At 40.1% G+C, this 144,179-nt stretch overlaps 2 protein-coding genes and 1 long non-coding RNA gene across 8 annotated transcripts in view; 2 read left to right on the top strand and 1 right to left on the bottom strand.

Moving 5' to 3' along the window:
• Nucleotides 1–23,104: 23,104 nt before the first annotated feature.
• On the top strand, nt 23,105–85,533 carry C7 (complement C7). Of its 2 annotated transcripts, XM_058718415.1 has the most exons (18): nt 23,105–23,326; nt 26,952–27,007; nt 34,959–35,034; nt 40,060–40,201; nt 42,403–42,550; nt 43,602–43,740; nt 51,982–52,152; nt 54,694–54,937; nt 57,312–57,422; nt 61,031–61,197; nt 63,428–63,656; nt 65,548–65,719; nt 67,447–67,534; nt 69,965–70,097; nt 73,322–73,513; nt 78,404–78,494; nt 81,709–81,893; nt 84,337–85,533. In XM_058718415.1, exons 1-18 carry the CDS (start codon nt 23,321–23,323, stop codon nt 84,516–84,518), a joined length of 2,532 nt encoding a protein of 843 aa, XP_058574398.1. In that variant the 5' UTR covers nt 23,105–23,320; the 3' UTR covers nt 84,519–85,533. The 2 variants fall into 2 exon arrangements, with proteins under 2 accessions (XP_058574398.1, XP_058574407.1); XM_058718424.1 differs by lacking the exons at nt 26,952–27,007; nt 34,959–35,034 and having other exon boundaries at nt 23,106–23,326.
• An 8,022-nt stretch (nt 85,534–93,555) lies between these two features.
• LOC131505190 (uncharacterized) lies at nt 93,556–107,691 on the top strand. Of its 2 annotated transcripts, XR_009258305.1 has the most exons (8): nt 93,556–94,720; nt 94,824–94,925; nt 99,001–99,064; nt 100,858–100,936; nt 103,170–103,279; nt 103,386–103,461; nt 104,637–104,884; nt 105,916–107,691. It is a non-coding gene; the product is annotated as an uncharacterized LOC131505190 (long non-coding RNA). The 2 variants fall into 2 exon arrangements; XR_009258300.1 differs by having other exon boundaries at nt 93,557–94,720; nt 103,386–104,884.
• MROH2B (maestro heat like repeat family member 2B) overlaps nt 97,455–144,179 on the bottom strand; it is a 73,361-nt gene continuing 26,636 nt past the window's right edge. For 3 of the 4 annotated variants that reach the window (XM_058718456.1, XM_058718446.1, XM_058718436.1), the window contains 24 exons: nt 141,881–141,997; nt 129,237–129,344; nt 128,552–128,704; nt 125,777–125,803; nt 124,892–125,011; nt 124,597–124,676; nt 118,189–118,324; nt 117,999–118,094; nt 117,412–117,501; nt 116,923–117,043; nt 114,458–114,555; nt 111,702–111,854; nt 109,374–109,531; nt 108,737–108,863; nt 107,954–108,141; nt 106,502–106,642; nt 106,078–106,192; nt 105,298–105,444; nt 104,872–105,054; nt 100,756–100,911; nt 100,278–100,412; nt 99,514–99,616; nt 98,443–98,508; nt 97,455–97,989 (listed from right to left, as the gene is read on the bottom strand). In XM_058718456.1, coding sequence (XP_058574439.1) covers nt 97,883–97,989; nt 98,443–98,508; nt 99,514–99,616; nt 100,278–100,412; nt 100,756–100,911; nt 104,872–105,054; nt 105,298–105,444; nt 106,078–106,192; nt 106,502–106,642; nt 107,954–108,141; nt 108,737–108,863; nt 109,374–109,531; nt 111,702–111,854; nt 114,458–114,555; nt 116,923–117,043; nt 117,412–117,501; nt 117,999–118,094; nt 118,189–118,324; nt 124,597–124,676; nt 124,892–125,011; nt 125,777–125,803; nt 128,552–128,704; nt 129,237–129,344; nt 141,881–141,997 — 2,925 coding nt within the window. In that variant the 3' untranslated portion in view covers nt 97,455–97,882. The remainder of the gene's footprint in view (nt 97,990–98,442; nt 98,509–99,513; nt 99,617–100,277; nt 100,413–100,755; nt 100,912–104,871; nt 105,055–105,297; nt 105,445–106,077; nt 106,193–106,501; nt 106,643–107,953; nt 108,142–108,736; nt 108,864–109,373; nt 109,532–111,701; nt 111,855–114,457; nt 114,556–116,922; nt 117,044–117,411; nt 117,502–117,998; nt 118,095–118,188; nt 118,325–124,596; nt 124,677–124,891; nt 125,012–125,776; nt 125,804–128,551; nt 128,705–129,236; nt 129,345–141,880; nt 141,998–144,179) is intronic. The other variant, XM_058718463.1, reaches the window with a different exon arrangement.

A 144,179-nucleotide genomic window follows, 5' to 3' on the forward strand; every position in this document is an offset into this window, starting at 1 on the left:
ACCTGGGTGGCTCAGTCAGTTAAGCATCCGACTTTGGCTTAGGTCATGATCTCACAGTCTGTGGGTTCTAGCCCTGCATCAGGCTCTTTGCTGACAGCTCAGATCCTGGTGCCTGCTTTGGATTCTTTGTCCCTCTTTCTCTCTGCTCCTTCCTCACTCACGCTCTGTCTCTCTCTCAAAAATAAACATTAAACATTTTTTAATAAAAATAAATACGTAAAATCATACCCACAAACAGGGTAGTATAACCACCCCATCACAACTGCTTCAAAAGTGGTCAATAATTTGTGAATCTTGTTTTATCTATGCTCACACCGTCACATTAAAAAAAAAAAAAGTATTTAAAAGCAAACCCAAGATAGCCATATCATTTCAACCGTAAATATTTCAGCAGGTATCTCTAATGGAGAAGGATTTTTAAAAGTACTGTAGCCAGAGGCTCAGTAGTTGAGCTGGGTGACTCAGTCAGTTAAGCGTCTGACTTCAGCTCAGGTCATGATCTTGAGGTCTGTGAGCTGTGCTGACAGTTCAGAGCCTGGAGCCTGCTTCTGATTCTGTGTCTCCCTCTCTCTCTGCCCTTCCCCCACTCATGCTCTGTCTCTCTCTCTCTCTTTCAAAAATAAATAAATATAAAAAAAATTATAAAGTACTGTAACCAGAATGCTCACTCATTTGTAGTGCTCCAGGGTGCTGCACACATTTATATATTGCAGCTAATCCTTCACAATTGTTTTGTGAGGTGGGCATTGCTAGATGACTTTACCTACAAGAAATTTTTTTTTTTTTTTAATTTTAGAGAGACACAGAGAGAGCATGAGCAAGGGAGAGGGGCAGAGGGAGAGAGAGAGAGAGAGAGAGAATAAGAATCTTAAGCAGGCTCTGTACTCAGTGTGGAGCCTGACACAAGGCTCGATCCCATGACTCTGGGATCATGACCTGAGCCGAAATCAATAGTCAGATGTTCAACCAACTGAGCCACCCAGATGCCTGAAAAATGTAGAGAGTAAGGCACTTGCCCAAAGGGCCGAAATTTAAAGCAGGAGTCCTCAAATTCCCTGTTGGGTACCCTTCCCACCTGGTCACTCTTCCTCTTTCCTATGTGTGAAGGCGCCTGTGCTCATTTCTTAGTGGCTTGAAACTCGTGATCTTGCATCATTTTAAGAAAAGAGAATATAAAAATGGGAACAATCTATATATTTTCAGATTTTCCTACTAAATTTTTTCTTTAAAATTTAGGAAAAACATCATTATACTGCCATCTTCTGGACCTTTTGAAAGCTAACACATCAACAACAATACAGAGAATTTAAAACCAGGTCTGTCCGGCTCTTTCCAATCTAGGGCTGACATATTAAACTTTGTATAATTAAAATTATTTCTTTAGTTAATTGAAAAAAATTCTTTAACAGTTTAATACATATCAAATGTGGAGGCTAAAGTTACATATATTCAGAGATCAGTTATTTATTTTTTATAGAGGGGATGGAAACAACGATACATACTTAAAATTTACAAGTAATTCAGCAGCCACCTTTTGGCCATTAACTTCACCCTCTTCCAATGATAGTTTTTAAGATTATGTTAATAGAGGTGGTAGGTAAAAAGGCTTTTCCACTGTTGGTGGGAGTATAAATTATTGCAGACCTCTGGCAAAGCCATTTGACTACATATATTAGAAATAAAATTAAACACGTGTAACTTTTGGCCCAGTAAATTTACTTTATGAAATCGTCCTACATATATTCTTGTTGATGTGTGCAAAGATATATATGTAAAGAATGTACAATCTCACATTGTCTATAAAGGACTAGAAAAACCTAGAATACTTAAGGAAATATGATATTATACCTATGCAATGTGATTTTAAGAAGTTGGTTGACAATAATGTTGCAGTTATGCTGGTAATAATAACTGATATTAAAAGAGGTTTTATTTATTTATTTTTTAAAGTTTATTGATTTATTTTGAGAGTTAGGGGGAGGGGGAGAATTCCAAGCAAGCTCTGCCCTGTCAGTGCAGAGCCTGATGTAGGGCTTGAACTCACAAACTGTGAGATCATGATCTGAGCTGACATATTAAACTTTGTATAATTAAAATTATTTCTTGGGGCGCCTGGGTGGCTCAGTCGGTTAAGCGTCCGACTTCTGTTCAGGTCACGGTCTCGCGGTCCGTGGGTTCGAGCCCCGCGTCTGGCTCTGGGCTGATGGCTCAGAGCCTGGAGCCTGCTTCCGATTCTGTGTCTCCCTCTGTCTCTGCCCCTCCCCCGTTCATGCTCTGTCTCTCTCTGTCTCAAAAATAAATAAAAAACGTTAAAAAAAATTAAAAAAAATTATTTCTTTAGTTAATTGAAAAAATTCAATTAATCTAATAATTGAATACATAATCTAATACAGATGCTTAACTGTCTGAGCCCCAGGTGCCCCAAAAGAAGTTTTTAAAAAATATCTTGGCCCAGAGCTGGAAGACACTACATAAAATAAGTACTCTTTTACAATTTTCTTTTGAGGGAGGGAGAGAGAGAGAGAGAGAGAGAGAGAGAGAGAGAGGCACGGAGAGAGGGAGACACAGAATCTCAAGCAGGCTTCAGGCTCTGAGCTGTCAGCACAGAGCCTGACACAGAGTTCAAACTCACAAACCATGAGACCATGACCTGAGCTGAAGTTAGAGGCTTAACCGACTGAGCCAGCCAGGCATCCCTCTTTTCCAATTTTCTACTAGCAGATATTTATGTAGCAAAATCTACATTTGGATTTCTGCTGCTAGAAGAATGATACACTCAGAGTTTTAAGAATGGAACATGAGGCAATAAAGTATAATCTTAGCTTCATAATCTAATACAATAAATAAGATAAAAATAATTTGAGTGTAAGTTATATTGTGTGGTTTCTATTGAGGAAAAATTTATTTATTTATTTTTTTAATTTTTTTTTCAACGTTTTTAATTTATTTTTGGACAGAGAGAGACAGAGCATGAACGGGGGAGGGGCAGAGAGAGAGGGAGACACAGAATCGGAAACAGGCTCCAGGCTCCGAGCCATAAGCCCAGAGCCTGACGCGGGGCTCGAACTCACGGACCACAAGATCGTGACCTGGCTGAAGTCGGACGCTTAACCGACTGCGCCACCCAGGCGCCCCTGAGGAAAAATTTAAACTAACATGAAGAAAACCGTGGTGCCCTGTGAAATCCATACCATGAGGCTAACTTTATAGTGCAATGTCTTTTTGCTTACTCTCTATTTAATAATAAAATATTAAGTAGTTTAGTAATAATGACTGATATTTATCAAGTCTTTTCTATGTGCTGAGTGCTGCCTAAGTGGTTAGCATGGGAGATGTCAGTTGGTCCTCTCCATGACTCTAGAAAGACAGCGTAAAGGCAATATTCCTTCCTATTTAATAAAATAGAGAGTAAGGACAGCTGAGTGACTTCCAAAGATCACACAGCTGGCAAATGGTTAAATCAGGAATTGAGTGTAAGTAATTCTGAATTCATATACAGTGCTCTTTGTATTATGCCCAAATGGGTCAAATGGGGAACAAATCGGTGCCAATGCCTGCACTGAAATTCCTGGTGACATGTATGAAGTGCTAAGCACACTGCCTGGCACAGAATAATTACTCACAAAATATTGATGATAATTCTTGTCGTCATTATTATTTGAGAGGAAATAAGGGTAGGTGTTTCCCCGAATGACGCTGACAAGCATCCTTCCCCCACAACCCTTCCACTGAAAACTCTCAATTGTATTGTAATGTTCTCACCCTAATATGCAGCATAAGACCCATGAAGACAGGAGTTTTGTCTGTTCTGTTTACTGCTACACCCCGAGACATAGGTCACAGCTCAGACTAAATGCTCAGCAAACATTTAGTAACTAGATTGAGAAACCAGAAGCTTTTCTTGTTCTTTTCTTCTTTTGACTGTGACATCATTGGCCTACCACTGGTCTGCCATTCTGTATAATTTATATGCTTTAGAAAAATGTTTCTCAAATCTTGGTGGTTATGAAAACTTCTTGCTAAACATTTAGATACCAGAAAAAAGTAGATCCCCAGAAAGCTTCATTATATATTTTTATATCTTAATGAATGCACCCCCAAAATTTGGTACACATATGCCATGTATGTATCAAAAGGATATAAAAAATACATACTGAAGTTTTGGGGGTTAGAAAGCCTCCTGGGCAGCCTTCCCAGGTGGCCCAAGAATGGCATGAGAACAGAGAGAGAGGCCAGCTTGGGGTTTTATTGTGATTTGGGGGTGGGACTGAGGTAAGGTCTCTTCCAGGAAGCTGCACACACTGCTGTTGCTGGAATCTCCTTGGCCAGAGGTTAGCATCATGTCCTTGCTTAACTGCAAGGGAGATTATAAAATGTAGTTTTTATGCCACATCATCAGGTGCCCAGTTGCCACATTAAACTTCCATTACTACATAAAAAGGGGAGAATGAACATAAGGGGACCAAAAACAGTCTCAAATCCAGTTATTCAATGACATTAGTTGGAATAACATTAATTGTTTCAAGTCTTCTGTGTATAGTTTACCTCTTATAATTTCTAGTTAGTGTTCCAAAGGTTGCTATTTTTGTAGCTTACTTATGGGTTTTAATATATTCCAAAGCATACCAGGTAGGCTGGGGAGGTGAAGCTTAATGGAAAAGAAAAGGAAACTAATGTTTATTTCTGGCAACATGCCAGGCACCTGATTACAGACTTTCATATATTTTTTTCTCATTTGGAAGGGGCAAGAGAGATAAGAAGAAAGAGTTCTTTCATCCATGGCCAATCATTGGCAAAATGGTAAGGAAGCCAGTTTCTCTTTCAAAACTCATGCTTTCCCTTTCCATAGGTCTTTTCTAAAATGTGTTCTCTCTGTTTATTATTTTACAACACAATATCCAGCATAGAACATAACTGAAAATATTCTGTTGTGCAACATGGTATGTAGGATATAAGTACAAATGGAACCATAATTTGTCCAAATAAATACTTAGACATAATTTGGGGTCTTACAAAATAGTACTTTGATTAGATGGTTTCTAAATCTGATTGGTCTGGATCCCAAATAACAGTCATTCTTTCCCTGGCCAAACTCAAATAACCAGTATGTGGGAGCATCAGGGCCAATGGTTGGGTGTGATCACATTTGGTTCCTTTTCCTAAAGCTTTCCATGCCATCATCATACAAATATGAGCTGCCTTGGGTAAAAGACACCAGAATTTTCTCAAAGGAGAGTGGTTCATGTGGTAAGTGTGGTGAGTATTCTACATGAATCCCTTGTCTGCTATTTCTAGTTAGACTGCAGCTAGATGACTTTCTTCAGTTTATTATACAGGACAAGCACAAGGGCTCAGTGATATTGTGATTTATAATACGAAATATGTATTTAGTCTTCTTCCCTTTTCTGGCACAGAGGTCCTTAAACTTTTGGAATTTCCTGCAATGAAAGCCTTATAGGTATGTCTTGTTATGTTAATGCGGTGATTTTCCGACCCCACCTAAGGGTGGGGGCTGGTTGCTAGGGGAACCAACCCTGTGATTTGGAACTTTCAGTCCCACCCTTTGACCTCTAGGGAGGAGAGAGGGACTGGAGGTTGAATCAATGGCCAATAATTTAATCAATCATGATTATGTAATGAAGCCTTCATAAAAACCTGGAAGGACTGAGTTTGGAGACTTCCCGGGTTGGTGAACTGGTGGAGGTGCTGGGGGAGTGGTGCATCTGGAGACGTCTTTTCCTCATGCCCTGTCCTATGTATCTCTTCCATCTGGATATTCCTGAGTCATATATGCTTTTATGATGAATTGGTGATCTGGTAAGATGTTTCTCTGACTTCTGTGAGCCTCTCTCACAAATTAACTGAACCTGAGTAAGGGGTGATAGGAACCTTTAATTTATAACCAGTCAGTCATAAGTATAGGAAACAACCTGGGCTTGAGGTTGGTATCCCAAGTCAGAGGGGGTCATTGGAACCTCCATTTTATAGTGAGTTTGTTGGAACATAAGTAACAGCCGGGACTTACAACTGGAGGCTGAAGTGGGGTGGGTGTGGGGGCAGTCTTATGGGACCAAGACCTCAACCTGTGGAATCTGGTGCTATCTCCTAGTGGATAATGTCAGAATTGAGTTGAATTCTCAGACACCCTACTTGTGTCCTAGAATTGCTTGGTGTTGTATGGGAAGATTTTCCCAGACCCATTTTCTTTCTCTCTCTCTTTCTTTCTTTCTTTCTTTCTTTCTTTCTTTCTTTCTTTCTTTCTTTCTTTCTTTCTTTCTTTCTTTCTTTCTTTCATATGAAAATTTTTCATATGAAATTTATTGTTAAGTTGGTTTCCATACAACACCCAGTGCTCATCCCAACAGGTGCCTTCCTCAATGCCCATCACCTACTTTCCCCTCTCTTCCACCCCCCCCCATCAATCCTCAGTTTATTCTCAGTTTTTAAGAGTCTCTTATTATTTGCCTCCTTCCCTCTCTGTAACTTTTTTTTCCCCCTTCCCCTCCCCCATGGTCTTCTGTTAAGTTTCTCAGGACCCACATAAGAATGAAAACATATGGTATCTATATTTCTCTGTATGACTTATTTCACTTAACATAACACTTTCCAGTTCCATCCATGTTGCTACAAAAGGCCATATTTCATTCTTTCTCATTGCCAAGTAGTATTCCATTGTATATATATAAACCATAACTTCTTTATCCATTCATCGGTTGATGGACATTTAGGCTCTTTACATATTTTGGCTATTGTTGAAAGTGCTGCTATAAACATTGGGGTACAAGTGCCCCTGTGCATCAGCATTCCTGTATCCCTTGGGTAAATTCCTAGCAGTGCTATTGCTGGGTCATAGGGTAGATCTATTTTTAATTTTTTGAGGAACCTCCACACTGGTTTCCAGAGTGGCTGCATCAGTTTGTATTCCCTCCAACAGTGCAAGAGGGTTTCTCCACATCCATTTCTCTACATCCTTTCCAGCATCTGTAGTCTTCTGATTTGTTCGTTGTAGCCACTCTGACTGGCGTGAGGTGATATCTCCGTGTGGTTTTGATTTGTATTTCCCTGATGAGAAGTGACGTTGAGTATCTTTTCATGTTGAGCATCTTTTCATGTGCCTGTTGGACATCTGGATGTCTTCTTTGGAAAAGTGTCTATTCATGTCTTCTGCCCATTTCTTCACTGGATTCTTTGTTTTTCGGGTGTGGAGTTTGGTGAGTTCTTTATAGATTTTGGATACTAGCCCTTTGTCCGATATGTCGTTTGCAAATATCTTTTCCCATTCTGTTGGTTGCCTTTTAGTTTTATTGATTGTTTCCTTTGTAGTGCAGAAGGTTTTTATCTTCATGAGGTCCCAATAGTTCATTTTTGTTTTTAATTCCCTTGCCTTTGGAGATGTGTCAAGTCAGAAATTGCTGCAGCGGAGGTCAGAAAGGTTTTTTTTTTTCCCGCTTTCTCCTCTAGGATTTTGATGGTTTCCTGTCTCATATTCAGGTCCTTCATCTATTTTGATTTTATTTTTGTGTATGGTGTAAGAAAGTGGTCTAGTTTCATTCTTCTGCATGTTGCTGTCCAGTTCTCCCAGCACCATTTGTTAAAGAGACTGTCTTTTTTTCATTGGATATTCTTTTCTGCTTTGTCAAAGATTAGTTGGCCATACTTTTGTGGGCCCAATTCTGGGTTCTCTATTCTATTCCATTGGTCTATGTGTCTGTTTTTGTGCCAATACCATGCTGTCTTGATGATTTCAGCTTTGTAGTAGAGGCTAAAGTTTTCCCAGCCCCATTTTCAAATTGAGTCTCAGAACACTAAAAGGGGCTCCATCTAGCCTTTGAGAATTTTGGATCATGTACCTGGAAAAAGGCTTTTCCACTGCATGTTTGGAAATCTTCCTCTAGTATTTGAGGGGCCCAGTATACATGATGTCAGCTCCTTTGTGCCCACATTGCAACATCAACCATTGGCTTGCAGTATTGCAGGAGTAGGAAACTGCCTTGTCTTTTCAATTGTGCTTACTTGGCAGATTCTCCAACATCAGCTGCCACATGGGTTCTGGGAAAATCTGCCGGCTAGGTGAAAAAGACTGAAGTAACTATAGCTGCTCTACCAGAGATCACCTTGCCAGGAAAACACTTCTGGTGTTGTGTGTGCTTGCCTATTCTTCCTAAGAACACCTGCTCATAGTTACCCTAGAAGGCCAAGAGAAGGGCTTGAGCAAGGAAAGATCTGTTGACACTTATCATCGTGCCCTTCCAGAAGGAGAACACCTCTTGCTCTTTGGGAAGGTGGAATATACAATCCACTCTGCCTTTGTACAAGGAGTCAGCAGCCACTTGGTGGCTCACACATTGCATCCACCACAGCAACTTCTCCTGCTTGATTGGACCCTGCAGTTGTGGAGGTGACCCTGGTGATGGTGTCATCAAGAAGTCCTTGGTGAAGTAGATGACCTGAGTAGCCATGGCAGCAGAATGGGCTGGAGGAGGAGGTGAGGACAGAGTGGGTGCTTTGAGAGCCAGGAGTGTGGGCTTTGCTGGCTCGTCCCTGCTACTGCTGGGACTGAAAGGCTAGTACATTGCTTAATTTCTTTCTTCTGTCTTTTCCTTGTCTTTCTTTTTTCTTTCCCCTTTCAAGTAGGACTTTCAAGTGGCCCACCTTGGAGAAGGATTATATTAAGCAAAGAATAAATTGGTAAACCTATAATTTCAGGTCTCATGACAGATAAATATTTGGGTAAAAGGTATCTGGAAAATGTGTCCTGAATAAGTGCGTGAAAATTGGCACAGGGGATTTTTTGTTGTTGTTGAAAGAGAAATGAAAAAAAGCAAGGGCAGAAGACAAAGGTTGGGGCATAGGAAAAGTCTTTGCACTAGTGTTGCTGCTAACTCAGGAGAAACACTGCTTTACTGTACTTGATCTATCTTAAGAGTCAGGCTCAATAGCTCCTTTCATTACCTCGGAGCATAATTCATCAGTGGCATTCTTTCCAGATATTTTTGAAGGCTGCTCTCAGATGGAATATAAAATACTTTAGAAACCAATTTTAGTTATGGGAAGCATCATATTTTTTATATTCTTGCTGAAGGGACTTGGGGTGAACAGTAGGTCAGTTTTATCTCTCGCCCCCTCTCTCTTTTTAAACCAAAAGGGCACATCACTCAGCAGAGCACTCAGTGGTTATGAGAATGAAAAATATCTCCCCCAGCATAAGGTGTGGGGAACATATTGGATTAGAAAGTATAATAAGTTTTGTTTCTTGAAATAGGCCTAATCAATATGCTTTTTGTATTCATCAATAATTGATCAAACACGAACTAGGCAAAACTTTTCCTGAGAGGGTTAGAAACTCTGGCTGGAGTTGCAGACCTGGGATCTGGGGTTGTATGTATGACTGTCACTCTGCAAAGTACTCTGAGCACCTACTATGAACCCAAATGAAGAGTGTCACTGGGTCTTGGAAATGCACTTGTTTGGGGGAAACATTACATATCTCGCCTGGAACAAGGGTCACGCAATCACTCCATCATGCAATACTTAATTGTAAAGGGAATGGGGATACAGTCTCACTGAGTGCAGGGTTATTTCCAAGCAGAGTTTTAAGAATAATGAAGGCTGGATCCTTAGATTCTTACTGCAGGTGGACAGGATGGGATCTGGTCAATAAGTGGAAGAACTGGGCTTAGTTAGGAGCACACAGAGTTCACCTGTGGTAACAAAGGGTCAGGCAGAGTATTGGGGCACAGATGCTGGTGGGCAGATGCACAATGGGAGCATATGGAAGTCCTCTTATAATGCATTCCATTTTATTATTGAAATAAATGGCATTATTGAAATAAGAAAGTGAAATATTGATGAAATTAATGAAATAAGAAAGTTGTTGGTTGAGAGGCCCCTGTGTGGCTTAGTTGGGTGTCCGACTTCAGGTTGGGGCATGATCTTATGGTTCATGGGTTTGAGCCGCACGTCAGGCTTTGTGCTGACAGCAGGGAGCCTGCTTCGGATTCTCTGTCTCCCTCTCTCTCTGCTCCTCCCCTACTTGAGCTCTCTCTCAAAAATAAATAAACATTAAAAAAAATTTTTTAAAGAAAGCCATTGGTTAAGAATGAGTGTGAGATAATAGATATTGGAGGTACGCTCTGAGGGCAAAAGTATGAACTAGCTATCCACAAGTTTTTCCATGTAAGAAGTTTTGGATTCTTTTCAGTCTAAGTTACACTCACCAACGTTCCCCTTTGCACCCACTACCTATCCCTACTATCCCAGTTATCAATATTAAATTGAAGCCAGTGAAGAAAGATTGAATGACAAACTTAACAAGATGAATGAGAGAGGAATGTCATAGGGGACTGTCATGCAAGTCAAAGAATGGTTAAGCCTGGGATCGATTCTTCCAAGCTCTTATGGGGCCGAGAAGGACCTTTGATCCTGCCACAAAATATCACCCATTTTCATGTTTACTCCAGTGTCTCAGAAGACACTAGTTTAGTTCCAGGGGTGAGAATTGGGGCAGAGGCTCCTTTCCTGGCTAGACTGCCTGACTGAGGATTGTAATTCCTGATTTTGACACTTACTACAGCTTCTTCTTCCATCCTTAACAGAACAGAACAGAACTAACAGAACAGAACAGAACCAAACCAAACAACTTACTACAAAGATACAGTACTCAAAACAGTATGGTACTGGCATAAAGATAGAAACATAGAACAATGAAATAGAACTGAGTCCAGAAATAAATTCATACATCTATAGTCAATTGATTTTATTTTTTTATTTTTAATTTTTTTTAATGTTTATTTGTTTTTGAGACAGAGAGAGAGCATGAATGGGGGAGGATCAGAGAGAGGGAGACACAGAATCCGAAACAGGCTCCAGGCTCTGAGCTGTCAGCACAGAGCCTCACGCAGGGCTCGAACTCACAGACCGCGAGATCATGACCTGAGCTGAAGTCGGCCGCTTAACCAACTGAGCCACCCAGGCGCCCCATATAGTCAATTGATTTTAAACAAAGACAGACCATTCAATGGGTAAATAAAACTTTCTCTTTCACAAATGGTACTGGGACAACTAGATATCCATGTGCAAAAGAATGAAGTTGGACCCCTACCTCACCGTATTCAAGGTTAACTCAAAGTGAATGAAGTCTTAAAAAGAGCTTTGAAACTCTTTGAAAAATGTACAGGGCTAAATCTTCATGACCTTGATTTTGACAAGGGATTCTTAGGAATGACACCAAAGCAAGGGAGACAAAGAAAAAGTTAGGTAAATTGGATTTTATCAAAATTAAAAACTTTTGTCCATGAAAGGACACTATTGAGAAAGTGAAAAGACAACCTACAGAATGGGAGAAAATAAATGTGAATTATATGACTAATAAGGCTTTAGTATCTAAGATATATGAAGAACTCTTATACCTAATAACAAAAAGATAAGAAATTCAATTAAGAAAATAGGTAAAAGACATTTCTCCAAAGAAGAAATACAAATAACCAAAGGCACATGAAAAGATGATCAACATTATTATTTATTAGATAAATGAAAATGAAAGCCACAATGAGAAGCCACTTTTAGCCCTCTCAGATAGCTATAATTAAAAGATAGACAGTAAGAAGTGCTGATGAGGATGTAGAGAAATTAGAACTCTCATACATGGTTGATGGGAATATGAATGGTGTAATTGATTTTGAAAACAGTTTGGTAGTTCATCAAAATGTTAAGCAAAGAGTTACCATATGACCCAGTAATTCTAGTCTTAGGTATAGGCATACCTTGTTTTATTGCATATCACATTATTGTGCTTCACAGATATTGTGTTTCTGTTTTTTTTTTTTTAAGTTTATTTATTTATTTTCAGAGAGTGCAAGCAGGGGAGGGGCTGAGAGAGAGGGAAACACAGAACCTGAAGCCTAATGCAGGGCTCAAACCCACAAACTGTGAGATCATGACATGAGCTGGAAGTCAGATGCTCAACCAACTGAGCCACCCAGGCACCCCAGCAATAAAAGTATTTTAAAATTAAGGTATGCATATTGTTTTTTTTTAACTTAATGCTGTTGCACACTTAAAAGACTATAGTATAGTATAAATACAACTTTTATATGCACTGGGAAACCAAAAACTTTGATTCACTTTATTGTGACATTCACTTTATTGCCATGGCCTGGAACTGAACCCACAATATTTCTGAACTACTGAACTATGCCTGTATATTTTCAAAACAGTTGAAATGGTATATGCACAGAATATTGTTGATATATACCCACAGAATATTGTTATATTCGGTATATCCATAGAATGCTATTCAGCCATACAAAGCAATGAAATACTGATATATGCTACAACATGGATGAACCTTGAAAACATTATGCTAAGTGAAGAAGTCAGACAAAAAAGGGTACATATTGTTTAATTCCATTTGTATGAAATATCCAGAAGAGGCAAATTTATAGAGCCAGAGAGTAGATTAGCGGTTGCCCGGAGCTTCTGGTTGTGGGCAATGGGGAGTGGCAGCTAATGGATACAGGATTTCTTTCGGGAATGATAAAAATATTCTGGAATTAGATAGTGGCGATGGCTTCACACACACACATGTATTTTAAACCACTAAGTATGTGCTTTAAATGGGTGAGTTTTATGGTGTGTGAATTATATCCCAATAAACAAATACACCAGAAAAGCAATAAGGGAGCAAACGATATGGAGGGCATGACTATACACTGACAGTATGAATGAATGCAGAGGGTATAAATCAGAAGAATATTCTACAGAACTTGTTGAATGATTGGGTGTGGGAGGCAGTGAGAAGGAGGAAAAATCAAGCGATTCAGAGGTGCCTTATCACCTTGTGTTTCATTGATTTATTTATGTATTTGCCCATCCCATTAGAATACATGTTCTTCAACCTACTTTGGCTAAATACATTGGGTCCACTCTATGGGGAAGGGGAAGTAAGTGGCAGTTTCAGACACACTTCAGATAAAACATCAACAAAGGTTTCCATTTTCATGGGTCTGCTTTATGCAATTCAAGAGTGTTGCTCATTTTCCCCTGTGAAGAGAGAAGTTTGTCCTGTGTTTGGACAATTTTGAGGTTTCCCCATTTTAGTCTTGATGAGAGAAGCACTAACCTCTGTTGACTCCACATTAAGTGTTGGATGTTCTGTCAAGTTCTTCCCAACTTTTCCCCAAAGAGGTGCTGTCTGCTGTCTTCTCTTCACCTTGCTTTGGGCCACATGTTTTGGAAGCCTTTTTTTTTTTTTTTTTTAAACAATAAAAGCATTTGTTAACATAACTGATTTCACTTTTTGCTCAACCAAAGTTATAATAATGCAACTGTCAACTGGACCTTCTCATTGGTATGAACTGCACTGTCACAATGCTAGCTGATATCATTTCAATCTAGAGAAAAGGATCTTGATAGTTTGATAAATCTGTACATTCTCATTTTAGTTCATGTAAATTTTGGTCAGTAAAATAGCCCTTGGTCTCCTGGTGACTACAGACCCCTAAGAATCTAATGTCACATAGTTGGTGATTTTCCTGGTAATTAATTATTAATCAGGTACCTTCTGATTAATTGCAAGTTGGTTGTTCTCAGGAAGTCACTCAAACTGTGTATCATTGGAGGAATATCTTCAGATAAACTGTTTTGCTAAAATTTGTCTTTGGCTCATATTTGTGTATTTATTTTACTTTACTTTATTTTATTTTATTTATTTTTTAATGTTTATTTTTGAGACAGAGAGAGAGCATGAGGGGGGAGGGGCAGAGAGAGAGGGGACAGAGCATCCAACTCCGGCTCTGTGCTGACAGCAGCAAGCCTGATGTGGGGCTCAGACTCACACACCACGAGGTCTTGACCTGAGCTGAAGTTGGGTAGTCAACCGACTGAGCCACCCAGGTGTCCCTGTTTATGCATATATTTTATTTATTAAAAAAATTTGTTTTAAATCTTTATTTATTTTTGAGAGAGAGAGAGACAGAGCGTGAGCAGGGGAGGAACAGAGAGAGAAGGAGGCACAGAATCTGAAGCAGGCTCCAGGCTCTGAGATGTCAGTACACGGGGCTTGAACCCACAAACTGCGAGATCATGACCTGAGCCGAAGTTGGACGCTTAACCGACTGAGCCACCCAGGCGCCCAGTGCATGTATTTTAAAACTCATTTACTGTTCATGGGTGAGGAGGGTGTGGAGATCTATATGTACTCAAGATGATTTCGTGTGCATTTTATGTATTTTGAATTTCATCAGCCCCACAAAGAAGGTCTCATTTATCCTTTTTCTTTTCTTTTTTTTTTTTTTTAAGAAAATTGAGGGTTAAGGGATGTCTCACTGGCTCAATTGGTAGAGCATTTGACTCTTGATCTAGGGGTTGTGAGTTTGAGCCCCATAATGGGTGTAGAGATTACTTAAAAATAAAATCTTAAAAAAAAAAAAAGAAAATTGAGGGTTAAGAGGATATCACTTACAGTGAGTGGTAAAGCCTAAATTTGATACAGACTTGTCTGATGTCCTTTCTGACAAGCCATGTTCTCCCAAGAAGCAGGCCCACACTAGCAGAAGCTGAAGAAGGAGCAAAGAGAGAGCGAAACTACCTTCTTTATGAGTATGGGTACCTTATTACATCTTCATGTGTATTTAAGTATACATGGTCAGTGTACTTTATTTATCTGCTCACTATGAAATGAAATAGGATACATTTTTAAACATGATCACATAGAAATTGTGGAAATATATCAACAGTGCACTGAAGTGAAGATCTATCAATCACCAGATCTCTGGCATCCAGACCATTCCTTCGGCCCTGGTATTCATGAAGCATTTCATTAAAATTCTTGTTTCTGTTATTGCAATGTACATCCTTACTATATACCCCAGCTCTTTCAGACAAATGAATAAACAAATAAGCCAGCGAAGGGCAGAGAATCTTTAGGATGCTATTCTATAGTTAGAATAATAAAATAATGGAAGCTAATGAAATACAATTAAGTAATCTACAATTTCTTTTTTGAATAGGTAATGCATTCATTAATGTCTTAAAAATATAAAGTAGTGTCAGGTAAAAGGCCTTAGTCTCATCTCTTTTTCTATCTTATTTCCATCTTTCCACCTAGTTCCCTTTTCATACATTTGCCCCGTGAGATAATTTTATTAGTTTCTTTCTTGTTCTTCCAGAGTTTCTTCATGCAAGTATAAACCAATATAAATATATATTCCTTTCAACCCCAAAGTAACTACTGCTCTGTACTTTTCTTTTTTCTGCCTAACAGTGTATTTTATATTTGCATGTCAGTGTGTAGAGAACCACTTCAGTTTTTTTATAGCTGCATAATGTTCAATGTAATGTGTACACTGTAATTTGGTTGACCAATCCACTATGAATGAGTGTTTGGGTTGTTTCTTTTCTTTTCTTTTTATTTATTTCTTTTTATTTTTTATTTTTTAATTTACATCCAAGTTAGTTAGCATATAGTGCAATAATGACTTCAGGAGTAGAATCTAGTGATTCATCCCCTATGTATAACATCCAGTGCTCATCCTAACAAGTGTCTTCCTTAATGCTCTTTACCTATTTAGCCCATCCCCCCACCCACAACCCCTCCAGCAACCCTCAGTTTGTTCTCTGTTTTTAAGAGTCTCTTAGATTTTGTCCCCCTCCCTGGTTTTATATTATTTTTGCTTCCCTTTCCCTATGTTCAACTGTTTTGTATCTTAAATTTCACATATGAGTGAAGTCATGTGACATTGGTCTTCCTCTAATTTCGCTTAGCATAATATCTTCTAGTTCCATCCACGTTGTTGTAAATGGCAAGATTTCACTCTTTTTGATTGCCGAGTAATATTTCATTGTGTTATATACCACATGTTCTTTATCCATTAATCTGTTGATGAACATTTGGGCTCTTTCCATACTTTGGCTATTGTGGATAGTGCTGTTATAAACATTGGGGTGCATGTGTCCCTTTGAAACAGCACACCTGTATCCTTTGGATAAATACCTAGTAGGGCAATTGTTGGGTCATAGGGTAGCTCTATTTTTAATCTTTTGAGGAACCTCCATACCGTTTTCCAGAGTGACTGCACCAGTTTTCATTCCCACCAGCAGTGGAAAAGAGTTCCCCTTTCTCCACATCCTTGCCAACATCTGTTGTTGACTGAGCTGTTAATTTTTGCCATTCTGACTGGTGTGAGGTAGTATCTCATTGTGGTTTTGATTTGTATTTCCCTGATGATGAGTGATGTTGAACATTTTTTCATGTGTTTGTTAGCCATCTGGATGCCTTCTTTGGAAAACTGTCTATTCATGTCTTTTGCCCATTTCTTCACTGGATTACTTGTTTTTTGTTTTTGTTTTTTTTCTTTTCTTTTTTAAAGTGCACTCTATGCCCAACATGGGGCTTGAACTCACACCCCCGAGATTAAGAGTCACATGTTCTGCTGACTGAGCCAGCCAGGCACCCCTGGGTTGTTTCTAATCTTTTGCATACTAGCTCACATTTATTGGACTAAACTTAGTACATTCCAAGCAAGTGCTAATTGCTTTACTTAGATTTATTTCATATAACAATCCTATCAGTTAGATAATATTATTTCCACTTTTTAGGTGAGGAAACAAGAGGAACAAAGAGGCTGAGTAACTTGCCCAAGATTTGAACCCAGACTCTGCCTTAGGGCAGATATTTGTACACAAATTAGTGCCTTTTTGCTTTCAGGGGAATTTCTACTTTTAAGAAGTTTCTAGTTATGTGTTTGTGACTGTGCTTTACTGTTTCCTAAAACTTTATCACAAACATTTGAAGAGTTGTATAATTCAGAATTTTATTTCTTTCGTAAAAAATTGTATTTTGAAAAAAATTTTATTTATTTTGAGAGAGAGTGTGCACTCACACGTGCATGAGTGGGGGAGGGGCAGAGAGAGAGGGAGAGAGAATCACAAGCAGACTGCTCACTGTCAGCATGGATCCCAACTTGGGGCTCTATCTCACAAACCGTGAGATCACGACCTGAACCAAAACCAAGAGTGGGATGCTTAACTGACTGAGCCACCCAGGCGCACCAGGATTTTATTTCCACACACTTATTCTTTATTTTTCCTTGGCCTTTGGAACATGCAATGATAAATCTGACATCAAAATATATCTGTGTAAAGGCAGCTTAAGGAGATAAAGCTTAAAATTATGGCATAGACTGACATTTTGGGAAAGCAATTACTTTTTATTTTATGGTTATAATATGCTGGATTCTTGATCTGGAAAAACAACAACACAACAACAAACAACTCTCTGTGTAGACACTCTGAGTTTACTGTGCAGATCAGATAAATGACCATGTCCTTTGCTAGTCACCCTTCCCCTGCGGGTCTTAATTCAGTTATGGAACCATGAGAATCTTTGCATTTTGTGTCTTCCTTCTCAGAGCTGCTTGACTTAATTCAAATTTAAACCAAATGAAATGTATCTTTGAATTGCAGGCTACTGCCACAATGTGCATTGCAGATAACTGAAAAACCCAGCTGACAGCTAGAAACCCGAACAAATCCAGGCCTTCTCCTAAATTTAGCAAGTGCCTGCCACTATTGAAAACCATAACGACAAAGTGTCTTATCGCTTCCTGATTGTACTTTGATCCTTGCTATCCTTGCCATCTGCAGTCACCAGGGCAAAGGCTTGTCCAGTGTTGTAAAGGGCAAGGACAATGGTCTAAAAGAAAGTATGATGACCTGGAAATACTTCTTAATCTATTTAAACCTTAAACATCATTCTTATGAGGGATTGGATGCCAATCTAGTGATCTCGCTTTAAATTAATGCAGGCAGACAGTCTCTCCTTTGCTGTCTTGCCACTGCTTCCTTGCAGTGTATTCAATAAACTTCTATCTCTTTTAAAAAATAAGAAAATAAATAAATTAATGCACAAGTCACAGTATTTAATGCAGTGCTATCAGTATTGATGGGCAGCATCCTATTAGGTATAATGATAAAGCATTTAACAATCATTGTTTTGCTGAAAAATTCCTTTAGATAAGGTATTGCCTAGCAGCCATTTTTCATTCTCAAACTATTCACACAGTGACACTTTAATGGAAAAAGAGATACTACCTGGAGTACTTATTAGCTTAACAAGCACTTGACTTGGAGACTAAGATTCAAGGTTTTTCACTCCTTAGTGGTTTAACTCCAGGGCCTAATGCTCTTCTCTTACTCAAGGGACTGAAGCATGCCTGCCACTAGGGGATGCTGTTGCTTTTTGTTCTAACTTCTGGCAGTTTCAATTCTGACCTTCTCAGACTCAACAGAAGAGAGAAAAGGAAGCTTCATCCTTCCTCAGCAAGTTTATTCCTCTTATGCTGCTAGAGTCAGTGGAACAATTCAGAATGAAATCGGCTTGTTAAAATGTTTTCAGATATATCCCCAAGGTGGACCATAACAGCTTCTTGGTATCATCAGTGATCTGTTTCATTAGAGTCTGGGGATGTTAAGGTTTTTGAGGTGTTACCAAGAGAAGTGAAGACTAATGGGGAATAGGGAGTGTGTCATAGCAGGAGATAGGGAGAGGCCTGAACCCCTGTGGACCCTTCCCTAGTCAGCAGAAATCTGCTTTCCTCTTCCACTGATTCAGTATTGGCTTAGACGTTTGCTGAAGTGCATCTGCTATACCAGTTTTTGAGGTTGTCAGAAATATAAGCTCTGGGGTCACATGAATTTGGAAAATTATGGTTTGAAAAAACTTTTAAGAAATTTTACTTCGTGTACAATTTATAGAACATTTAATGCATTATAATGCATTGTGGCATGTGTTTTGTGAATCTAAGGCTGAGTACTGGCTAGGAGTAGACACCATAATGGTGGTTCTCAATGGAGGAGGGATGATTCTGCTTCCAGGGGGCATTTGACAATATCGGAGACGTTTTTGACTGTCTAGGGAAGAGTGTTACTGGCATCAAGTGGGTAGATACCAAAGACGCTGCTGAATATCCTCCCGTGCACAGGACAAGCTTCGCCTACCCCCTCTACCAACAAAGAATGATCATGCTCCAAAGGTCAGTAATTCAAAGGTTAAGAAACTCTTCTCTATAATACATACAGCTTCTTACCATTAATTAAACATAAAATTAATTATTTTTTCTTGAGATATCTTGTAGCACCAGGGTGGAAAATATGTGGGGAAGCTCTGCCCTCAGTTGATCCACAATGTTTTAATTATGTTTCAGTTGCCAAGTGGTGAGGTTTTCCCTCAATACTGTTTCTCTTTGAATTCCGTATGGCACTTGTCCCTGTTGACTGACCTCTCTGTATGTTTCTCCTGAATTGGCTGGACACTGCATCGTTTTGGTTTTCCTCCCCCTTCTGTAACCTCTCTCTCTTCTTTCTGGCTCTTTCCCTTCCTTCTGCTCGCTCCCTGAGTAGTGGCATATCATATTGCTTTATATTTCATTGTGATCAGTCTCCCATGATTTCACTTATGTGTCTTCGTGCCAGTAGCTCTACCTATATCCTAGTCCCAGGTATTTCCTTTATTTCTTTCCCAAAAGATCTACATTTCTGCTTATGTGTTGGTTATTTTCTCCAAAGTAAAATGTCCCCTCTCCAAAATCACCTCTTCCTCTTCAACTTCCTATTTCTGTCCTTTATTAATTGGTTTACATTCTTCTAATTTTCTCAATCAGACATGAAATCACGTTTAATCACAGCCTTGTGGTTCTTTGTCTATCCCTTCTTAGAGGAGGCCTTGATTCACTCTTGTCTGACTACTGAAATGAATTCCAAGTTACATGTCCTTCTTCCCGTCCTTACCTATGTGGTCTGCATATTACCACTGTTTTGATCATCTGAAAACATCACTTTGATTCTTTCTTTAAAACTTCCATTGAGTGAGTTTCCATTGTCCTTTGAATAAATTACACATAACGCATGCCAGCAGTCAAATTTGCCACAGTACGGCTCCTACCTACAGTTAAAGCCTTTGTTCCAATGACTTCTCCATTGACATTCCTCCTGTTGAAGAAACATTGTTTATGTGAGAGTAAAGATGTGGTGGAGATGGGAGAGTGAAAAGCACTTGGGGAAAGGAAGTTTTTGTTAACTTTTTAAATGATCTCTGGCATACAGTCTCTGCGAGCTGGAGAATTCAATTTCTACGTTATTGTAGACACACTGTATGCGTGTGACTCATCCTCTAGACTAAGGATACTTTATAAATGGGCTCATATGATCTTTATGGCATGTAAGGAATGAAAATAATAAAGGATATTGCTCAAAGCTTCTGTCAAAATCTATAGCCTGTTATATTATGCATCCTCAGTAAATATTTGTTGAATTTAGAATAAAAAATTAATGAATACATTCATGCATGAATGACAAGCTACTGTGGCAGGTGCTGTTGGTATCCCTCTTATATCCCCTTAGCACTCATTGCTACAGGACAAAGGCAAATGTCTGCAAATACTGCTAATACCAGCAACCATCTACTTGAAGGCTTTTTCCCCCCTAGCTACAGGTGTGTGCTCAGCTACCCCCCAGAGCAAACTGAAGTGTCAGAGAGTTGATGAGTCTAGGAACTACCCTCAATCAATGATAGGATGTTGGTAGATACATTCCTTTAGTCAGAATAATTCTGAGAAGTGTTCTGCAACATCTCTCATATTTCCACATAGAGACTGAGTTCCAATTCCCACAGTGGTATCTTGCATGATAAAGTACCATTTACTGACCACCTCTCCTTCCTTGTCTCGCTTTCCCATCTCCCAGCAATGCTTTGTAGGATCACTTCTCAAAACGGAAAACAAAACAAAAACGAACAAAACCTCACAAAAAACCCAACCAAAACCCAAGCCAAAAGACCAAACCAAAGTACACACATACACACACACACACACACAGACACACACAAAACCAAAACCCTATTTTCAATTGATTTCCTCTCTCAGAATCTGCTTTCAGGAGGAACACAAACACAGACTAAGCCCCCAAATGTGGAATTGCGCATTGAGTACGTAAGAAGAGTCCATAACATCTGGAAGTCATACAATTGGAGTTGAATAAAACAAACAAACTTTCAGGAATTAGAGGTCATCTTCTCTGTGGCAAAATTTCTTCCACACAAATTACTAATGGTTTTAACAAAAGATGTGTAAACTATCTTTGGAAACCCACTGTCAATTTATGAGGGAAAGGTGAGGGTTGTTCTCTATTTTCAAGCTCTTTGGATAAAGAAAGAAATAAATCATTAAAACTGGGAAATATTCACTAATGGAATGTTTAGTTATAAAATCACTCAACTCAGAAAATCCTTTCCCACTTAACACTTATGTCTTTCCCACTCATAATACCCTAGTAGCAAGTGTCAGAATATTTGGCCAAACTGTGTGAATAAAACCTAGCTCAGCTTTAATAGTGTGAGAAATAAGCCCACTGCTCCAATCGAAGGAGGGATGTGGGGACTCGGGGCACAGTGAAGCAAAGCTTTAATCAATGTTCTTACAAGAGCGGGTGTCTGATGGACAGACACACTCGGGGCAGTTACAGCAGACAATTTATCTCCTACCATGCAGGTCCCTCCCCTGATTCCTCATTGGCTGAGTACTACAGAGGTTACAGCCTTACCCAGACAATGCCTATGCCCATGTAAGGCAAAAAGTAGTCTGGCACAAATGTACATTCCTTGAGGTGATGCAGAGACTTCAGTTCTTTGGCACATGCTCAATTGCAAAGACTGTGAAAATAACCCTGCCAAACCAAGAGGGAAAGAACCAGGAAGTGAAATGTCTAAGGATTTGGGACTCCATGGTGGTGGGGGTGGGGGGGGTGTTGTACATTTTCCAATAGGTTGTAAACCTATTGTTAATTAGACAGCACAGCTTTTTTATTTTTTTAAAAATATTTTTTAATGTTTACTTATTTTTGAGAGAGAGAGACAGAACATGATCTGGGTGGGGGCAGAGAGAGAGGGAGACACTGAATCCAAAGCAGGCTTCAGGCTCCCAGCTGTCAGCACAGAGCCTGACGAGGGGCTAGAACTCATGGACCATGAGATCATGACCTGAGCTCAAGTCAGATGCTTAACCAACTGAGCCACCCAGCTGCCCCTAGACAGCACAGCTTTTATTTGGTACTTCTAATTTTTTTTTTTAACGTTTTTATTTATTTTTGAGACAGAGAGAGACAGAGCATGAAGGGGGGAGGGGCAGAGAGAGAAGGAGACACAGAATTGGAAGCAGGCTCCAGGCTCTGAGCCATCAGCCCAGAGCCTGACGCGGGGCTCGAACTCACGGACCGCGAGATCGTGACCTGAGCTGAAGTCGGACGCTTAACCGACTGCGCCACCCAGGCGCCCCAGTACTTCTGAAAATGAATCATCTCCCTACCTTCTCACAAAAAGAAAATATGAAATCTTGCAAAAAAAATAAAATACAGCATTCATGAAACCTCTGGAAGTGATGTTGTAACTGCTAGAATAAATGCAAAGCTGTGGGGAATAAGGATCTAGCAGAGTTAGACAAGACAACAACTGAAGAAGGGAAAATGGGCAGTTAATGACCATGATAGGAACTTTCCAACGATGATCTGCAAGTCAATGGAATAAGGAAAGCACTTGGGAAAAAATTGGTGAGGCTTTTAAATATGTTTGCAAAATATGATGGTGTCTTTTAACCATCTGTGAAAGTCAAGTGTGAGTCATGGATGTGATATTGTGTTAGGATATGTATATGTGTGTGTGTGTGTGTGTTGTTGTTGTTGTTTGTTTGTTTTGTTTTCCTTTCTTTTTATTGGGGGAAGTGTGGAAATTCTACTCCAGAATGTTCCATTTACCTCCTGAGTGACAGAACTGCATTTAAATCCTTTCATCTCAAAGTTTGGTGTACAACACACTTTAAGAGAATCATGAAAACATCTATTTCATTTAGAAGATTGAAACAGGAAGGAGGCTTATCCTTTGCCTTGTACAGGGTCTCCTTTGGTTGAAAATTGTTTAAACATTGAACTGAGAACATTTGTTGCCTTTCTTGATTTACAGATGTTTTCTTAGAACTACATTGCCAAACAGTCCCAGCTGGCTATAGCTAAGGCCTGTGTAAACTGATAAGAAGCATCTGGCTTCAAGACACCAACTAAGTACAGGGGCAGGCTCTTTGTGTCCCTAGAGAATCTGGTTGGGGTAGGAACTAAGTCTCAGAACCACTTGCTGTGTTTATGAGTGAGTGCCAAGTTAATCCCCAGCAGGAAGAGACAGGGACAGAGCCCACTGCTGGGCTCTTCCCACTGTTGAAAATTCACCAGGCGCTCAGCGGAAATTTTCTTCCTTTCTTCTGACCTGAGTGTTTTCCCAAACATGAAGGTAAGATAATAATTTCATTACTTTTATAAGTGAAGCAATCTCAAAAGGGAGTGAGGCTTAACTGAAATGGCTCAGATAAGAAGACATGGGGAAATAGGAAAGAGAAAGATATGGGGATAACTTAAAAAAAATCCTTATTTAAATATATTTAACAATTCAGACAAAGTGAATTCCTTTTTCTTGTTTTGCAGTAAAATTAGTGGTTCGAAGGTATGGAAATGAGAGTGGAGACTATGTTTATGAAAGTCCTGAGAGAGCCATCAAGGAATACAATAGTGCCATTGTTATTTTTAGGGAAAAATACCCTGTCGTGTATTTTGTTTGTTTGATTTGCAGCTATGCAATGACTCCCCATGATCTGACTTATCTAAGAGCTTTATAGAAAAGTGAGTTCGGAAACTTGGAACTTTAGAATTTGGAATCCTGGACCAAAGGGTCAGGAATGTGAGAGTGGAAGACACAGAGAGAGGAATGCAATGAAAGGCTTACCAAATGTACATGTTGGCCCAGTGCAATATAGCCAAATGTTAGAAAAATTACTATCCAACTAAATATAGGACCGAAGACAGCAACTTCAACTCCAACTTATTTATTTTTTAAATGTTTTATTTATTTTTGAGAGACAGAGACAGAGAGAGAGAGAGCACACAAGCAGGGGAGGGGCAGAGAGAGACGGGGACAGAGGACCTAAACAGGCACTGCCCTGACAGCAGCGAGCCCATGTGGGGCTTGAACTCATGAACCATGAGACCATGACCCGAGCCGAAGTTGGCCACTCAACCCACTGAGTCACGCAGGGGCCCCAATTTTTGTATCATTTTTAAAAAGTTTTTAAAATGTTTATTTATTTTTGAGAAAGACAGAGCACAAACAGTGGAGGGGCAGAGAGAGAGGGAGACAGAATTTGAAGCAGCTCCAGGCTCTGAGCTGTCAGCACAGAGCCCAACACGGGGCTCGAACCCATGAACTGTGAGGTCGTGACTTGAGCCGAAGTCAGTTGCTTAACCAACTGAGTCACCCAGGTGCCCCAAGTATCATTTATTATTAATTTATGATTGTTCTATCTTGTCCGTTTGTTAAGATACTCTTTCTGAAGGTGGGAAATGGTAACTTGATGACTTGTTTTCAGGGACTTAGCTAGCAAATTCAAGAAATTCTTTTGGTTAATAGATTCAGCTTGTGTAACTCATGAACAGAACTGCCTTGTAATTAGGCAGATCTTCAGAAGTTACAATAAGGAGTATGTATATGGGGAAGGTGTTGGCAAAGGCACTGCTGAAAAAAATGTATATTCCCTAAAGCTTGATTGAAATTCTTTTAAAACACATGTAATAATAGAATGTTAAGAATGAATTTTTTCATGATGCCTACTTTGGCTGAGAGTCAAAGGCCAAGAAGAATAAGTGCTCAGCATCCCCACATTTTAAAGTGAGATACTGGACATTCAAAGCAGTTTTACAAAAGGATAGTGTCTAGTGACCTTTGGCTATCCCCATCCTCCAGAATATACAGGATTGTGCCCCTTAGAGTATAGGGGATGTAGGGAATCATACTCAAGTCATGTCTGGGAAAATCTAAAGGCACAGGCTGGTTCCCTAGCCTGCCTTTAGCAGAGTTAATCAACACAGCATTATTGGTTACATTCTGGACATCCAGAGTCTGACAGGATAAGGATGTGTGCAGGTATCGCATGGACACAATGTGGACCTTTAGAAAGGAGCCAGACTTGGGTTGTCAGGGCTTCTGCCTGAGAAACTGCCTGCAGGATGAAGCAACTCCAACAGGCAGCATCCATATGGAAAAGGAGTCCCAGGAGGCAAGCACTGGGGAGAGTCAAGTGTGATAAACAAAGAGATGAATAATTTTTGCCAAGAGCATAGTGGTTGTAGATCACCAATGGGGGCCATCCAAAGAACCACAAAAACACAGTGGGAGATAAAGACTTGGCATTCAAATATCCACCACATCCTGGGTCACCATTATGGACTCCAGCTGGATTAGTCACACAAGACCCTTTTTGGCTCTTGTCCCTCTCCTGCTGCTGTGACTTTGAAGAAGACAGAGGCAGTCTGGGGATGTGGGGAAGAAAAGCAGAACAAGGAGGAGGAATTTGGAATCAGACTCCACCCCACTCCCATTATGAGCATCCAGAACCCAGGAGTAGGAGAGACACTTAAAATTGGATATTGAATTGAGATTTGACTGTTAGAGTGTTTCAGAATCTTTGTTTTCCAAAAATGTGACTGTTAGTGCCTATGAGTGACTAATAAAGCTATGGAGATAGGCTTTCCCAGGGACGGAAAAAGAAGTTGACAGCATGGATTAAAGATATATTGTTGAAAAACAGAAAAATTAACCCAAACCCTTGTAGGTTTTTTTTTTTAATTGTTTTTAATCCTTGTAATTTTTGATTAAAAACAAAACCTGTAGAAGGTGTTGCTTTATATTATGTGCTTTACCTGCTCATTAAAAAAATCACATACGTATTCATACCTCCCCCCACTCATTTCCAGGATGCCCACAGCTGTTTGGTTATGCTAATCAGAATAATAGGCTAAAAGCTTCTGAGAACAATAAAAGACAGAAGTGGGCAACTAGGACTTTACAACTGAAAGGAAGATACCTAATAAGATGGCAGGTGATCTAGGAAGGCAGGGAGAAGGATCTGGAAAAAAATGTTGGGAGGCCACTCCACAAATACATTGAAAGAAAAGGTTTGAGGAGGTCAGGGAGAAGAGAAAGAATATTGGCCTGTTAAAATATGGAGTAAGATGGTTTTAAGGACTTTTACACTGGGTTATATATTGAATACAATTGATATCCTTGGAGAATCTCCAGGAAAGATTTGAATGATATTCCCAGACACCCTCAGTTGTCAAAGTAGGGAAATACATAAAAGTAAAAAAAAGTTAATAGAAATTACCTATAATTTCATTACCAGAAATGGACTATTATCCTTTATTATATTTCTTTCTAGATTTGTTTTTAATACATGTTTGACTTTTCATACAAAATGTAATCCCGTTTTATATACAATTTTGTGACCTTCAATATTTAGCCTGGTGCTGTCATGGATAGATGATTGCAACAGGCCTCACAGGTGTTTTAAAAACCAGAGGAGCTGCCCATAGAACTAAGGGACAGGGTGAGGATCACGGGCCCTCTGGCTGGGGATGTGCCTCAACTTTTGGTTGACCCTTCATTTATGAAACTTGCTTCCCTACTAACTTCTCACTCTTGGCTGGTCTTTCTTCCAGGCTTCATCCTCTTTGGGTGTCTTCATATGTGTTGAAGTTAGAGTGAAGGAGGGTAGAGAAAGGAATGAAAAGATGATGGGTCCTTAAAGAAATGCTCTAATGAGCTACATTTTCTATTTGCTTGGCTATGATGTTCCCCAGTCCCTAGCCTTCTTTACAGAAATGAATAGTAAGAGGTGAGCTCAACAGAATTGTATTAAACTTTTATTTAAAATGGAAACTTAAAGGACAAACAGAGTCAGGGAGCCTTCTCCATGCTTCTTTCCTTCTTTATATTCACAACTCACAAATCTTGACTTGCACAAATGTATTCACTTTCAACTCATTAAAGAAATATAAACTAAAGCAATGCTTTATTCTCCCCCCAGGCAATAAGTTTTTTCATCTTGGTGGAATTTGCAGGAGAGTTCCAAATTTTTTCAAGGTGAGAATGTTTTGGATTGTATTGGAGATCATTAAAAATTATTATTATTTTTTTTATTTTTAGGAAGTTCTTTATCATATGGCCTGATTTTTTTTTTTGTTTTGTTTTTTTTTTTGTTTTTTTTTCTTTTTTATTTATTTATTTATTTATTTTTTAATATATGAAATTTACTGTCAAATTGGTTTCCATACAACACCCAGTGCTCATCCCAAAAGGTGCCCTCCTCAATACCCATCACCCACCCTGCCCTCCCTCCCACCCCCCATCAACCCTCAGTTTGTTCTCAGTTTTTAACAGTCTCTTATGCTTTGGCTCTCTCCCACTCTAACCTCTTTTTTTTTTTTTTTTCCCTTCCCCTCCCCCATGGGTTTCTGTTATGTTTCTCAGGATCCACATAAGAGTGAAACCATATGGTATCTGTCTTTCTCTGTATGGCTTATTTCACTTAGCATCACACTCTCCAGTTCCATCCACGTTGCTACAAAAGGCCATATTTCATTTTTTCTCATTGCCATGTAGTATTCCATTGTGTATATAAACCACAATTTCTTTATCCATTCATCAGTTGATGGACATTTAGGCTCTTTCCATAATTTGGCTATTGTTGAGAGTGCTGCTATAAACATTGGGGTACAAGTGCCCCTATGCATCAGTACTCCTGTATCCCTTGGATAAATTCCTAGCAGTGCTATTGCTGGGTCATAGGGTAGGTCTATTTTTAATTTTCTGAGGAACCTCCACACTGCTTTCCAGAGCGGCTGCACCAATTTGCATTCCCACCAACAGTGCAAGAGGGTTCCCGTCTCTCCACATCCTCTCCAGCATCTATAGTCTCCTGATTTCTTCATTTTGGCCACTCTGACTGGCGTGAGGTGGTATCTGAGTGTGGTTTTGATTTGTATTTCCCTGATGAGGAGCGACGTTGAACATCTTTTCATGTGCCTGTTGGCCATCCGGATGTCTTCTTTAGAGAAGTGTCTATTCATGTTTTCTGCCCATTTCTTCACTGGGTTATTTGTTTTTCGGGGGTGGAGTTTGATGAGCTCTTTATAGATTTTGGATACTAGCCCTTTGTCCGATGTGTCATTTGCAAATATCTTTTCCCATTCCGTTGGTTGCCTTTTAGTTTTGTTGGTTGTTTCCTTTGCTGTGCAGAAGCTTTTTATCTTCATAAGGTCCCAGTAATTCACTTTTGCTTTTAATTCCCTTGCCTTTGGGGATGTGCCGAGTAAGAGATTGCTATGGCTGAGGTCAGAGAGGTCTTTTCCTGCTTTCTCCTCTAAGGTTTTGATGGTTTCCTGTCTCACATTCAGGTCCTTTATCCATTTTGAGTTTATTTTTGTGAATGGTGTGAGAAAGTGGTCTAGTTTCAACCTTCTGCATGTTGCTGTCCAGTTCTCCCAGCACCATTTGTTAAAGAGACTGTCTTTTTTCCATTGGATGTTCTTTCCTGCTTTGTCAAAAATGAGTTGGCCATACGTTTGTGGGTCTAGTTCTGGGGTTTCTATTCGATTCCATTGGTCTATGTGTCTGTTTTTATGCCAATACCATGCTGTCTTGATGATGACAGCTTTGTAGTAGAGGCTAAAGTCTGGGATTGTGATGCCTCCTGCTTTGGTCTTCTTCTTCAAAATTACTTTGGCTATTCGGGGCCTTTTGTGGTTCCATATGAATTTTAGGATTGCTTGTTCTAGTTTCGAGAAGAATGCTGGTGCAATTTTGATTGGGATTGCATTGAATGTGTAGATAGCTTTGGGTAGTATTGACATTTTGACAATATTTATTCTTCCAATCCATGAGCAGGGAATGTCTTTCCATTTCTTTATATCTTCTTCAATTACCTGCATAAGCTTTCTATAGTTTTCAGCATACAGATCTTTTACATCTTTGGTTAGATTTATTCCTAGGTATTTTATGCTTCTTGGTGCAATTGTGAATGGGATCAGTTTCTTTATTTGTCTTTCTGTTGCTTCATTGTTAGTGTATAAGAATGCAACTGATTTCTGTACATTGATTTTGTATCCTGCAACTTTGCTGAATTCATGTATCAGTTCTAGCAGACTTTTGGTGGAGTCTATCGGATTTTCCATGTATAATATCATGTCATCTGCAAAAAGCGAAAGCTTGACTTCATCCTTGCCAATTTTGATGCCTTTGATTTCCTTTTGTTGTCTGATTGCTGATGCTAGAACTTCCAGCACTATATTAAACAACAGCGGTGAGAGTGGGCATCCCTGTCGTGTTCCTGATCTCAGGGAAAAAGCTCTCAGTTTTTCCCCATTGAGGATGATGTTAGCTGTGGGCTTTTCATAAATGGCTTTTATGATCTTTAAGTATGTTCCTTCTATCCCGACTTTCTCAAGGGTTTTTATTAAGAAAGGGTGCTGGATTTTGTCAAAGGCCTTTTCTGCATCGATTGACAGGATCATATGGTTCTTCTCTTTTTTTTTGTTAATGTGATGTATCACGTTGATCGATTTGCGAATGTTGAACCAGCCCTGCATCCCAGGAATGAATCCCACTTGATCATGGTGAATAATTCTTTTTATATGCTGTTGAATTCGATTTGCTAGTATCTTATTGAGAATTTTTGCATCCATATTCATCAGGGATATTGGCCTGTAGTTCTCTTTTTTTACTGGGTCTCTGTCTGGTTTAGGAATCAAAGTAATACTGGCTTCATAGAATGAGTCTGGAAGTTTTCCTTCCCTTTCTATTTCTTGGAATAGCTTGAGAAGGATAGGTATTATCTCTGCTTTAAACGTCTGGTAGAACTCCCCTGGGAAGCCATCTGGTCCTGGACTCTTATTTGTTGGGAGATTTTTGATAACCGATTCAATTTCTTCACTGGTTATGGGTCTGTTCAAGCTTTCTATTTCCTCCTGATTGAGTTTTGGAAGAGGGTGGGTGTTTAGGAATTTGTCCATTTCTTCAAGGTTGTCCAATTTGTTGGCATATAATTTTTCATAGTATTCCCTGATAATTGTTTGTATCTCTGAGGGATTGGTTGTAATAATTCCATTTTCATTCATGATTTTATCTATTTGGGTCATCTCCCTTTTCTTTTTGAGAAGCCTGGCTAGAGGTTTGTCAATTTTGTTTATTTTTTCAAAAAACCAACTCTTGGTTTCGTTGATCTGCTCTACCGTTTTTTTAGATTCTATATTGTTTATTTCTGCTCTGATCTTTATGATTTCTCTTCTTCTGCTGGGTTTAGGCTGCCTTTGCTGTTCTGCTTCTATTTCCTTTAGGTGTGCTGTTAGATTTTGTATTTGGGATTTTTCTTGTTTCTTGAGATAGGCCTGGATTGCAATGTATTTTCCTCTCAGGACTGCCTTCGCTGCATCCCAAAGAGTTTGGATTGTTGTATTTTCATTTTCGTTTGTTTCCATATATTTTTTAATTTCTTCTCTAATTGCCTGGTTGACCCACTCATTCGTTAGTAGGGTGTTCTTTAACCTCCATGCTTTTGGAGGTTTTCCAGACTTTTTCCTGTGGTTGATTTCAAGCTTCATAGCATTGTGGTCTGAAAGTATGCATGGTATAATTTCAATTCTTGTAAACTTATGAAGGGCTGTTTTGTGACCCAGTATATGATCTATCTTGGAGAATGTTCCATGTGCACTCGAGAAGAAAGTATATTCTGTTGCTTTGGGATGCAGAGTTCTAAATATATCTGTCAAGTCCATCTGATCCAATGTATCATTCAGGGCCCTTGTTTCTTTATTGACTGTGTGTCTAGATGATCTATCCATTTCTGTAAGTGGGGTGTTAAAGTCCCCTGCAATGACCACATTCTTATCAATAAGGTTGCTTATGTTTATGAGTAACTGTTTTATATATCTGGGGGCTCCGGTATTTGGCGCATAGACATTTATAATTGTTAGCTCTTCCTGATGGATAGACCCTGTAATTATTATATAATGCCCTTCTTCATCTCTTGTTACAGCCTTTAATTTAAAGTCTAGTTTGTCTGATATAAGTATGGCTACTCCAGCTTTCTTTTGGCTTCCAGTAGCATGATAAATAGTTCTCCATCCCCTCACTCTCAATCTAAAGGTGTCCTCAGATCTCAAATGAGTCTCTTGTAGACAGCAAATAGATGGGTCTTGTTTTTTTATCCATTCTGATACCCTATGTCTTTTGGTTGGCGCATTTAATCCATTTACATTCAGTGTTATTATAGAAAGATACGGGTTTAGAGTCATTGTGATGTCTGTATGTTTTATGCTTGTAGTGATGTCTCTGGTACTTTGTCTCACAGGATCCCCCTTAGGATCTCTTGTAGGGCTGGTTTAGTGGTGACAAATTCCTTCAGTTTTTGTTTGTTTGGGAAGACCTTTATCTCTCCTTCTATTCTAAATGACAGACTTGCTGGATAAAGGATTCTCGGCTGCATATTTTTTCTGTTTAGCACACTGAAGATATCGTGCCAAGCCTTTCTGGCCTGCCAAGTTTCAAAGGAGAGATCAGTCACGAGTCTTATAGGTCTCCCTTTATATGTGAGGGCACGTTTATCCCTTGCTGCTTTCAGAATTTTCTCTTTATCCTTGTATTTTGCCAGTTTCACTATGATATGTCGTGCAGAAGATCGATTCAAGTTACGTCTGAAGGGAGTTCTCTGTGCCTCTTGGATTTCAATGCCTTTTTCCTTCCCCAGTTCAGGGAAGTTCTCAGCTATAATTTCTTCAAGTACCCCTTCAGCACCTTTCCCTCTCTCTTCCTCCTCTGGGATACCAATTATGCGTATATTATTTCTTTTTAGTGTATCACTTAGTTCTCTAATTTTCCCCTCATACTCCTGGATTTTTTTATCTCTCTTTCTTTCAGCTTCCTCTTTCTCCATAACTTTATCTTCTAGTTCACCTATTCTCTCCTCTGCCTCTTCAATCCGAGCCGTCGTGGTTTCCATTTTGTTTTGCATTTCGTTTAAAGCGTTTTTCAGCTCCTCGTGACTGTTCCTTAGTCCCTTGATCTCTGTAGCAAGAGATTCTCTGCTGTCCTGTATACTGTTTTCAAGCCCAGCGATTAATTTTATGACTATTATTCTAAATCCACTTTCTGTTATATTATTTAAATCCTTTTTGATCAGTTCATTAGCTGTTGTTATTTCCTGGAGATTCTTCTGAGGGGAATTCTTCCGTTTGGTCATTTTGGATAGTCCCTGGAGCGGTGAGGACCTGCAGGGCACTTCCCCCGTGCTGTGGTGTATAACTGGAGTTGGTGGGCGGGGCCGCAGTCCGACCTGATGTCTGCCCCCAGCCCACCACTGGGGCCACAGTCAGACTGGTGAGTGCCTTCTCTTCCCCTCTCCTAGCGGCGGGATTCACTGTGGGGTGGCGTGGCCCGTCTGGGCTACTTGCACACTGCCAGGCTTGTGGTGCTGGGGATCTGGCGTATTAGCTGGGGTGGGTAGGCAAGGTGCACGGGGGCAGGAGGGGCAGGCTTAGCTCGCTTCTCCTTAGGTGATCCACTTCAGGAGGGGCCCTGTGGCAGCGGGAGGGAGTCAGATCCGCTGCCGGAGGTTTGGCTCCGCAGAAGCACAGAGTTGGGTGTTTGCGCGGAGCGAGCAAGTTCCCTGGCAGGAACTGGTTCTCTTTGGGATTTTGGCTGGGGGATGGGCGGGGGAGATGGCGCTGGCGAGCGCCTTTGTTCCCCGCCAAGCTGAGCTCTGCCGTCCGTCCAGGGGCTCAGCAGCTCTCCCTCCCTTTGTCCTCCAGCCTTCCCGCTTTCTGAGCAGAGCTGTTAACTTATGACCTCCCAGACGCTAAGTCGCGCTTGCTGTCGGAACACAGTCCGTCCGGCCCCTCCGCTTTTGCCAGCCCGACTCGGGGGCTCTGCTTGGCCGGCGAGCCGCCCCTCCGCCCCGGCTCCCTCCCGCCAGTCCGTGGAGCGCGCACCGCCTTGCCGCCCTTCCTACCCTCTTCCGTGGGCCTCTCGTCTGCGCTTGGCTCCGGAGACTCCGTTCTGCTAATCCTCTGGCGGTTTTCTGGGTTCTTTAGGCAGGTGTAGGTGGAATCTAAGTGATTAGCAGGACGCGCGGTGAGCCCAGCGTCCTCCTACGCCGCCATCTTCTGGTATCTCATATGGCCTGATTTTAACATTGCAGCCTGAACATCTTTTTCCCTTCAACACTTATCTTTCTGCGTTTTGAGAAAAGGCAATGATAGCAAAAGCTTGTTTTATTCTCATTCTTATTTTACTTTATTTTATTTCCCATAAGGAAGAAACTTGAAGACTAAAACTACCTCAAAGTTTTCTTCTTGTCCCAGTACCATGATTGTACCTGCAATTCAGAGAATTGCACCGACCTTAGAATTAACACATCTTGGAGTAGAATGTGATCTTTAAATGTAGTCATTGCAAAACATTCTTTGGATTTTAAAGGTTGAGAGTTTTTTTTTTTCTTAATTGAAATACAGTTGATACACAATGTTATGTTAATTTCAGGTGTACAACATAGTAATTTGACAAGTCTATACATTATGCTGTGTTCCCCACAAGGGTAACTTCCATCTGGTTGAGAGGTTTTTTTTTTTTTTTTTAAGAAAATAGTTGTGCTGACTCTTGAGACCTGGAAAAAGCCACCATCATTTACTCATGGCTTTCTCTTGCTTTCACTGTCAGTTTGATGGGATAGGACCAGGTCAGTTCACGTTTTCAAACTACAGAATATGTGTCAGGGGCTGTGCTAGTGACTGGGGACACAAAGGGGGCCAAGTGTCTGAGAGTCCACTGGGTGATACAGATCTTGAAACAGTTGATGTCAATATAAATGTGCTAGGCCTCTGGGAGAGGCCTGCATGGGATACTGTGGGAGCACAGAGAGATGAGACCAAGCCGGCTTCCCTTCCCAAGCCTCAGTGTTTGTGGAAGGTCTCTGCCTGTCCCTGGGGCACAACATAGAACAATAGCAAGTTCCGATTGTTTAAGGGTCAAAAACAGTGAGGCATTTGGATCATTGGCGCCATGTCAAGACTACAAGTTAGCAAGTTTGGCTTGAAAAAAAGCATGAGAGGCACATGCACTTCAGATCAAACTTCTTACTTTCAGGATCACCTCACAGGCTTAAGATAAGTACAAATCACCTTGACTGAAGGTGTCCCAAGGCTAGGAATCTGCTCAAAATCCAGAAATCAGGATTCTGATTTCCTTTACCCCTTGTAAAATATGCTTTAGGTTAGACTTCCTTAATCGCTGAGGATGAAGTCATGATATGTTCTCTACAAAGCTGGAGTTAAGCATCACACAACAGATTCTCCATTCTTCATGTATTTTAGTGGAGCGGAATTGTTTAAGCTCAAATGGACGCTACTTGGATGTGTTCTTGAGGAGTAGCCTAAATGCACAGGGTGAATATTTAAAAATCAATTTCTGTCCATTTCATCTTTGCCAGTTCTTAGTTTTTCTCTTCTGATAGGGTCTTTTTAGAGCCTTTTGTCTTCCACTTAAGAGTTTCTGTTATAACTCTTCAGTTCATTATTCAGAATCCTTTCAAAGACCGTGTACCTTCCTCCCACAAGTTCTCACTTACCCTTCCAACTGTGAACACTCCTTTATCTATATTTCCATAACACATTATACTGTATACATTTTTGTTATGAAATTGATCAAAGTAAGTACATTGCATTATGGATCATGTTTGTATTATATTATAATTATTTGTTTACATATGTGTCTTTGTCCTCTCCTCTATCAATGGTCAGTGATCTCTCTGTTATTGTGTCTACAACTTTAGTATCTAAATAGTGCCTGGTACATTATAGATGCTTGATAAGCGTTAATCTTGAGAAAAGTTGGTCCCTTCCACATGTATTTTTATAGATCTTGGGATAATTTTGATGTCTCTTAAAAAATTGTAAAGCAATTATTTTTTTTGAAATATTTTTGACTATTCTTTGTGCCCCCTCCCCCCCATTATCTTTCTACCTGATTTATCATAATTTGGCAGTGCTTCCTCTCCAGTCAATTGCCAGTGGGATTCCTATGCCCTGTGGTCAGAATGCAGTGGTTGTACCAAGACTCAGGTAGGACCATACAAAACTTTGTATTTATTGTTTCCTATGCAGAAATAGCTTACATATAGACAAAATGACATTATCTTTTGAATGTTATTTTTTATGTTGAAAATATAATTAGTAGTTTTAAAGGGAGAAAAGTATGACTCTAGTGATTAATAATGTAATAAAGTAATTTCTGCGTTTCCTATTTTTCTTGCAGGACTTTTCTAAATCTTACATTTGAGCCTAGAAATATACACAGGATATAGCAATTCACTAACTCTTTAACTAGAGAACTCTTTAATTAGAGGAATAGAGTAGCATGAAATGAAGATAGTAGGTAATTCAAAATCTGTTTCATATTTACTGGGTTCAACTTTTCTTCTTATCTGAAAGGAACGCTAACAAGTAGCAAAACTTTGTTTCACCTAATGAGCTGAATGATCATGAAAAGTGAAACATTTGCACCTTTTTAAAAAAGATTTTATATTTAAGTAATCTCTACACCCAAGGTGGAGCTCGAACCCACAACCCCAAGATTAAGAATCACCTGTTCTACTGACTGAGTCAGGCAGGTGTCCCTGTATTTTTAAACTTTTTAAACTTTAATTTCTGAGTAATACAAATAAAATACTGGACTTGATCTGGAGATTATAAAGTACTTCTAAAAGTGTTTTTTTTCCCTTATAAGTTATTCATTGGAGGAAACAGGAAGGTCTAAATAAAGAAAACACTATTTACAATTTTACCATTTAAAAGAAACCGGGGGTGTCTGGATGGCTCAGTTGGTTAAGCGTCTGACTCCTAATCTCAGCTCAGGTTATGATCTCAGGGTCCTGAGTTCAAGTCCTGCATTGGGCTCCACACTGGGTATGAAGCCCACTTGAAAAAAAAAAAAAAACATGAGATTTTAGAGGTTCCTGGGTGGCTCAGTTGGTTAAGTGTCCGACTTCAGCTCAGGTCATGATCTCACAGTTCGTGAGTTTGAGCCCCGCAATGGGCACATGTTTGTGCTGACAGCTCGGAACCTGCAGCCTGCTTCACATTCTGTGCGTGTCTCTCTCTTTGCTCCTCCCCCACTTATACTCTCTCTATCTCTCTCTTTTTTTTTTTTCTCTCTCTCTCTCAAAAATGAATAGACATTAAGAAAAATTTTTTAAAAGAAACCAATATACCATCATTTTGGTATTTATTCTTTCAATTTATCTTCTTTCTCTATGTTTATAATTTTTAAAAATACAATTGTTTGATTAAAGTTTTATATTCTACTATTTAAAAATTTTTGTTTGTTTGTTTATTAAAACTTTTAGAGAGAGAGAGCACAAGCTGGGTAGAGACAGAGGGAGAGAGAGAATCTTACGCAGGTTCCATGCTCAGTACCGAGCCCAATGTGGGACTCAATCCTACGAGCCTGGGATTATGACCTGAGCCGAAATCAGGAGTAGGATGCTCAACTGACTGAACATGTAGACACCCCTTTATTTGTTTATTAAAAAAATTGCTTTTAAGGTAAACTCCATGCCACACGTGGGGCTCAAACTCATGACCCCGAGATCAAGAGTCATATGCTCCACAGACTAAGCCAGCCAGGTACCCCTATATTCTATTTTACCATGATACTCTCAGCGTGAATTTTGACAGCTGTATTATTTGCCGTTATATGAATATACCCATCTTATATATCCACTTTCATATTGTTTGAGATTTAGATTATCTACATTTTTGTTTGAGTGAAACTTGAGTGAATATTTTTGTACATAGAAATCTGTCCTCTTTTCTGATAATTTTCTTAGGACAACTTCCACAAATATAATGTTCATGTTAAAGATTCTAAATATTTGAACGAATAAGTGTTTTTATTGAGATATACTTAACACATAACATTTATATTAGTTTCAGGTCTATAGCATGATTCTATAGTTGCAAAATATTTTAAAGGTGGTTCAGGTTGAATAAAAATGTGTATTTAAAAATCACTTTTTAATTCTTAAAATAACAGAACTGTATTACAGGAGATAATTTCTGTTTTATTTTTTTTATTTTATCAAAACAATTTTTTTAGATGTTTATTTTTGAAAGAGAGAGAGACAGACCGCAAGCAGGGGAGGGGCAGAGAGAGGGAGACACAGAATCGGAAGCAGGCTCCAGGCTCCCAGCTGTCAGCACAGAGCCCGAGGAGGGGGTCGAACCCAAAAATTGTGAGATCATGACCTGAGCTGAAGTTGGATGCTTAACCTACTGAGCCACCCAGGTGCCCTGATAATTTCTGTTTTGAAGCATCATCATAATCATCATTTTCATCAAACATTTAGTACCTACATGAGTGGTATTTACAAAACCAGTTACTCGAATGTGGAATTTGGCTTTGGGCAAATAGATGACTACTCTGAATACAGACAGGCAAATGGGTCCATGAATAACAAGGCAAAAATCAAATACTGACCACAGAAAACATTTTTATAATTTAAAAACAAGCTAAGAAAGAACACTAAATAGAAAGGGATGAGAGGAATTTTTCATATTAGTAATTTTTTTCTTTGCATGAAGGTCATCATGCAATGATTACATCCCTAGATGGTAACGACAACATTTTCATCCAGAGAGAGACAAGTGAAAATGGAAACAGGGTCATAAGATCAGAAGTTGTCAGGTGAGAATATGGCTGCTCACAGTGGGCAGCTGTCGAGGTCATCCTTGTATGTGGAGAGAGGGAAGCATTACTTAGATGAACAACACAATCTGTGCTTTGGAACTTCAGAAAAGGACAATTTAAGAAGACACATTATGAGAGGCGTCTTCATCAATCAAATACAGAAACTAGAAACTTATGAAGGAACTGCACTGAGTTCTATTCCCCTCTCATATTCCTCCATGGCTCCTCTGCTCAGATACAATGGAAGGTGCCAGCACCAGGCCCAGGTTGACACACAGCTGCTCAGAGATCAAACTGCATTACCGTGACCCTTTGTCCCAATGAGTCCCCACTTCTAACCCAGTTTAGGATGGATGAGGAGATTCAACGTTGGTTTGTGATGAGGGATAGAAGCAAAAATGTGTTCGCATTTAGCCCAGAAGGCTGACCTATAGCTGCGTAGTTCCGATAAGTATCAAATATGTACTGGTTGCTGCATTCTTCGAGTCTCATGACTGTTCATCTCACTTGTTAATATCAAGCTGAATGATAAGCATCGGAGAAACCCTGTGAAACTACTTTTAAGAGTAGAAATTTGAAAAAGACATTTATGATCTAATATTCCCTGCACGTCCCCTCCCCTTTGAGCACTTAATATAATAACCACCATCTTTACACAGTAAAAGTGCAGCTCTTTCTCCCCATGGGCCCTGTCCCCGTGCTATAATAAAAGCACCTTTTTGCACCAAAAATGTCTCAAGAATTCTTTCTTTCTTTTTTTTTACTTTTTACTTTTTACTTTTTCCTTTTTAATTTTTTTAATTTGTAATTTATTTTTTATTTTGTTTTATTTTTTATTTTTTTAAATTTACATCCAAATTAGTTAGCATATAGTGCAACAATGATTTCAGAAGTAGATTCCTTAGTGCCCCTTACCCATTTAGTCCATCCCCCCCTCCCACAAGCCCTCCCGTAGCCCTCAGTTTGTTCTCCATATTTATGAGTCTCTTCTGTTTTGTCCCCCTCCCTGTTTTTATATTATTTTTGTTTCCCTTCCCTTATGCTCATCTGTTTTGTCTCTTAAAGTCCTCATATGAGTGAAGTGATACGATTTTTGTCTTTCTCCGAGTGACTAATTTCACTTAGCATAATACCCTCTAGTTCCATCCATGTAGTTGCTCAAGAATTCTTTCTTGACCATTCGCTTCTGACCCCACATCAGTTTGTAGATCCAGTCTTCCCTGTTGATCTTTGCTCAAGGATTAAATTCTCTGGAATGTCAGATTCTTTTTTTTTTTTTTTAATGGGGAAAAGATGAGTACAGGAAGAGGCTTAAGTGATGCATCTTTGATTGCTGTTGGGCAGGAAAAGGATTTTGTGGACCTTAATTTTTGTTTAAGTATTAGATATATGTGTTCACATTGATAAAATGAACTTTAGGATGACTTAGGTGTTTCTCAGTTGGCTTGATGATTTCCTCAATTTTCCCATACTTTCTCTCCCAGAGATTTGCCTTTGACATATTTCCCACTTCAGAGGCCAGTGATTTTTATTATCTAGTAAAATTCCGTTGCAGAGGTAGCTTCACCTTTGGATGACCGAGGTTTTGTGCTGTAAATTTGACTTCCATATTAGCATCTTTCTCTCCAGATTTATTTTGCATTGCCTTCCTGAAGAAGGCTTACCATTCAGCTCAAATCAATTGCCACCATTTTTCTAAAGTTTTTTTTTCCTTTTTTTTTTAAGAGTTATTTTTTATTTTTTATTTTTTTGAGAGAGAGAATGAGAGTGCACCTGGGTACACACGAGCCAGGGAGGGGCAGAGGGAGAGAGAAAGAGAATCTCAAGCAGGCTCCTTGCCCAGTGCAGAGCACCACATGGGGCTCAGTCTCACGACTCTGAGATCATGACCTGAGCCCAAATCAAGAGTCGGCCCCTGAACCCACCTGAACCCAGGTACCCCTCTAAAGGTTTTTCTAACTTTACTTCTTAACCATTGTTCCCAGTATCCTTCCCGCCCTCTGACAAAATCCATTTCTCCTTTCTAGTTGGCACACAGCTTGAGCAGAAACATTAAACGTTCTATATCGTAACTTATTTGCTTATATGTCTACCCAACTAACTCTTTCAAGTTGCTTTTTTTAAGAGCCACTGTTTTTATTACTATTATTTTTTTAATACTCAACCTTGAGAATAAATACATAGCTGGGAGAACGTCACAAATAATAATCCAAGTGTCACTTGTCACCCACTCCAGGACAAGTAGGTCTGTGGGTTTATTGATTTGGGAGGTTTTACATCTGTGGAACACCAGAACAATTTCCTGAACGCTGTTTCTTCAATTGCATTAATTTCTCTCAGATTTGTTTCTCAAATAAAGGAAAGGAGATATCAGAAAGTACTACCTGTTCTGTGTTTAGACTCGCAGGCGGTCAATAGCTGTTTACGGACAGTATGGCGGCCATCCCTGTGTCGGAAATGCATTTGAAACACAATCGTGTGAACCTACCCGAGGATGTCCAACGGAAGAGGGATGTGGAGAGCGTTTCAGGTGTTTTTCAGGTATGTTTTCACAGGCTTGGCAGGCAGGGTGTAATTTCAAATGCTATTTGGTTAACTTGCTCAGTATGTATTTGTTGACTTTTACTGAATGTGTATCAGCCTTAAAATTAATTTCAGGCCAATATCAGTAGGATTTTTATTGGCATATTAATTACATACTCAGCTATCATTATTTAGAATGCAAGAGGAGGCATCTGGTAAGAAAGGTAAGGATACTCCTCCCTTCTTTGAAAAGAAATATGGCTGTTGCCAGACCCAAACAGTTCTTGACATTGCATTGTTGGCGGAGATGTAGAGTGAGTCTGGTACACCGAAATTAGGCAAAAACAATGTTACTGCCCAAATTATCATTATGTTTACAAGAGAAGCAACTCTAATTAGCTAATCAAGGAGTAATACAGGTCACTTCTATACACTGGGTGATTGAAACACAATTTCAAGTTTTGGCATTGAGTATTATTTGACCTAGTGTTTATGTATCATTTGTGCAGTGAAGTTAATTCAACAACGTTTACCAAATATTAATTATTGTTACTATGTTCCAGATACAATGGTAAGGATTGTGGATATACAAATGAAATGCTTAGTCTCTTCCCTGAAAAATATTAAAGTTTATGCACAGAATAGTTCATAATTAATCTCTGTGTTAGAAGTGCTCCTCAACAAGACCTGTCAAACTCCTATTTTACTTTCAAAACCCAGATCAGGTGACTCCTCTTTTCAGAAGCATTCCTTAACTTCCCAACTGATAGAGATAATTAACAAATCACTTCTCTGTGTTCCTTACATACATTGTACTATCTGTGATCTGGAGAATTTACTGGCCTGGTTATCTCTCTTGGAGACAGTGAACTCCTTGAGGATATGGATTATATTGCTTTAATTTTTTAATGTTTATTTATTTTTGAGAAAGAGAGAGACAGACAGAGTGTGAGCAGGGAGGGGCTGAGAGAGGGGGAAACACAGAATCTGAAGCAGGCTCCAGGCTCCGAGCTGTCAGCACAGAGCCTGACGCGGGGCTCAAACTCACAAACCACCAGATATGACCTGAGCCGAAGTCAGATGCGTAACTGACTGAGCCACCCAGGTGCCCCTGTTGCTTTAATTTTTGCATCTGGAATACTTGGTACATAGTAGACTGTCCACAACATTGGATCGGATTGAGTGAGAGCATAGTGGGATGCATGCTATACCGTCAGGACAGTTGCATGCAATGCACACTATGAGGACACAGAGGAAGGACATGCACTATAGCCTGTGGAGGAGGGATGGTCTCTAAGAAGAGATGATGTTTAATTTGGTCCTTGAAGGACAGGTTGGTGACAGGTAGAGAAACCCTTCTAGTCTGAGGGAACTGTAAGTGCAAGGTCAGTGGAGATGACAGAAGCCTGGCCTTTTATTCATGCAGGTGTGACTATCGCATCAGAAGCTGGTAGGAGAATGGCTGGAGATGATGCTGGGGAGGTAGGCAAGGGTTAGATCATCTGATACCCTCCAGTGCTTCCTTGATTCCTGGGATGTATGTCTATCATAGCAATTACGTTGCTGAATTATAATGATCTATGTCTTCATAGTCCTTTCTGTTAGCTTGTAAAGTATATGAAAAGCCCAGCATACCATTTTTATTTATATTTGTACCTAACACCTGGAAGAGTGTCTTGCACAGAGTATATGCTAAAGACGTGATGAGTGTTAACCTTTTGATCCAGTTTCTATGCTCTCAAAAGCTTACACATCAAATCACCAAAAGAAGCAGAGCTTTGACATCTTGGTCAGTGATGGCAAAAAATAAACTGAAAGTTGAAGGGCAGGATGTCAATCTATCTTCCCAGTGGTCGGCACTGTTTGATTCTGGAAGATTCAGACAAACTGCTTGGTTATGGGTGAGAGCCTGGAATTTGAATTCAGCTTCTATTTTCAATTTTGTGTCCAGCTGAGGTCAGCATCAGTTTTGTGTGTTGTAATATGAGTACCCAAATAATCACCAGTCTTTTCCTGGACATCTTGAGGACTGATCTCAAATTCACACTAGAATATTAGTACAATTTTGGGAATCAAAGGCAAAACCCTTTTGATCCCAGGTAGTTTTTCCCTTCTGCCCTCTTTTATTTATTTATTTATTTATTTATTTATTTATTTATTTATTCATTCATTCATTCATTCATTCATTCATTCATTTATGGGGCTTATCTTGTGTACAGGCCAGTGCATCAGCAGATCTTTGGTTTGCAATGGGGATTCTGACTGTGAAGAGGATAGCGCTGATGAAGACAGATGTGAGGACTTAGAAAGCAGACCTTCGTGTGACCTTGATAAACCTCCTCCCAACATAGAACTTACTGGAAATGGGTAAGGTGCTGGCCAGTTTTCTGTGCACACTGATGGATAGTAGCTTTTCATTTTGTTTTGTTTTATTTTATGGTTTGGTAAGTCTGATAACAAATCACCTAATAGCTCAGCCTTTGGCTCAGAGCTCTTTGCCACATCCTGAAACTTTTCATTCATACCTGTATACTTGAAAATGTATGTGGTAAATGCAGAGTGTCCAATTGTCCCTAGACTGTCCTGCTTTTAGCGCTGGAGGTCCTATGTCCAGGGACACCCCTCAGACCTGGGGAAACTTGGATAGTTGGTCACCCTATGGGAGAGAGGTAGAAATAGAGAGAAACAGAGGGAGAGAATTGATTCAATGACAGTGATGTGAGGCTCCTTATGAGAATGAAGAGACAATAGAGTAAGAACAGAGAAAGAAGAGAGAAAGTAACGTATTGGAATATTGAGGCTTGAAAAGTAATTGTCTGAACTGGCTGGGAACTTTCATTTTCAAGTGAAGTTGGGACAATCCCATGTTTGTCTTTCCAAAAAGAATTCTGAGGAATTTTGAGGGTCAGATCCAAGTTGAAGATTTCAAGACTTTAAAACAGTCTATTTTAGAGTGATAGAAGTGGCTTTTCTATCCTAGTTTAAAATTCATTAACAGAAAAATGGTAAAATTACTCTAAAGAGTATACCATTCAGTATACTAAGAGGCAAATTAGTTGAAATTTGTTGTAGAAAGTTCTTTCTCCTCAAGAGTCATCTTAATTGTATTGGTTTTATTTATAGATTCAACTCAAAACCAGCTGTTGCCATAAATACAAAAGGGCTATGTTTTCCAAACATGTTCTTAGGCTGAAAGATGTTGGATTTCTCCAGTTATTAGTTTTAGCTATTATACCACCCAGGGGAGGTTGGATAATATATGGTATGCATTAGGACATTGTTCTCTTTATTTGAGCTCTCTCAAAGAGATACTTCACTATATTTCAAAAATTTCTGGAAGTTCTTTTTCAGAAACTGCTATTTCTGATTTCTAACCATCTTTTCTTCCTTCCTTCCTTTTTTTTTTTTTTAAAAACAGTTACAACGAACTCACTGGCCAGTTTAGGAACAAAGTCATTAATACTAAAAGTTTTGGTGGTCAATGCAGAAAGGTGTTTAGTGGAGATGGAAGAGATTTTTATAGACTGAGTGGAAATATCCTCTCCTATACATTCCAGGTACTTAATTTCATTGATTTAATTTATTTTTAATCTGTGAATTATTGCCAGAGGTCATTATTTATGTGATATTGATTTTTTGGTATTTGTTGAGAATTTATTTGTGGCCTAATATTTGATCAATTCTTATAAATGATTTATATGGGCTTAGAAAGAACACATATTCTTTAACTCTGGGGTACAGGGAAATGATACTTTAATTTGTCTCATTTAAGCTGAAATATTCTTTTGCCTCATTTTCAAGTCCATGGACCACATGGGCCCCAAATAGGATGGTCTGTCCCTGTACAGTGTCAAAACTCAAGGCCCTGGCCATGACTGGTCATGATAATCTCTTCGCCACTGCCACAGTGTCAGCTCACTTAAAAATGCGTTTACTGTTAAATTGTAAAATATTTCATATATACAAAACAGTGTAAGTAACATAAACATACAGTTTGAAGAAAACTAATTAGATGAATACTCATATATGCCAACCACGTACCTTAAGAAATAGAATATTGCCAATGACTTAAAGGCTCCCATCTACCCCTCTCTGGTCACATCCTCCCCACTCTGACAAACCACCATCTTCTGTTTTGTATTAACCACTTCTTTGTTTTTCTGTATATGTTTATCTCATATGTATTTGTCCCTACATAAAAAATTTGTGATTAGTTTTATCTATTTTTTACCATTTGTGTAAGTAAATCTTAGAGTATATGTTCTTCTATGACTTTTTCCCCCCTCAAAAATCACAGTTTTGAAATTTATTCATGTTAATCTAGATGACGTTTTTTATTGCTGGTTCTACTTTTTTCTTATGAAATTGCCTTGCACATTCTTGTGCATGAGTTCCATGCAAATGAACTAGATTTTCTCTAGGGCATACACCTGGTACTTGGATTGCTGCCTTGCAGGTTATCATAGGTTACACTTTACTCAGTAAAGTTTCCAAAATGGATGTATCATCAATTAATACCCGATCTGCAATGTGGAAGGGTGGCCTGTGCTCCATATCCTTGTGAATGTCTGTATTGCTAGACTTTTAAATTTTCCTTAAGGTCTCAGGGTCTTCTTTCCAGGCTTCTGCTTCTTGCAAGCTGTTTCTGTCACACATGCCTAACCTCATTCTATTCCATGATTTCAGCACAAAATCCACTCACACAAAAAACAGTTATGGCTTTAGGGGGAGAATCCTGAACATTGGAAGGGGATATTCTGTTGGAGTAGTGCCAACACATTGCACAAAAATGGTGGACATCCTCTGTCTTAAAACATCTGTCCTTAGAGTGCCAGTAGGGGAGAGGGGCAGAGGGAGAAAGAATCTTAAGCAGGCTCCATGCTCAGCATGGAGCCCAATGCAGTGCTCGATCCCATGACCCTGGGATCATGATCTGAGCCGAAATCAAGAGTTGGAGCTGCTCAGGCGCCCAAAACATCTGTCTTTCTAGAACCTCAACAGATCAAGATTTCTGGTCTCATCTCATTTTGGCATCTCGTTCTCTTCTTCCAGGATCTCCTCTCTCATTTCTTTCCTCCCTTCTTCCCAGAATTCTAAAAATTTCCAGTTCAGTGCTTCTTATCTCTTAGTCCCGAATTTGTAAACTAAAACTATTGGGAAGGGCTTTTCGTTTACCAAAATAAACCCCCTTCAGAATGCAATTTTGATTATAAACAGCAAATAGCATCATCCTCTGACTTACAACAGAATAAGTTATATTTAAGAGTTATTGTATCATGAAAATGGAAACTGAAACTGATCTGAAAAATAATGATAGGTACCAATTTTTGATGACCTACTCTGGCATCTGTACTGTTTTAGGCAATTTGTATAGGTTTAATCCTCATAACATCTTTGGAAGGTAAGTAATATTTTACTATTGTATATATGTAGAAATTGAGGCTCAGAGGACTCCAGATGACTTGCTCTAAATCGCCAAATTAGTAAGTAGTACAGCTTGGATCCAGCCTGTCAGACCTCACAGCCCTGTGTTTTTCTAGTATGTTTTACTCTCCCAGTATCTTGTATTTAACTGCTTTTTCAACTCTAAATTCTATATGGTGTATAATATGTATTGTAATTTAACCATTGGCCAGAAGGGAGAATGTGACATAGGCATATGTAGAAAATTTTTTTCTCCTATTCCTAGGAGGATGGGTTGATAATTCTTCATAATTATAAGAGGGATAATTGCATATATATTTTTGGATCAAATTTAGAATGTTACAGAGCAGAGAAAATAATGAGAGAATTTCTGACATAGTTGGAGGATAGACATGCTGGAAGTCTGAAGTTTCTGAAGAAGAGAAATAATTTAATAACAGCATAATCCTGACATTCATTTCCCTCAGCATGGCTTGGTTTTTGGATTGACATCTGAAATGCCTTTCCAGTCACTGAATTTGAAGGAGTTTGTCAGAGTTAGAGGGAAATTATAGAGATGTTTTGAGGATCCAGCCTGAGGGAAGTGAGATGGAAGCAATGAGTCAGTCCCTGAAGTGCTAACCCCATGTGGATATGCAGGTGGTAAGTGTCTTCCACAGGCAGGTAGACCTGAGGCCACTGGGTGTTCAGCTGCCTCTGAGTGGAAGATGACTTCTGACTTGTCGGAACATAAACATTAGTAAGTAAACACAGAACAGAATCAGTTAATTTCTCTTGTGATCTCTGTTTCAGTTTTGAGCATCGTAGTTTATCCAGGGCAAACCTGGTCTCTTGTTGACTACGCCACTTTCTTTGATGCCATGCACTTTCTCTGTCTCCTCATATTTTTCATCCCACAAGGAAGCCTTTGACACACAAGCACATTCCTGCTCCATGGTCGCTTTGGAAGGTGCCCCTCCTGTAGTTGTCTGGGAGGCTGCCGAAAGACTTTTTATTCATTGTCAACTTGGAATGAGTCACAGATGGGAGTAAAAATTAGGGTGGAGAAAATGAATTACTTCTTGGATCCTCCTGTATTTAGTTTTGAATGCACTTCATTATATTTTGGGAAAAGAGATACTAGTGTATATCAAATAAGAATCACAAAATTATATTCTAACGTCATTTTAACTAATGATTAATGATCTGATCCTCTGCTTCCTCTGTTGGTCTGAATCTAGATATCTGAGATTTCTTTTTTTTTTAGTTTTTAATTTTATTTATTTATTTTGAGAGAGATAGAGAGATACAGATGGGGGAGGGGACAGAGAAAGGGAGAGAGAGAATCCCAGGCAGGTTCCCTGCTGTCAGCACAGAGTCCGATGTGGGGCTCCATCCCACAAATTGCGAGACCACGACTTGAGCTGAAACCAAGAGTTGGATGCTCAGCCGACTGAGCCACTGAGGCATCCCTGGATATCTGAGATTTCTAAATCTACCTTTTAAACCAGGAATAATTTAAATGATGATCAGAAAATAGCTCACATACATTATATACTGTTCACTGTTTCAAGTGCTTAATGGATCTTCTTTTCTTTATAATAACCTAAAAAAAGTAGGCACCGTCATCTCTATTTTACAGCTGAGGAAACTGAAAGAAACAATGCTGAATGATTTACCCACAATCATAGAGGTAATAGATAACACACATGGATTCTGAACCCAAGAGTGTCTCCAGAACCCTTGTAACACACTATAGTTAAGTGGGGTTGGAGTATATATGAGTTTGATATATACGGAATGAAACCGTAGAGAGAGAAAAATGGAAGCTGTGGGAGAGGGAATGAATAATGAATTTAATAAGTCCTTAGAAGAGGTGGGAAGGAATGCAATACAGAGAAGAGACAGAGAAGTTAGCTTTATTATTTTTGTTTGTTTGTTTGTTTTTGGAGGCTAACTCAGGTTTTTTTTTTTTTAAATATAATTTATTATCAAGTTGGCTAACATACAGTGTATACAGTGTGCTCATGGTTTTGGGGGTAGATTTCTGTGATTTATCACTTATATACAACACCCAGTGCTCATCCCAACAAGTGCCCTCCTCAATGCCCATCACCCATTTTCTCCTCTCCTTTGCCCCTCCGCCATCAACCCTCAGTTTGTTCTCTGTATTTAAGAGTTTCTTATGGTTTGCCTCCCTCTCTGTTTGAAACTATTTTTTCCCCTTCCCTTCTCCCATGGTCTTCTATTAAGTTTCCCAAGTTCCACATGTGAGTGAAAGCATATGATATCTGTCTTTCTCTGACTGACTTATTTCACTTAGCATAATATCCTCCAGTTCCATCCATGTTGTTGCAAATGGCAGGATTTCATTCTTTCTCATTGGCAAGTAGTATTCCATTGTCTATATAAACCACATCTTCTTTATCCATTCATCAGTTGATGAACATTTGGACTCTTTCCATAATTTGGCTAATGTTGAAAGTGCTGCTATAAACATTGGGGTAAATGTGCCCTATGAATCAGCACTCCTGTATCCTTTGGATAAATTCCTAGTAGTGCTATTGTTGGGTCGTAGGGCACTTCTATTTTTAATTTTTTGAAGAACCTCCAGACTGTTTTCCAGAGTGACTGCACCAGTTTGCATTCCCACTAACAGTGCAAGATGGTTCCTGTTTTTCCACATCCTTGCCAACATCTGTTGTTTCCTGAGTTGTTAATTTTAGCCATTCTGACCAGTGTGAGGTGGTATCTCAGTGTGGTTTTGATTTGTATTTCCCTGATGATGAGTGATGTTGAGCATTTTTTCATGTGTCTGTTGCCATCTGGATGTCTTCTTTGGCAAAGTGTCCATTTGTGTCTTCTGCCCATTTCCTCACTGGGTTATTCATTTTCTGAGTGTTGAGTCTGAGAAGTTCTTTATAGACTTTGGATACTAACTCTTTATCTGATATGTCATTTGCAAATATTTTCTTCCATTCTGTCGGTTGCCTCTTAGTTTTGTTGATTGTTTCCTCTACAGTGTAGAAGCTTTTTAGCTTGATGAGGTCAAATAGTTCATTTTTGCTTTTATTCCCCTTGCCTTAGAAGATGTGTTGAGCAACAAATTGCCACAGCTGAGGTCAAAGAGGTTGTTGTCTGGTTTCTTTTCTAGGGTTTTGATGGTTTCCTGTCTCACATTTAGGTCTTTCATCCATTTTGAGTTTATTTTTGTGTATGGTGTAAGAAAGTGGTCCAGTTTCATTCTTCTGCATGTTGCTGTCCCGTTCTCCCAGCACCATTTACTAAAGAGACTGTTTTTTTTCCTATCAGATACTCTTTCCTGCTTTGTCAAAGATTAGTTAGCCATACATTTGTGGGTCCAATTCTGGATTCTCTGTTCTATTCCATTGGTTTACGTATCTGTTTTTGTGCCAATACCTTACTGTCTTGATGATTTCAGCTTTGTAGTAGAGGCTAAAGTCTGGAATTGTGATTACTCCTGCTTTGGTTTCCTTTTTCAACATTACTTTGGCTATTTGGGGTCTTTTGTGGTTCCATACAAATTTTAGGACTGTTTATTCTAGCTTTGAGAAGAATGCTGGTGCAATTTCGATTGGGATTGCATGGAATGTGTAGATTTCTTTGGATAGTAGTGACATTTTAGCAATATTTGTTCTTCCAATCCATGAGCATGGAATGTTTTTCCATTTCTTTATATCTTCTTCAATTTCCTTCATAAGTTTTCTATAGCTTTCAGCATACAGATATTTAAACAACTTTGGCTAAGTTTATTCCTATTTTATGGTTCTTGTGCAATTGTAAATGGGATCAATCGGAGAAGTTAGCTTTAGATGGAGGAGGGACACCTGTGGAAGAAAGGAAGAGGAGAAATGTAAATATGTTTGTCGATTTGTTAGCCAGAAATTTAGGAATCCTCTGTCTGGTAATGGGAATGTTTGTAAAGAAAGAGGTTAAGGTCATTTTCTGAAAGTGAGGAAAGTGGTTCTAAGATTGGGGGATTGAGGTAGGGGTTGAACTTTTGAAATAGGTACTGTAGAAAATGGGAAAGAAAGAGAACGGACTAAAGAAATATAGGACTGCTGGACTGCATTGAGGGTTCCCCTGAGATCAGAAATCATGAATGGACTTACAGTGGTACCCATCTATAGCTGTGTGATTTTTCTATTGTAGTGCTAAGTAGCTTGGCTGTGAGCGTTGAACCAGGTTGGAATTCTGCCTGGCAAGCATAATGGCAGGGTGTATCTAGGCGAGGATGTTAAGTTCATTGATGAGAAACTGTTGAAGTCATGAACCATGAAGGTTATCCGAAAAAGAAAGAAGTGAAAAAAAGGAAGGTGCTGATAGGGAGAGAGAACAGAAACTAAGTTGAAGAACTTGCCTCTACGAAGTTGAATAATTGCTCTGGTGATGATAGTATGAGAGTCAAAAGAGTAATAGGTGGCAGACTGTAGGATGTTTGAGTTTGTGATTTTAGAGGAAGGATTGTCTGAGAGAATTCAGGATTCAAAGTTAGATGGGAAAGAGAGTATCAATTCAGGGTCATTTAAGAAAATCACATTAGCTTGAAAAAGATGACTTGGAAGCCATATGTAGAGCAGACGAGAGTGAGGAGGTGCTGAACTAAATCATCTAAGAGGCTTACTTGCATGAATTGAGTATTTGAATTGGAGATCTGAAGATGAGGGAAAATAGGTTTTCTTTCTTTCTTTTTTTTTTTTTACATCAAAAGGAAGATAGATAATTTCTCTTTCTTAAGAGAGAGAGAGAGAAAAATTAAATTGTGTGCCTATCTAAAACCTAATAGGACCAAAACAGTATCTAGTGGCTGCAGAAATCTCTAATAGCATTCTTATTAACGTCTTCTTTGTAGTCAATAATAAGACATATATTATCCATCTCAGCTTTGAGCTAAACTTATGCATTTGACTTTGAAATAGATCCATTTCATAATTTAATGAAAATAATGCCCTAATAAAAGATATGAATAAATCTATCTTTTCGTATCTTGTGGTGTGTTCTTAACATTCATGCATAATTTTGAACATGGGCAATGATAAAAGTAATATAATATTTTCTGGCATTTTCCTGATGAATTTCTTTCCAGTCTTTTTTTTTTTTTTTTTTTGACTGGGGAATATACTTGCATTGATGTAATTAACAGGATTATCACACTTATAACAGTTTCTCATTTAACATGAGTATTTCTCTTCATAGGCATCATTGAAAATGACTGCATAATAGTCTGTCATTTTCTTTCCTTTTAGGTTTGTGTTTAAAGTATATCATACCCATCATTTTAATTTTCCCTGTGTTTTTTTATACTTCGATCTCAAACACAGATGTGTATGGATATATGCTAACAACACAAATGCTCGCGGAAACACAGTTACTGATTTGACTATTTTATATGGAGCAGACACGGTGAGAGGGAGTCCTCGTGCGTGTCTTGTTTTATTCTCGCGGTGATTGGCATTTGTTAGCAAATTAATTGCCCATGACTTTTAAAATTTTCGAGATTTTTGTGTCAAGATTCAGATTTATCTCCTTTCTTGAAAACAGATCACCTGTCAGTGCTAGCACCTGTAGTTACACATGGTAACTGTATGATGGATTCCTGCGTTGGTACCCCTTTTCTACAGTGCGTGTGTTCACTTCATCACCCTGCCTTCCCCTGGATGCCTCCAACATTTATATTACTTGCCAGCCCCCTGTAGGCATTTTATTTTGACACTTGATCTAGGATAAAGTAAGGGATAAATAAATGATTATCTTCTTCATCAGTGCTGGAGCTGTCATGACTCTGTTAGCCACATGTGACTATCCTGTTGCCTGCTTCAAAATTCTTGTGGGATGGCCTTTTCTTCTACTATCTATCACAGAAAAAAAAAATCCAGCTTCAGCATTAATTAGAAAGTTATAGCTACTACTGGATCACATAGAACATTCCCAAAGTCCAAAAGATCTACATGCTTCAGATCACCGATTTGCATTTCTGTTCCCTTTTATTAGATGAAAAATCAAGAGCCAAGTGCTTTTCAGTTCTCTGTTAGTATGGTTTTGTTAATTTTCTGACTTCTGGCCTAGATGTTGACATTAAACAAAATGGGAGATGTTTGTACACAAATGTATTCTGTGAATCACTTGGGATTACCATTACTGAGACCATGTCTCCTGCTTAACAAAGAATAATTATAGAATGGACTCTATTCCTTATATTTATATGGGCCTGGTCACAATGAGAGCCACAGTTGTTTTGTGTCAATGAAGAGCTTTCTTTTTTTGGAGAGGATTGTGTAAAGAAAGTATTCACGTTAAAGGATCCATGGCAAAAGATTTTGGGTTATACCCAAGGCCTTGATTTAGTCACAACAAACTTTTCATTTTCTTTATAGGTGAAGATAAATAATGATTTTAATTATGAATTTTACAACAGTAGCTGGTCTTATGTAAAACATACTTCAGCAGAATATACATCATCTAGTAAGAAACGCTCCTTTTTTAGATCTTCAGCATCTTCTTCGTATAGTCATATTTCACATAGCAATGAAATCCAAAAGCAAAAGGTTAGTATGAAACATGAATTAACTTTTCCATATTTTACTGCTTAAGTATTTCTAACATTAACAAAAGTGTATTTACCAAAAGGATTAGGGTAGTAGCATCTTCTTCAAAGAGACAATGTAATATATTTCCTTAAGAGGTAACATTGTATCTTGTCAATTCTCTTGGATAATATATCTATTAATACTTTGTCTTCTTTCTTTTCTTTCTTTCTTTCTTTCCTCTTTCTTTCTTTCTTTCTTTCTTTCTTTCTTTCTTTCTTTCCCCTTTCTTTCTTTCTCTTTCTTTCTTTCTTTCTTTCTTTCTTTCTTTCTTTCTTTCTTTCTTTCTTTCTTTCTTTCTTTCTTTCTTTCTTTCTTTCTTTCTTTCTTTCTTTCTTTCTTTCATCTATGACTAACCTGGGGCTGAAACTCACGACCTCAAGGTAAGAGTTTCATGCTCCACTGACTGAGCCAGCCAGGCACTCCTATACTTTGTTTTTCTTATTAAAGTATTTTTACTTATTTGAAAATCTTAAAAAGCATTACTTTCAAATCTACTAGTTAAAATTTTCTTAAATTTCTAATTTATGATTGCTATACATGATTATATGTGTTATAGAATTGAAAAAATCCTGTTAATATATGCTTTCTAAACAGTAATGCTAGAATGTTTCTGAGAAGGTGCATAAAACTAAAAGATTTTAAAACACTTTGTTACTTTTGAGATACCACATTAAAAAAATGTTATTTATTTATTTATTTATTTTGAGAGAGAGAGAGAGAGAGAGAGAGAGAGAGAATGCATGTGAGGGCACGGGGGTAAGAGGAGGGGCAGAGAGAGAGAATTCCAAGCAGGCTAAGTGCTGTCAGCACAAAACTGGATGTGGGGCTTGATCTCTCAAACTGTGAGATCATGACCTGAGCTGAAATCATGAGTTGGACGCTTAAGTGACTGGGCCACCTAGGTGCCCTGAGATACCAAAATTTTTATCTGAGGAAGTTAAAAAACTTATTTTTAGATAGTTTGTTGTCTTAAGATACTAAAATTTTTATCTTGGGCAATCTGAACAGTTGAGATGACTTGTACTAATTGATGTATACCTACTGCTGATGAATTTTCAGGTTGACCATCATTCAAAATCTGCATACTTCATCTCATTCTTGAAGTCAGTAACTTGATTAATAAATCACAGGGAGGTATAAAGGAATATTGATTTTGTTTGTTTTATGACTAAGAAGCTGACTATGGGAATAAGAATTGTATAAACATTTATTGTATTTATATTATTGTTCACAGAAATTAGGATTTGATATAAGGTAGATCTGTCTTGGACATCATTAAAAGATGCTTAGGAAGTGTTTCAAAGACCTCATATCCACTACTGGGTATTTACCCAAAGAATACAAACACTAATTCGAAAAGATAGATGCACACCTATGTTTATTGCAACATTATTTACAATAGCCAAATTATGGAAGCAACCCAAGTGTCCACTGATAGGTGAATGGGTAAAGAAGGTATATTATATATATACAATGGAATATTACTCAGGCATAAGGAAGAATGAAATCTTGCCATTTGCAACAACATGGATGGATCAAGAGAGTATAATGTTTAGTGAAATAAGTCATTCAGAGAAAGACAAATACCATATTATTTTACTCACATGTGGAATTTAAGAAAACAAACAACAGGGGCGCCTGGGTGGCTCCGTCGGTTAAGCGTCCGACTTCGGCTCAGGTCACGATCTCGCGGTCCGTGAGTTCGAGCCCCACGTCAGGCTCTGTGCTGACCGCTCAGAGCCTGGAGCCTGTTTCAGATTCTGTGTATCCCTCTCTCTCTGCCCCTCCCCTGTTCATGCTCTGTCTCTCTCTGTCTCAAAAATAAATAAACGTTTAAATAAATTAAAAAAAAAAAGAAAACAAACAACAACGAAAAGAGACAAACAAAAAAACCAGACTCTTAACTGTCGAGAACAAACTGATGGTTATCAGAGGGGAGGCAGGTGGGGGGGAATGGGTAAAACAGGTGATGGGGATTAAGGAGTGCACTTGTGATGAGCACCAGGTGGCATATGGAATTGTTGAATCACTATATTGTACACCTGCAACTAATATAACATGGTATGTAAATTACACTAAAATTAAAAAAAAAAGCCTCATTATAAAGTGAGGAACCATAGTATGAGATATAAATTATATGTTCACCTTACCTATAAGTCATTGTCAATGTATACTCCTTAGGGACACATTATTTTATATACCTATTTGTGAGCTTGTTTAGTAGGGAATGAAGATGATGCTTTTTTTCTAGTTGAGATTTTAAAGGCCATATATGTAAGAAATTACATATCACTCAGATATTCCTATTTGGCATTCCAAAAACTCTTTAGATTGCTTCAGGTGAGTGAGCCCAGAAAAGACCTCATCATGCATCAAAAATAAAAATTCATATAGTTTGGGTCGGAGGTGGCAGTTGATGGAGACATTGAACAGGAAAGTAATTTCACTGACTTTTTATCTTCAAACTAAAACTCCTTTTATTCTTCCTTCTTCCCATAGAGTCATCAATTGTTGGTTGTCCAGAACACTGTGGAAGTGGCTCAGTTTATCAATAACAATCCAGAATTTTTACAACTTGCTGAGCCCTTCTGGAAGGAACTCTCCTACCTTCCCTCTCTGTATGACTATGGTGCCTACCGAAGATTAATCGACCAGTATGGGACACATTATCTGCAGTCTGGGTCCTTAGGAGGAGAGTACAAAATTCTATTTTATGTGGACCCAGAAAAAATCAAAGAAAGCGGTAGAGTATTAAAAAAATTTATTAACTACAAGCATTGCAGGAATTTTAATGGGGGAAATAACATGTAGTTAGCTTAAACTTTTAGAGATTTAAAGTATGACAAATAGAGATTAAATGGCAAAGGAATCCAAAGTGGTGTGAATCCATTATAATCTACTCAAACTCTTCAAACTGCCTACTCTTTTGGCTAGTACCCTGAAATGTGAGATAACCATCATCATTACTGGCTGTCTCCAGGAGGTATTGATTGGATTTTTAGAATACTTTTTAATGTTTTCCATTTCTCAGCTTAAGTAATATTCTTTGAGGAAAAGCTAATAAGGTATTATATTTCAGAAATCAAAATGTTTTAAAGAAGTATTTTATTTACCTCTGTTCGTTGCCACTCACATTCCTTTAAAAAAAAACCTGCTCTGGCTATCACAAGTTTGCTTACTACCTAATTCTTATAATAATGGCTTGAATTTATTGGATGCCTTTCTTACAAGAGGCAAGTTACATGTTAGCAATGATCCTCACTGGTACCCAGAGAGATGGCCACTATAATTCCTGTTCCACAGACTGAGACATGGAGAGTCAGTGTTAGATAAGACTCACCCAAGGGCATATGGGTTGTAAGGAGGTCTAACTTGCTCCCAAGTCAGCTGAACTTTTTCCTTATGCTATGTTGTTGCTAGAATGGCCTGCTTTTTGTTAAAATCAGTGCACACCACGGAGTTCATGATTTTTTGGACCCCATAGTAAGAGGACAGTCCTCACCATGTGTCCCGATGTGGGAGGGTAGAGGGTGGTGTCTTAGTGTCCATTCCTTCTCTCCAAAGACCTTTTGGCTTGTTTACTAATATTCCAAGTCAAGCCTACTTCTTCCCAACTTTGTCCTTCAGCTGATGTCCACACTTCCTTCTCCATTCTAAATCACCTCTTCGGGGTCTTTCTCTTCAGTCAAGGCTCCCTTACAACCTTGGAGGAGAATAACACTTACTACATGAGATTCAGAGGAAATCTTGTAACCTTCCCTTGTGGGTGAATTACAATATTTTTCTATGTTTCCATTGGCTTTTTTTCCCCCAATGGGCTTAGTTTTTTTGTTACCAGTTAAGATTTAACTAGAATTTGAACTTTTCTAACTTCCCTGGTTGCAAATGATGTATAAGCACAAGTTTTTTTGTAGCAATGACAGGGACAATATTTCTTTGGAAAATTAATCCAGCAAGTGGCTTGATCTAAACTTAGTTTCACTGCCTCCCAACCATTTATTCCTTAGCACTTAAAGAAATGGGGGAGAATTTTATTAAAGCTTTCCAATTTGAATTTTTTTTTTTTCAACACTTTTAATTTATTTTTGGGACAGAGAGAGACAGAGCATGAACAGGGGAGGGGCAGAGAGAGAGGGAGACACAGAATTGGAAACAGGCTCCAGGCTCCGAGCCATCGGCCCAGAGCCTGACGCGGGGCTCGAACTCACGGAGTGCAAGATCGTGACCTGGCTGAAGTCGGACACTTAACCGACTGCGCCACCCAGGCGCCCCTAAAGCTTTCCAATTTGGTCAAAACATATTTTTTAAGTAAAAATTTTACTCTTGAGAAGTTTCTGTCCTTCCTAAAAATTCTAACTGAAATATAATCAAAACTCCTGAGATGTAATAGATCCCCCCCATTATTCCTTAAGAAATATTGAGATTATTACAATACAGTTAGCAAAATTATATAAGAAAAATATATTTCCACACTTATTATTTTCTATCCTTCTTTAAAAAATCCATTGGCAAAACTCCATTTGATAATGAGTAGAAATTGTTACATTCTGAGGTTATGAGTTATGGGAAGGAATTGTTAGAAACTAGAGATAGTAAACATATTAAAATCAAGAGATTGAGGCATTAGACCTGAGGTTTTAGGAATTAATTGCTATAGAATCAGAACCCAGCTTTTGGGGTTTCCAGTAGGTGGACTGGGACCATCACATGCCTACTTTTATCTGTTTGCTTCATACTTGAGAAGCTGACTGTATGTGGGTCAAAGATATCACTGTTCCGGGTGTTCCTTCCACTGTTTCATGTAGAAATCACCCCAGTCTCCTCTCTCTGATCCAAGAAAATAGAAGCCAAAATTTGCTGAATCATTTGAAAGTAAGTTTCAGACACACGATGCTTCATTCCTAAGTGTATGCATGTATGTGTTATTTTGTTTAATAACAAAAAAAAATTCCTTTTTCTGACCCTTGATCCTCCTACAGCACTTGAAAATGTCCCTATCATATCACTCTTGATTAGATGGCCACAATAGTAGAGTATCCCTATCCTCCCACCTGGCTGCATCTCAAAAGACGTGTTTAACAAATGCAGAAATAAAACCTTTAAAACTTTTCCCTCAGGTCTTAGTTCAACAGATATAAAGACATGTACTTCATCAAGTTTCAAATTTTTGTATTCGTCATCAAAGGGCAAATGCAAGGAGCTGGAAGATGCCTTAAAATCAGATTCAGGTAAATAAGAAGGGGGGATTTGCATTACAAGCTTAATCTCCATCCCTCTCTCTTGTGGTTAATTCCTGGCCTCAAGGTCCTTTGAAATTTTAGCAGGTGTTCTATCTTGTGTTTTTTAAAATGTATTTGGTTATTTTTGCCTCTGCTCTCTCTTTCATATGTCATGACAGTGAGACACTGCCATGGAAAGTTCACTGGGTATCTCCTGGGCACTGTAGATGTGTCCTCAGCATAGACTACCTTTTCCACCTGCAGTGACAGTTGGCAATCCAGCCTAGAAAAAGGACACCAACAGGAGAGATTTAGTTCCACTCTGACATGGATGCTCAGATGCTGCTGCTGCTGGTGGTGGTGGTCGTGGTGATGGCAGAGGGAGTGGGGAAGGTGGTGTGCTATTCTCTGAGTGCTTGGAAAGGAACTGGAAAAAAAAAAACAAACTGATTTAGATTGTGTCTAGATGCCCTGTTAAGGAATTTGGATTTCATTCTGGTAACAAGGGGGTACCCTTAAAGGATTTAGTACAGGAAGTGATTAAATGAAAGGTTACAAAGATAAAGTTGTAGAGAAAGAAGAGGGACTGAGAAGGGATAATCTGACAGGATAAGAATCAGTGAAGAGGTGCCTGGCTGCCTCAGTTTGGTAGAGCGTGCAACTCTTGATCTCAGGGTCATGAGTTTGGGCAAAAAGCCTACTTTAAAAAAAAAAAAAAGAAGAAGAAGAACCAGAAAAGATCAGTAACATTAAACATAAAGGAGAAAGAGAAGTCAATAAAGAGAAATTCTAGACAGAAGTTAAGTAAGAGAAGGGCTGGAGACTGTTCATTGAATTTGGTGATTACAACTTAACTTGCCTTACAGTGAACTTCTTAGTGTGGTAGCAATGGACTGAGCAGGTACTAGAGCTTAAATTCTCGGTGACAGCATAAATTGGGGCAAAGGTGAAGACTGACCCAGATGCCAGAGTTCTTACTGAGGAAGTGGGGATTCTTGGGATATTGGCAGATGACTGTAGGAAGGAGGAAGACAGAGGAATGAAACCAGGTGTATTTACTCATTCACTTCCTTCATTCATCAACTGTTTATGGAGCCTGTGGTACATGCAAGGATTTGTTCTAGGCACTGGGGTACAAGCAGTGACATGCCGGAGAAAATGCCTGTCTTCGTGGAGTTGGCATGACAGAGGAGGAGGACATGTTTTTTTGTTTTGTTCTTTTTTTTAAATTTTTTTTAAGTTTATTTATTTGAGAGAGAGAGGGGGATAGAGAGAGAGAATATTCATGAGCAGAGGAAGGGCAGAGAGAGAGGGAGAGAGAAAGTATCCCAATCCAACGCTGATGTGGGGCTCGAAATCACAAACTGTTAGGTCATGGCCTGAGCCGAAATCAAGAGTCGGACACCCAACCGACTGAGCCACCCATGTGCCCCAGGAGGACATGCTTTTGAAAGAGATGGAAATATGGTGATCTGGAAATAGAGATGATTGGGAGCTTTGGGAAGATAGAGACATCAGTTATCAGCTGGGCTGGCTACTGGAAGCTGCTCACTGATTTTATTTGATGTTGTGTTTAACGCACACATAGCACACATAGTTAGGTATTATTCATATTCTCATTATACAGACAGGGACTCCGAGTGACAGAAAGATTGCCCACGATCACGTTTGGTAAGCGTCAGACATGAGATTCAAAGGCATGATGTGTGGCTTCACAGTCTGGGCTCCTGATTGTCGCACCATGCTGCTTGTCTAGGGGAAGAGGGCCAGAGGGAGCAGAGAGCTCCCTGAAGTATGGAGAGAGAGGCTACAGGCTTAAAAATAAAATTAAAACGGATTTCTCAGAATCTGTAATTCATAAACAGGTGTGCCAGGGCAGACGGTGATTTCTCCAAGTTTACTATGCGCGGGGATTACCCGGGAAGTTGTTAAGATGCTGGTTCCAAGGCTCTCCTCCCAGCTGTTCTCTTAGCGGGTGTTGAAGCTCAGAAATGTGTAGTCACTCCAGATGATTCGGCTCCAGGTAGCGGAGGGACTGAACTTAGTTGTGATAAGCTGCCTTAAAAGGGTGACTCTGTGCATATCAAAACCGGAGCTAACAATGACAATGAGGACGCACTCCAGCAATTTGTCAAAAACACCGGGCTTTAATAATTTCTTTTTTTTTAAGTTTCTTTTTTTTAAAGTTCATTTATTTATTTTGAGAGAGAAACAGAGAGAGCAGGGGAGGGGCAGAGAAAGAGGGAAAGAGAGAGAATCCCAAGCAGGCTCTGTGCTGTCAGCACAGAGCCTGTCTCGGGGCTCCAACTCACAAACTGTGAGATCATGACCTGAGCCAGTCAGATGCTTAACAGACTGAGGCACCCAGGCACCCTAGGCTTTAATAATTTCTGATAAATGTACAGTTTTTGAATTTGTAAAATTTTACGAAATTGCAAAATTTCATTAAAAGAAATGCACTAAAGATCACCCCAAATCTGGTTTGCAAGTTAGGAATTTCCAGTCATGACCAGCATAAAAATCAATTACAAATGGAGACAAAAATATTTCTGAAATTATAAGGCACTTAAATGCAGAAAAGAATTTAATTGGTATTTACTGTTTAGAACACTTTTCATGTGTTAATGTATGCCTGTTAATTAATAGCTTTTTTTGCTTAGTTAATATTCCAGATGCAATGAACTCCCCCCATTTATTTTTATTTTTATTAAAAAAATTTTTTTTAAATGTTTATTTTATTTTTGAGAGAGACAGACAGACAGACAAAGAGTGTGAGCGGGGTAGGGTCAGAGAGGGAGACACAGAATCCAAAGCAATCTCCAGGCTCTGAGCTGTCAGCACAGAGCCCTATGTAGGGCTTGAAATCACAAACTGCGAGATCATGACCAGAGCCAAAGTTGGACGCTTAACCGACTGAGCCACCCAGGTGCCCCTAGCTGAACCATTTAGAAACACATTCCATGATGCTTCATCCCAAAATATATATTTATTTCCTAAGAAATAAGATAGTCTCCTGTATAACATAATGTTCTTATTATACTAAGAACATTAAGAATATGAACAATAATTCCCTAATATCATCTACTGTCAGGTAATGATTGTGTTTTTCTTTTCTTTTTCCTTTTAATAGATATTTTTGAGAGTCGTTTCAGATTTACAGCACAATCGAGCAAAAAGTACGGAGAGTTTCCATATACCCCTGTCAGAAACTAAGGCCTCCCCACTCTCAGCATCCTCCACCACAGGGGTGCATTTGTTCTAAGTGATGAATCTACGTTGACATATCATCATTGCCCAAAGTGCATAGTTTATGTTAGGGTTCCTTCTTGGTGTTGTACATTCTATGGGCTTGGACAAATGTATAATGCCATGTGTCTACCATGATAGTGTGATGTAGAGCAATTTCACTGTTCTAACAATCCTCCGTGCTCCAACTATTTACTCCTCCCACCCACCACTGCTGGCAATCACTGATGTTTTCATTGTGTCCATAGTTTGTCCTTTACCAGAATGGGATGGGTTGTGTTTTAGTACTTGAGAGACATTTCACTTTTTTATTCTTCTCTTTGTTTCCTTTGTGCATCCTGACCTATTTCATTTGATTTCTCCTCGTATAGGAACTCAAAGCAATGTTCTGCGAGGGAACCCATTTGTCAGGGGGGGCAGTTCGGGCTTCGTGTCTGGCCTCAGTTTTCTGGAGCTGGACAATCCTGCTGGAAACAAAGAGCGATATGCTTTGTGGGCGGAATCTGTGACTGGTCTTCCCCAAGTCATAAAACAAAAGGTACATCCTGCTCTGTTGAAAGCACACAAAGCAGACATGTTTATTTGCATTGGGAAAATGAGATTAAATCAAGGTGGTTAAACAGAGACAGCTGTAATTAGCATTTTTGTATCCCAATTATGTTTTGTATAGCAAAATGAGTGCATACATAATAATAAGAAACAGAAGATTCATTATCTTGCATGTCCATATTTCAATTGTAAAGGTTAAATGTCTTGTAAATCCCAAGAGAAATTAGTAACAAAATTTGCATTTTAAGCTTTTGACCTAAATTTGATTATGTTTTCCTTGGTCTCTAATTCAGAGGAATTATAGATTCTTGCAAGAGGAAGGCATTTAGGCTTGTCTACTGTCTCATCAGATCACCTTTGTTCCTCTGGCCATGGCATGTAGGCTCTTGGAGACATGTAAATTAAAATAGAACAAATCTGACTGGCAAAATTTTAGGATGTTTTATTGATACAGTCAGTTCTGTCATAATGCTATGTATGTGTTCCTAAAATCAGACAGCTAGACAGAATTGCACAATAAAGACCCCCTGGCTTATGGGGAAACTGGATTAAGGACACAATACTCAAAAACTTGATCTATGACACTCATTAAAAAAAAATAGGCATCAGTAAAAACAATAGTATAGCTTTGTATGTGTTAAATTGTTAAGAAACGCATATATATTAATGTAGCACAATTCTTAGAAAAAGACTTGAAGCTTGCTGGGTGCTGGGTGGGTTAGAGCCTTTGAATTATTGGGAAGTGGTAGGAGGAGAGCTGCCAGAGGACAGACGGTTCCTGCATCAGATGTGGATGGGTGTAGTATATTACACAGGCGTGAACTGCATGGATGCTTGAAGTGTGTGTTTGTGTGTGTGTGTTTGTTTTGTGTATTCCTATGTTGGTTCAGTTGTGTCCACTTTTCTGGGTTCACCTGGTTTTTCTTATGGATGAAATTGTATGAAATTTGTGATATGCTCATGGTGTTCCCTAACATATCCATCCCAATGGAACAAATTTACCCTTTCAAAACAAGTGCTATGGCAGAACTGATTCTATGTTCTATTCTCTATCATGGGAGTCAAGAAATGTCTCAGGTGAAACTTGACTTGGACACATTTTATAATCTGCCCCCCCCCCCCCAATTTCAAAAGCTTCTTAAGCACCCTCCCAACACCATATCCACCCATTTGCCTCGAAGTAAGGGTAAAAGGAAGAAGCCAGTTTTCCTGGAAGGTCTTATAACGTGCCACCATCGATATTCACAATGACCTATTTTCAATGCCAGTGCCCTGTTACAAATCTTAAAAAATTCTAAGTTGTTGATTAGGGAGGATCAGACATTCCTTCTCATTCTCAACTCTGCATTTGTCCACATAGGACTGTCACTATCATAGCTGTGCTAACTTATTATAGGTATACGTCCACGCAATGCCATCCAGTCAGTTCTTTTATAATGCAGCGTGAGAGAGTTTGGGCAGAGACGGGGGGAGATGTGGCTGGGTCTGTAAGTTATCCTCCTACTCCAGTGGTATGCTGTAGCCAGCTCAAGATGGACCCTCATAACAGCCAAAGGTGCCTATCTCTTTCCGACTCCATGGTCACTGGCATCCCAGTGGCAACCTGAAATCGGCCATGGGAAGAGTAGTTATGCTGCAGAAATTGGCAAATGCTACAAATCAGAGCATTTTTGTTCTTAGGAGAGCAGATTGTTAAAGCTTAGCCAGCACATCTAGGGGCTCCAAGCTGCTTTTCATCAGACATATTCAACACAGAGAAGTAATGTCTGTCTATTTTAAATTTTGTCAGGAAGAAAGAGTCATGGTCTCTGCTAAGAGACATATTAAGTCTCTTAGAGCTGGGTATTTAATCTTAAATTTAATTGCACTTGCTTCTTCACTGTAATTTAAGTGCATTTCCTTTTCTTCTGCCCTCTGCAAGGGTGGAAATGTACTTCCTTCAAAATAATCTTTCAATAACTAGAAAATGAATGTCCTGTTGGTTTTGAAAAGTTTTATGCAAGATACAAAAAATATTCCTTCCCTGTTCACTCCTATTTTTCCCTTTGTCTTGCAAAGAAAGTGAATTGCTTTATTTTTATTTGAACAAGAAATAATTGGAATTAAGATGAGAGTGGCTTTTGATTTTTATTTTAATGGAGATTCAGCCTAAATGCCAGGAGAAAAATATTCTTGCCTAAAACCCCGATTTACTGACCATGATGTCTTTATCTGTATAGCTGACCCCTCTGTATGAGCTGGTAAAGGAAGTACCCTGTGCCTCTGTGAAAAGACTATACCTGAAGCGGGCTCTTGAGGAATATCTGGATGAATTTGACCCCTGCCATTGTCAACCTTGTCAAAATGGCGGCATTGCCACCGTCGAGGGGACCCAGTGTCAGTGCCATTGCAAACCATACACGTTTGGTGTGGCTTGTGAGCAAGGAGTCCTCGTGGGAAATGAAGCAGGTCAGTGTGCTGAGTTTTTGCTAGTTATGCTGGACACTGTGAAAAAGGAATCACTCTTTCCCGCTGATCCCTGAGATCATGCTTCTTTGTGTATTAATTTAGTGTCTCCCTTCCTATTGCACTTCTGGGTTCTAGCAAGGGGGTTAAGGCCCTCTGCTGTCTCTGTTTTCCTGTCTTAACGAATAGACCCACCATGCCCTCCATTCCCTGTTCTCCATTAGAATAGATTAATGCGTAAAACACGTCTCTCTTTTATGCCATAGTCAGCTCATTGAGGTTTTGTCCTAACAGGTCTGTGCAGCTAGTGTGCACATGGCTTAACCTTTCCAATCGCAAGCTCTTTGAAATATCTCCATTTCTATTTTGTATTATGTTTTATCAATCAATTACTCACAAATACTTTCTGAACATCTGCTGAATGTGCTCAACTGAATGCTTGATGCTTTAAAGGCACGTCAGTTCACACAGAACTGTGTGAAGTTTGACTTTATGAGTAGACAAAGTGTGGGACAGTTTTGTATTCTTTTATATGCCTCTCTCCTCTAGAAAACTCATTTCTTAAGGTCAGGGCTGTGATTCCTTTTTTTTATTCCCAGAGCCCAACAAGGCTTGATTCATAGAAGTCACTTAACAAATATTTGATGAATGAATGAATACATGACTGAACTATGATTGCTTGTAGACAAGCGTCAGGAAAGCCTCCTTGCCTCCAAATGTCTTCCCAAGTAGCCTATCTGGTAAATTGAAATTCTACCACTTTGATTTCATTCCTTTGTGGCTTGGATTTCCTGTTATTTGATAAAATGGAAGCTCCCCCTGCTGGTAAGGATTGGGGTAGGATCATAATATATCAAGCTATTGTTACCCCCTGTTAATATACTCAGAGGACTACTTTATTAACTCAATTTCTAATTATGGAAGAAAGCATAAGGAAACTCATTGGAAGATATAATCACATTAGTTTAGTTTTGGTGTGTATGATACTGAGGGGTGGGTGCCGAGTGGAGGGGAGATGGATGTAGGCTACACAGTAGAAATAGGTAAGGAGCAGTAAACAAAACCATCTATCAATTGGAAGTAATGTTTCAGGAGCATGGTCTCTGAGATCTGTTTGTAACCAGGAAAGCCAAGTTCTTAGAATATAGTGCAAGTTCTCTCTTGCCTACCCCAAGATATATGATGGGGGAAAATTCTAAAAGCACCGCTGGTCATGAATCGGCCCTGAGTTGGAAGGTGGCCAGGCTGGGTTGAGGAAGTGCCTGCAGACTGAAGGATGTTGACAGGAGGTAAAAGCATTTCTCCTTCTTATGCATTTCTTCATTTTGTACAGTGCCAGCTCTGAGGTTGGCAGTCTGGAACCCAGTAGATTATGTTCTTCTCATGCCCAACCATGGCTTTTCCAATAAAAATGTTAACAGTAGGAACTGCTGTAATGAGAGGAGCCTGGACTCGGCCATAAGACCATGTTGCTGCCTGGACAGGACTCTTGGCAGCCATTGCAGCACCGGACATGACATTTAACCCCCTTGCCTTAGATCCCATACCTATCAAATGAGAATGGTAACAGATTTCCTGCCCACCCGGATTCATTCTTGTGAGAAGTAAATGAATGGCATGAGGTATGACAAAATGCTCTGAAACAGTTCTAAAATAGTAAACAAATTTAAGATATAATTGCAAGAAGTTCGTTGATGCAGCCTTAATATCAACAAACCCAGTCAATGTGCAGAGACATTATGGTCATTGAAGAAGACCTTCCGGAACAGAGTGAAGGTAGTATGTGCCCAGACTGTCCCCTCCCTCAATAACTGCCTGAGCACGAAGCTTAATACTAGACTCTGAAATCTTTCTCTCCAAGTACTTTCTGAACAGTCTTTCTCTTATCTTACAGGAGGGGTTGATGGAGGTTGGAGTTGCTGGTCCTCTTGGGGCCCCTGCGTTCAAGGGAAGAAATCAAGGAGCCGAGAATGCAATAACCCACCTCCCAGTGGAGGCGGGCAGTCCTGTATTGGAGAGCCAACAGAAAGCAGGCAATGCGAGGAGGAGGAACTCCAGCATTTGCGGTAATGGTGACCAGATCTCCTGGCAATTGCATAGAATAGAGTGCCCTCTGCAGGAAGCGTGGAATATGTGATTGCTGCTATTAAAAGATTTAAAAATTAAATGGCGATTTTTATCAGTGACTTTGCCTTTAGTAGTGGGATCAGTTGAAGGAAGAAGGCATGTGTGGACAGCTTGCACTTGTGTGTTTCAAGTTTTTCTGATACAGATGTTACAAAAGGCTGGGTAACTAGAAGGTCATCTGGCCAAGGGGATCTGAGCAGCAGCTTTGGCATCAAGCAGATCTGCCACTTTGCTGTGTGACCTTGGTAACACCTCTAAAATTAGTATAATCATAGAAGGTAAAACAATAGAAAAATGTCAGAATTAAATGAGATTCAGCATAGAAAGTGATTAGCACAGTGCCCAGCACATAGTAAGCATTGATTAATAGTTGTATTACTCTTCAGATATACCAGTCCTATTCATTCATTTATTCATGTATTCATTCATGCATTCATTCATTCATTCATTCATGATTAAGCATAAAGCCAGATGCTCTAGATGGCTAATATCTTCACTGATTAGCCCAGTTGTCTGACACCAACTTCCCATTTGCTGGGACCTTGCAAATTCATCAAGTCTCCTGACTAGGAAGCTGGCAAGCATATGGAATTACTTTAGGAGGAGAAGCTACCTTCGGGGCACATATCTCTGGGAGGATGAGAGTCTCCAGCCTAGGAGGCCTCTATGGACTGGGCTTCTTTTCCCGGCCACTAGACATGAAGCTGGAAGGAAAGGAGCATCCTACGGAGGCACTGGAAGAATTCTCACTCTTCTTGGTGCTTGGAGGGAGAGAATGTTCTCCTCCTCCTGCTCAGTACAAAGAGGAAAATCATGATCAATACTTCACATTTCTGAGTTTCCTCAAAGTGTGGAAAGCGTATAAGGAACTCAGCTGAGAAGGAGGCGACATTCACGGGCTATTCTGTAATGCTTTCCCTCAGATTTCAGATCTCTGGAGTGGAGGTAATACTGGTGGCACGTTGGCTTCAGAGGCCATAAAACTATTGTTTAATGATGGATGTCACTGGGATTACCATTATTATGAGCTTCCTCTAGAGATTGCCTTGCGGGAGGTAGAAAAAGCATGATGTTAGGAGCCGAACCGACTACAACATGAATGCAGCCCTGGTATTTATTACCTTATAACCTTGGGCAAGTCATTCAAACTTTCTTTTCGTCATATACCTCATAGGGTTACTGTGAAGGTGCATTGAGATGTTGCGTATTTACAGAGCAACTGCCAAGGTGCCTAGCACAGAGGAGATGTTCCCTTTCTTGCAGGGTCACTAACAGGAGTTCCTTTAGTTTTAATCCAGAATCAATTCCGTGTTAAAGACACTTCAGAACCAGACAGCTGAAGAAAAAGTAGGTCTGAGGCAGGTGACCTCTAGAAATCCCATGAAGTAGGTGTTTTGTCCAGAGACTTTTATTTCCTTTTCTTTCTCTTTGTTTTTCATACTACTGACTTAGTAGCTATTTTTTGGTAGTTTATGTTTGAGTTTTCTATCACAGGATATGATCAGATATTGATCCCGAGAATGACAAAAATAGCACATCAGCATGTTTACAGGAATGGAGTTCTTTCAGATGTTAATGAAAAATTCACTGTGGTGCAAAATGTTTATTATGCTGTGGAAATCCATCACATTAATTATAATTATGTTTTGTTTCCTTTTCCTTTCAGATTGCTTGAACCACATTGTTTTCCTTTGTCTTTGGTTCCAAAAGAATTCTGTCCATCACCTCCTGCCTTGAAAGATGGATTTGTTCAAGTTGGTTATGAAAGATATATTGTTTTCCTCTGCATATACTCTTTGCTCCAAGTTCTCTCTCTCCCTAATGTCATAATCGATTTCCTTCTTCCATGATGAAATAGTGCTACAAATAGTTTATATGTGCATTTTAGTTTTAGTGGTAAGGGTTTTAGTTTGTGACTGTACTTCTTTGGCCAAGGTGATTAGAATTCTGCAGAAGGCAGTATATCTTCTGCAGTAAGGTAAATCAATACTGCTGCCCAATGAAATTAGAAATGTAATCATGCCAGAAGGCTGTTAAACATTTCCATTCTTAACACTAAAATAAGAATCCATAAGCAAGTTCTGCAACAAAGAGGACTTTCTCTATTCTTGCCACTGAGAAATGTCTTTCTAAAGATTTTTTAAAAATGTTTATTTATTTATTTTTGAGAGAGAGAGCAGGGGAGGGGCAGAGAGAGAAGGAGAGATTGAACCCCAAGCAGGCTCTGTGCTGTCAGACGCAGGGCTTGAACCCATGAACTGTGAGATCATGACCTGAGCTGAAATCAAGAGTCAGACACTTAACTGACTGAGCCACCCAGGCGTCCTGAGAAATGTCTTTAAAAAATTTTTTTTCAGAAATATTGGGTTTGGGAAGAAATATTGGGTTTATTCCAGAAGCCAATAAGACATTTTGCCAGCATTGGTGAGATATGGGTCATTATACTTGGAGCGATTTTCTTGTTTAGGAAGGAACACAAATTACCTGCCACTTGTCATTCTAGGGAATTTTCTTGGCCTTGCGGCCATATTAATTTCTGCTCTTCTCACTGCTTGTTATGATGAGGCTTTGGCCTCAAGCTCCAATGAAGTCTCCTCCCGGCTCACGTAGGAGGCTTTCGTCAGGACCCTCTCAGTGCTGCCAGCCTTGCTTTCTCAGAGGGTTTGCCTTTGAAATTCTAGGCCCTTAAACACACACACTGACATTTTGCTGAAGTTTCCCCAAATGTAGATACTGTTGGGAAATGGAAGAGGGCTTCTGTGTGTGTGTGTGTGTGTGTGTGTGTGTGTGTGTGTGTGTGTGTAGAGAGGGGAATGGGCCCAGCATCTCTAACACTCATTCTGTCCCAATACAGTCACCGCAATCTACTAGTTCCTGAAGGAAACACAGGCTTGGCGAACAAAGCCAAACAAACTCATATACTTCAGCAAACCGTGAACTATTGTCCCAAACTCCAGTGCATGTGGTGTCCTGTAAGGGGCAGGGGTTCTGAACACTGCCCCATGGACGGGCTACATCACAGTCACCCAGAGAACTTAAGAATAGAGAGATTGCTGCTTGCCCCTTACCTTCCTTTTTTTTTTTTTTTTCTTTCTCATTCTGTAGGTTTAGGATAGAGCCTGAGAGTTGTGCTTTTTTTTTTTTTTTTTTTTTTTTTAAATTGCTACTAGTGGTTCTGATACAGAACCAAGTTTGGACACTGTTATAACAGTCCCTTCTGTCAGGCAGACGAAGGCCTATTGGCTAGAACCAAAGCAAATCAACTGTCCTTTCCCAGTTTATTCAAACTCAAGTATTAACCTGGGCCCTTTGTTTCCTACCAACTGCAGCCAGACTGGACCAGGACTGACAGTGAATAGTAGAAGGCACCCTGGGATTTGGTTCTAATGCCTGGAGTAGCCAGGTGCTAATGCCGAGCTCTCAGCCCTTCCCCAGGCCGATTTTCTTTACCACCCCTGGGGTGGCAGAGAGCCCCAAGAATGAGGAAAGGAACTAATAGAGATCCCAAAAGAGCATGATTACCCCTTTAAATTTCAGCTTCAAATTCTTCCTTGCTTCACCATGAAAGCTCACCTCCTGGCATGTCCTTGAATCTGGCCCAGCCACAGTGGCCCTTCCCTTACAGGGTAGGGGCTGGAGCTTAGGATGGGAGAAGATCAGCATTACGCTCCCTCTAAAAGTCGTCAGTGAGAAACTTAAACTTTCATAAACATGCTGATAGGATTTGCACATTTCTGTCTGTTCCTACCAGCTTTTATTAGGCGGTATGGCCAATGAGCAGCCCATGACGTCTTACTATGAAGAACTGACCAACAAGTACATTTCCGAGATCTGATAACAACTGTCTTTTCCTGGAACATGCAGGGGCCGGGGGGGAAGGGACTTGGGCAGTGTCCACAAAAGTAATTTTGGTAAAATGCTTAGTACAGTGCTTGGTATTTGGGGACAATTAATAAATTATATGTGGCATTAATAGCTTTATTTTAGTTAATGGTAGTACCAGTGTTGTTGACTAGGACCATACAGGGAAAATTGTTTTTGCAGATAATTTTTTAAATTAGTTATTTGAACTTAGTTTGCCTGATGACTAAAAGAAGGCATCATTTATAGCCCAAATATATCTAAAGAAACTTTTTTTAATGCAAAATAGACATACTCTCTCTCTCTCTTTTATTTCTCTTTAGGATGAAGGTGCCATGTTTCCTGTTGGGAAAAACATAGTATATACTTGCAATGAAGGTTACTCTCTAATTGGAGACCCTGTAGCCAGATGTGGAGAAGATTTACAGTGGCTTGTTGGGGAAATGCATTGTCAGAGTGAGTGGACTTGGTTGTAGCATATAACTTAAGATGAGAGAATAATGTGGAAGGGAATGAATCAAGACGAATAACCGCTCACTGTGTGGCCCGTGTCTTGACATTCCTTTCCTGAGAAGCTCATATGCTCCTGTTCAAGTTTCAGCTGTGTCTTGAAAAAGCCCTCAGCAGTCTCTAGTTGATAGTGCTTCTGTTAGGCGAGGCACATTTCACTGAAATTTTAACGTTTCTGGTGCAAATTTGAATAGGCCAGGGAGCTCCATTCTGGCTAAGACCTTCAGAACATCCCATATAGTTCAATTTCTAGGGATGTGACCAAATCAGTGTACTTCCTTGATTGTCCTGCAGTATTAGTTGGTTCAGCAGATGGATAGAGCTGTAGAGATACATTTTTTTGCTATATCAGTTGGTCTAGGCCTTGGAGAAAAGCCTAGTGTACACGTGAACATCTTTTTCCTCTTGGGTATATACCTCTGAATAAAGTCTCTGAGTCATAGGATGTACATACATTTAGACTTAGTAGATGCTACCAGACTCCCAAATGGTTGTACTAATTTACATCCCTACCAGGATCTGAGAAGCCAAGATTGCTCTGTATCCTTATCAACACTTGATATCAACAATCTTTAAAAAATTTTAGCTATACTGATGAGTGTGTAGCAATATCTTATTTTTTAATTTTGACTTTTCAATTTATATTTTTCCTGGTGACTATGTTATGATGCCTGTTTTCATGTTTATTTGCCATTTGCATATCCTCTTTGGTGAAGTGACTGTCCAATCTTTAGCTCCTCTTTTCTGTTGGTTTGTCTTTTTCTTATTTGTAGGACCTCCTCTCTTCCTCTTTGTTTCTGTCTCTATCTGTCTCTCTGTCTCTCTCTCCTGGAGTCCTTGAGCAGAAATTACTGAAATAGAATATAAACATTTTCTAGCTTACAGTAACAAAGCCAAAAGTTGGTTCTTTGAAACGTTTAATAAGATGCTTTCGCTTGAAGAGATTTTTTCCCCTTTATTGTGAATCTGCTGATAAGAAGTTGACCCAGTCTTTGTTCATCTTAAAATGTCTTTGTTTTATCTTCATTTTTGAAGGATGTTTTTATGGGCAAGAAATTCTAGGTTAGCAGTTATTTTATTTAAGCTCTTTAAAGATTTTATTCTAGTGAGACATTCACTCTTAGTCATACCACTTCTGGTTTGGAAATCTTATGTCTGGACACTTTTGAGAATTTCTCTTTTTTTCTGGTCTTTGGGTTTCAGAAGCACCTCCACAGTGATGTGCCGAGGTGTGATTTTCTTTGTCTCTACCCTGGTTAATATTTGAAGCACTTCTTGAATCTGTGCATTTATGTCTTTTGTCAGTTTCAGGAGCTTCTTCGCCATTGTGTCCTCAATTATTGCCTCTGTCCAATTCTTGCCCATTTTTCCTCACAAGACACAAATGATATATTTTTTTAGATTGTATATATTACTACATTATTTTGTTTTACATAATTTTTTTCTTCTCTCTGTTTCATCCTAAATATTTTTTAATTGATCTAACTTCCAGCTTATTAATTCTCTGTACACTTGTATATAATCTGCTTTTAAGAACTCTGTTGAGTTCTTAATTTCATTTTCCAATTCTAGATATTTCATTTGTCCACTTTTCTAAACTTTCCTTTTCTCCATTGAAATTCTGTGCCTTGTCATTTAATTTTTTCCCAACATGTAAATCACAGTTATTTCAGGGTCCATGGCTGTTAATCCCATTCTCTGGACCTACTGGGGGTCTGTTTCTATTGTCTTTTTTGGGGTTTTGGTGAATTCTTTTCCTTTTAAATGTCATTCCTGTTTTGATTAAATGCCAGCCTTTATGTGTGAAAAAATAATGGAATAGTCTGAAGTTTTGGATGACGTTCTCTTCCTCTAGAAAATACTTGATTTTGTTTCCTGCAAACAGTAAGGCTGTTTTATGTCCGGTTTACCTTTGTTCCTAGGGTGTAACCATTAAGGGATCCCAGTGGAAGGTCTGAGATATCTTCCTAGGTCCCTCCTTTGTGACAGGACTGGACTCTACCTCTTTGTCCCTTAGCCCTATTAGACTGTTAAAAACTCTACTCAGCTTTTCAGCCACGAGCTGTAGTTCCTCCTTAGTTTAGCAGCCTTTAAGCATTTTTTTTTCAAACTTAACAAATACCTCAAGGAGAAAGGCATTACCAAATGTTGTAATCACCCCTTTAGACTTCTCGCTAGAATCTTGTACCTTCAAATTTTCATGACCTTGGTATCTCTCTGATGCTTTTGGAAGTACTTTTTCCTTTACTTTTGTATATCTTTTCTATTTGTCTTTGTGGGAGCATGATTGTGAAGCCAGTGATTGCGTCATGGCCAGAAACAAACAAATCTGATGCTAGATTATTAGCTTTATGAAGGCAGGATATGTAACTTGTATCTTGTTAAATCCTTACCAGCATACAACATACTTCGTTAAATATAGGCACTCCATAGATGCTGTTTTTGAATTAATGAGTGAATGGAATTTCTGATGGAAATGGTACAGAAACAGAGCAGTATTTTGTAGAATATTGTCCGAAGTCCATTAGAGAGAGATTGCCAATTTTTTTTTTCAAATCATGAATTCTGACTTGCTTCCCATAAGTATACATGTTTCTCTATTTTCTCTTTGCTGTTTTCTCAAGCAGAAGATTTGAGATAATGAATGTAACTGAGAAAGACTAGAGATGGAAAACCAAAGAACATTTAATACTTGTATGGTTTCAAGGTTAAAGGTGGTTCTTTAAAACTTTCAAATAATAAAAATATCTAATTGGATATATGCTAATGGTATGCAAACTATATGCAAATTTTCTTGGGAAAATTCTGGTGGGACTTCATCAGACCAGAGAGATAAGTGGCAGCTATGGAAAGTTTAGTTTTGACAGCAGCCTGGGCTTTTTAGGACTCTGTTTATAAGGCTGATTCATTTTATGTTGTCACATTGCTTTGAGGGCAGGAGTGGAGGATGGGAACTGTTTTGGTCTTCAGTCTTTTATTGATCAATTACATGCCGGGCACTGTGGGACATGTCTTTCAGGGCATCCTAGGAGTGAACTTACCTCTTTCTCTTTGTCCTCTAATGTGAAAAAGCAGAGCATGTGTATTAACACTATTCGAAGTTGTCTTTTTTTAAAAAAGATGGCTTAGGAAAGCAATGACCTTTGTATTCTGTTTTCTTCTATCTTTAGAAATTGCCTGTGTTCTACCTGCCTTGATGGATGGCATACAGAGTCATCCCCACAAACCTTTCTATGCAATTGGTGAGAAAGTGACCATTTCCTGTTCGGGTGGCATGTCCTTAAAAGGTCCTTCAACATTTCTCTGTGGATCCAGCCTTAAGTGGAGTCCTGATATGAAGAATGTTCAGTGTGAGCAGAAAGGTAAGTAGCTTGTAGGTCTGTCCAAGGACACCTGCACTCAGGTGAGTGAGGGTCCTTGTGGTGGTCCTTTATGGCACTGGATGGCCATAACTGTGAGTTATTTCCTCTGTCCTTGTCCCCCTACAAGAAGGTCGGTTCATAGATGGGGTAACAGACTTTGTTTCACGTGGCATAGATAGATTCATGGAAAGCAAGGAAAAGCAAGAAGAGCCCTGTGGTTCTGAAACTAACTTAAATCCTTATCAAAGATTAGCTTTGTATCTGTTTTGGTGCCAAGAAAATAAAGGATTTTCAAAAGATGATTTCTGGCTTTTTTCCTGATTTTTTAAATGTACTTTTTATTAAGTACAGAGTTTAAAAACATTCTGGGGGCGCCTGGGTGGCGCAGTCGGTTAAGCGTCCGACTTCAGCCAGGTCACGATCTCGCGGTCCGTGAGTTTGAGCCCCGCGTCAGGCTCTGGGCTGATGGCTCGGAGCCTGGAGCCTGTTTCCGATTCTGTGTCTCCCTCTCTCTCTGCCCCTCCCCCGTTCATGCTCTGTCTCTCTCTGTCCCAAAAATAAATAAAAAATGTTGAAAAAAAAAAAAATTAAAAAAAAATAAAAACATTCTGTATGTTTCCTTTCTGGGTTTTCAGAGGGTTTATTGGCATTATTGAAATAGAAAACTTAAAAGCATTTACATTTAACACTGCAGAGCAGAAGTTATTTAAAGCAAAGTGTTGTGGCTTGTGAAGCTGTTTTTAAGAGTGGAAATCCAAAAATCCAGTATTTTGAACATCAGGCAAATTAAAATGGTCTTTAAAGAAGCTATGGTAAGAAGAGATTTAAAGAGCCAAACTATTTCTTTTTAGAGATATTTAAGGTGGGATGGATTTATTCTTTAAATAACCTCCTATTTTTTCTTTACTTACATTTTTTAAAATAAATGGAAAATACATGTTTGTGACAATTAAAAACCAGGAAAGAAGGAAAACTCACTTGCATTCAATTTTGTATGGTATTCTTATTTTTCTAGTGTATGACTTTATTTTTTATTAATTTTTTTAATGTTTATTTATTATTGAGAGACAGAGCATGAGCATGGGAGGGGCAGAGAGGGGAAGACACAGAATCTGAAGCAGGCTCCAGGTTCTGAGCTGTCAGCACAGAGCCCGACGTGGGGCTTGAACTCACAAACCGTGAGATCATGACCAGAGCCGAAGTTGCACGCTTAACCGATTGAGCCACCCAGGCGCCCCTCCAATGTATGACTTGTATTTAATTCAATGCTGAAGTTTGCCTTTTACAGTGAGTATGAAGTACTAGATTTCGTGAGTGATACCATCAGATGGATCAGATGGTCACAACTTAAGAGAGGGCAGGCTGCACAGAGCCATCTGTGGCTGATGGTGGGCATGGGCTGTGGTACGAAACCTAGATGCTGATGACAGACAACAGGAGGGCAGCATGGCCAATGGTGTGCCTGCTGTGCTGGTTCCCATGTGCTCATTAGCAGTCAGAGGTCCAGAGCAGGTACAAGTGCTTTGTTTTTTACTGCGCTGAAGCATAAATAGGAATTTATCAGGCATGTTTGAAGTAATGGACCTGTACCAGGAATTCTAAAATTAAAGAGAACAATGTACACTTGATGAGGTTGCTCTTTTATTCCGAATGAAATATTATGTACTTATCTAAAATGTCTCCTTCATTCGTTTTGTAGCACAATTCAGTATGTATTTTCTTCTACACAGTAGCAAATTCTATTAAAGTTTTAATTAAGGGTATTTTTCGGGCCTGTGTGTTTTTCAGAAGTCATGATGAATATTAATAGTAACTACCCTTAAAATATGTCTATCACAAATAACAAACTCCAGGTTTGTCAGCCTCCGAGGTTGAGCTTTTTCAATACCTGGTGTATGGTTATTTAGTCTTTTTTTGTTATTGTGGTAAAATAAACATAACATAAAATTTACCATTTTAGCTATTTTTAAATGTACAGTTCAATGCATTAAGTGCATTCCCATTATCATGCAACCAACATCACCATCCATATCCAGGACTTTCTCATCTTCCCAACTGAAACCCTGTGCTCATTAAACACTAACCACTGATTTGTCCCTCCCTCCATCAGTATGTAGTTTTGACATAAAGATATAGGAAATTAAGAAAGCTGTGTTCTTAAACGCAAAGGTCTTCGGTCTAGCTGATTCTACCTGTGATTTTTCATAAAGAAATTGTAATAACTTCTAGAAAACACTTAAAATCTAAACTGTCATTCTTATGAATGATTAACAAATAAACTTTTAAAAAATATCATTTCCAGTTTTATTGGGAAATAATTGACATACATCACTGTAGAAGTTCAAGGTATACAGTGTGATGGTTTGATCTGCATCTACTGTGAAATGATGACCACGGTAGGTCTGCTTAACATCTGTCATCTCACAAAAGCACAATTAAAAAAAAAAAGAGGGGTGCTGGAATGGCTCAGTCGGTTAAGCGTCCAACTTTGCTTAAGTCATGATCTCATGGTTCATGAGTTCGAGCCCCATGTTAGGCTCTGTGCTGACAGCTCAGAGCCTGGAGCCTGCTTCAGAGTCTGTGTCTCTCTCTCTCTCTCTGCCCCTCCCCTGCTCATGCTCTGTCTCTCAAAAATAAATAAACGTTGAAAAAAAGCAAATTTCTCCTTGTGATGAGAACTCTTATGATCCACTCTTCCAACACTCTACCTGTATATCATTGAGCAGCATCAACCACATTACATCCTCAATACTCATCTCTCTTATAACTGGAATTTTGTACTCTTCGGCCACCTTCTTCCATCCCCCCCCCCACCCCGCCCTCATCTCTAGCAAATAAATGTCTAGGCACAATGAAGAGCTCATTTGCATGGCTTTATCATAGAACTTTAGTTTTGGTACATTTAGATTAGACTTTTCTTAACCCCAACACTATTGGAAGTTTGGGCCCGGGAGCTCTTTGTTGTGGGAGTCTGTCTTGTGCATTGTAAGATATTTAGACATTGCCAAATTGCCCCTGCTTGAGAAGCACTGATCTAGATAACACCACCTTAAAAAACATTTTATTTTGGAATAATTTTAGATTTCGGAAACGTTGCAAATAGAGTTTCTATATGCCCTTTACCATGTTCTCATAATATTAACATCTTATATAACTTGACATAATTTAGTGAGTTGACTAAGACATTAATATTAGTGCGATACTATTGACTAAACTACAGACTTTATTTATATATCACCAGTTTTTCCACGAATGTCTTTTTTTTTAATGTTTATTTATTTTGAGAGAGAGAGAAAGCACAAGTGAGGGAGGGGCAGAGAGAGAAAGAAGGAGAGACAGAGAATCCCAAGCAGACTCAGTGCTGTCCCCACACAGCCCAATGTGGGACTTGAACCCACAAACTGTGAGATCATGACCTGAGATAAAACCAAGAGTCGGATGCTTAACCAACTGAGCCACTGAGGCACCCCTTCACTGATGTTGTTTTAATGGTCTAGGATCCAATTCAGGATACTACACTGCATTTAGGATACTACTATTCTAAAGGGGAGTATTTAAAGAATGAGTACTTATTATACACATTGCTGAACCTGGCAGGCTACAGTTCACATTGTTACCATTTTTCCAAGTTACGAATTGTCCCCGAGATTTTACTGTCTTATCTAAAGCTCTTAGGTTTTCCAAAGTGAGGAAGTATTGCATAGTTTGTGCATCCATAAAAATATGCTTTTCAGATAAACTGCCTTTATAAATATATCCAAGAGAGCATTAGTTTTATGATGGGAAAGTATATATATCATTGAATTCCATTGTCATGAAGCAGGAAGGAGGTGGGAATAACAGGATGTTTTAGGTTAGTCACCTTGTAATCAGGTATAGCTGAGGAGACGACAGTTAAATTAAGCTCTTGTAAGCTGGCCTAAGGTGTTTTCCTGTCAAAGTCGGAATGATGGTTGACTTTTGATCCATTTGTAGAAAACACAAAGCAATGGAAAAGGTTTAATTAATGTAAGTACCTCTAGATATTTACTCACCATTGAAAGGAGACCAATTAGACACTTACATGTGAGAGGTTGTTAACAGATCTTGGGGTACAAGGGAGTTCTCCATGTGGAGATCACATTACGGCGCTTTCTGCCCCACTATAGATAGAGGGGGCAACATGCAGTCCAAACAACAAACAGTTTATAAGCACCGACTGCTTGATGAAAGGGAGCCTGCTCCACTGGCCTTGAATTCAGACAAACATGGACTTAAATCCTGGCTTGACCAATTTGTTAAATGTGTGAACTAGCACAAGTTTCTTAACGTTTCTGACCCTTAATTTCTTTTTATTTAAAAAAAAATTTTTTTTTTTTTACGTTTATTTATTTTTGAGACAGAGAGAGAGACAGAGCATGAACGGGGGAAGGGCAGAGAGAGAGGGAGACACAGAATCGGAAGCAGGCTCCAGGCTCTGAGCCATCAGCCCAGAGCCCGACACGGGGCTCGAACTCACGGACCACGAGATCGTGACCTGAGCTGAAGTCGGACGCCCAACCGACTGAGCCATCCAGGCACCCCATCTGACCCTTAATTTCTTTAACTCTGAAGTGGGCATTTGTTAAGGGGGATTAAATATCACAACAGCCACTGTTCCCACAGTAGTAAATGCTCAAGATATGGTACCATTGAAATTATTTGTAGGCTTCTCCTAGGAACACTGTTGTTTGTAAAATGCTTTACAGCTTTTTTTTTTTTTTTTTTTTTTTTTTTACTGTACAAATTTGTAGCAGTTGAGAATATTACAGAACCTGGTTCAACGATTAAAATAATAGTTTGTTTACCACAAAGAACCTCTTCTAATGATTGCATCTCCCTTATCCTTTTTTTTTTTTTTTTTTTTTTTAGAAACCACTTTAACCCTGGCAGTGCCTGAATGTCAGCCCTGGGAGAAACTGAAGAATTCAAGATGTGTTTGTAAAATGCCTTATGAATGTGGGTAAGCTCTGTCTTTGCTCACCTCTCTCTGGTTTGCTTTATTCAAGATAAAAAATGTTTTGGTAGATGCTAGTGTCTCTGTTTGATCCAGGGTGTTGCTTACCAAGGGTTAAAGATTTTTGCTTGCATTTTAATCTGGTGGCCCATCTGCTGTCTGTTATTTGCCTGGGTCTCTGGGGCTGACACCAGTGGTGTTGAGCAGTGTTGTACTCTGTCTAGAGAAAGGCTGAAGGACTTGGGCACTGCTAGGTTTCTATATAAAATGGGGCAACGTGAAAACTTGAGGATTTAGAGCTTACAAAGATTAGGACTGAAATTCCCTTGAAAGATACACTTTTAAAAAAAAAGTTTATTTCTTTATTTTGAGAGAGACAGAGACAGCACGAGCAGGGGAGGGGCAGAGAGAGAGGCAGAGAGAGAATCCCAAGCAGGCTCCGTGCTGTCAGCACAGAGCCCAATGCGGGGCTGGAACTCATGAAACCGTGAGATCGTGACCTGAGCTGAAACCAAGAGTCCATGCTTAACCGACTGAGCCACCCAGCTGTCCAAAGATACACTCTTAATGCAGTACCACTAGAGATACTGGTTTCTGAAATGTCCGTGGCTCTAGATGTGCATTACGAGAATTCCACCCAACTTGAAATCACTCCACTGTGGGTGGATATCTGAAGTAGGTACTAGATGTCTATGTTATGGTCCTAGTTGGACAGATTGTATGATTGCATTAAGACAAGAGGAGGTTTCCTAGGGGGACTGTTTACAGAAGTGTGGGCAGAGTGAAAGAAACTGCATGCCACAAGGCAGTACTCCCAGACTGCAAACAACCAGGGTACAAATCCATGCCCAGGCCTGCAGAGTGACAAGAGGAGCTTTTTTTTTTTTAAGTTTTATTTATTTATTTATTTATTTATTTATTTATTTATTTATTTATTTTGAGAGAGAGAGAGAGAGAGAGAGGCAGGCTGTGTGAGCAAGGGAGGGGCAGAGAGAGAGAGAGAGAGAGAGAGAGAGAGAGAGAGAGAATCCCAAGCACTGATACTGCAGAGCCCACTGTGGGGCTCAAACCCATGGAACAGCGAGACCATGACCTGAGCTGAGATCAAGAGTCAGAGGCTCACAGGAAGAGGTGCTCCACAGAAAGAACTTTTATGCAAAGCTGGAGACAGAGGAAGATTCTGAACAGATGGCAGCCAAGGAAGAGTGGAGTCCCTCATTTTAGGGACCTCAGAGACTGCCCTGGAGTGAGCCAGGGCAGTAAACATCCCTTAAATCTCCTGCCATTGCTCAAATTCACCTGAAGCTAGAGGACAAGGAAGTCTATGGATATAGCTCATAGTTTCAGCCTTCCTGGCAGCGGGGGGGAAGAGTGGAGAACCAATCTGGAGACACAAATGGGAGATATCTAGGCTAAGGCGTTTATTGGTCATCTTTAAGGCTAAGAATCAAAACACAAATTTACTGACCAGTTACAGTTGGCCCTTGAACAACATGGGGGGTTAGGGGTGCTAATCCCCTCACATAGTCAAAAATCCACATATAACTTTTGACTTCTCCAAAACTTAACTACTGAGAGCCTACTGTTGACTGTTACCAATAACATATGTTACCAATAACATAAATATTTTCTATGTTATATGTATTATTTACCGTATTATTATAATAAAGTAACTAGAGAGAAGAAAATGCTATTAAGAAAATCATAAGGAAGAGAAAATACATTTATAGTACTATACTACATCCAAAAAACCCAGGGGCACCTGGGCGGCTCAGTAGGTTAAGCGTTCAATTCTTGGTTTCAGCTCAGGTCATGATCTCGCAGTTCATGGGATTGAGTTCTACTTCGAGAGCCTGCTGGGGATTCTCTCTCTCCCTCTCTCCCTGCTCCTCCCTTGCTCAAGTGCGTGTGCACTCTCTACATAAATAAATAAACATTAAAAAAAAAATCTATGTATAAGTGGACCCACGCATGCAGTTAAAACCAATGTTGCTCACAGATCAACTATACTTGGCTTTCAATTATTATTGTCGGCAAAACACATATCCAAATCCTTGACCACTCACAGGGAGTAATGGTGATTCTGGTGGCATCTTATAAGATGTAACTTCTTGTGAGAAAAAAATATAGCTAAATAGTGTAAATGGCAGTGGTGGTCAGGCCAGAATATTCTGACTGTGGTGTTATTTTTTATTAATCATTGTTGACTTTGATTCACTTTCATCCTCTTTCCAACTTTTCTGATTCATTTAGTTTATCTGCAGCCTGCTGTTTAGAGACTTGGTGTGAGCTTTCTATCAGATACTGATAACAAGGTGGCTTTACAAGGTCTCTGCCCTTCAAGCTGTTCTGAGTAGTTCGATTTAAGGTTTAAATAAACAGATAAAAGAAAGATATAAGGATTTGTTTTTGTGATGTAAACAACTCCAAGTAAATTTAGCTCTTGGCCATTGAAGAAAGTATTAGAGCTAAACATACACAAAAATAAATATAGACTCCGTCTACTATACAAAAATACTTTGTTGTCTAAGGTTTCACTACAGTAATGCTTTCCTTATCCATCAACATTCGGAAATGTCCTTGTTTTTATTAGTGACATTTCTACAAAGCTGAATCTCACCATTTGAGTACCAATGCTTAAGGAAAAAAGTAATAATTTTTCTAGAACTATTTCTAAACGATTTTGTAAACACAGATACTTTAAAAAATCCTATTGAAAAATACAGTTTCATCTTCCCTTGAGGCATCGGTCATGAAGTGTTGCACAATGCCGTGTTATGGACAGGAACTCTCCAGGCTACCGGACTGGGACGAGCTAACTTCTCCTGCCTTCAATGGTCCCACACGACTGCCATCTCTGAATGTGTGATCTTTGCTGATTTTCTGTCTCCTTCCTGCTTGTCAACCCACCCGTGTCCCCAGCAGACCTTGCCTTCTCTTCTAAGTTGCTGTATCTGATCTGCTCTAGATGAAACAAGATCAACACTAGATACCTCAGCTTGTAAAAATTGGGAACAAATACAGAGTAAAATTTGTTCATCTTGAAGATCTGAGGAGGGTGAGCCCCAGCAATGAAGGAGATTTGAGTGTTTGCTCCATCTTTTTCCTGTGGGTGGTGACATCTGAGGCACTGAGCTCCCAGCCTCGCCTTTCACTTCACATCCTCCACTTGTAAGAAGGAAAGTCTTCTAAATAATGTAATTTAAAAAATTTGTTTCAGATCCTCCTTGGATGTATGTGCGCGAGATGAGAGAAGCAAAAGGATACTGCCTCTGACGGTTTGCAAGCTGCACGTTCTCCACTGTCAGGGTAGAAATTACACTCTTGCTGATAGGGAGAGCTGCACTCTGCCTGTCCCAGCCCAGAAAGCCTGTGGTGCCTGTCCGCTCTGGGGAAAATGTGATGGTAAGGGGCATTGTGTATTTGTAACTATAACAGTGCTAAGGTAGTAGTACTGAGGTCTTTTATTTTATTTTATTTTTAAATGTTTATTTATTTTTGAGAGAGACAGAGACAGACTGTGAGCGGGTTAGGGGCAGAGAGAGAGGGAGACAAAGAATCCAAAGCAGGCTCCAGGCTCTGAGCTGTCAGCACAGAGCCCAATGCGGGACTCGAACTCAACGAGCTGTGAGATCATGACCTGAGCTGAAGTCGGAGGCTCAATCGACTGAGCCACCCAGGTGCCCCAGTACTGAGGCCTTTTAAACGGTAGTTTCTAGTTTAGCAGCAGATCCCTGAGGACATGAAAGTCTTAGGCTGGTTTGAGAGTGAACTGTCCTTATCCACAGTCCTCCTTGGGGAATGGGGTAGGTCAAGTATCTAAGAAGACAAGGAGACATTCTTTTTTTTTTTTTTTTTTTTTTTTTAAATTTTTTTTTTTTTTCAACGTTTATTTTATTTTTTGGGACAGAGAGAGACAGAGCATGAACGGGGGAGGGACAGAGAGAGAGGGAGACACAGAATCGGAAACAGGCTCCAGGCTCTGAGCCATCAGCCCAGAGCCTGACGCGGGGCTCGAACTCACGGACCGTGAGATCGTGACCTGGCTGAAGTCGGACGCTTAACCGACTGCGCCACCCAGGCGCCCCGACAAGGAGACATTCTTGATGGTTTGAATGTCCTCCCAAACACTGGTGATTCTCATTCCACCTTCATGATTTTTGCTCTGTCCTCCTATTATCCATATAATGAACTCATTAAAAAAATAGACTCACAGGGGTGCCTGGGTGGCTTAGTCAGTTAAGAGTCTGACTTCAGCTCAGGTCATGATCTCACAGTTTGTGAGTTCGAGCCCCACATCGGGCTCTCTGCAGACAGCTCAGAACCTGGATCCTGCTTCAGATTCTGTGTCTCCCTCTCTCTCTGCCCCTCCCCACCCCTCTCAAAAATAAGTAAACATTAAAAACATTTTAAAAAATGGACTCACATAAAAATAACTTTTTTAAAAAAGGAAATTTTATCATTTCTTAAAAAGAAGCATCACTTGCCATAAATATTAGATGACCACAAAAATACATGTAATGAAACAAAATAAGGTTGTAGATTCTAGCCAGATGCTGCCGGCAGCTTGAGGGATGCTGCTTCTTTGGGATAAAGGGAGTTCAGCAAGTGTTAGGGGGTGTTAAAAGCATGTCAGTGCCAAGGTGACACTTTCTTCTAAAAGTAATAAAAAGAATTTGGAGAGAATAAAAAAAGGAGTTACTCTTTCAAGTTGTGGCTCAAGATTGGCCAGTCAACTGTGTCCATATAGCACTTACCGTGATCTTGAACAGCACCCCTGGCATGGCCTACCTCCCACAGTTTCAGGTATATTATCAAGGGGGAAAGCCTGGCTGGCTGCAGCCAAGTCACTGCCTCAGTTTCCCCATCTGTAAATTGGGAGCCGGACTATGTGATCTGTGAGATCTCTGCCAGCAACTCAGGTCCTCCTCATGGCCTGTGCCAGCCGGGCCCCTGCGCTCTCACTCCTGGACTGTTGGCCACCCAGGCGATGACATACTGAACTCTAAACCATTGGGTTGGGTTAGGATCGCCGGTCACCAGTGAGCTTGTCACTCCTTTTGGAGACACCTGGCTGGTGCATTCCAGCCTGACACCTAAGCGCACACTGTGAATTCTCCCCCAACTCATTTCTGGCTTTTTTTTTTTTTTTTTTAAATTTTCTTTAATGTTTATTTTTGAGAGAGAGACAGACTGTGAGCAGGGGAGGGGCAGAGAGAGAGGGAGACACAGAATCTGAAGCAGGTTCCAGGCTCTGAGCTGGCAGCACAGAGCCCAATGCAGGGCTTGTACTCAGGAACTGTGAAATCATGACCTGAGCCGAAGTTGGCACTTAATCCCACCCAGGCACCCCAGACTTGTTCTCCGCCCCCCCCCCCCCCCCCGCACTGTCCTGGCACCCCATATGTGGTCTTCTGTGTTTTACGCCCTCTCTCTTAAAGTAAGTTGAATTATTTTCTTTGTCTGTTTGAGCCTTGAGTCAACTTGGTCTTTGTTGAGGTCTCCTTATCTGGTCAGGGGTTGAGGGCTTACTGAGCTTCTGGCTCCCCTAGCCAGCAGCCCAGAGGAGGGAGAGAGAGAGGGAGTGCCCCTGATTTGGAGAAGGCTGGCCCATGCACCCCCCTCCCCTTCCCCCGGCGGCCTGGCGCCAGCCTAGAACCCTCCTCATGCTGAGTGGAGCGCAATGCTGGACTTCCCTGGCCCTCCCCCTCTCCCAGGGCGGTCAGTTGATGCCTCCAGGCAGGAGCTTGGAGAGATCTCCGCAAGGCATCGGGACTTTGGAGGTAATGTGACTTCACTCTCCCACCTCCTCCATGTGCCATTAAGCCTCTGCTGCTCTTCTTTCCAGCCCAGAGCAGCAAATGTGTCTGCAGAGAAACATCGGAGTGCGAGGAAGGCGGCCTTAGCGTCTGCGTGGAAGTGAACGGTGTGGAGCAGACGATGACCGAGTGTGCGGCCGGCGCGCTCAGGTGCCGAGGGCAGGGCGTCACGGTCACCAGCACGCGGCCCTGCGGAGCGGGGACCCCGTAGGCTCCCGTGGCCCTTGGCTGGTTCCGAATCCCGCAGCTGCCGTGGCTGAGGTAAAACGTGCATACGGTCACTTCTCCCAACTGCCAGCCACCAGTAGAAGCACCGACCTGCGTTCTGCCAAACCCGAACCGAGATGCTCCTGTTCTTCCTATTTAAAATGCCAGTCAGGATGAACAGCACGCATGAACCTTTGCATGAGCTGTGTGTTCCTGGACAAATTGCTGACACGCCTGGACCTTGACTTTTTAATCTGAAAATGAGAGGATTAGACCGGAGAACCTGGAATACTCCCTTCAGCCCTATGATTCTTTTAAGTATGATGGACTCCACCCATGGGCCGGAAACACTGTACAAAAGGATTAGGAAAACGGTAAGATTAGAGAGGTTGGCTTCCCTCAGTGAAACTGAATGCAAACGGGACCTTAAATGGAAAAAGACAGATACAAATATCCATCCCAAGGAGTAATCTCTCGCCTGGCCCGGTGGACTCCAGTACCACGTGTAAGGATCCTTAAATCATACTGGGAAATAGAACCGCTGAAATTTCAGAACCAAGTTTATTGTGGTACCTTCTGCCTTCTTGTCGAACAACAAACACAATCCCGTCTTCTCTTTGGGGCTTTTCTTTAGTGTGTGTCAAACACAAGGACTGTAATTTGCCCACTTTCTCCCCTTTTCTTCTGTAGGAAACATCGGTTCATGCCTGGGCTGTTGATTGATCATATATTTGACAGAATAGTTTTCTCTAATGTGAATACATGCTTGGATTTTTCAGGGGGCCATACAGGTACATCAGCGTGAGACATTGGCCTTCTATTTATTCCTTATTCATCTTTCATCAAAACAAAAAAGTAGCTGTGGGAGATGACATGAGTGGGCTTAAATGGAATTTAAAATATGCTTTTATATACAAATAATATCTGTGTACTTTTCTGATACTGATAAAGACATTTCAGCAAAACCTTAGTTAAAATGACAGTGATTAAAATCTCATTAAAGATACTATCCTTTGGAATTTTTTGATTTGTATCATGTTTAATTTTAAAGAATCTTCTCATGAAGAATGGCTAATGTGTTCTTTTTAAATATATTTTTATTCTTTAAACTACTTTATTGAGGTATGATTGACATGTAAAAAGCTGTACTGATTTAGTATGTACAACTGGATGCGTCTGGGGATAAGTATATACCAATCAAGACCATAAACCTATCCATCACCTCCCAAAGTTTTCTCCCACCTCTCTTATTATCTTTCTTATTTCTTATTTATTCTTATTTCTCACTTATTTTTATTAAAAATGTCACCTAAGATCTTTCTTCTTAGAAAATCTTAAGTATATGTGAAAGGATTGTTAGCTATAGGCACTATAGCACGTAGCTACAGCAATGCTGCGTAGTGGATCTCCAGAACTTATTCATCTTGCATAACTAAACCTTGGCACTCTTTAAGCATCACATCCCCGAATGCCCTTCTCCTCAGCCCCTGGCAGCCACCATTCTACACTCTGCTTTATGAATTTGACTTTTATTTTATTATTTATTTATTTGAGAGAGAGGAGGGGGGAGAGGAGAGAGAGAGAGAGAGAGAGAGAGAGAATCCTAAACAGTCTCCATACTCAGTCCAGAGCCCTACGTGGGGCTCAATCCCATGACCTTGGGATCATGGTCTGAGCCAAAATCGAGAGTCAGACACTCAACCAACTGAGCTACCCAGGCGTCCCTTGAATATTTTAGATCATAGCTATACGTGAGATCATCTAGTATTTCTTTGTTTGTTTGGTTTATTTCATTTAGCGTAGTGTCCACAAGGCCCACCCACATTGTTGTAAATGGCAGGATTTCCTTCCTTTTGAAAGGCTGAATAATATTCCATTGTGTGTATGGAAAATGTACCACATTTTCATTATTCATTCATCCCTGGATGAACACTTAGGTTGTTTCTGTATCTTGGCTGTTGGGAATAATGCTGCAATGAACATGGGAGTGCAGCTACCTCTTTGGGATCCTGATTTCAATTCCTCTGGATATTTGCTCGGAAGTGGAATTACTAGATCCCATGGTAGTTTTATTTATAACTTTTTGAGGAACCTCCATACTGTTTTCCACAATGGCTGTCTCAATGTGTTCCTACTTGAAATCCACGTGGGATCCAGGTCTAGCTTTATATACCACATTGTCCCTTGAGTGAAGAGTCAGATAGAATATATGGAAGTTATAAGGAGGCAGGTTTAAACAGATTGAAAACAATAATGTTCAGAAATGCTTAATTGAGGCCAACTGCATTTGTTAGAGGTTATAAGGGAGTTAATTTCTACCCTGGGTAGGGGGACAGATTTGAAGTTGCAGGCCCAGATGCAGATCCAAAAACCAAGTTGAACAAGTAATTTATTTGGGAGGAAGAGATCAGTATCCTTTCAATAACTTCTCCTTTTGTCTTAAGCTAGTATAGGGTTAAATTTCTACTACTTGTGCTCTACCACCCTCCCTTCCTAACTGATACAGAGGATATGGTAAACATTATCGAATGCTATAGGAGAGGTCAAATGAGGTCTGAAGCAAAGAAATTAGCAGATTTGACAACTAAGGTTTGAGAAAGAAGTTTCACCGACTTAGTGAAGGAGAAGTAAGGAGTTAGTGAATAGTTGGTGGAGAAGGAGGGAGCAGGAATGAGGTAGAGAGATGCCATCTTGAAGTATTAAATTTTGTACTTTCTTTCTTTTCTGAACATTCTTACATTCAACCTTTCTTCTAGTTAGAGATGTTCATGATTGCGTATAAGAGAATTAGGATCATTGCCGTGAATCTGCAAGGAGAAAGTAACTTTCAACATTAAGTCTTTTAAAGCGTTTTGAAACTTGAAAATAAGCTCTTGAACATCTAAATAGAAGGCTCGGGGGAAAGATAGGAGGACTGTTTATGCCATGAAAATTGACTGCAAAGAGAAGAGAGGGAGTGTGAGAATTCCTCCCGTTTGCCCTTCCCGCTGCCTTGGACCAGGTGAGGGTCATCTGGGTTAGAGAGGGCTATAGCCTTGGAGGAGAAGGCAGAAAGTGCTGGCATTAAAGCCTCTGGAGGGGGACAGAAGAAGAGGAGGGAATTGGCAGGTGCATTATGCATCCCTAGCCTCAGCGAGGTACATGGGAGCTAAGCCTCATCCTCCACGTCATCACTCACAATTTAAGTGGACACAGCAAGTCACCCAGGCAGAGAAGCTGCATTGGAAGATCTGATCACATTGGAGAGTGTCTTCTTGTGACATTTCCTAATAACCGACCAAATGGTAGTGCTGCCTATCAATGCCCTGAGATTTAGTGAACCTCGTCCAGACTGCTCTGCATATAACCTCCCTCCCTTCCACCAACAATCTGGGACACTTGTAATCTCCTGAAACAGAGGAAGGTTCTTATACTCAGGTGCGGGGTACTGGGAGTGTGGGGTGGCAAGCAGAAGTATCTGACAAATGTACCCCGGACCTCTGAGTTACCTGGCAACTGGCCAGCTAACTGGTTAATTGGATCGAGGGCTCCCCTTCAGCTGGGAAGGTCATGACTAATCTCAGCTTCATGTGAGAATTGTGATCCCATTCTGTTGTGAAGTAGTCACTTTGAGCTGCAGGTGCTGGGCAGATGGTGTACCCAGCATTCCCTAAAACAGGTTGTTATGTGCCTTTACCTTTGGGTTAAGATAAATATGTGTATTAAGGAATACTTTTGAACCCCATAGCTTATCATCTGTTCTATATTTTCTCTCTGTGGATACCAAAATTTCTTACTCCCACACACTCACTAACCCACCACAAGCATTTGGGTTATTTCATTTTGTAAAAAAATGTTCATTTTTGGGGCGCCTGGGTGGCTCAGTCGGTTAAGCGGCTGACTTCAGCTCAGGTCATGATCTCGCGGTTCATGAGTTCAAGTCCCACGTCAGGCTCTGTGCTGACAGCTCAGAGCCTGGGGCCTGTTTCAGATTCTGTGTCTCCCTCTCTCTGACCCTCCCCCATTCATGCTCTGTCTCTCTCTGTCTCAAAAATAAATAAACATTAAAAAAATTGTTTTTAAATAAATAAATAAATAAAATGTTCATTTTTGAGGGAGAGAGAGAGAGGGAGGGAGGGGGAGAGAGATAGAGAGAGAGAGAGAATATGAGGGGAGTGGGGCAGAGAGAGAGGAGGGGACAGTGGATCCGAAGCTGGCTTGGTGATGACAGGAGAGAGTCCGACACAGGGCCGGAAATCATGAACCACAAGATCATGACCTGAGCCGAAATCAGATGCTTAGTTAACTGAGCCACCCAGGTGCCCTGGCATTTAGATTATTTCTAATAGCTAGTGGAAGTGGTCATCATAAACTTGAAGATCAACTAAAATGCTATGTACTTTGGGTACAAAATGAAGTAGGTGTTCAAGTGTACCTGTTATTTTTCTGAGGTAGGAGAGGGGTGGGAAGGGACAAGACAAGAGAAAAGAAAGAGAGAGAGAGAGAATCATTTTTAGTACAGGATTAGCAGAAATGAGCAGCCACATTTGCCTTGCTACCTACCAGTCCACTGAGATTTTTCCTTCTGGATGGCCTAAAGTGTATTCAACACTTGTGCTAGAAATGGAATGACCTGTTTCTTTTTCAGAACACCGAGCCAGAAAGCAACCACAGTAGGAGGCAATTTCCGTTAATATCGGAGAAACCAGAGGTATATGCATGCCTTTCAATTACCTTGGTCTTTCAGGCAGCTCACACATTCGGGGACAGGAAAGCTGATGGCATGATAGGAATCCCTGCTGTGACAACCAAAGCACTTACAATTTGTCTTTTTATTTATCCCTGTCAGGCAAAGCTCCAGATTTACACTCAAAACATCAATCATGTAAGGAAATTTGCTTTTCCAAGCCAAGGGTTAACAAGACTGTATAGAAAGACTGTCGTTGTTTGAGAAGAAACGGGCTGATGGTGACTAGATGCGTAGGAGAAGAAAGACAATAAAATGTTATTTTTGATTTACAGGCTGAGGACAATTTCCTGTGAAAGGACAAACATAAAGAACTGTCCTGTTATTGCTGCCATTTGCGCACGTCCTTAGGAGAGGAGACTTGCACTGAATTCCAAGGGTGGGGTTTTAGGTACACAACACATCAGTGATGTTTAAGACAGAGATGCATTGACTTGAGGCATAAAGTGTATGTGCTGCAGAATGAGTGTCCATTATGTAATAATCAGCTGATCAAGTCGGCTGGGAACACAGAAGGGTCAAGGAATTTTCTATAATTGTGAAATGGAATTTTCTCATCAAAGGTAGTTTCCCAGGCATCCTCCAGACAAAGTGATTAACACAAAAGGCTCAGCATTGATGTGTTATTAGACTATTATACAATCCATGAGTGTATTATGACAGTATTTAATAAATGGCTCCAATAGAACTCTAAGTCTGGAAACTCTTCTCTGCACAGATGCTAAGTATTAAGAGAAACTCCTGAGGTCAGGCATGATGTAAAACTGGACAAGCCAACTAAGTGGATGATTACAGCCCTACTGGATTAAATAGTTTGGTATGATAATAAGGGGCCCTCTGAAGTACTACGGATATGGTGCACAGAATTCATTAAATGTGATTTTCTGCTTGTTCTATCAGTTATTGAGAGTGTTGACATCTCCAACTGTAAGTGTGGATTTATTCATTTGCTTTATGTATTTTGAAGCTCTGTTATTAGGCACATAAACTTTTAGAATCATTATGTCCTCTTGATGAATTGAGCCATTTATTGCCATGAAGTGTCTCCTTATCTCTGATGTATCCTTTGTTTTGAAGTCTACTTTGGATTAATATAGCTATAAGAGTTTTCCTTTGACTAGTATAGAAGTAACATATATAAGTGATATATATATAAGTAGAGTATATCAGGGCTCTCCAGAGAAACAGACTCTATCTATCTATCATCTATCTATAAAATATGCTTATTATATATTTATTATGAGGAGTTGTCTTATGTGATTGTGGAGCTCAAGTAGTTCTGCAATCTACCATCTACAAGCTATAGATCCAGAAAACCCTGGTATAAATTGCAGTCTGAGTCTGAAGCCCTGAGAGCCAGGAGCACCAATGATGTAAGTCCCATTCAAGGGCAAGAGAAGACCAATGTCTCAGCTCAAGCAGTCAGACAGTGCCCACCCACACTGGGGAGGGCCGTCTGCTTTACTCAACTCACCGATTCAAATGCCAGTGTCTTCTTGAATCACCCTCACAGACACACCCAGAACAAATGTTTAACTAGATACCTGGGCATCCTGTGGCCCAGTCAAGTTGACACATAAAATTAACTCACAGGTCCACTCCTGGTAAACGTGGCACCTATACGCATCTCCAAAATGTACTTAGTTTCCAAAGAAGGATAATAACAAGGTCATAATTCTACCTAACGTAATATAACTGAAAACATAGTAACTCCTTCCTCAGAGAGGAGGCAAAGAAATCGAGTGATGTTGACTCTCCTTCCTGATATTCTATAACTTAAGTACTGTGATGTAAAATTAATAATACTTAAATACTATGATATAAAGTAAATAATTTTATGTTGTGTGATATAGAGATAGCAAAGAAAATAATGATATTTGCAAATACACAACACACACTTGTAACAGAATAAGGAGGAAATACTCATGACAGTCACAGTCCTCATTTCTGTAACTGGTCATGTGGTCCTACCTGGCATTTATAACTTTCTTCTGCTACCCAATCTGTACTCCGTTCACCTTCAGCAAGCACCTCAGCTAGTTGTGGTTGTTTTTTTTTTTTACCTGATGGAGTGACCCATATCTTTATTGCTAAATGGTATGGACCATTAATAGTCCTTCCTGGATTGGGTTGTTGTAGTTTTTCATTGACCTTAATCACAGGGCATAGTAATACTATGAGATGCCCTAAGGGAGCTCCTGTATTCCAGACATATTCTTCTTTACCTTCATTGTGGAGTGGTAGTCCAATTTTCCTTTGGCAATCCGGATTAATCACCCCATCCAGCACAGTTATTTCTTCTCTTCCTGTTGACTCAGAGGCATAAGGAGTCCAAAGTGGCCAGATGGCAGGTGACTCTAGCCAAATAATTGGACATAGCCCATGAATCAGTATATAATCACACATCTGGCCATTTCTGCTTCTAGGCAAAGTGAACAGCTGAGCGCATTGCCCAAAGTTCTGCCCTCTGGGAGGATTTCCCTTCACCACTGTCCTTCAGGGCTATCCCAGAGAGGCATTGATGACATTACACTGATTGGACCAGATAAGAGAGAAAGAGCAGCTAGTCTTCAAGCACCACTGGATGTGCTGGATCATATGGCTCAAGTAGCACAGCAGCCCAGGCCTGTTGCAGAATCTTTTCTTGTTCTAGGATCCACTCAGCCCTGGCAGCTTTTGGGTCAGTCAGTAAATGTACTAGAGTAACATCCCCAATTGAGGAACATGTTGCCTCCAAAATCTAAAGAGGTCCAGTAGGCGTTGTGCCTTTCATGGTTGTAGGAGGGGCCAGATGCAACAAGTTATCCTTCACCTTAGATGGGACATGTCGACACGCTCTAGCACTGGCCTCCTAAAAATTTCACTGAGGTCCTTGAATTTATTCAGATTTCTTTCCCACCCTCTGATATGCAAATGTCTTACCAATAGGTTTGGACTAGCTGCTATTTCTTTCTTATTTGGTCCAATCAGTGTAATGTCATCAACACAATGAGTTGGTGTGATATAGAAGAGAAAGGTGATTGAGATCTCGGTGAACTAAATTACAACCTAAATTCCACTTGATCATGGTATATGGTCCTTTAAATGTGCTGTTGAATTTGGTTTGGTAATGCTTTGTTGAAGATTTTCACATCTATGTTTATCAGGAAAATTGGTCTGTAATTTTCTTTTCTTGGGGCTTCCTTTCTGGATTTGGTATCAGGGTAATTCTGCCTTCATAAAATGATTTTGGAAGTGTTCCCTTCTTTTCTCTGTTTTTTGGAAGAGTTTGAAAGGATTGGTATTAATTCTTCTTTAAATGTTGTGTATAATTCACCAGTGAAGCTGTCTTGTCCTGGACTTTTGTTTGTTGGCAGGCTTTTGATGACTAATTCAATCTTCTTACTAGTAATTGGTCTTGTCATTTATTCTCATAATATTTCCTTAGTCCAAAAGCCTATCACTACTATCTGATTTACCAGTTTATCTACTCTGTTAATCACATGCCAAAGTACAGCTTTTATCATTTTACTACCTTGATCAAGAACTTCTTTTGGCTACCCACTATCTTCCAGATACAGTATAACTTGATTTGTCATTCAACATTTGGCCCTCTGCTATTTAGCCATCTTTATTTCTTAATAAAATATTTCTGTTATAGTCCTATAGGGTTTTATTCTTTTACAGAATAAAACATTACTGGAAACTGGCTAGGCCATAAGTCCTGCCATAGGCCTGTCTACCCTCATCCACAGGCCTGTGCAGAACCTCTGAGCGTTGGATGTGAGGTAATTAATGATTTTCTTATGATTCCACTGGGATCAGGGTAAAGATAAATTCCTACTGCCCCTCTACTCTCTGAAAAACAAGTCCTCATTAACCTATCCTTCAGGCTAATAATAAGCAATTTTCCAGGCTCTCCAGCTCCAAGGTAGAGCTTCTTTTTGACCACTGTGCATTTAGGAAGGTGTTAGGGCATTGGTCAATTTAATCCTCTGGATTTACCTCTGAGACTATTTGGAGGAAGTGATAGGTAATGTAGAAGGATTTCTTATCTTATGTTTTTTGGTGGCTCCCAAATTGAAAAAGAAGCTATGAGTCACATGTATTTATAAAATTGTGTTCTCCAAATTTATCTTGCTTTCAGGATAACCACATAATTCAATAAATAAAATCCAGGACAGTTTGTCCAGAAGAAATACAAATAAGTAAGGACGTTTTGTTGAGAAAATAAAGTTTGACTTTTACTTAAAGTAAAAGGAAGAAGCAAATGCCATTTCTCATGTCATGACTTGGCAAGTTTACACACACACACACACACACACACATACACACACACACACACACACACACACACACAATGAATCCCATTGTCTTTCTCTCATATTGTTCTTGACTCTATCCATGTTTTCTATTGTCCCAGTTTTAGGGATACCTGTAAAAAATGAGTAAGAAAGAGAAATTCAACAAGTGATTATTCCCAGAGTGCAGCCATACAAAATTGCTTATCAGAAAGTTGTTCTCTGTCAGGGGCCTGGAAGAAAGCTCGTGATTAGCTCACAGGTTACCACTATATCCAGCTGACTGTGCATTCTCTAGTCACACACTTAGGTAATCTGAAGGATAATGGTGGGATTGGGGACTAAATCTAGTAGTAATAAAACACTATTAGAAAATCTTTGTTACAATCTCAGAGTGTCTTGAGGGTTCCAGAAAAAGTTCCTGGTCTTGTATTTTATGCTTTAAAACTAGGGCTGTGCAGGGACAATTCCAATTAAGCAATCCTCCTGGCTTCTTTCCCTGGAAGCCTATTTCTTTCTTCCCATCTGTGATCTTTGTTCTCCTCTTTTCTGGTAAAACTGTTTTAGCCGGGTCAGCCAAGCTAAATGTCCCTGATTTACCAGCAGAGCCCTGGCTCTCACTATGGGGTCAAAGGGCAGGGTACAGAATTGCAAAACAGTGATCCTGAGCCCTTTAAAGCTGTTCTAGTCCCTGAAGCACTCTATCGTAAAGTAAACATGAGTTGAGAAATGATTACATGTACAAATAATAGTAAGGCAAGCAACAGGAGTGAGGAATCTGTTGATTTCTTCAATAGTACTTGAACATGCTTTTCCTCTGTAACTCTATTTCCCTGAGACCGCTCCACAAGTATTTCTCCCTTGGGTGATATGCCTGCATTTGAACCATAAAGATGAACCACAGAGGGCCATTGGAGGACTGACTGTCAAGAGAGGCCTCCGGGGGGGCTGGTGGCAATTCTGAGAGGGAATAGTAGTCGTTGGGAGGGCTTAATAGAAATAATGGTTGGGGAGAACAAAGAGATCTACGTTTTTCCTGCCACACAACCCGACTGTGGCTCAACTGCAGGGACTGTGAGGCAGGTACAGCAGGAGCGCCAGCTGCTGAGCTGGGATCTTCTGAATGGAGAAGTCGCCTCTTTTTCAGCCCCCCAAGGAGGTCAGCAGCATTCACAGGATCAGGAACACAGCCCCACGGAGGTGGTATAATCAGTTAGTTGTATATGACAGTTGCTGAGTTTACATTAACATTTGTGATTCTAATGATAAATTTATTCATATTGTTAATACTTATACTGTATAGGGCACCTGGGTGGCTCAGTCGTTAAGCATCTGACTTCAGTTCAAGTCATGACCTCATGCTGAGTTTGAGTCCCACTTCGGGTGAGCTCGAGCCCCACTTCCGGTAAGCCCTGCTCCTCTCTCTCTCTCTCTCTCTCTCTCTCTCTCTCTCTCCACCCCTCACTCACTTGTGCCCTCTCTTTCTCTCTCCAAAAAATAAAAATAAAAATAAAAAACATTTATTTTGTATAGGTAACATTTACTTAACAATGATTCTATTCTAGGTTTCTAAATGCTTTACATATACATTAATACACTTCATCCCCACAATAGCACCTTGAAGTAGATATCAGTACCCTGATTTTACAGATGTGGAAATTGAAGTACAGAGAGGTTAGATGTTTTCCCCCAAGGTACACAACTTGTAAGGAGAGTTGCTGGGATGTGAGGAAAAAATGTGTTGGGAATTCTTGTCAAGAGAGAATCCTAAGATTAGGGTTTAGAGAGAGAAAGTTTCCGTGGCAACGTGTGTTTCACGTGCCCGTTCTACCTAGTTTCTTTTCTGTTTAGATTGAAGTACAGTTGACACACAATGTTCTGTTAGTTTCAGGTGTACAGCATAGCGATTCAGTCGGCCTGTATGTTATGCTTTGCTCACCGTAAGCATAGCTACCATTTGTCATCATGCAACACTATTACAGTACCATGTTCTACCTAATTTCTATCGATCAGTGATGAGGAAGGCTCTTTGTTGGATGCTAGGCGGGATGGAGAATAGTGGCGGAGATATATAAATTAGTATCAGACAAAGGCCTGTGTCAGTGAGTTTATACTCATGTTGAGAATATCCTACAATTCCGAGGTGGCCCAGCTCAAATTCTGACTCTTTGCCCCACGTTTCAAAACTGTCTTGTACAATACTGTGGCTACTAGCTACACATGGCTACTTAAGCTTAAAATTAAAGATTTAATTCCTCAGATAGACTAGCTGCATTTCAATGACACATGTGGCTAGTGGCTGCCATATTAGTGTGGATACAGAACGTTTCCATCGCTGCAGAAAGTTCTAGTGGACGGTGCTCTTTTGAAAAGTCTTTTGACTTGAAATAACCTGCCCAAAGACGTCGACTAAACCCATACCTCTTATTTTCTTTTTCTTGCTCTGTTTCATATATGTTATGCTTGGGAACAGCTTCTGACTTCATTAAGAATTTAATGAAAGCCATTACCCTGAAAATGCACTTACACAATTATACACAGAAATTTGCATACAACATTGGTGGTATCATGGACTCTTTGTGTAATGTTTACCCCCTGGAGCTTAGTCAATGACCCCAAAACTTAGTGGCTTAAAACAACAGAGATATACTATATGGTTTTGTGGTTCAGGAATTCAGGAGGAGTTCAGCTTAGTGATTCTGGCTCAGGACTCTTATTAGATTGTAGTAGGGTTGCCAGATTTAGTAAATAAAAGTACGAGACGCTCAGTTAAATTTTAATTTTAAATAAACAATAAATATTTTTTTCAGTATAAGTATGTCTCATGTAATAATCAGGGCATACTTTACTAAAAAATATTCATAGTTCACCTGAAATTCAAATTTAATTGGGCATTCTATATCTTATCTCATAATCCAGTCAATGTGTGAGCTGAGGTTTTAATCATCTGAAGACCTTCAGACCTGGGGAGGGCTCATGGATCTATTTCCAAGATTGCACATTAACATAGCTAGCACGTTAGCTCTGGTTGTTTGCAGCGGGTATCAGTTCTTTGCCACATGGAACTCTTTTGGGGCTGTTTGAGTATCCCCCTCACTTGGCAGCTGGATTCCCCCAGAGTAAGTGATTCAAGAGAGTTCAATACCATGTGTGATCTCACCTGGGAAGTCACACTTTGTAATTTCTGAAATATTGTATTGATTGCACAGGTCATCTCTATTCATTGTGAGAGGGGACAATATGAATATCAGAGACAAGAATCGCTGGGGGCCATCTTGGAGGCTGGCTCCATCTTCTAGAATTTAGACACAGAGTTCATAGCATATAAGTTCCAAGAGGGTAGAAGTTTTCTATTTTTTTGGTTCATAGTCGTAGCCCTAGTAGCTATAACAATGCCTTGTAAATTTTAGGCACTCAATAAATATTTGTTAAATGAATGAATAAGTGGACTCTGGCCTAAAATATCTGACCTAAAAAATTCCTAGGGCCCCTAGAAGATCGGTAGGAACAAAAGATCCTTCCCCAAAGAGGTTGAGGAAGAGATTAGAATATAGGTAACAGGAATTTGGAAAGGGATGCATCAATTGAATAATGTTGCTAATGAATGATCGTGATGGTTTGGTCGTGTCCAATGAGTACCAGCCTCTGTGTTAGAAACTTCTTGTTATGTACATGATTTCATGTATGTAACCTTTCATGTAGGCATTGTGAAAAAGGGTCAGGAGTTATGATTCAGATGCTGTGAAGAAGATTAACACATGCATGCACACACACACGTACATGCACACACATACACACACACACACGCCATTCAAAGGAAGGAATGCTCTGGGATAACGACAGAAAGAAAACCATGAGATTTAATACAATGCCAGAATGGGTCTTTTGTAGAAAAGTACCGGGCATAGCCTCGACACAGAAATTACAACCTGAGAAAGGACGCACGGGTTCAAGTTTATTGTAAGACTGCTTTTTAGAAAGTAAAGCATGTGGGTAGTAATTCAAGGCTGGCAGAGATAATACAGAACAGGGCTATGTGTGGCAATAACAGTAGTCCTTTTCTTAATGGCAGCAGAATTGTTTCCAGTTCTGTCATTTTTTGATATCTGCTGGGACATAATATTCCAGCTATGTGGCTGTCACTACTGAAATCACAGGTTATCCCTCAAGTGAATTTGTGGGGTTTACTTTTTACTAATAGAAGGTGGCAGGGAGACCATGGAGGGTAAGGAATATATCACTACTCCAAGGTCCCTATGCTAGGCGCCATCTCTATCCTCAAAATGCTGCAAGTTTGTAGGTTGTGAGGATGAAGACAGGCGTCAGTTGTAGAAAAAGCCTAGCAGTTTATTTCCTGGTGGTTTACAGAAGGATGCTTATCTCTCTACACCTCCTCAGGAGCGTCTGCAAGGCAGCTTCAGCTGCTCTCTGGACACTGATACAGGGATCTTGCCGAAGTGCTTGGAGCCCTGAAACAGAAAGAATAGCAAAGTTCAGTGAACAAGGAAAGCCAAGGCTCAAGCTCTGCCTCCCTGTGAGGCTCCATTGTTCAGGGTCAGCTCTATGCAGAGCCCTGGGTCCATGCTTACATTCCATGCCAACAGGTAGGATTTGGATCTGCAAGTTGAGGATCTATTTTAACACTGACATAGGGGAAGAGGAGATCCTGACCTTGTGATCAGTAGGTTTATAGACAATCAGAAAATAATGGTCTGTTGGGAATGATGCCTGCAAAGAGCTGGAGCTGGGGGTTGCTTTATACTCTGGAGAAATCCCAGGATCTAGGGAGCATTAGAGACAATAATGAGGTACTATGATTTTCAGTTTCTGGGCTCACATGGAACTTGGTGCATAATTAACTTCTCCTTCTCACAGATATTTCTCTGACAACAGGCTGCGCAGAAACTAGGGTTGGTACTCACGTGTGGTCAGTTGCTCTTTGTCTAATAACTGCGCATATTGGTTGGTCAGATTGAGAACAATGGCATCTAAAATCAACAGGAGAAACAGGTACTAATTTCATTATAGAGGAAGAGGCCATGAAAAACTGGTCAGGTTAGGCTCTGCTCCTGGTCAGAAGTTAAATGGTCTGGCTAGTGAATGAACAAACTCTATGACTCCCTTTGTGCCCCCAGAATGATGCTGGGCTAATGTCTATTGGGTGTTAAGTGTCATGTGTGGAAGTGGTCCCTCGGCCAATGTGCATTTGGGAAAGATCACGCGGTGTCCTCGCAGGGCATGCCGGTTGTTGTCAGAGTTTCTAACGTGTGTAAGATATGATCCCTGTCTTCAAAAAGTTTACAGTGTAGCTGGAGGGATCATATACATGATCCAATAAGGAATCCTTATGTTTTAACTCGGTCTTACAGGTGGCCCATTCACAGTGGGCTGGATTAGTTGGAACTGGCTTCATGATAAATTTTAGAATTTCATGATAGAAGGATCCTGAGGGATTCACTTACCTTCCTTTTATTTTATAGATCAGACAAAGAGGCAACACAGAGAATTTAAGTGAATTGTCCAGCATCACAGAGCAGAGCCAAGGTCTGCTGGCCTCTTGACCCACACACTTTCCACTTGTATCATGTTGCTGCTAAAACTCTCAGCTTCAACTGAGCTTAAAAGGTTTACCATGGCTTATGTTAAGGGACAAGGCAAAGGAAACCATTTAGGCAGTGGCAGCCGGCTGGGAGCAAAGACTCAGGCAAAAGAAAGAGTGATGACTTGGAACCAGAGAAGCATGAGGGCCCAGTAGAGAGGAGGGTCTAGTAGGAGGAGAGGAGGTGTTGGGAAGTCAGAAGATGTTTGCAAAAGAGAACAAGTTGGTTCCTTTGAGGGAAGATGTTCCAAGAGGTAAAATGAATTCCTTTCTGGCATTTCTTTTTTGGTCACACCAGTCATACTTGTGTTCATGCTAGAGTAGCTTCCAGTCAAAGCAAAAGTGGATGGGAAGGAGCAACATAACTGAGTAGGGAGTGCAGATGTGCCCTCACCTGTGAGTTTGACAGCAGCACTCCGGATCATCTCCCAGTTGCTGCTGAAGAAGGTGAAAGAGTGTGTGTGGAGGATCCACAGGATTTCCTGGTTTCTCTTTGCCTAAAAGAGATGTATTTTACAAAGAGGACAAAGAGGGAAAGTGACTCTGTGTGAAATTTGGCATTCTGTAGGTCCTGCAAAAGGAAATCTAAAGACCAGTGAACACTCACAGAGCCATTATTTTACTGGAAGATGTCTTCTGGCCATTTCAAACCTGAATTTAATCAGAAAAGTACTGGGGGGTGGGTAGGAGCACCTGGGTGGCTCAGTCAGTTAAGCATCCAACTCTTGATTTCTGCTCAGGTCGTGATCTCATGGTTCATAAGTTTGAGCCCTGCATCAGGCTCCATGTTGCCCATACAGAGTCTACTTGGGATTCTCTCTCTCCTTCTCTCTCTGCCCCTCCCACAGGCATGCTCTCTCTCTCTCTCTCTCTCTCTCTCTCTCTCTCTCTCAAAATAAATAAATAAACTTATAAAAAAGAAAAGTCCTAGGGCTTTTGGGACTAATCAACAGATGGGTTTCAGGAATCTTGAAGAACAGATCCCAGTCAGGACTTGGAAAAGAGCCGAGAGTAATGTGGCAGGACACCAAGAATCATTGCTGTCCCTCCAAGACAGTTCTGACTCTGACCAGAGATCCTTGCTGTGTCGTTTGCTTGTCTGGGATTTGCCTGGACTCTTGGCTATGGCTTTGCAGGCAGCATTTACTGCATGCTCACCAGTTTCACACAGAGTTGCCGGTAGAAATCTCTGGCCCTTGGTAGATCCGGACCATCGAGGAGATGATCTAACACCCCATAGAGTTCCTGAAGGCCCAGAAAAGGGATGCAGATGATCAGGACATCACGGCAAGCCTAAGAAACAGAGTTCTTTGAGTCACAGTCCAGAATACTGGATTGTCTTCTGGAAGAGTGGGGTGCTGCCTAGGGCTGGGAGAGTGGCAGTGGATGCCTGCAATGTGAGGGGCTTACGATCTATGCTGGCACCTTCCCAGATTCAAGGATGGAAGAACAATCTGAGAGAGAGGGCAAGAAAGAACCTAGGGCTGGAGAAGCAGTTTTCAGGTCTAGTTGGGAGTGGTGGCCTCAGATCTGGCTTCTGGTCCAGCTAGACCAGCTCTCCTGGCACTTCTGGCCAAGGGGTGGGGGGTCGAAGGGGTGGGGTGGAGGTGCGGGTGTCTGTGCAAGCACCACTTACAGCTCCAATCTTGGGATTGGGATCCCAGAGGTGGAGAAGGAATGAAATCATGCTCTTTTTTATTTCTTCCGCAAAAAAAATCTTCCACCTTCTTCCTGTTAGGGATGCCAGATTCTCAAATAAGAAGATGGCAGTCAGTCTCACATCATCCTGCTCCTGTGACGACAGATGCATGTCATGGGTGAGTCCCCATCACAGGCTATTCCCGGCCTGTGTCCACCCCCCACGCTGCCCTGTCCCACTTCAGCAGAGGGAGGCTGTGCCCCGGGCACTGGTGCGCTCCAGTCACTGCCCTCATGTGTGCCAAGAACACTCTTTCTTTTCCAGAAGCTCTGCACTCACACTCCACGAGTTTAAATGACCATGGGTCTGGGACTTGGTTTCTGTCAGTTGAGTAGCTACTGGGGAAACATGACCACAGGGACGGTAAACAGGCCAGGGAGGGTTCCTGCTTATGTATTTTATACAAATTAGCCCGACTGCACCACTAGCCTAGACTTATGGGGCTTCAAATCTAAATTCCCCAAGGCCTGAGGCTCTTCTCCAAGGTCCCAAATACTTTCCAATGTGATGAAAGGCAACTCGGAAGACCCTTGGTCTCAGAGACAGAGAATAAACAAATAGTGCTTAGCCCTACCCTTGCATATAAGAAGTTCTGGAACTTCCTTGCTTGTTGTCCAGGATGGTTAGACAATTATTTTAAGAACCAAAGGGTGAGGTGGTGGAGAAAGATGGTCTTCTATCATCCCCCAAACCTTGCTGATATTGTTCACAGCTCTAACAAACACTGATGGATTTTCTGGAGGTTCTTTTTTTTCCTCCTGGGTCCAGAAGAGTAGTTTAAGATACCCATATAAAGGCAGAGTGATGAAGGGGAAAGTCGTTCTGAGTAGCAAAATATTATATTTTGGATTAGCGATAAACAAGGGCCAACTTTTGAAAAGCATCCCCATGAATATGAGGGGGAGAAGATAGAGAAGTATTAATTTTGGTGGCAAGATGGAATGTATCAGAAGTGGGCACAGAAGCAAAAATGACAGAAAAAAGGAAGTTGATAAAGATCTTCCAGAAAAAAGAAAAAGACGGCTGGTTGGGACAAGGCCAGAAAAGTTAAATGATTACATGAGACGTGGCCTTATATAATGGAAAAAGAAGTAGAAATTTCAATGTACTAGAAAAAAAAATTTTAAGTTTATTTATTCTGAGAGAGAGAGAGGGAGAGAGAGGGTTGGGGAGGGGCAGAAAGAGAGGGAGACAGAGAATCCCAAGCAGGCTCTGCAATGACAGCTCGATGCGGGGCTCAAACTCACAAACTGTGAGATCATGACCTAATCAAGAATTGGACGCTTTACTGACTGGGCCACCCAGGCGCCCCTAAAGGTTTTATTTTCAAGTAATCTCCACACTTAACATGGGCTTGAATTTATATCCCTGAGATCAAGAGTTGCATGCTCTCCTGACTGAACCAGCTATGCTCCCTAAAAGGTCTCTCTTTAGAAAAAAGAAAGCAAATCAATAACAAAATACCTAGAAAGGTATTTACTTTTTGCAAAATCTTTAAAACTTTCCCAAATCAAATAATAGGACCTAATGATAGGTTAAGGAATGATCAACCAATTGGATGATGAAAAAGCAGAAAAGAAGCAATGAACCTGTTGTAGGTGCTGGGAAAGATCCTAGAGTTTATATCTATATCTATATCTATATCTATCTATCTCTCTCTCTATATATATATATTTTAACGTTTATTTATTTTTGAGACAGAGAGAGACAGAGCACGAACGGGGGAGGGTCAGAGAGAGAGGGAGACACAGAATCTGAAACAGGCTCCAGGCTCTGAGCAGTCAGCACAGAGCCCGACGCGGGGCTCAAACTCACGGACCGCGAGATCGTGACCTGGTTGAAGTTGGACGCTTAACCGACTGAGCCACCCAGGCGCCCCAAGATCCTAGAGTTTAGTGTCCTTGTTTCGAGTTGAGAGAATGGAGTCATAGAGAGTAAGGTGGCTGCTCAGGGACGGGGATGGGCGCAAGCAGGGACTGGGGCATGGCATGGCAGCCATATTTTCCGTCCTGCCCCTTCACTGAAGTGTCACCATGTTTTAAGAATTCCAAGAAAGTGCTTAAATATTGAAAGAAACGGAGGGGGGAAAGAAGTTTGGAGATTATAGAATTGTATGCTTAATATATAGATTAAAACTGCAGGGGCAAGGTTTCATAAAGTATAGTTAAATTTATTTGTGAGAAGAGAGCATTGCCAGAGAAAAAAATAGCATGGCATTACTAAGACCTAAGTTTTATCAAACTTCACTTTTATACAAATATGATGGAATTAATACCTATTAAGGATGAGAAAGTGCTAACCTAACAACCAGCAAGACTTCAGTTGTTTTTTTTTTTTTTCTTTTGCATAAGACTGAGAAACATTATGTTGACCACAAAACTCATAGGTGATTATTGGAGGCTCAGATCCAAGAGAATTATCATCACTGGACCAACAACAGCCTGGGGAACCTAACAAACAGGTGGGGGCCCTGAAGTGGTTGTTTCAGCTCTTTGTTGTCAAAGATTGTCATCAATGATCTGTGTAATGGAAAAAAAAGAGAAAAGAACATCTTTGTTATTTTACAGAAGATACATCATTGGAAGATACAGCATTGAGTGGGAGCCAAGAAAGCAGTTTTGAGGACAAGATGAGAATTAAAAAGTAATGTTGATAACATTGGAGAAGGTAGCTGGAAACAAGCAGAAAGCTGCTGTCAAAGGAAACTAAAAAATATAAAACTGGAGAATTATTGACTGTGGGTATATATTACAGACTAAAATCCAGAAGTCTATACAGTTAACGGATTGTCAAAGAGTCAGGAGGAAAGGGCAAGAGTTAAAAAAAAAAAATTGGAGTGGATAAATAAAAAAATCAGACCTGAGAGGTAATTTTTCTTCAGGTTGTATTCAATACTCTGCAGGCCACATCTAGAGATACAACACAGTCACTGGCTTGTAAAATATTTAAGGAGCTGAAAAATTAGGTTTATTATGAATAATGAAGGAAATGAAGACTTTTCAGTCTGGAGACTAGAAGGTAGAAAGGTAATTTAATCAAGCTTAATGTTTAAGAGGAGGAAACCAGCAGTTTTCCATCTCCTCTGACAACAAACATGAGGAAACAGTTTTCGATTATAAAAAACAGATATAAGTTGGAGGTGAAAGAGATTTTACACTGATGACGGTGAATAAGCCAAAAATAATAATAAAATCTAGTTTTCTGGAAGGTATAAAGGAAAATGACTTTCCTCTGTTCTAGGGTCACCAACTGATCTTTTTTGAAATTTATTTCTAGGCTATTGACTAGATTGGGGGTTGGCAAGTTCTTTCTGTAAAGGGCCAGACAGTAACTAATTTAGACTTTGGGGGCCATATGGTTTCTGTAACAGCTAATCAACTCTGCAGATGAAGTGTGAAAGCAACCGTAGACACTATGTAACCGGTGAGCGTGGCTGTGCTCCGAATAAAACCTAATTTATGAAAAGATGCTCGGGGCGGGATTTGGCCCACCGGCTATAGTTTATACTGACTCCTCGATGAAGTGAACCACACAAGCATTTTGAACCTTTGAATCTTGATGTGGAAAAGAGTGTTGGAGATGACAAGGTCTTTACTGGGGCCTTTGTTCTGTGTTGAGTTCTGCGGTAGTTTTTGGGAACGACACAGGACAGAGAGGAAAGCTGTGAAAGGGAATATACGTGAGGGTATTGCCATTATGGGCAAGTGGAGCTCAATCCATGTGATGGGTGAGGAAGCTGGGAAATTTATTTGCAAACTTTTGTTTCTTATTGTTTATTTCCTGATTGTTCTCATTTGTCTGGCCCACCCTGCTCAGAGCAATCCTGATTCCCAGGGCAGAGAGTACCCTCAGGCCGAGAGAGAGGCAAGAAGCCAGCAGCCTGCATAAGAACTGTACAAGTGACCCCTGTGCAGGTGACCTGTGTGCGGGTGACCACAGGGGAAGGCCAAGGAATATGGATGGGACACCAGCATCGCCTGCTACCAGCACCACCTGAATCTCTTTCTGTTCACTCGCTCCTGGGAGGGCAGAATTCTGAACAGACTCACTTACGTCTTCAAAGAAGGTTCTAGTTTGCAGCACTATTTCTTTGAAGTAGAAGCTCACATCCCGGTCTGTGAGCAGCTCCAGGATCTTTTTTAGAGCCTTCAAGCTTTCACAGACAACCTCGGTGCGGGCCAGGTGATATAGGCCTCTGATGATAGATTCCAGTATTATCTGCTTATGCTTCTTCACCTATTTGGAAATAAGGTCTCGTAATCTTGAAAATTGTTCTCTGTGCATCTAGAATAGGGTAGGAGACTCCCAAGGAAACTGGAATTCTCTTAGGGTCACATATACTTCAACTCGAGAGATACCACTGTAGCAATTTCTTTTGGATTTTTACTTAATTGCTATACAAGCACGAGGTGTGGGTTAGTAAATAATTATTTTAAACTCTGATTAAGTGTCCCCCGCACCTACCCCAACGCCCTTTACCTTGTGAGGGGCTCCAGAAGTTGTATTACCAAGCCCTCGGATGGCCATTTGCCTCAAAATGGCGTTGGAGTCCCAGGCACTCTGATCCATCAGGATCAGCACTTCCCGTAGATTCCCATGCTTCCAAAGGATCGGCTCCTTCATGAGCTGAAAACAACCACTTCACCCCTTTAGTTAAAGGAGTGGCCTCTCTTCAGGAGAATGATAAGTGCATCATAACTACAGTTAAAGACTAGCACCCGGCTGCTCTTGGAGCAGGGGAGAAAGCCCTCAGGTGAATCAGCAAGTGTGGCAGAAATGAATCTCTCTATTTGAGCAGCCCACAGGCCAAGGTTACATGGTGATGAGAACCACACTACCCAGTTAAGTAGGATGTCTCTAATCTAAATGGAAAAACAGGAAAACGGGAGTTACTGGCAATGTTCTTTCTCCGGGTTGTCTGGGGCAACCTTTATGGCAGGGTGTGAGGGGACAATAATATAGTTCTTGGTTACTTTTTGTTTTGTCCCTGTCATATCTATCGTCCACCCTTCTCTGTCCTGGGAGGTTGGTTCCGGCAGACTGGAGCGAAGGAAGAGGTTTGGGTGAGTTCTTTTTCCTCTCTCGTTCCCTTCTCAGGTACTGTATTTCTGGCGGCGGCTGAATCTCTGGACTACCAAAGCTCTCCTGAAGGGCCCTCTTCTGTGGTTCCAGCTCCCACTGAACTGCTGACCCTAAGAGAAATGCCCCCAAGGGGACCCAGAGAGCCTGCTGGGCAGTGACATGACTGTTCTCTCTTGCCTCAGAGAAGAAAGCTGTGCCGGTTATCCGGTAGTTCTCCGAGGAGGAGGTGAGAGATGCAAACAGTTGCTCCATGATGTCTAGTATGACTCCATGTTGCCACATGGCCATGCTCCTAGAAAATGCAAGGTGCCAATTGTAGCAGAGACTTTTTTCTTTCTAAACAATGGAGGAGATTTTAGTCTATTTCTCTCTCAGGGAAATAAATGATCTAAAAAGGAATGTTCCATGAAAGAGCACTAAGGATTTGGGCTCTTCCCACCATCCCTTCCCATCTGCCTTTGCTCTTTCTTCCCTATTTTTTCTCCTGGACTACAGATCCTTGGTGAGTCCATTGCTTCCAGTAAAGTTGCCTACATGGCAGTTTTTACTCTGTTTTTAATTTTTCTCCTTTGTATCCAGTTCTTAAATGTCCACACATTACCTGGCCAGTGCACATACTCCTACATGGTGGGTACTGGGGCTGCTGAGAAGGGTCCATAGGTTGTCCCCCTCATCAGATTCCTTGGCAAGGCCCTCTTTCATGGCTTGGGCTTGCACACACTTCAGAGTTGTGACTGAGAGCCTGAAAGAGACAGTGGGCACCACAAAAGTAAGTCAACCCCATACAGGGAGTTGTGAATCCCAAGTTCACTCTTTCTGTTCCCCACAAGTCTCCTTCACCCTGGATGAATGGATGTTGTGTGAGGAAAAACACCAGACAGCCTGATCTCACACTTCAGTTTTGGGGCCAAAGGGGACACTGAGGTGATTTGGACCAGTAAATAATGCCACAGAATTTTGTTAACCTCTCATGAGAAAATAAAGCCCTAAAGATGGAAAGTGCCAAATACTATATTTCACTGATTCTGAAACAGCCCTTCAGAAGCAGGATGTGGCTTGCAATGGATAGTGTGTTATGACAGTTGGCCAGACAGTGGTTGTGGTGTAGTTGTTATTACCAGTGCGTGCACATGAACATGCATGGATTTAGGCATGGTTGTTTACACTGTTGTCATTTTGGTAACATTGTGTTATTGGAACTACATGTGTTGGGTCTAACCGTTGTTTAAAATGTCTTTACAAAGTGGATTTGAGGGGTGCCTGGGTAGCTCAGTCTGTTAAGCGTCTGACTTCAGCTCAGGTCATGATCTCACAGTCTGTGAGTTTGAGCCCTGCGTCGGGCTCTGTGCTGACAGCTCAGAGCCTGGAGCCTGCTTTGGATTCTGTGTCTCCCTCTCTCTCTACCCCTTCCCACTCACACTCTGTCCCTCAGAATGAATAAACGTGAAAAAAAAATTAAAAAAAAACTAAGGTGGATTTGACATTGGAATGAAAAGTTATGCAAAAGGGCACAGAAACAGAGCGTTGTGATGTAGGATCAAAATGTGCAGCTAATTATTCTCAAAGAGCTCTTTGAATAAATACATAGTAAAAAATTTAAAGTATAACAAAGCATTGATTCATGGCTTAATCAGGATTCTTTCTTTCTTTTTCAATAGTGCACAAAATAATTTTGCTTCCTTCAATTGGTGATATCTTAAATTTAATAAAATATGGTATTTATTTCTATTTTTCTTCTTTCCTTGGTGGCGTTGACTATCCCAGAATTCCAGCTTTCTTTGAAGGGTCTCACTGAGAGAAAACAAATGGAGCAGAACAGTCTCTCTATGGAAGCAAACAGAGCTGCTATTCGTTGTTATGTGACCATTCTGGGCAACTGTACTGGGTACTGCTCAGGGAGGAAGAGTAACAGGGCTCAAGGGCAGTGTGGAGACTCGTTGCCTCGTGGGTAATTGAGGCCACGCCAGGAGGCACAGGCGTTGACTAACAGAGCCCCTCCTCTAGAGTCTGGGGTCCAGACAGCTCTGGCAGGCCCTCTGGCCTGGCCATTTACCTGCAGGGGTCTGCGGTCTGCTGCCGTTCTCCCTGTGGCATCACCCGCCGCCTGCGGCTGAAGGTGGAAGTGGGCATTTTCTGGCCCAGTGTGCAGCTGACCAACTTCAGGAGAAGAGTGAACACCTCTGGGTACAAGCTTGTGACAGGGGTGCCTGCCGATACCACTTCATACATAGCACAGGCCACCTGAGGGGAGAAAGGACTTCGTGGTCAAACAGGCTCCTTTCCTCCAAGGACATCTCCCTGGTCTGACCTTCAAGTTGTTTTCTCCCCAAAGGATTGCTTTCCAAGTTGACCGCACTCATACTCAAAAGGAAACGAAACGAAACGAAACGAAACGAAACAAAACAGAACAAAACACAAAAAAATGCCAGAAAAGAGGGTGTATTTGTTTGGAAACTTCTCAGCTCATACTGTGTTTCTCTCTCAGGACTGTTATGTTCGGCAACTCCAAACTCTAGGGGGCACCAGTCAGGTGAAATGAAATCTTTTCCAGCATTGAGGTCTTGCAAAGGGGTGCTTTGGATATCTTAAGACTAATTTGTAAATACGGACCCACAGATTTTCTTTGGGATGATGAGAAATTTGCTTCTAAAAGCGATCAGCCACAGACAAAATTGCTGCCATATTTGTCCAACTAACTCCAATTAACTGGAGCCGATTTAAAATCAGGGTATAAGAGGGGAAGAAGTATGATTAATGCTACATCACCAAGGTTCAGGTGGGGACAGACCATGGAGTGGGACACAATTCCAGGTATGCGATGGGTTGTCCAACTCACTGAAATCGCCTCCAGCCCAGCTACGTCATCTTCTAATTCATTCTCAAGTTTGTCTGTTAAGGCTCTCAAGAGCTTACCACTGGAGGCTGTGTTCTCAGCCAGAGCCTTCCACAATGTCTTTGTGTCCCTAGGGTGGTAAGCCAGGAAGCTGATAAGAAACAACTCTTTGGAATATGAGCTTTTTCATCTGTTCCCCTCTAAAACCACATTATGACTAATCAAAATTTCAAGGACAGATGGCGATGCTAACATGCCCGGAGATGATAAGGATGTGTTATTTAACAGTCCAGCATTCTGGACTTGGGTTACTGAGGTTTGTTAATGTCCTTTAAGGCACAAACTTCTCACATAGGTGAAATTCAAGGCAACTAGAAAGAAGAGAAATACTCATTTTCTAATATTCACTTATTCCTATGATGTATTTTTTTAAAAAAGAAATCTTATCATATTAGGAGGATATGTATATGAAAAACACTTGGAAAAACATTATTTATGATTCAAACACCATTTTTGAACTTATTATTTAGGTGAGATGTTCTCAACCTTTCTTTTTACTCTCTTTCTCTCAAACCACAAATTCTTCCTCAGTGCGGATTAGCATTTCCTGGGAGAAGGAATGAGCTCCGTTAGAATCTACCTGTCAAAGGGCAGAGGCTTCTGTAAAAGGTTAGCAACAACTGCATCCATGTGAAAGCTGGCTATCTGAGAGATGGCTTCCAGCATAAACTGAAAACTTTCTTCCTTTTGTCTGAGGACTGGCATGTGATAGTAAATCATGTTCAAGATCTCCAACAGCTAAAAAAAAAAGTCCAAATCAAACATTAAATTGCCATTTTCCCTCTACTATATGGCTTAGGACACATATAGTCAGCATATTAATCATGGGTAGTTGATGAATTATATAATCATGTTAGAAACACTAGTTAATTCTATGCATGGCCTATCTCTTACTCACGAGGATTGTAGGTATATTGGGTATTTATTCCTAAGTCAATGTAGCAAATATTTAGTGAAAGACTGCATTATGCCAAGTGTTGTGCTAGGCATTGTGGGGGATTTACCAAAGAGGAATACGATGTAGCCCTTTCTCAAAAGGAATGAATGTTCTAAGAAAGAATACCAGCCATATATCCAAAGGCCTGTGCACCAGGCAGTATATGGCAAATGTACACAAGAGGTTCACAAGATTGTGAGGGAACCCAGAAGTAACTGAGGTCACTTTGGAGGGACACCTGATGTGGGTCTTGAAGGATATATAGAAATTTCAAAAGGCAAGGTGGGGATGGTGGGGAAAGTCATCCTCATCCCAAAGAAGAATATAGATAAAGATGTAAAATAAAAAAGCATGATAATGGATGAAGCACAAAAGATTTTTAGAGCAGTGGAAGTATTCTGTATGTTACTGCAATGGTGGATATGTGCAATTATACGTTTGTCAATACCAACAGTTAACTTTAAGGGAAACTCTGGACTTTGAGTGATAATAATGTGTTGATGTAGGTTCATCGATTGTAACAAATGTACCACCATGTTGTAGGATGTTGATGGTAAGGGAGGATACATGTGTGTGGGGAGAGGAGGTACAGGGCTCTATGCCCAATTTTGCTGTGAGCCTAAAACTTCTCTAAAAAAAAAAAAAAAAAAAATATATATATATATATATATATATATATATATATATATATATATATATAAACTAGCATGAGAGCCTGGGCCCAAGCAAATATGGCAAACATTTCTGGAACAAGAGAATGGTCCAGTTTGGAACACAGAGAAAATGAGGGTGATAAGAGAAGATAACTTGACAGAAAAGATGAAGCCAGATCCTAGAGAACACTGAAGGTCACCTTCCAAATTTGGATGTGAATCTGTGGGCAGCAGGAAATGATATTATACATTTGGATTTTTGACGTGGAGAAGGGCGTATCTATCTGCTAGTAGCTTTGCTTCTAGTAGATATTTCTCTTGTTTGTTTTGGATAGATATTTTTAGGTTAAACATGACATTTACTCTGAATTAAAATTCTTTAAACATAAATATCTGGCAAATATGATTACCACAGAGTCCCATTAGGGGAGGATTTAGGTCCCTATTGCTCCCTTTTAATGCCAAACACGCAAATACAACAACATTCCAAATTTATGAACCTTTGATCTTCCCATGTCCAGTATAATGCCTGCCACATAGTACACACTCAGGAAATTTTTTAAAAAACTGATTGGAGAGTAATTAGCACAGAAATAATTTCTAAAGGTCATACTTTGGAGAATTCTTTAATTTAGGGTGGTTGACCCGGGACATGGGGACCATAACTTCTTTCACCTATAGGAGGTGTCTTCATTGAGTTAAAGATTCTCTTCCTCCTTATTAATCTTTGAATTGTCTGAATTTTGTTTCCAACCTCAAGAGAAAGGCTAGAGCATCCCCATTTGGAGCTCTTAACCAAGCTTCCTGAGCTCAAATCCTTTTCACTCTGCCTAACTCTCCAGCTGGGAGTAAGGACTAAGGACTTTCCCTCAATCAGTTCTTCAATGACACCTTCCTTACCAGAAAACAAACCCCAAGGTGTGTGGAAGAGAAGCCTGAAGAGAGGCAGTGGAATTAGAAACTCTACTGATCCTCAGTGGTCATCCCAAAGGTGATCCACACAGTCACCCTCATCCTTATAGATCTAACAGTCCAGTTTTCCAGAATCCAAATGCCCTTGGTAGAGAGCTGCTGTCTCTGGCCAAAGAGTGACAGTTGGGAAAGACTTTTTGATCACAGACTAGCGAGGCAATTGAGACAGGCTGAGACAACATGAGCCTGGTTGTTAATACACAAGTTGGGTCTCTGCTGAGGCCTCCCGAGGCTATGCATGCTCTTGCTTATTTCCCAACAGAGGACAAACTGGGAAGTAGCAATCAACTTGGCATTTCAGAAGTGTTAGAATTCTGCTCGATGGTCAAACTGGCTGTCAGTTCACCTGTTCTTCCAAAGCAGCTCCCTGCTCCTTCAGGGCAGCAACCATCCATATGCCACAGGCCTTTGTACAGGTGGGGTTAAGGGTCTCCAGACCATCCAGGGTTTCCTCCAGGAACATTAGAATTTCTTCATTTGGGATGAGTTTACTGACGATCTGAGAATGTACCCAGAAAGATTCATGTTATCAATCACCTCACTTCATGCAACATGCTGCTACTGTTTGTTTTAAGATATTGGAAACCACTGGAATTTCCAAACAGCACATGATTGGAACTATAGAAACTACTAAAACAGATAGAGACAATACCCTACAACCTCTAGGTAAACTTTTCCTACAGTTGCCCTTTTATCATTTTATATTTATTGAATCCCAAGCCTCCTGAGGCAATTTCTTCTCCAAACTTATAGTGTACTCCACAAGGGAAAAATAATGTATAAATTTTGTATAACAATTTATATGATATAAATTACTTCAGCATACATTTCATATATCACAGAAATATGTCTGAGGTATGCCAAAGAATAGCTAAGGCTTGGGAATTTAGGAAAGTCTATCACCAGGTACTAAGTGCCATGCTGAATAACAGGTGTCTCACAGTTTCCATAAAAGTATGAATTGTTATGATCCCTGTCTTTTACTCTTTCATGTTTCAAAATTAAGAGTAGTCAAAAGTTCTAGAAAATAAAAACTTTGCAATTTGGTCTCTATGTACAAGAACTATACAGAATGGGTGATAGCAGTGTGTGAGTATGAGTGTGCGTGTGCGTGTGTGTGTGTGTGTGTGTGTGTGTGTGTGAACACATATGCATGCGTGCATGAGTCCTAATGAAAATGCAGGCAGGCAGGTGAAAAGTTAGCAGTTTGAATGAATTCCAGGAACATTGTCTGGGGCTTTAACCAAGCAAGATGGTTGTGATTATGAGTTTGTAGGTATGAAAACATTACTATTTACAACTGACTTCCCTCTGCATTAAGTGACCTGATGATTGATATTTAATAGTAATGTTCTTGAAAGGAAATGAGTCCCTTTTCATGAATAGTTGCATGTCTCAACCAGTTTCTGAGTCATTTTTGTTCCAAGATCAAGGGACCAGACTGCCACATCTGTTCTATGTAACACCAAATACCTGCTTGGGCTCCAAACTCAATGGTTATCTATTTTTTCCTCATATTGGTATGGATGATGGTTTAGCAAGAAAGGAAGGAGGGGAACTCATGTTTTTGGATACTTATCATGCATCAGACACTTTCTTAGGCATTTGACCTATGTTTCCTCCGTGCCCCTCAACTGGCCTCTCTCCCTTATTCTGGACACTTTCTTGTTGTTTCTGCTGCTGTCACTTTAGTCCAAGCCACCTCCTTGTAGTTTCCTCCAAACTGACCTCATTAATTTCACTCCTGCTGGCCTGTATTGTAGTATGAACACAGCAGCCAGATGACCCTCTGAAATAGAAGTCTGATCATGTTCCTTCTTGCAGGAACACACCTAGCCCATATAGGGCTTGTGCAAATTAGGAAAAGACACCTGTCCTCAAGACAGTTCACTTCTCTCTGTAAGTATATGGTCATAATGACTGATTTTGTTGGAACTTTTGCTGCCATCTGTGGATAACTACCTTAAAATACATAAATGTCTACAATGTTTACATTAGGAATGATGCTGCCTCACATGAAGAGGCCCTTGTGCATCTCATATCTGGCACAATTGGACATAGTGCCCCGACTTATGCTCAAAACCCTGTGCTGGCTTTTATTTCCAACTGGAGTAAAAGTCAAAGTCTTTGGAGCATCTGGGTGGCTCAGTCGGTTAAGCATCTGACTCTTGGTTTTGGCTCAGGTCATGATCTCAAGGTTCGTGAGTTTGAGCCCCACGTCTGCATTGTCAGTGCAGAGTCTGCTTGAGTTTCTCTGTCTCCCTCTCTCTTTCTCTGCCCCTCCCCAACTTGTGCTGTCTCTATCTCTCTCAAAATAAGTAAATAAACTAAAAAAAAAAAGTCAAAGTCTTTAACAAGAACTGGAAGGCAATTGAATCATTCCTGAGCTATCTCTTGGATCTCACTACCTCCTTCTTTCTCTACCTCAGGGCCTCTGTACTTGCTTTCTCCTCTGCCTGGAATGTTCTTTTCCCTCAGTCTTCATGGTCTCCCCTTCACAGTGGCCTTTTCTAAGAAATCACCCCTCCCTTACTCTCTATTCCCTTACTTGACTATATTTTTTCTCAATTATCACTACCTGACATATTTATTTGGCTGACTCCATCCACCAGGATACAAGGTCATCCAGGGCAGGCATTTTGTCTTTTTCTATTCTTAGAGCCTAGAACAAAGTCTGGCATATGATAGGTGCACAGAACATAGTAGGCGAATGCATAAATGATTAAATAAACGAATGAATTCATTGACCAATTCTCAGAACAACTCTGAGAGGTAGGTTATGCATTTCTTTTTAAGATGAGGAGAATGGGTTTCAAGCAGTGCACACAGAATGCGTTCAGTAGACTCCAAAGCTCTTGTTTCTTCTACTCCACTCCACTGCCTCCCTTACCCTGAAGAATCTTGGTTCACAATATTTCTCAGAGAATGAAATATAAGCAGCAGGTGTTGACAGGGCACATGCACCCAGGGTTAATGCATGATAGCCTAAGAGAATGGCTAGACCACTGCTCTCCTTGGTGGTGGGGCATACACAGCTTACTCATTTGGAAATCAACCCAGAACTATCTTTACATCCCTTGGCCAGTCCTCCATATCTATTACCTTTGCTATTTTAGAAGAAATCTTGATCTGGACCTGTACATCATCACACTGCAGCCCTTCCTGCAAATCCTGCAGTCTTTCCACCTCTGGGTGAATACCTAAAATCCACAAGGGGGGACATATGCAAGAGTTTAAAGACCTGATGGGGTTGAAGAGGTTGGCCATATTGAAAGGGCAGGCGTAAAAGCAAACACATTTGTACAGGTGGTTTAGTACCATGCTAAATACTCTGCAAGCAATGATCTCATCTATTACTCATAAACATCATCTGAGGTAGACACTCCTGTTTTTGCAGATGAGAAAGATGAGACAGAAAGGTATAAAGTCATTTGGCCATGGTTATCTAGTGACTAAAAATAGCAGAGTCAGAATTTGAACCCTGGTCTGTCTGACATTGGTGCCTAGGCTCTGACTACTCTGCTATGCTGCTCTCTCTGTTGAGGTTCCATTTTGCAGTGAGCCACTTTGGGGAAAATGGAAAGGTAACTATTGCAATAAAAACATCAGCAACTCTGTAAATGATTGTTGGAATCAATTTATAAACCCAGACCTAAGCAGTAACGATTTTCTGCTTGTTGTTTGAATGTATAGTAATTGTGGAAACTACCACCTAAACCATTTTGTGGTGGGCATCCCAGCCCAACAGAACACACATGGACTTTGGAGTCAGACAGACCTGAGCTCACAGCCCAGCTCCACTACTTGCTGGAATGGGTACATTTCTTTCTTTTTTTGAAGTTTATTTATTTTTGGAGAGAGAGAGAGAGAGAATGAGAGGGGCAGAAAGCGAGGGAGAGAGAATCCCAAGCAGGCTCCCCACTGTCAGTGCAGAGCCCAATGTGGGGCTTGATCCCATGAACCATGAGATCATAACCTGAGCTGAAATCAAGAGTCATACACTTAGCCAACTGAGCCATCCAGGCGCACGGCGGATGGCTATGTTTCTTAACTTCAGGTCTCTTTATCTCAAAACTGATTATTAAATGGGTATTTAATTTAGCATCACACTTGTTACTTGTATTCAACGGGTGTTTCATAATCATATTCCCTCTCTCTGCCATGCTTATTCAATCCATTGAGGAAAAGAGTTAAAGTAAATAATGAAGTATGGGATTTTTTTTTATTAACAAAGAGTACTTGAGAACCTGAATTTTGCATGTTTCAGGAAAATAAAGTACCCTAAAGGAAGAATAGGTAGAACAATAATAGAGTTGAAATTCCTATCTTCCTACGAGGTTCCTCTCTGGTACGTTTCTTCTCTTCCTGGGATGGCCTCTTAGTTCTTACCTCCTTAACTCATTTTTTATTTTGTGGCTTGGTACAAGCATATATCCTTAGTGAATTATCTTCCCATACCCCAAGGGACTTTCATACCTAGTTTGACTCTGTTGAACATTATTTTTTCTTCTCCACTGACTAACCACCCCTCCTCCCCCAAGCCAAATCCCACCTTTTAGTTTTAACACATTTTTTATGTGAATTTTATAGTTGTAGTATCTCTGTGTCTCCAGCATCAGAAAATGCTTGAAACATGGAAAGTGCTTAATAAACATTTTCTGAGTACTTAAAAGAAAGAGGAGTGGAACACAGGTGTGAGATGGCATTAAAACTTAGACCCACAACCCCACAAGTAACCCTCAGTTTGTTCTCCATATTTATGAATCTCTTCTGTTTTGTCCCCCTCCCAGTTTTTATATTATTTTTGTTTCCCTTCCCTTATGTTCATCTTTTTGTCATATGATTTTTTGTGGGAGGGGGGATGGGCTAAATGGGTAAGGGGCACTAAGGAATACACTCCTGAAATCACTGTTGCATTATATGCTACCTAATTTGGATGTAAATTTAAAAAAATAATAAAAACTTAGACCCATGGTCCTGGCTGCGCCTGGGCTGTACAGAACTGCGCATGTGCAGTGCAAGGCCATCCTCTGTGAAGCCACTGCTGGTTGAACCTGGACCTGAGGCCCTGCTTGTTGGTTTCAGCCCGAGATTGAGGTTTTAAAATTCCTTACGTTTCCTGATATTGACACTCCACATGCACTTGGAGAGCAGAGTTTCTGTTCTGGAAGCTGGAAAAACCTCCACAAAGTTGTCTCTCTTAGAGAACTTTAGTAATAGTGCTATTTCTTCCTGAAGAAAACCTTGTGATAGAAGAAGCATTGCTAATACGCCTAAGTGCTCAGTGATTTAAACTGGACACTCTCAAAACATTTTCACCTACCCCAATGGACCTTTATAATGCATCTGTGTCATTATCTTTATTTCTAAAAATAGCAAAAAACAGAGCCATTGGGGAAAAAAGATCCAAGAGAGAGACAAATCCTAGACATAATTAATGCATTAGAATGCAGAAACGACTGAACAGCGGAAAGAGAGGGACAGAGAGACATCGATGAACAAAGAGGAAAACTGAGAAGAAAACAGGTATCTGCTCTTCATTTGTGGGTTTCTCATCTTTCCCTCACCTTTTATACAGAACAGACCAATTGTGGAGCTGGCAGCTGCTTGACGGATGGTGGGCAGGGTGTCACAGGAGTGAGGAGCCAGGAGGCCGAGGAGTGAGCCGATCTTAAAGTGTTCTGGAGGCTGGAGGATAAAGGAGATGGGGCGCAAGGTGATGGGGAGGCTTGACATCCCAGGATATTCCCAACAACACTGGAGATGAAGTCCCTTATTTTCCCCCTAAAGGTCCTTAGAATGAAATTGAATCTTGGACTTTCCCTTTAAGGGCAGTGGAAAAGTGAGCCGGCAAGCATGTAAAGGCAGCCAGATAGTTTAATCCTAGTGTCCTTGCCTCACTCTGGGGTCGGGGGACACCTCTCAGGTGCTTCTCTGGAAAGCACTCCATTCTGGGACTGGAGATCCATCATGCACAAGTTTGGGATTCCAGAGGCCTCAGCTGATCCCTACTGTCAGCAAAGGATGAAATCTATTCACTGCTGGGGATTACTTACCTCCACATCATTTGTCAGCACCTGTGCGGTGATCTGGAAGGCTCTTTCTCTTTCCCAGTCTTTTTGTGAAACAAGCCACATTCGGAGAAGCTGTTGGTCAAAGAATAAATGTCCTTTCCTTAGCACTCCTCATATTCACTCATTCTCATTCTCTGGCTCCTGCTGTCTCTGCCTCTTCTGTAACGGTGCTCACCTCCCACAAACAATTTTTTTTTAATTTTTTTTTTAACGTTTTTATTTTTTGAGACAGAGAGAGACAGAGCATGAACGGGGGAGGGTCAGAGAGAGAGGGAGACACAGAATCTGAAACAGGCTCCGGGCTCTGAGCGGTCAGCACAGAGCCTGACGCGGGGCTCGAACTCACGGGCGGTGAGATCATGACCTGAGCCAAAGTCGGACGCTTAACCGACCAAGCCACCCAGGCGCCCCATCCCACAAACAATTTTAAGAGGACTGGCCCTATGTGGTGGGTTAAATGGGTCAGGCTGGACATCTCCCTGGGAAGAGGATGAGGTAGAGTCTGGAGTGTCACCTTGCAGCCCAGATGAGGGCATGTGGGAATCAGTTTGAGCAGTGGCCCTACTCACATTGAACATTTCTTGACAGTCCTCCGCTTTCACATTATCCCACATCATGGTCCTCAGCAGCCTTCCCAGAGCATCCATGGATCGTTCGTAGAGAAACTGAAATCCAAAGTGAGCATGAGTGTCAGGCTCCAGCGGGAGAGTAGAGTCCCACTGTAGTTCTTGATTTTACTCAGGCCTCACCCCCACGTACATTGATGTGCTCCTTGTCCTTATCTGTTTCGCCTTCATCTTTGAGTTTTTCCAGAGGTGGAAGGGGAAGCAGCCTCCGAATAGTCTCTTCAAGAATATTGAGATGGTCATTTAGTGAGAGCTGAGGCTTCAGTTTGCTGAAACGAGAACCATGTAGAGGGATGGACGTTAGGATGACAAACAAAACATAGCCCGGAAGAGTACCCAAGAACTGCCAACCATACCTGAAGGGGTCAGTACGTTTGCCGACGTGTTGGAATGTTGAGGGAGGTGGTGACAGAAGCAGGGAGAGGTTGGGCACATGGAATCAGACTGTACTGGCGTGCATAGTCAACATGCCTCATTTCTAATTTATTAGAGTGATGAACAAATCATCCCTAGCTCTGTGGTATTTAACCCTTTATTATATGATCTGTGATAACATTAACCCACTTGTTTTTTCTAGTGCTCATGGGTTGTGTGTGTGTGTGTGTGTGTGTGTGTGTGTTGGGTGGGGGGAATTCTAAATTTGGAGCAGTGATTTTTATCCATTTCATATGTCTTCTCAGGTTATAACTGGTGTCACACATACTATAGGTACTCATGAATGTACCTATAGTAATGACATTGTAATCATCCTTCCTTCCCCCTCCCTTCCTCCCTCCTTTCTATTCTCCCTCCCTTCCTTCCTTCATTCCCTTCTTTCAGGTATTTACTATAAACATCACGAAGGTGTGAGCCTAGACATAACGTGGAAAAATGTATATGTTCAATAAACATGAAAATCCCCATTTATTATTTAATAAATGTAAATAAAGACAATAAAATGCCACTTGTCAGCTACCAAATTAGCAAAGAAATTGAAAATGATGACACGGTTGGGGCAGGGTGAAATTGGTTCTCTCACAGGGGAATAAAAGTCAGTACCAGGTGGGGCAGGTCAATTGAAAGTGTTAAATATGTTGAACAGTCTTTTCATCTTTATTGTCTGGCTGACTTAAAAAAAAATCAACTTATTGAGGCAAAATTTATGCACAACAAGCTGCATCCAGTTAAAAGTGTGCAATTAAATGGGTTTTGGACCCATGAAACCACCACTATAATCAATATAGAACACCTAGATTTTTCCTTATGCCCCTTTACAGTTCATCTCTTCCTTCACTCTAGCCCCTGAAAACCGATTGGTTTTCAGTCATTAAAGATTGGTTTGCCAGTTCTATAAGTGTGCTGTCCAAATGAGGGTAATCTCTAGCGACAGGCAGCTATCCAATACCTGAGTTGTGGCTAGACTAAATTAAGACATGCTGTAATTCTAAAACACACTGGATTTTGAAGATTTTGTATGAAAAATCATGTAAATTATCTCATTACATTTGTTAAATATCAAATACACATTGAAATGATAATATACTGAATATATCGGATTAAGTAAAATTATTAAAATTAATGTTTCTTTTCACTCTTTTAAACAGTGGCTACCAGAAAATTTTAAGTGACATATGTGACTTGCATTATATTTCTACTTGACAACATTATTTTAGTGCTTAGCTAACTTTTAGTTTATCTTCCACATTTATTTATCTGAGCTTTCTTCAAACTTCACGTATCTTTGGAAACATGGCAACCTGTGCCTTCTCTTAGTTGCTTCTTGCTACAGTTTAGGAGATTATGTGGGTATGTTTTTGCATCTATTTTCCCCAGTATACAAGGCCATATTTTGTTAATGGTTATCTTTTTTGAATCTAGCTCAATGCCTGGTACATGGATGACATTGAATACTATTTATTGAACTAAATTGTCAACTTTTATAATTAAAAGTTCAGAGAGCACTTTTTGCATAAAGTGTTCACCAAAATATTATTTATAGTTTTTATTTTTTAATGTTTTATTTATTCTTGAGAGAGAGAGAGACAGAGAGACAGAGAGACAGAGCATGAGCAGGGGAGGGGCAGAGCGAGAGAGGGACATAGAATCCAAAGCAGGCTCCAGGCTCTGAGCTGTCAGCACAGAGCCCAACGCGGGGGTCGAACTCACAATCCGTGAGATCATGACCTGAAGTCTGATGCTCAACCAGCTGAGCCACCCAGGCACCCCTATTTATAGTTTTAAAAACTGACAATTAACTATAGCAAGAGGAGGTTGATTAAATAATATGAGATATATCTATACAGTAAGTCATTAAACAGCCATTAAAAATGCTGTTTGTTACCTCAACATAATAAAGGCTATATATGAAAAGGCTACAGCTAATATCATGTTAATGGTGAAAGACTGTAAACTTTTCCTCTAATATTTAGAGGAAAATCTAAGATCAGGGACAAGATAAGGATGCTTGCTTTTGCCACTTTTATTTGACATAATACTGAAAGTGCCAGCCAGAGCTATTAGGCTATAAAAAGAAATAAAAGCCATGTATATTGGAAAGAAGAAGCAAAATTATCTCTGTTTGCAGAAGATATGATCTTATATATAGAAAACCCTAGGGTGCCTGGGTGGCACCCTAGTTGGTTAACCGTCCAACTTCGGCTCAGGTCATGATCTCGCAGTTTGTGAGTTCGAGTCCTACATTGGGCTCTGTGCTGACAGCTCAGAGCCTGGAGCCTGCTTTGGCTTCTCTGTCTCCCTCTCTCTCTCTGAACTTCTCCTGCTTGTGCTCTATCTCTCTCTGTCTCTCAAAAATAAATAAACAGTAAAAAAAAATTAGAAAACCCCAACATGCACAAAAAAAATTATTAGAATAAAACAAATTCAACAATGGTGTAGAATACAAAATCAATACATACCAATCAGTTGTGTTACTACATTAACAATGAATAATCAAAAAGGAAATTAACAATTCCATTTACAATAGCATCAAAAAGAATAAAATATTTAACCAAGGGAGCGAAAGACTTGTACACTGAAAACCACAAAAGGTTGCTAAAGGAAATTAAAAAAGACACAAATAAATGGAAAAACATCCCATGTTCATTGATTTGGGCGCTTACTTTTGTTAAGATATCCATACTACCCAAAGCAGATTATAGATTTAATGTAATCTCCATCAAAATCCCAGTTTTTGTAGAAATGGAAAATCCATCCTAAAATTCATATGAAATCTCAAGGGACCCCAAATAGTCAAAATAATCTTGAAAAAGGACAAAGTTGGAGTTCTCACACTTCCCGGTTTCAAAGATTATTACAAAAACCACAGTAATCAAAACAGTGTGGTTCTGGCATAAAGAGACAGACATATATAGACTAATGGAATAGAGAGCCCTGGAATAAACTCTGGGATACATGGTTACAAGGGTCCAAGACCATTCAGTGAGGAAAGGAAAGTCTTTTCAATAGTGTTGGGAAAACTGGATATCCACATACAACAAATGAAGTTGGGACCCTTACCTTATTCCATACACAAAAATCAAGGCAAAATGGACCAAACACCTAAATGTATGAGCTAAAACTCTTCAACTCCTGGAAGAAAACTTTGAGAGAAAGCTTAATGATATTGGATTTGGCAATGATTTCTTGGATATGACACTAAAAGCACAGATAACAAAAGGGAAAATAGACAAATGGAAAATAGACAATAGACAAATAAAAATTAAAGCTTCTGTGCATCAAAGGACACAATTAATACAGTAAAAAGACAATCTATGGAATGGGAGAAAATATTTACAAATCACATATCTGGTAAGGAGCTTATAACCACAATATACAAAGAACTCTGACAACTCAACAACAAAAAACAAAGAATCAATTACAAAAACGGACAAAAGAAGTAAACATTTTTCCAAAGAAGATATAAAGATAGGTAATGAGCATATGAAAAGATGCTGAAAGTTGCTAAATCATTAGAGAAATGCAACTCAAAACCACAATGAGATTCTAAGGATGGCTGCTATTAAAAATAAACCAGAAAATGACAAGTATTGGCAAAAATATGGAAAAATTAGAACCCTTATGCACTGTTGATGGGAGTGTGAAATGGTGCCATTGCTACAGAAAACAGTATGGTGCTTCCTTAAACAATTAAAAATAGAATTCTCGTATGATCCAGCAATCCTACTTTTACGTGTATACGCAAAAGAATTAAAAGCAAGGACTGGAAAAGATATTTAGGCACCCATATTTGTTAGTGGAATTATTCACAAGAATCAAACCATGAACACAACCCAAGCATCCATTGGGTGAATGGATTAACAAAATATGGTGTATATATTAAATGGAATATTATTCAGCCTTAAAAAGGAATGAAATTTTGACACAGGTTATCATATGGATGGACATTATTCTAGTGAAATAAGAAAGGCACAAAAAGACAAATACTGCATGATCCCATTATATGAGGTACCTAAAATACATAGTTCATAGAGACAGAAGGTAGAATGGTGTTTGCCAGCTCTGGTGGGAAGAGGGAACAGGGAGTTGTTTAATGTGTATAGAGCTTCAGTTTTGCAAGATGAAAAGAATTCTTGAGGTTGATTTCACAACAATATGATTATACTTAACACTGCTGCACTATGCACTTAAAAAATAGTTAAGATGGTACATTTTTGGGGTATTTTACAACAATTAAAATATTTTTTAAACAAATTTTTTATGCTTATTTATTTTTGAAAGAGACACACACACACACACACACACACACACACACACAATGTGGTGAAGAGCAGAGAGAGAGGGAGACAGAAGATCTGAAGCGGTCTCTGCACTGACAGCCCGGAGTCCAATGCAGGGCTCGAACTCACAAACTGTGAGATCATGACCCGAGCCGAAATCGGTTGCTCAACCGACTGAGCCACCCAGGCACCCCTAACAATTAAAATATTTTTTAAAAACTGGGGCGCCTGGGTGGCGCAGTCGGTTAAGCGTCCGACTTCAGCTCAGGTCACGATCTCGCGGTCCGTGAGTTCGAGCCCTGCGTCAGGCTCTGGGCTGATGGCTCAGAGCCTGGAGCCTGCTTCCGATTCTGTGTCTCCTTCTCTCTCTGCCCCTCCCTCCTTCATGCTCTGTCTCTCTCTGTCTCAAAAATAAATAAACGTTAAAAAAAATTAAAAAAAAAATAAAAACAACGAAAAAAGAACAATGTTTGTAAAGAATGGTAATAACATGGGAATATGTAAGGTGAAATAAGGAAAGACAGGATGCACGATCGTATGTAGAGCACGATCTCAACTCTACTTAAAATGAAGAATAGGGTATAATGAATTGAAGGACACATACCAAAATGTTGAAAATAGGGGGCAATTATTATTATTATTATTATTTTTTTAAAGGTTTATTTATTTTAGAGAGAGAGAGAGCACAAGCTGTGGAGGGGCAGAGAGAGAGGGGGACAGAGGATCCAGGATCTGAAGTGGGCCCTGTGCTGACAGCAGAGAGCTCGATGCGGGGCTCAAACTCACAAACTTGTGAGATCCTGACCTGAGCTGAAGTCGGCTGCTCAACTGACTGAGCCACCTGGGAGCCCAAAGTTTTTATTATTTTTAAAAACTTTCTATAGTTTCTAAGATTTAACAATGAATTTGTATTTCTTTACTGCAGCGGGAAAATATTATTTTAAAATCTTGATTAAGGGGCGCCTGGGTGGCTCAGTCCGTTAAGCGGCCGACCTCGGCTCAGGTCCTGATCTCGCTGTCCGTGAGTTCGAGCCCCGCGTCGGGCTCTGTGCTGAGAGCTCAGAGCCTGGAGCCTGTTTCAGATTCTGTGTCTCCCTCTCTCTGACCCTCCCCTGTTCATGCTCTGTCTCTCCCTGTCTCAAAAATAAATAAACGTTAAAAAAAGAATTTTAAAATAAAATAAAATAAAATTTTGATTAAAATTATTTTCTTCTTTAGGTTTATTTCTACTAACCAACTAAAATATGATTAGGGCTTTCGTCAGTTTTTTTTTAATGTTTATTTTTGTGTGAGAGAGAGACAGAGCATGAGTAGGGGAGGGGCAGAGAGAGAGGGAGACACAGAATCCATAGCAGGCTCCAGGCTCTGAGCTGTCAGCACTGAGCCCCCACGTGGGACTTGAACTCATGAACCTTGAGATCATGACCTGAGCTGAAGTCAGACACTTAACCGACTGAGACACCCAGGTGCCCCAGGGCTTCATAAGTTTTTAATGGGAATATTAAAATTTGCCTACAGACCAAAGTCTAGGAAAAGAAATTTCCTTTTGCACCAAAACTTCAATCCTTATGTATCAATAAGTCTGACTCCTCTACGTGGCTCTTTCTCCCTCTTGTTTATCAAATGGTCAGGCTCTTAGTCAGTTCTGTAAGTCTGAAAAGAGGGAGAAGCCCCAATTTGAAATAGCCCATCGATGAGCTGTGTTCACTTTGGGAAGGGTGCACTGGTGTATCCACTGACTGAGAAGTTAGTTGATCTGAAGGAGGATATTGGGAAGGAAATATTTTTCTCAATGAGAGCAAGAAAAATTCTCTAAAATTCTCTACCTGAGGTATCTAATGGCGATTAAAGCTTTCCACCGAACAGGGCTAGCTAAGGAATCCAGGGGCTCATCCCTGATGAAGTCCTGTAACACAAACAAGGAGGTGAAATATTTTAGAAAGGGGAGTTTCCACATGCAGCTGCAATGCCATTGGACCACTGGGTGCCCTTGGTCCAAAATATGGCAGAGATCTGTTTGTTCCCTGGGACTGGCAAGTTTTACCCACTAAAAAAAGACAGCTCTGTGCTCTTGGTAACAGACTTTTCATGGCCTTGCCCATGTCCTCTCTGCCCACTCACCAGCATGTAACCCAGTAGCACCTCCTTGTAGGAGAACTTGAACCCCTGATCCTCAGCATCTTGGACAGCAATGCCAATCTCAGTGATACTTCTTGTGAAACTCATTTGCAGATCCATGTCCTAAAACGGAAGGATTCACAGTGCAAGCCAAAGTCTTGGGTACCACACCTGGTTCTATAAACCCAGTTCTTGACTTAGGGTTGAACTATGTGCCCAGACAGAAGTGAGAATCTGTTTCTTTTTCCTTCTCTACCTCAGTTTAGGATCAAAGTTGCAGGGAAATTAAAAAAACAAAGGTCAATTTCTACTCCTTCCACCCCCTACCCCCCACCCCCCCATAGATTGAGGTTCTATAAGGCAGTGGCTTTTAAACTTTTTGGACCATAAACCACACAGTAGGAAACAGTTTACAATTCCATTCTGTACTTACATTCTATCTATCTATCTATCTATCTATCTATCTATCATCTATCTATCTAAATATAATATATATAATACCTGAAATAAAAGTTTTATGATACTTATTATTGCTATGTGCAATGTTCTCTTCTATTTCTTTTATTTCATTAAAAAATTTGCTGGTGCGGTCTATTAAATCTATTACATTGAAATCATAGTCTACTGGTGGGTCACAGCCCATAGTTCTAAAAATACTGTTCTAGTTTGCAGTCTAACTTTCAAACCACCTGTAACCAAATATAGCTCTATGTTCTGTCCTAGATTAAGCTCAGGGATCCTGGCTTCAGAATTGGATTAATTAGTTATATATTGGGATCCTTTCCTCTGGAATCAAATCAAGAGGACATATATGCTTCCTGCATTTCCAGGGAGCCTACTTGGTATTCAAATGTATTTGTATTCAAATATATCAAATATATTGCATACCTTATTCATGACAGACATGCCCAGAACCTGAAAACCAAAGGCAAAAGCAGATATAGAGCCGCAGTTAGAGAGTTCCCTTACACCAGCAAAAAGACCCACCCACCAATCTGAAAACAAGAGTGAAGCAGGACACAGAGTCTTGCCAAGGAGTGGGTGCTGTGCACTCCCTCCCCTAGTTCCAAAGTGAGGTCCTGTACATTGGGAGACATTTTCCCCAGGTGAGTCTAATAGACAGAATGAAGCATAAAGATATCAGGCGTTTGGGTTTCAAGCCTCACAATTTAAAGAGACTCTACCAGATTTTGGTAAGAAAAAGGATAGAGGCTGTTGACAGAAAGACCAGCGAAAAGCTATAGAATGAAAGTAATAGGGGAGCTGACTTTGGAAGGAGATATAGTCAGTTCTGCTATGATGCTTGCATTGAAAATGCAACTTTGTTCCAGTGAAATTGATATGTGAGTAAATACTTCTGGTATATTCTGAATTTTGTGTTTGCTTATGCACAGTTTGGTCCATGACAGCGAAAGGTGAACTAGCTGAATTGAACTGCATAGGAATACTCACACAACACCTCAAACACGCCAGCTGCCTCAGTTTACCATGGTAAGAGCTGCTTCCCATACAAATCTGGCATTCTAGCTGTCCGGCTGATTTCAAACGACCCTTCTTTATACCACCATTTCATAATAACTCACAACTTTCACAATTGAATTCATGTGTTTTTCAAGGAAAAGTGACATAATTTTTTTTATAGTACTTAGATATTTCTTAAATGTTTTTTTTTCTTAAATGGTTTTAAAAATTAGGTTCCTATTTTTTTCTGTGTCATTGATGGGGTTTTTGAATGTTGTGCTCCTTACCCCATTTTCCCCACAATCCTGTGTTTTTTTTGTACTATGTTGTGCTATGCTGTGTTACAGCAGAACTGACTGTACCTTGAAAATGTACAGTCATCATTATCTAAAACATCTTTATCTCTTTTCCTCTTTTATTTTTATCCTAATTTTCCTCAATGACTGACTAAAAATTAATGTAACAGAAAACATCTTCAAAAAAATTTTTTTAATGTTTATTTATTTTTGAGAGAGAGACAGAGTATGAGTGGGGAGAGAGAAGAGAGAGAGACACAGAACCTGAAGCAGGCTTCAGGCTCTGAGCTGTCAGCACAGAAGCCTATGCGGGGCTTGAACTCATGAACAGTGAGATCATGATCTGAGCCGAAGTCGGATGCCCAACCAACTGAGCCACCCAGGTGCCCCAGAAAACATCTTTTTTTAAATCATATTTTTGGTTTTCATCATTGCTTTTCAAATTTTGAGTGCATCAGAATCACCTTTTCAGGAGCATGGCAAAAATACAGATTCATAGATTCATCCCTAAAGGCTGTGATTCATTAGAGATCTCTATTTTTAACAAGGTCTCCAGGTAATTGTCATGCAACTGAAGGGTGAGGATCACTGCCCTAATCCCTTTCACTGGTGTATACTTATATCTGTGATATCATGAGTTCCCTGTGATTCCATTTTTATCACATACACACATGAATAAATATCAAGAGTACAGATTTATCAAGCAGGTGGTGTGTGCAGAGCACAGAGGAGGAGGTAAGACAGCATAAGGTACCATCCCTAACATCAAGGTGCTGACAGTCTGATGTGGGAGCAGATGTGCACGTAATCGGCAGAAGCTTCTGAAACTTGGCTGTGGGTAAGAATCATTTATAAACCTTTTAAAATTACAGCTGTCAGACTCCACCCCAGATCTACTGAATCAATCTCCCTGAAAAATGGTTCTGGGAAGCCGTATTTCAAACTTGATCCCAAGGTGATTTTTAGGTGGCTGACCTGGTACTAGTTAGCAAAATGGCTAAATTGACAATATATATAAAGTACTTTATTAAAGATATAAAAAGTACTATGGGGGACAGAAATGATCAGATGAATTCCAACTCAGATGTGTGGCTCTGAGGCAGGAATATTCCTGGCATGTTTGAAGAGCATCAGCGACAGCCGGGGGGATTGGTATGAATGTGTGTGTTGGGGTGCGTGTGAAATAGTACCTAATGATGTAGACTGCCTAGATTGGTTAATGATATTTTTATTCTCTTAAAGATACATGTATTGTGGGGCGCCTGGGTAGCTGAGTCGGTTGAGTGTCTGACTTCGGCTCAGGTCATGATCTCACGGTTCAGTTCTATGAGTTGGAGCCCCACATCGGGCTCTGCACTGACAGCACAGAGACTGCCTCAGGTCCTCTGTCTCCCTCTCTCTCTACCTCTTCCCTGCTCATGTTCTGTCCCCCTCTCTCTCAAGAATAAATAAACATTAAAAAAATTTGAAAAGATACATGTATTTCGCTTACTATTTGTGAGGCACTGTTTTAGGTGGTTTATCTATACCATGTAAAAGGTTGAACAACTACCATTAGTAACACTTCAGAGACTATTGCAGGGAAGTAATGAATCTGTAATGCCCTAATGAGGTACTGGAGTAATTATTTTAAGTTTGATTCGAGGGAGACTGCTATGGGTACTTACCTAGGAAGGTATCATGGGACATGAACTGCCCAAGGTTTTGGAAAGAAACAAATTACCTGACCCTGTTTTGTTATGAAAAAAAAAATTTTTTTGTCTTATATTCTCATCTTCCAAATATACCAGGTCCTGTCTTGCCTTTGGCCTGTATCTTTTGAGCATGAATATTCCCAAGAGGTGAGCCCCTCCAAGGTTTGGGAACCCCAGACTAGAAATCCAGGCAGCCCTGTGCTAGCCATTACCTGAGAGCACTGGCCATAAAGAAATAGGACTTGGGATACGATGTCTTGATCAAGCCTGGTGAGGAGTTGACCCTTAGGAGCATGGAGGGCAACAGCTCCGTAGATTACCATGACATCAGTCTTGGTGAGGCTCTTTTTCCCAGAAAAAATACCCTGAAAGAGAGACATAAAAACTATGATGGAAGGTGTCGCCTTCCTTCCATGTTGTTTCCTAATTCTATGGACCACTACAGGGATTAAGAAATGAGACTGCGATGATGAAAATTAGTCTAAAACTGATACCCTTGCTTGGTCAAATTTAAACACCCAAAACTGTGCTGTGGATCTATCAGGCTTTAAAAAAGAGGTCCCTGTGGGAAAGCGTGTGTTAATTTTTATTTATTACATCTCTTTCCTTCAGGGGAAGCAGAGTGTACACAATGGAAACTGACCAGGAGGCCTGAACAGTTGGTAGAGGGACAAACCTAGGCACACACAGAATTCCTTAGGACCTTTCGAGTCAGCAATAGTGATAGAAAATGGAGTAGATCTGTCAGATAGCTGGTCATGCTACAGGGCCTGGGCTCAGGCAATTCTCACCTGGACTACAGACCTGGGGACAGGAAGAGGCTGTTCAGTGATGGGATCAGTGTCGTTTGCCCTTGCAGTGACCAAAAGCTTTGGGACAGAAAGTTGTTCTTTTTACCTTACATCGATTCATGAAAAACTTTTCCCGATCTTGGAATGTCTTAAGAACTTTTAAGACAGTATCCAAATGAGTCTCAGCGCAGTATCCTAAAATAGATGTTATTCCCTAAAGTCAGAAAAGATAGGAGTTTTGAGTTTAACCATTCACTTATTCAACAAATACTTATGGAACCCCTATTATGTGTCAGGCACTCTTCTAGGTGCTGGGGAGACAACAGTGAACAGAACACACTGAACTCCCTTTCCTTGTAGTGCACACAACCAGGGGGAAATGACAGGGGAATAACATTAAATAAGCACATAAATTTGCTAAATATGTAAATATATAGTATTTCAATGGTGAGAAGTGCTATGGACAGAAGGAAAACAAGAAAAGAGAATAGCACTGTAGGTTGGGGCATTTTCAATTTAAATGGGTGGAAGTCTTCATTAACAGGGTAACATTGAGTAGTGTTCTAAAATGAATGAGGGAGCAAGCCATTGGACTGAGTGGGAAGGAGAGTTCCAAACAGGATGGGGGAAATGGTGTTAGAAATAATTCCAAGAGCAATAAATGATCACATCAGACAAGGAGAAGATAAATAATAAAAAAGCAGTCTCAAAAGTTCAGTAAGTCTAGTGGTTTCTGACCATTTAATATGGAAGAGAGAATCCTAAACATCTTAAAATTTCTGAGGACAATGTATAACAAAATACACTACAAAATTTTTTTTATACTAGGTGGTCTTTATTAGCCTGGAAATTTTTAAAATTTATTTTTAATTTTTTTTAACACACATACTCTCCTTCCTCCACATTCACATATACTCTGCAGCTTAGGCCAGGGTAGGGAATAGGTAAAAGTGCTTTGAAAAAGCTCTCTAGGTTATGCTTATGTTTTCTCTAGGTTGAAAATCAATAGCATCTAAGGTTATTTTCAGCTTGTAAATTCAATGATTTTGATATTTATGATTTTGTTTTTAAACATTTATTTATTTTTGAGACAGAGAGAGACAGAGCATGAACGGGGGAGGGGCAGAGAGAGAGGGAGACACAGAATCGGAAGCAGGCTCCAGGCTCTGGGCCATCCCAGAGCCTGACACAGGGCTCGAACTCACGGACCGAAAGATCGTGACCTGAGCTGAAGTCGGACACTCAACCGACTGAGCCACCCAGGCGCCCCTTGATATTTATGATTTAAGTTAAAAAATCAAGGCCAAAATATACTAAAAATACTTTTTATTAAGTAAGAATAACTGAAATTCATTTTTCAATACTTTCACAAACCTGGTTAAATAATGAAGCATTGATCCTGGGATGCAAGTGTGGTTCAATATTCACAAATCAATGAATGTGATATACCACATCAATGAAAGGGTGAAAACCTTTTCAATAGATGCAGAAAAAGCATTTGACAAAGTACATCCATTCATGATAAAAACCCTCAATAAAGTAGGTTTAGAGGGAACATACCTAAACATACCTAAACATGAAAAACCCAGAGCTAACATCATACTCAATGGTAAAAAACTTAAGAGCTTTTCCCTTAAGACCAGGAACAAGACAAGGATGTCTACCCTCACCACTTTTATTCAACATAGTATTGAGAGTCCTAGCCACAGCAATCAGGCAAGTGAAAGAAATAAAAGGCATCCCAATTGATAAGGAAGAAATAAAAATTTCACTATTTGCAGACGACATGATGGTATGCATAGAAAATCCTAAAGACTACCAAAAAACTACTAGAAATGGTAAATGCATTCAGTAAGGTCACAGGACACAAAAACAGTATAGAGAAATCTGTTGCATTTCTACACGCTAATAATGAAGTAGCAGAAAGAGAAATTAAGAAAACAATTCCATTTACAATTGCACCAAAAATCATAAAACACCTAGGAACAAACTTAACTAAGGACATGTAAGACATGCACTCTGAAAACTATAACACTGATGAAAGAAATTGAAGACAGCACAAATGGGAAGCTATTCCATCCTCATAGATTGGAAGAACAAATATTGTTAAAATGTCCACATTACCCAAAGTAATCTACAGACTTAATGAAATCCCTATCAAAATACCGACAGCATGTTTCACAGAACTAGAACAAATAACCTTAACATTTGTATTGGAACTACAGGAGTGCCTGGGTGGCTCAGTCAGTTAAGCCTGCAACTCTTGATTTCAACTCTGGTCTTGATCTCATGGTTTGTGAGATCGAGCCCCACATCAGGTTCTGTGCTGACAGCACAGAGCCTGTTTGGGATTCTCTCTCTCTGACCCTCCCCCACTCATCATGTTCTCTGCCTCTCTGTCAAAATAAATAAATAAACATTAACAAATTAAAAGAACCTATGCTTATTTCACAGTTGTCCCGTGTCTATAAAAGATACTAAGCTTCAAAAAAAAATTGTATGGAGCTACAAAAGACCCTGAATAGCGAAAGCAATCCTGAAAAAGAAGTATAAAACTGGGGCCCTTGGGTGGCTCAGTCAGTTGAGCATCTGACTCTTGGTTTCAGTTTAGGTCATGATCTCATGGTTTGTGGGATTGAGCCCCACGTTAGGACTGCTTGGGATTCTCTCTCTTCTCTCTCTGCCCCTCCCCTCACTTGCTCATGCTCTCTGTCAAATGCATACACAAACATTAAAAAAAAAAAAAAGAAAAAGAAGTTATAATACTGGAGGTATCACAATCCTAGATTTCAAGATATACTACAAAGCTGTAGTATCAAAATATAGACACATAGATCAACAGAACAGAGAGCCCGGAAATGAACCCATGATTATATGGTCAATTAATCTTTGATAAAGGAGGCAAGAATGATGCTGTGAAAACTGGACAGCTACCTACAAAAAAGTGAAACTGGACCACCTTCTTACACCATATACAAAAATAAGTCAAAATGGATTAAGGACTTAAATGTGAGACCTGGAACCATAAAAATCTCAGAGTAGAGCATAGACAGTAACTTCTCTGATTTCGGTCATAGCAACATTTTTCTTGGTTTATTTCCTGAGGCAAGGGAAACAAAAGCACAAATAAGCTATTAGGACTACATCGAAATAATTATATATACATATTGGGCATATATATATATATATATATATATATATATATATATATAATTTAAATTCCAGTTGGTTAACATACAGTGTAATATTAGTTTCAGGTGTATAATTTGGTGCTTCAACACTTACATACGACACCTGGTGCTCATTACTATAAGTGCCCTCTTTTTTTTTTTTTTAATTTTTTTTAATGGTTATTTATTTTTGAGACAGAGAGAGACAGAGCATATTTTGAGACAGAGAGAGACAGAGACAGGTCAGAGAGAGAGGGAGACACAGAGTCCAAAGCAGGCTCCAGGCTCTGAGCTGTCAGCACAGAGCCTGACGCGGGGCTCGAGCTCACAGACTGCGAGATCATGACCTGAGCCTAAGTCGGATGCTTAACCGACTGAGCCACCCAGGTGCCCCTATACGTGCCCTCTTAATCCCCATCACCTATTTAACCCACCCCACACCCCACCTCCTCTCTGGTAACCATCAGTTTGTTCTTTATAATTAAGTCTATTTCTTGGTTTGCTTCTCTTCCCCCCACCCCCCATGTTTTTTGTTGTTGTTGTTGTTTCTTAAATTCCACATATGAGTGAAACCCAATAGTATTTGTCTTCTCTGACTGACTTATTTTGCTTAAGATTATACTCTCTAGCTCCATCCACCTTCCTGCAAATGGCAAGATTTCATTTTTTTTTTATGACTGAGTAGTGTTCCATTATGTATATATACCAAATCTTCTTTATCCATTCATCAGATAGACATTTGGGTTATTTCCATAATTTGGCTTATTGTTAATAATGCTGCTATAAGCATCAGGGTGCATGGATCACTTCTAATTATTATTTTTGTATTTTTTGGGTAAACACCCAATGCAATTACTGGATCATAGAGTAGTTCTGTTTTTAACGTTTTGAGGAAGCTCCACACTGTTTTCCACAGTGGCTGCACCAGTTTGCATTCCCACCAATAGTGCAGAAGGGTTCCCCTTTCTCCACATCCTCGCCAACACCTGTGGTTTCCTGTATTGTTAATTTTAGACTTTCTTACAGGCATGAGGTGATATCTCATTGTAGTTTTGATTTGCATTTCCTTGATGATTGCTGAGTGATGTTGAGCATCTTTTCATGTGTTTTTTGGCCATCTGGATGTCTCCTTTGGAGAAATGTCTTTTCATGTCTTCTGCCCATTTTTGAACTGAATTATTTGTTTTTTGGGGGTATTGAGTTTTATAAGTTTATAAGTTCTTTATATATTTTGGATACGAACCCTTTATCAGATATGTCATTAGTGAATATCTTCTCCCATTCTGTGGGTTGTATTTTACTTTTGTTGATTGTTTCCTTTGCTAAGCAGAAGCTTTTTATTTTGATGTAGTCCTAATAGTTTCATTTTTGCTTTTATTTCCCTTGCCTCAGGAGACCCATGTAGTAAGAAGTTGTTACAGCTGATGTCAAAGAGGTTACTGCCTGTGTTCTCTTCTAGGATTTTAAGGGTTTCCTGTCTCATATTTAGGTCTTTAATCCATTTATTTTATTTTATTTTTTTAAATTTACATCCAAATTAGCATATAGTGCAACAATGACTTCAGGAGTAGATTCCTTAATGCCCCTTACCCACTTAGCCCATCCCCCCTCCCACAACCCCTCCAGTAACCCTCAGTTTGTTCTCCATATTTAAGAGTCTCTTATGTTTTGTCCTGTTTTTATATTATTTTTGTTTCCCTTCCCTTATGTTCATCTGTTTTGTCTCTTAAAGTCCTCAGATGCGTGAAGTCATATGATTTTTGTCTTTCTCTGATTGACTAATTTCACTTAGCATAATACCCTCCATTTCCATCCTCCATTTCCATTTCCATTTTCCTTGCAAATGGCAAGATTTCATTCTTTTTGATTGCTGAGTAATACTCCTTTGTAGATATATACCATATCTTCTTTATCCATTCATCCATCAATGGACATTTGGGCTCTTTCCATACTTTGGCTATTGTTGATAGTGCTGCTATAAACACGGGGGTGCATATATCCCTTCTAAACAGTACACCTGTATCTCTTGGATAAATACCTAGTAGTGCAATTGCTGGGTTGTAGGGTAGTTCTATTTTTAATTTTTTGAGGAACCTTCAGACTGTTTTCCAGAGTGGCTGTACCAGCTTGCATTCCCACCAATAAAGCAAAAGATCTTCTTTCTCCGCATCCTCACCAACATCTGTTGTTGCCTGAGTTGTTAATGTTAGCCATTCTGACTGGTATAAGGTGGTATCTCATTGTAGTTTTGATTTGTATTTCCCTGATAATGAGTGATGTTGAGCATTTTTTCATGTGTCTGTTGGCCATCTGGATGTCTTCCTTGGAGAAGTGTCTATTCATGTCTTTTGCCCATTTCTTCACTGGATTATTTGTTTTTTGGTGTTGAGTTTGATAAGTTCTTTATAGAGTTTGGATACTAACCCTTTATCTGATACGTCATTTGCAAATATCTTCTCCCATTCTGTCAGTTGCCTTTTAGTTTTGCTGATGGTTTCCTTTGTTGTGCAGAAGCTTTTTATTTTGATGAGGTCCCAGTAGTTCATTTTTGCTTTTGTTTCCCTTGCCTCTGGAGATGTGTTGAGTAAGAAGTTGCTGCAGCCAAGATCAAAGAGGCTTTTGCCTTCATTCTCCTTGAGGATTTTGATGGCTTCCTGTCTTACATTGAGGTCTTTCATCCACTTTGAGTTTATTTTTGTGTATGGTGTAAGAAAGTGGTCCAGGTTCATTCTTCTGCATGTCGCTGTCCAGTTTTCCCAGCACCACTTGTTGAAGAGACTATCTTTATTCCACTGGATATTCATTCCTGCTTCGTCAAAGATGAGTTGGCCATATGTTTGTGGGTCCATTTCTGGGTTCTCTATTCTGTTCCACTGATCTGAGTGTCTGTTCTTGTGTCAGTATCATACTGTCTTGATGATTGCAGCTTTGTAGTATAGCTTGAAGTCTGGGATTGTGATGCTTCCTGCTTTGGTTTTCTTTTTCAAGATTGGTTTGACTATTCAGGGTCTTTTCTGCTTCCATACAAATTTTAGGGTTATTTGTTCCAGCTCTGTGAAGAATGCTGGTGTTATTTTGATAGGGATTGCATTGAATATGTAGATTGCTTTGGGTAGTATTGACATTTTAACAATATTTGTTCTTCCTATCCAGGAGCATGGAAAGTTTTTCCATTTTTTTGTGTCTTCTTCCATTTCTTTCATAAGCTTTCTATACTTTCCAGTGTATAAATTTTCACCTCTTTGGTTAGATTTATTCCTAGGTATTTTATGGTTTTTGGTGCAATTGTAAATGGGATCGATTCCTTGATTTCTCTTTCTGTTGCTTCATTGTTGGTGAATAGGAATGCAACCGATTTCTGTGCATTGATTTTATATCCTGCAAATTTGATGAATTCATGAATCAATTCTAGCAGTTTTTTGGTGGAATCTTTTGGGTTTTCCATATAGAGTATCATGTCACCTGCGAAGAGTGAAAGTTTGACCTCCGCCTGGCCGATTCGGTTGCCTTTTATTTCTTTGTGTTGTCTGATTGCAGAGGCTAAGACTTCCAATACTAAGTTGAATAACAGTGGTGAGAGTGGACATCCCTGTCTCGTTCCTGACCCTAGGAGAAAGCTCTCAGTTTTTCCCCCTTGAGGATGATATTAGTGTTGGGTCGTTCATATATGGATTTTATGATCTTGAGGTATGCTCCTTCTATCCCTACTTTCTTGAGGGTTTTTATCAAGAAAGGATGCTGTATTTTGTCAAATGCTTTCTCTGCATCTATTGAGAGGATAATATGGTTCTTGTCCTTTCTTTTATTGATGTGATGAATCACGTTAATTGTTTTGTGGATATTGAACCAGCCCTGCATCCCAGGTATAAATCCCACTTGGTCATGGTGAATAATTTTTTTAATGTATGGATGGATCCGGTTGGCTAATATCTTGTTGAGGATTTTTTCATCCATATTCATCAGGGAAATTGGTCTATAGTTCTCCTTTTTAGTGGAGTCTCTGGTTTTGGAATCAAGGTAATGCTGGCTTCATGGAAAGAGTTTGGAAGTTTTCCTTCCATTTCTATTTTTGGGCCAGGTTCAAGAGAATAGATGTTAATTCTTCTTTAAATGTTTGGTAGAATTCCCCTGGTAAGCCATCTGGCCCTGGACTCTTATTTTTTGGCAGACTTTTTATTACTAATTCGATATCCTTACTGGTTCTGGGTCTGTTCAAATTTTCTATTTCTTCCTGTTTCAGTTTTGGTAGTGTATGTGTTTCTAGGGATTTGTCCATTTCTTCCAGATTGCCCATTTTTTTTTTTTTTTAAATTTTTTTTTTCAACGTTTTTTATTTATTTTTGGGACAGAGAGAGACAGAGCATGAACGGGGAAGGGGCAGAGAGAGAGGGAGACACAGAATCGGAAACAGGCTCCAGGCTCCGAGCCATCAGCCCAGAGCCTGACGCGGGGCTCGAACTCACGGACCGCGAGATCGTGACCTGGCTGAAGTCGGACGCTTAACCGACTGCGCCACCCAGGCGCCCCCCAGATTGCCCATTTAATTGGCATATAATTGCTCAGAATATTCTCTTGTTATTATTCTTATTTCTGTTGTGTTGGTTGTGATTTCTCCTCTTTCATTCTTGATTTTACTTATTTGGGTCCTTTCCTTTTTCTTTTTGATCAAACTGGCTAGTGGTTTATTGATTTTGTTAATTCTTTCGAATAACCAGCTTCTGGTTTCCTTGATCTGTTCCACTGTTTTTTTGGTTTTTATAGCATTAATTTCTGCTCTAATCTTTATTATTTCCTGTCTTCTGCTGGTTTTGGGTTTTATTTGCTGTTCTTTTTCCAGCTCCTTAAGGTGTAAGGTTAGGTTGTATATCTGGGATCTTTCTTCCTCCTTTAGGAAGGCCTGGATTTCTATATACTTTCCTCTTATGACCGGCTTTGCTGCATCCCAGAGGTTTTGGTGTTGTCATTTTCATTGACTTCCATATACTATTTAATTTCTTCTTTAACTGCTTGGTTAGCCCATTCATTCTTTAGTAGGATGTTCTTCAGTCTCCAAGTATTTGTTACCTTTCCAAATTTTTTCTTGCGGTTGATTTCGAGTTTCATAGCATTGTGGTCTGAAAATATGCACAGTATGATGTCGATCTTTTTGTATTTACTTAGGACTGATTTGTGTCCCAGTATATGGTCTATTCTGGAGAATGTTCCATGTGTACTGGAGAAGAATACATATTCCATTGCTTAGGATGAAATCTTCTGAATATGTCTGTTAAGGCCATCTGGTCCAATGTGTCATTCAAAGCCATTGTCACCTTGTTGATTTTTTGATTAGATGGTCTGTCCATTGTTGTGAGTAGGGTGTTGAAGTCTCCTACTATTATGGTATTACTATTGATGAGTTTCTTTATGTTTGTGATTAATTGATTTTTATATTTGGGTTTTTCCACATTTGGTGCATAAATGTTTACAATTGTTAGGTCTGTAGACCCCTTGATTATGATATAATACCCTTCTTCATATCTTGATATAGTCTTTATTTTAAAGTCTAGATTATCTGATATAAGTATGGCTACTCTGGCTTTCTTTTGTTGACCATTAGCATGACAGCTGGTTCTCCATTCCCTTATTTTCAATCTGTAGGTGTCTTCAGGTCTAAAGTGGGCCTCTTGTAAACAGCATATAGATGGGTCTTGTTTTCTTATCTATTCTGTTACCCTATGTCTTTTGATTGGAGCATTGAGTCCATTGACGTTTAGAGTGAGTACTGAAAGATATGAATTTATTACCATTATGATGCTTGTAGAGGTGGGATTTCTGTTGGTGTTCTCTGGTCCTTTCTAATATTTTGTTTTTTCTTTTTTTCTCCCCTCAGGGAGTCCCCCTTAAAATTTCTTGCAGGGCTGGTTTAGTGGTCACAAACTCCTTTAATTTTTGTTTGTCTGGGAAACTTTTTATCTCTCCTTCTATTTTGAATGGCAGCCTTGCTGGATAAAGAATTCTTGGTTGAATATTTTTCTGATTCAGCACACTGAATACATCCTGCCACTCCTTTCTGGCCAGCCAAGTTTCTGTGGATAGGTCTGCTGCAAACCTGGTCTGTCTTCCCTTGTAGGTTAGGGACTTTTTTTCCCTTGCTGCTTTCATGATTCTCTCCTTGCCTGAGTGAGTATTTTGTGAATTTAACTATGATATGCCTTGTTGATGGTCGGTTTTTGTTGAATCTAATGGGAGTCCTCTGTGCTTCCTGGATTTTGATGTCTGTCTCTTTCCCCAGGTTAGGAAAGATTTCCCCTATGATTTGCTCACATAACTCTTCTAGCCCTGTTTCTCTCTCTTCCTCCTCTGGGACCCCTATGATTCTGATGTTGTTCCTTTTTAATGAGTCACTGATTTCTCTAATTCTTAAATCGTGCTCTTTTACCTTAATCTCCCTCTTTTTTTCTGCTTTATTATTCTCTATAAGTTTGTCCTCTATATCGCTGATTCTCTGTTCTGCCTTGTCCATCCTTGCCAGCACTGCATCTATCTGTGATTGCAGCTCAGTTGTAGCATTTTTAATTTCATTCTCGCTATTTTTTACTTCTTTCATCCTGCAGAAAGGGATTCTAATCTTTTTTCGACTCCAGCTAGTATTCTTATTATCGTGATTCTAAATTCTGGTTCAGACATCTTGCTTGTGTCTGTGTGTTGGTTAAATCTCTGGCTGTCGTTACTTCCTGCTCTGTCTTTTGGGGTGAATTCTTTCGTTTTGTCATTTTGAAGGGAGAAAATGAATTAATGAAGGAGAAAATTGAAATTAAAAAATTAAAATTAAAAAATATTAAAATTAAAAATTAAAAACGCACCCACACAAAAATCGAATAGATGATGCTAGATCCTAGGTGTGTTTTGGTCTGTGTGTAGAAAGTGGTTTGACAGACTAGAGAAACAAACAAACAAAAAAAAAGGGGGAGGAGAGAAAAAAATAAGGAAATTGTTTGAGAATTTGAAAAAATGAATACACTAAAGTAGACTAAAATACACAAAAGTAGAGAATATGGTAGAAAAAAATTATAGAAAAATACTTTTAATAAAAATTAAAAAGAAATATGAATTTTTTCATTTTATGTATTTAAGAAAAAAGAAAAGAAACAAAAAAGAGGAAAAAGATTAAAAAAAGAAAAAAGAAAAGACAAAAAAAGAAATCGTTTGAAAATTTGAAAAAGTGAATACACTGTAGTAGACTGAAATAAAATGATGGGAGTAAGATAGAATTTGGAAAAATTTACATAAAAGCAAAAAATATAGTAATAAAAATTAAATAAAAATATTTTTAAAAGAAATTGAAAGTAAAAATGAAGTTTTTCTCTTTCTGCATTCAAGAAAAAGAAAAGAAATGAAAAAGAGAAAAAAAGAACAAGAAAGAAAAAAGGAAATTGTTTGAAAATTTGAAAAGGTGAGTACACTGAAGTAGACTAAAATAAAATGATGGAAGTAAAGTAGAATTTGAAAATATTTACACAGAAGTAAAAAATATGGTAATAAAAATTAAAGACAGATATTTTTAATAAAAATTGAAAATAAAAATGAGTTTTTTCTCTTTCTGTATTCAAGAAAAAGAAAAGAATTATAAAAGAGAAAAAGGAAAAAGAGAGAGAGAAAAAAATGGAATAGATGAACCTGCTAACAGATTGAAGTCGGACTGAAATTGCTTCGTTTTCCCCTAGAGGTCAGTCCATGTAGCTGTTTATAGTCCATAGATTAAGCCGCGGTGAGGTTTGTGTTCTTGAAGAGCAAAGTTGGCCCAGTTGGGCGGGGCTCGGTGCAACAGCTCTGCTCTCCTCTAGATGGCGCTGCTAGCCTACTGGGGTGGATTGTTGCGGTGCTCGTTGGTGCGCATGCGCGGGAGCGGTGAAAAATGGCGCCATTCAGCCACCCAGTCTGTTCTCCCGGATCAGCAATCGTGCACCGGTCCTCCGTCTTCAGCTCTCTTCCACTCTCTGCTTTTCCACTCTCCGTGACCAGGCCCCAGGCAGTACCTCTCTCCCGAGCTTTGTCTCAGATGTGGCTGTTTTCCCCAGCCCCTTACTTCTGAAGGACTGCGGCTTTGACCCGCTCTGCCCCTCTGCGGGAGGGTCTCACTGAGCAATGGCTGAATGAGCAGTGGTCGAATGTCGGCTGCACCTAGGAATGCCTGCTGGATGCTGCTGTTGCCGGTGCCCCAAGACTGCGGCCAGGTGCCAGCCTGCCCCTCCCAAAAAATCGCGAGACAGTGTAGCCTCAGCATTTCAGGGACCATGGAAAATCGCAACACACATCTGGCACCAGGCTTCACCCTCAACAACATTGCCCCAGCACCAGCGAATGTGGCTGCCCTCCGGGGTCTGCTGGGACCAGGTGGCCTCACAGCCTCTACCAAATGTCTTTCCAGCAGTGGAACCTCTTCTCCCTGTGTGGCCTGAGAACCTCCTGGACCCCACTCAGCTCCTGGGGATTCACCTTTCCCACCAGAGCACCACCAGGTATGGAGCTGCGGAGTTTCAGACTCTGCGCTCTCCCTCTTTACAGTCTTAATGGAATTTAAACCCTCTCCTTTCTCCTTTCTCCCTTTTTAGTTGAGTCCCTGCGCTGTTTAGAATTTTCCACTTTCTCTCCAGCTGCTTTTGGGGAGGGATGCTTTTCCAGTATTCTCCACTGCCCCCCCCCCCCCCCCCCCCCGTCTCTGTCTTCCCTCCACACATAAAAGCAGCTTCCTGCCCTCTGCAGCTTCTCTATCCCCAAGTTCACCTCTCCACACAGCGTACCTACTGAATTCTGTAGTTCAGGTTGTGCCGATTGTTGTGTTAATACTCAGATCAGTTTTCTAGTTGTGCAGGGTGGTTTAGTGTTGGCCTGGCTGTATTTCATGGACACAAGACCCACAAAAAACTTCCATGCTGTTCCGCCATCATGGCTCCTCCCCCTTTAATCCATTTTGAATTTATTTTTGTGTATGGTATAAGAAAGTGGTCCAGTTTCATTCTTTTCCATGTTGCTGTCCAGTTTTCCCAAAACCATTTGTTGAAAAAATATCTTTTTTTTTTCCTATTGGATATTATTTCCTGCTTTGTGGAAGATTAATTGATCATATAATTATTGGTTCATTTCTGGGTTTTCTAGTCTGTTCTGTTGCTCTAGGTGTCTTTTTTGTGCCGGTTACCATACTGTCTTGATCACTACAGATTTGTAATATAACTTGAAGTCTAGAATTTTGATGCTTCCAATTTTGTTTTCCTTTTTCAAGATTGCTTTGGCTATTTGGGGTCTTTTTAGTTCCATAAGTGAAGGGGTTTAGGAATACACTTATCATGATAAGCACTACATTGTACACTTGAAACTAATATAACATTGTATATTAAGTATACTGGAATTAAAATTTTAAAAATAATGGAACATTGATATTTAAACAGAAAAGCAGAATTTTCTGAAAAAATTCTGTTGCATTATTTTGAATGTGTCCATGGATTCTGGGCAAGTAAGACATTGTCATAAGACCTGTCAGTGGTTGTCTGAATGGAATTAGTTATCGTCATTACACGAGCAAATTGAGAGAAAGGAGTCCTACCTGCCGCTGATCTCCTAGTTGGTTGGGAGCAATGAGAAATTCCTTAATCTGTGAGCTTACAAAATCTGTATCTTGGCAGGATGCTAAGGTGGTTCCCAAAGCTTTCCAAAGAAATTTCTGGAAAACAAAAAACAAGGAACAGAATGTTAACGGTTGGAAAGCAAAACTCCAGTGAAAAGTGGAAAGAGTTTACACAGTTATCCAAAGGACAGAAATTTGGGTTACTTAATGACTACTTACTAAACATGCACTTCAAGTATTATTTCTTCCTGAAAGTGTTTTCTTCCCCACCAGGCTCTGTCCTTACCTGTGCTCTTCTGTACTCCTCTATGCCTTGTGATGTGCCATTATAATACCTTTTTACTCCCTACTGTAATGTTCAATTTTCTTGATTGTCTTTGTGCTCAGAATTTCAGTTTTTGGTAACAGAGGGCCTTATTGATTGCTTTCAGTGCAGTCCCTGGTAGCTAATAAATGCTCAATAAATGCTTTTAAAATACACATGTTCAGTGAAAACTAAGTTATTTAAAGATGATGTCATCAGATATTCTCAACTTTCAAAGTATATTAACTTACTTTATAGTTTAGGAGATTTAATCTATATAGTTTTGAAAATAATACTTTGTAAGCTCTACTATTATCTCTCAGGAGTAGGGTGAGTTGTCTAGAGGTGCTGTAGAACGTGTCCAGGGTGAAGGAGAAAATACATACAGAACTTTCATGTACATAGTATATCTTTTAGTAAGGGATTCTGAGTGAATTAGAGAGGGAAAACTCCCAGTGCAAGTTTGGGAGAGCAAGAGAGCATGTGGGACATAATTCTGTGGCTTCCACGTCCCTTGAGTTGATGAGAATGTTGGATTCATTATGCTAGCCCTAACATGGATACTGCTGTAATGTCTAGATGTAGAAAAGACAAGCAAGACAGACATGACTTTCTGTTCTCATTCATTTAAGCCATATTAGATTTAGAACTATGGCAGAGGGAAGAGGGTAGCCCAAGAGTGCCTTCTGTTTGAACACCACAACACATGCCTGAATGTAAATATGTGTATTGTATGTATGTATATGTGTGTGTGTGTGTGTGTACACATATTGATAGATCTATATTATTGTGGAGGTAAGATACAAGGAAAAAATTCACAAGAGGAGATACTTGCCAAATGGCTAGAAAAATGAAGTCATGAAGTCTTAATTTGTTTTCTAAGACTAAAATTATCTACAGCTATATAATATCATAGGATTGCCTGGGTGGCTCAGTTGGTTAAGCTTCCAACATTGGCTCAGGTCATGATCTCATGGTCCGTGAGTTGGAGCCTCGGGTCTGGCTCTGTGCTGACAGCCTGGAGCCTGCTTCGGATTCTGTGTCTCCCTCTCTCTCTCTGCCCCTCCCCCGCTAACGCGCACACTCTCTCTCTCTCTCTCTCTCTCTTTCAAAAAAATAAACAATAATATCAGATTGCCATCTCCTTATTTAAAATTTCCATCTTGTCACATACAGTAGAGAAAACTGGTGAGTTGAAGGTTCATTCTAAGGACTCTGTAGGGTTTGAAGGATTGTAGTGATTGAGGCGTCATTATGGATCAAAAGGAACTTATGGCACTAGAGAGAAGGAAAAACTAATAGTAACCAATAGAGTTAAATTAGGACATTCAAGAGAAATTGTACAGATCAGTCCAACTAGGGATGAGAGGGCTACATGAGGTGATAGAACTGGTGGAACAACTGCCTGAGTAAGAATCCGATGATGCAGCACCCCTTGCACTCTTGGATTTCCAGGCAAAAGTCCCCCATGATAATAGAACTATAATGAGAAAAACTGTATACCACAGGGGAACAAATATTAATTAGAGCCAAAGCTGCTAGAGTGCATTTAACTCTACCTTGGAGGAAGGGCAGGAAGGAGTCTGCAAAAGTCCTATGCTGCAGAAAAAAAATGATATTATGAAGGGGACTTATGTGTAAAGGGTTGGCCTTGATGCCTCCCAGTAATATTGACTTATTGCTTCTCTGCTGATGTTGGTCAGATTCGGTGTATTGTGCATTCTTCCTTTGAGACTTGGCAAAGAACCTCAGAAATCAGGATCTCAGAACTGGGGAAAAATGTGTTCAATTGCAAAAACAGCCAGAACCTTTCCATCCCACCTCTATCTTGTGACTTGCTTTGACCAACAGAATGTGGCAGAAGTAATAATGTGCCTGTTCAAGAGACTTTGTATACTTCATTACCACAATGATGAGAGCAAGCCTGGGCTGGCCTGCTGGAGGATGGGAGACCACAAGGATCAGAAACTTGTC

This window comes from Neofelis nebulosa, chromosome 1 (assembly GCF_028018385.1).
Source record: "Neofelis nebulosa isolate mNeoNeb1 chromosome 1, mNeoNeb1.pri, whole genome shotgun sequence".
Taxonomy (NCBI): Eukaryota; Metazoa; Chordata; class Mammalia; order Carnivora; family Felidae; genus Neofelis; species Neofelis nebulosa.

What these genes read in the sequence shown, in the direction of transcription:
- C7 (XM_058718415.1), top strand. An exon ending in TGCCTTAAAATCAGATTCAG is followed by an intron (nt 57,423 to 61,030) that starts GTAAATAAGAAG and finishes CTCCTCGTATAG; the next exon opens with GAACTCAAAGCAATGTTCTG. An exon ending in GCTCTGGGGAAAATGTGATG is followed by an intron (nt 81,894 to 84,336) that starts GTAAGGGGCATT and finishes TCTTCTTTCCAG; the next exon opens with CCCAGAGCAGCAAATGTGTC.